The sequence below is a fragment of the Carettochelys insculpta genome, chromosome 13 (genome assembly GCF_033958435.1).
Source record: "Carettochelys insculpta isolate YL-2023 chromosome 13, ASM3395843v1, whole genome shotgun sequence".
Lineage (NCBI taxonomy): Eukaryota > Metazoa > Chordata > Testudines > Carettochelyidae > Carettochelys > Carettochelys insculpta.
In genome coordinates this window covers 20,979,953-21,101,848 of record NC_134149.1, presented here as the reverse complement: position 1 = coordinate 21,101,848, position 121,896 = coordinate 20,979,953, and the positions used below count along the sequence as shown (strand labels likewise).

General features: G+C 42.6%; 2 protein-coding genes across 2 annotated transcripts; one reads left to right on the top strand and one right to left on the bottom strand.

Annotated features, from left to right (window-relative positions):
* Positions 1-816: 816 nt before the first annotated feature.
* UPRT (uracil phosphoribosyltransferase homolog) lies at positions 817-26,524 on the top strand. The gene is made up of 7 exons (XM_075007536.1): positions 817-1,132; positions 15,182-15,224; positions 19,611-19,680; positions 21,819-21,881; positions 22,512-22,673; positions 24,998-25,096; positions 26,088-26,524. The coding sequence occupies exons 1-7, from the start codon at positions 855-857 to the stop codon at positions 26,192-26,194; spliced, it is 822 nt and encodes a 273-aa protein (XP_074863637.1). The 5' UTR covers positions 817-854; the 3' UTR covers positions 26,195-26,524.
* A 7,919-nt stretch (positions 26,525-34,443) lies between these two features.
* ZDHHC15 (zDHHC palmitoyltransferase 15) lies at positions 34,444-71,007 on the bottom strand. Its single transcript, XM_075007535.1, has 12 exons — positions 70,889-71,007; positions 64,034-64,060; positions 60,277-60,371; positions 57,104-57,224; positions 55,890-55,959; positions 54,732-54,764; positions 53,425-53,545; positions 50,196-50,328; positions 48,513-48,639; positions 47,659-47,768; positions 37,369-37,450; positions 34,444-35,827 (listed from the first exon to the last, which is right to left on the bottom strand). Exons 1-11 carry the CDS (start codon positions 71,004-71,006, stop codon positions 37,407-37,409), a joined length of 999 nt encoding a protein of 332 aa, XP_074863636.1. The 5' UTR covers position 71,007; the 3' UTR covers positions 34,444-35,827; positions 37,369-37,406.
* Positions 71,008-121,896: the final 50,889 nt, after the last annotated feature.

Below are 121,896 nucleotides of genomic sequence, written 5' to 3'. Positions count from 1 at the left end.
AACACCCGGGGGCGGAGATTGGCGCTGAAGTTTGTCCACAGAGAGATCGAGCTGGTTTGCCCCTACAATAAATTTTTTTTAGCACGTCAGGAAGCAGATGAAAAAACAGCCATGTCTGGATGCACAGGAAGGCTGGAGGGATGTGGGTCAGAGACGAATTTACCCAATACCATCTGATCTCCCCCACATTAACAAACGGTAAATCAATATACAAACCTTAGAAGTTTAATACATGCCTATTTCTATCCTTACCGTTGGCCAAACCCTCAAACAACTGTGGCCATTAAACTGACCTGGCAACCCCTTTAACCGGCCCAGCCTAACCTTGCACGTGCTGAAATAAAGAGGATGAAGTGGAGGGTTTGCTCCCAACACCTACGGAGCTGAACTCCCGCTCCTCATATACAATACACTAAGGCGACCCCCACAAGCGCAGCGCCCCCCTACGCCAACCCAGAGAACCCAGGCTGGCGCCTGCCCACGCCCGGTGGGCTCAAGTGGGTGCCGCGTAGGGGGCTCAGCCGCCTGCGGCCTTTGGGAAAGGTGAGGGGCGCGCTCGCAGGCGGGTGACTGCGGTGCCCCAGTAACCGCGCTGAGCAGCCCGTGGCGCCAGGCACCGCACGACAGGCAGAGCGCGCGGAGGAAAAAGGAGACGCGCGCAAAGAGCCCGGATCCCTCGCACTCTTCAAGCCCGAACCCGGCTGCTCCGTACAGGAAGGGGGCGGGGCGGGAACTGGGGTCGCTAAAGCCCGCCTAAGCGGTGACTGACAGTCCAGAGAGCCAATGGGAGCGGGTTGGGGGCGAAGGGGCCTGGGCGGCGCGCGGACGGCGGGTGGCGGCGCGCGCCCCGCTGCATGGAGACCATGCCCTGCCACAACCGGCCGTTGGGCGCGGCGGGAGGCCCCCGGCAGCAGGAGGACCAGCCGGCGGCCGGGGCAGGGGGCGTCTGTGGCAGCACTCGGCTGATCCGCTTCGCGGAGCCCGGCCCAGACAGCGGCCCCAGTCCGGACAGCGGCAGTAATGGGGTCCCTTCCCAGGAGGCCGGGCCGCAGCCGCTGCAGATCGGAGCCCAGCTCAAGCTGCTGCCCATGAACGACCAGATCCGCGAGCTGCAGACGATCATCAGGGACAAGTGAGCGCGAGGCCCGGCCGGGGCGGCGGGGGGCTCCGTGGGGAGGATGTGACGGGGGCGGGATGCGGGGAGGAGGAGCCGGCTTGGGTGCGGGGCGGGCGGGAGGTGGGAACCGAAGGGACCGGGGGGGGGGGGGGGCGCTCAGGAGGCAGGTGGGAACCAGATGGATGGGGTTTGGGGTTGCGGGAAGGGTGGTTCAGGGACTGCCAGGGAGGAGGCTGGAGCAGAAGGGATCAATGGGGAGGGTGTCCATGCTGTGAGGGAGAAGAGAAGGAGGGGTTTGGGGGACTACGCTGGAAGCGTGGGACTGCGGTGGGGGGTTGGGCTGGGGGATACGTGCCCTCAGTAACTGTCCTGAGTGACAGGACTTGGCGCCGCAAGGTAGGGCTGTGAAAAGGGGCACTCCTTCAACAACTAGCCTGAGTCTGGCAGCACCGTAGCTGGTCACCCAAGGGTACCACTTTCAGGCTTTCCACTGTTTTGGAGACTGGATGCTGCATTTCAAGGGGCAAGTAAATGTCGGAGGGTTGGGGTTATTTTGGTTCTGGATCTTGGACTCTTGCATTTATCCGCAGCACCCCTTTGCCACATGGGGAGCAGCCGGTCACACAGTGCTGCAGCAGCACTATTACTGTGTCTCCAGCTGGTTCTGAGGTAAAACGTGAAGCACCAAGTCCCTGAGCCTGAGTCAGCTTGCCTCAGCCACACAGGACACCAGCTGTGGAGATAAAAGTTCTACTGTAGACTTTGGGGCTTGGGATGGAGCCAGGGCTCTGAGACTCTCCCTCCACACAGGGTCTGAAGAGTCTAGTTTCCAGCTTGAGCTCCAGTTGTCTGCACTGCAGTTGTATAGCCCCTCAACCTGAGTCCCACAAACTCAGCCAACTTAAGCCAGCTGCAGCCATGCCATGTCTTTTATCACAATCTAGAGTAGTGTTTCCCAAACTTAAAACATTCATGTGACCCTTTTGGGACGTCAGCCATATCAGCATACCCTCTCTCCCAGTGCCGTCCCAATGCTTACCTCCTGATTTTGAGTAATTTATTTTCTGTCTCGTACCCCTTGAAATCTGTCTGAGTACCACCAGTTGTACATGTACCACATCTTTGGGAAATGCTGGTCTAGAGGTAGCCTACAGATTCATCTACATTGCAGTGTGAGCCAAGGGTTCAAATTCAGGCTGAAGCTTAAATGCCCCCCATGTCTGCATACAGATTGCCCTAACCTGGGGCTTGGATCCAGAATCCCAAGAACCTGTGGGAGTGGAGGGTCCAAGACATAGTTCAGTTGTAGCTCAGGGTTCATACCCAATTGCTTTCCAGCTTAGAGGCAGCCTCCGGGAGGCAGCCAAAAGTATTTTTCAATTTCATGGGTTGACTTTGTGTCCTCTGGACAGTCAAGCTTAGTGGACAGTCACATTTTCCATACTTCATAGGGCTGGAGTGGGAAGGTGCTCGGTCAGACTCTGGTGTTTATAATATTGTATAGATGCTGGAACTTCAGGTTGGGATCTTGGGTTCAGTGATTCCTGAGCTGTGGTTTTAAATGAGACATTCAAGTCCTAGCTTAGCAAACCCAGGGTTTGCTAATGAGTTTTACTTTACCAAAGTTTGGTGCAATCATATGGGTTTATATCAATATTTCCTGTAACCTGAACACTTGGACAGCCACCCAAGAGAGGTTTAGGGGCTGTCCAGCTGAGTAGCAGAGCACCCACAGCTGATAGAATGAGTTTCTATAGGTGTTGCATATCTGCATATGCCTTGGTGCATATAACAACATTTATTCCTCCCATTAATGGAAAAAATCAGAGGGAACACTCATGTACACTGGCAACAAATTTGAGTCGTCTGCTGCTTTCTAGCATTAGGAATGTTTTTGTGCTCCTTCTCAGGATACAAACAGTTGTAAGTGCATTTAAACAAGCTGTCCATGTCCTCACATATGAGCAAATTAGATTCCAATATTGGATGGGGACAAGCTCTCTGAGACCAATCTGCATTCTGGCTGAGGGATGTCATGGAATCCAGTCTGTGAATATGTCCATTGAATTTGGCATCAGATTTCAATCTTGCATGCAGACTTTCAGTGGAAAATGATTAAATGAGTTGTCAGTAAGGCTCAGCATAGATAGGAGGCCTTGACATCATCTTTTCTGGATATGTTAGTGCTTGTACAAATACTGTTATATTCTGAAGTAAAAGTCCAAAGTCTTGGTACGTGTTGCCGGATGTTGTACCTGTATCAGGTGATTTATGGGCATGGATTACCTCAAAATCCTTGGGTTGGCCAGGGGAGAGGCTCTGATTTGGACAGTTTCCAGCTTCCTTACAGCCTGTTCTCTCTGTAACTCTAAATAATTAATACCAGAATGTGGAATTCTGGCTGTGAAATCTGCTTCAATACCACTGATGCTAAATAAATTAATTCCATGACTTTTAAAACTTCTTGTACTATCTTTGCACTCCTTCATTTGAGTCTTTTGCTACCTGAACTGTAGCAGCTTCAGAGATCATTGGAGCCTTTGAGACAAGAGAACCCAAGACTTTGTGATAGTAAGCGACAGCTTCCTTTCTTTAGAGTAGTGTTTGTCATCCTTTTTGATATCAGGACCAGTTTTCCATTAAGGCCTTCTCAAACTGCCTGAGGAAGAGCTCGAGACCAGGAGTTCAGAAATATGGCTCTAGAGAACATCATGGTTTGAGAGCAATATAGTGGTGGTGAAACTCAACTCCTCGTTGGATTTTTCATGAAGTGCATAGGAAGAAAACTGAATGTGGAGTCGTAAATAGTAGCTGCATGAGGAAGGTGTGAGGCATCAGCTTGTGCCCTTTTGCATTTGTTGGGAACTGGTCACATGGAATACACCCACAGGGTCTATTTTAGTTGCAAGTTAACTGTCTTCAATTCCGATGCAATCTCTTATGTCCAGACTTGTTTAACTTTTGAGTATGACAAAGACAGAAAATAGTTCCAAATAAGGTACATATCTTGTAACCCACTTCATCTGTCTTGTTTGTAGACCACCCACTCCTGGAACACATTTTGATCCAACCAGTTCTCTCTCTTCTGATGTCAGCCATCACTTTAAGTAAGGGATGCAGTGCAACACCTTGCTCATTTCTGCGCACAACAGAGTCCCTTTATTTCTCCACTTCAGAACAGAAGGCTGGGATTGAAAACTGGAACACATTTTTAGTACAGATTGAACCTCTCTAGTCCAGTACCCTTGAGACCTGACTGGTGCTGAACAAGAGAATTTGCCAGCCCAGGGGAGGTCAATATTTTCTAGCACATTATCAACACTTCCACACTTTATGGGACCACAGAAAACTTTACCACACCCAGGGTTAGCAGGCATCCAGCTAACTTAGGGTTCTGCAACCTGCAGCTCCAGAGCCACATGCAGCTCTTTAAGGACTTCTTTGTGGCTCCCGATGCTTATTAACTGCAAATAGAGAGGTTCAGCCTGTACTATAGGATGCGATCAGTCTGTCACCAGTTTGGCCAAAGAACTGACTTCAGAGTAAATCATCTACCAGCTTGTTCCTTCTACTATTTTGATTAAGACTAGAAGTTCTCTCTCACACATAGTAAACGTGAAATCATGACTAACTGCCCAAGCTTTGTAACTAGTCTCTTGTCATTTTATTTTTTTAATAGGACCCTAAGGTTAGGCACAGTAAGGAATCTTCACTGGTGGAAAGACCTCGTATTTGTAAAAAAACCTTTACAGTTTTAGTTAAAACATTGCAAAAATGTAACAGGCTTACACTTCCCTTAATGTAGAGTCAATTATTCTTCTTGCCTTATGGCTAACAATTGTGTTGTAGCTTTCATAGTGGGCCTCCTTTTTATATTATGACTTTGCTTCCTGCTTTACGTTTTAAAATGTATAGTATGTGCTCAGGAGGTAGTTACATGCAGAGCATTGAAAGCAGCACTATATTGGTCCTGTGCTTCAGAACAAGGAGAACTATTACTCACTGGCTTTGATGTCAGGTTTATTGTACATGCATCTATTGGTGTCATTGGATAGGTCACTAGTTCCATTACAATCCCCACTTCTCTGGCATTTAGCAGTTTGCTTTTCAAATTCCTGCTACAGGTTGAACCTCTCTAGTCTGGAACACTCTCATCTGGCATGACTTCAGTTAGCTAGACAACCACTTATCACGGGTGTGGCCAACTTTCCTGTGGTTCCCTAATATTTGTTTACAGCCATCAGTCCTGGCTTTCAGTTTTCTGTGCTGTTATTTATCTATAATTTACCCCTAAATGTCTTCTAAGAGCCCAGTAAGCAGCGGAAATGTTGGTAATGTGCTAGGTTAGTGTTCTTAAACTTTTTGAGACCATGGCATGCCAAACAATAATATTTTTATGTGCAACATCTATGAAAATTTTTGTAAAAATTGTCAGATCAAAAAAGAACACCCCCCCAAAAAAAAAACCCTGAACAACAACGTATACAGCAAAACCAAAATGAAGTAATTTAATCAGGTATCTTTGCAGTGAAGAAGTAACATGGTATCTGGTTTTAGTAACAGAAAATATATACCAACAGTGTATTTTTCCAAATGCTCGTGGCACACCTGAGAGTTGTTCACTAAACACCCATATTCCACAGAACACATTTTAAGAAACACTGTGCTAGACAATATTGACCTCCCATGATCCAGCAGATTTTCTTGTGCAGTACCAGTCAGGGTGCTAGACAAGAGAGAATCAACCTGTACCTTGAAACTGCCCTCCCATTCATTCCTTAATCAAGGAGAACCTTCTTTTTTGTAAGCTTGTTTTTTTTTTTTTTTAATATTCAAACGAAGGCCCTAAATCAGTGCATGGTATATGTTATAGCCTCATCTGTTAAACAAATGTTGAAATAAAGCATGTAAGAATACCAAGAAGACGCTAAAGCAACATGTGATTTGGAGTCCTAAATAGGTTGTTTGCGGTTCTGCTACTGACTTGCAGTGACTGAAATGTGTTCTGTGACTGAACAGGACAAGGGAACAGCACCAAATATGACTAACATCCCCTTATCCCCCAGCAGCTGATAGATACCTACCTGAGCAAGAGAAGGAGTAGAGATAGTCCTCAAGTGCTGGATTTCCCAGAAAGCAATTGTGTAAGAGAAGAACAGAACAGGGTGGACAAATTTAAATCAAGTTACCAAAAAAGCTAAGACATTGTGCTTAGAGTGCACTTAATTTTAGAGTAAGCCCCAGTGAACTCACTGGTGCTTCTGTTTTTGAGAAAACAAGAATAGATGAGGTTCCCTTGGAAAAGCTGAGTTACGCTAAAGTAAAGTAGGGAATTGACTTATGGCATCACCATTATGGTCTGTGACCATGATGTTTCAAAATAAGGGACATGTATTGCATAATGTAAAATAAGAAAAAGACAGTCAGGCCAACTGGCAACTCTAGATATCTCTTAGTGCAGCTTTCTGTATGGTATGCTTGAGTGATAGATTCTAAACCTACTTAACTAATTAAACAGCCACAAAGCTAAACTTTTTTTTTATAGCAACATCCACACAGCAAACAGCTTGGGAATTTACTTGTCAAATCACACTTACATTAAAAGGCACAGAGAGAGTCTTTAAAGAATGATGCATTTCAAAGTGAATTATTTAAATTACTAACCAGTTAATTCACCCAGCCATATCCACATCTTCATCCACATCGTTTTCTCTCCATAAGCAGTTTTTCTTATAATGTTTCATTCTTGCAACTAGACACTGCATCTTTGTCTTGCACGGCTGACACTTGAGAAGTTTTCTTTTCTTTTACCTATGAAATTAATTTCCTCAAAATATTTTCAGATAGGGTCTCTCTTATGCCCAGAAGCCATGACAGTTTTTCTGTGCAAAAGTGTGGGGAGAATATAGGAAACTGTGTGTGTGTCTGCTGAACAATGTCTTCCTCTTTTTTCTGGTCCTTTTCACTGTTCCTTTCTATGCTGCCTCTATCCTTTCCTATACACTGTAGTGTTTCTTTGTCTTAAGACAACGTCTTAACTCAGGGGTGCACAAGTGAGGGGTGGTGTCATTTTGTAAAGGGGTGCACAGTGTGATTGGCCCCCTCCGCAGTTTGTGCTGCCTTGCCAGCCATCTGATTTCTCCCATGCGATGGCTGTGTTGCCAAGGGAACGCCTCCCCTCCCCCCCAGACGCTGGGCCAATCAGCATGCACAGAGTCAAGCAATGGGGCGGAGTTCCTGAATTGAAAAGGTACTTTCCTGGGGTCCTCTCCCTGAAAATCCCTTCCCCTCCAGGGCAACCCCCAGAGCCTCGCAGCACCCGTTTCCGTGTCCCCCCACCCTGCATCCCTTCCTGTGGTTGTCCCACAGGTTGGGGGCCCCAGCTAATTGGAGGGCCAAAAAGGGAGGTGCAGTCTAAAAAGTTTGCTCACCCCTGTCTTAATTAACCCATCTGCCGCGGTTGGTCACAGTCCACCCCTGCATAGACACAGAACAAAACCAGTTATATCCAGCTTGTCTTTATTTGCACATGTTCTGCTTTGTAACAGAAATTGAAAGCCTAGAACTTTGAAGAAGCAAGAGCTAGTAGTTAGGCTGGACAGGCTAGAGCCATTAATTAATTTTTATGAGACCAAGTGTACACGTAGCATGTTTGTAATGAGATTTAATTGTAATGGTTATTTTGAAATGTAAAATGTATCTTTTTAAAAAATAAAAAAATCGAAATTAAATTGAAAAACAGTGTTTTTTTTTTAATCACTGACTTTTATCCACGTGGAACAGAATGAGGTTGCCTTTGGAAGAACCGTAGGGGAAAGAGTGCCTTTGATCATTTTCTCAGGTTTATGAAAGCCATTGAAGAGCAGCATGAAGCAGACAAGACTATTGCTAGTTTCCTGCCTGTTATTCAGACCTGGCTGAGCAGCAGTGATATTATCAGCTGTGACTTTGGCTGACTAGGAAAGCTATGAGTAGCAGACTATGGCAGCAATTTCCACCAGGCACTCCCAGGTGCCCTCCCTGATCTTTGTATCTGCATGTGGTTGGGCTATTGACGGTTGGTGTTGTGTAAATTTCAGACAATGGTTTAAATCTTCTATATCCGGGCAGTACTTCCCCTCTCCAGGATACTGCATGCTTTAAGTAACCTTATCTTCTAAGCAAAACAAAGCAAGCAGTCCTGCAGCACCTTAAGGCAGTGTTAGTCTTTAAGGTGCTACAGGACTGCTTGCTTTGTTTTGTGAAGATACAGACTAAAACAGCTACCTCTCTGAGACTTATCTTCTGTGGTTTAAGATATTTTATATTAGGGTTTTTCTGTGCCTAGTTTCTCTGTGTGCTGGAGAATAGTCTTATCACAGGCACAGAATGCATGGAGCTGCTGCAATCTCTGTATAAAAACAAAAAGCAGTCAAGTAGCACTTTAAAGACTAGCAAAATAGTTTATTAGGTGAGCTTTTGTGGGACAGACCCACTTCTTCAGACCATAGCCAGACCAGAACACACTCAATATATAAGACACAGAGAACCAAAAACAGTAAGCAAGGAGGACAAATTTGTCCTCCTTGGTTACTGTTTTTGGTTCTCTGTGTCTTATATATTGAGTCTGTTCTGGTCTGGCTATGGTCTGAAGAAGTGGGTCTGTCCCACGAAAGCTCACCTAATAAACTATTTTGCTAGTCTAAAGTGCTACTTGGCTGCTTTTTGTTTTGATAGTGTATAGACTAGCACGGCTTCCTCTCTGTTACTAATCTCTGTATAGTTGAACAAGCTGTGCAGGATCCTTATACAGCCACTGTACACCTCCGAAACACTCCTTTACAGATGTCTCCACTCCAGAGCAAAAAAAGGGGACTTTGAGAGTGAGCTGTGTGAAGGAGGATTAAGTTCAATGGCCTTCCACTCCCTTCCCCCATGGTGTAGTCATACCTAGAGATCTGTATAGATACACAACTGGGATCTGCAGCTGCAAAAATGATCCACAATATAAAGCAAATATTTGTAGGGCTATTGTCATGCCCACTCAAAAGTTGGTGAGAAGGATTTCACTTGTAAAGAGTTCCAGGCTAGGAAAGAAAAATACATAGTTTTTGGTATGGAGGGAAATATTCCACTCTGTGAATCTACACAGATGTCTTTCTTGCTGCAAGTAAAAAAGTGTTCAGCTCTTCCAAGTGTATTCAGTGTGATTGTATGGTTTGGTAGGCCTACAAGTCACTGGCTGATTCTTCCTTTCAGGAGATTTACATATAAGATTCACTGCAATGCTGTGTTGTTTTGTTTAGAGGAGGTGGAGAGTGAAGGTGGAGGCTCATAAATATGGATCACTAACAAATACTGAACTGATGACAAGCATCAGAGCTGCACTTGATCCTGAACATGGCATGATGACAAGGCAGCAGAGCTGTAACTGACATTGTGAGTTTTTCACTAAACACTTACTAGAGGAAACATTACTGTGTAAGAAGGAAGAAAACCCACAGAGGCTGTTCAGAAAGGCAAGTAGGCTTCCAATGTAACATAGACTTTCACCTGTCATTTTGCTACATTTTCACAGGGGGAAAATAGCCACATTCCACCTGAGATAGATAGCAGCTTTTCGGTGGTAGAGGAAGAGATTCCAGGGTGCAACAGTGTCTTTCATGCTGGAAGATTCTAATATGTTCACTGCTAAATCACTTAAGTTAGGCACAAGGTGACTAGAACTTGATGTGATGATCTTTTCTGAGAACAGCATAATTCATATTGTCTAGTCTTTTTAAGCAAGTGTAGTGCTGAAAATCCTCTAAAAAAACATTTACATCATTCGTGGGCATGGAGTTTTATAGCTAAGACTAGTTCCCTGCATCCAAGAAGGTGGTCTGTTTCATATGGCTATCCTAATGAGACTAGTAGATAAGGCAGGGAAAGAAAGAAAATTGGCTCACTTACAAAGTATCCAAATCACACCTTGTTTCAGATCTCTCTCCAGGTAGAAAGAAGTCTACTCAGAGCAAACAGCATTATAGTTTCAAATGTTAGAGGGGAACAGTGTGTACCTAGTATACCAGAAGACAGATGTTTGAGGTAAACAACTCAGGAGTAGGGGTGAGATAGTCTCTTACTCTGACACAGATTAGTTCTGTATCATCCTGTGGACAGTCAGGACTAATGAAGAAGTGGGACAGCAGGGGGCTCTGTATCATCCCATGATGGAAGCTCCATGTGGGAAAGTGAGAGCTCATGCAAATAAATCTTTCTCCCCTCTCTCCAGGAATCAGGGAAACAGATGTAGCCCTACTGTTGCAATAACTATAAGGCATCTGCTATAAAACATGACGGGGAAAAATGAGGCAAAATCTGAGGTACTTTAAAAAAAGTTCTTCCTGGTGTGAATTGGGTTGCATTCCATGGGTTCCCCCATTTAGGATACTTATAAAGCTCCATGTCCATGAAGTTATTCGGTTTGATTGAGAAGTGATTACCCCTGGATAAACCTTGAGTCTGCAAGAGGAGATCTAAATACACTTTATCACCACAACAAGCTTAAGGTATTTCTCTCCTTTCTGTTCAGGTTCTTTTGCAGTCACCAAATTGTTATCCTGATATTATTTGCAGTACAACCCCTGAAGCCTCAGGATGTTAAAACAACAGGCATTATTACTAGTCCTTCTAATGCCTCCTAGTGGATAAGATTGTATGTGTTAGTCCAGCAAATCATTATTACTTCTCTCTGCAGGGCTCTCCATGTTCCTTTTGCTTCCTTTTTGTAGGTGTCATGCCTGTTAACAAGAGCTGGGCAAGTGTCTAGGGGACTGGCAGATAGGATAAGCTCCCTCTCACTTCCTCATCTCTACATCTGCAAAACTGGTTGCCCACCTCAAATGTTGTCTACTGCAGTGGTTCTCAAACAGGAGCTTGGGACCCCAAAGTGGGTTGCGATCCCATTTTAATGATGTCGCTAGGGCTGGCTTCGATTTGCTGGGCCCCAGGGCCAAAGCTAAAGCTCATACTCAAATCTGATCACCCTGGGTGGTGGGGCTTAGGTTTTAGGCCCACTGCCTGGGGTGAAGCCCTTGGGTTTTGACTTTGGCCCCTCACCTAGAGCAGAGGGACTCAGGTCTCCCCTGCCCCAACCTGCAGCAGTGGGGGTTGACAGACTTAGGCTTTGGTTCTTCTTCTCAGTGCGTATCCCCCCAGATTGTGTAATGATTTTTGCTGTCAGGAGGGGAAGATGATGCAGTGAACCTCTGGTCTAATGGATGTAAAGTTTGAACCTTCTAATGGAGTGCGTACTTGTGCATTTTAATATTGGTTTTCTGGGAACACACTTCTGTCGTCTTTTGTTTTTAGTTCTGTGCTCTGAGACTATAAAATCATCTCTCAGAAGTTCATTCATTCATGGCAGGGTTAGACTAGATTTAGTGATCAGGAGGCTAAAACCTATACTACCTCAATTTGCAATAAAAACAAGTCTAGTGAACCCAGTGTCTCAGGTTTCCTTCCATTGAAGCAACTTCATTAGCTCAGCTCAGTGGTGCGTCGTATTGTTTAACATCCAGACTTAACACTGGGCAGGATTTAAGAATAGGTTTTTAAAAGTTATTGTAGCTTTTATACTTGATCATTTTATTATACAGTGGACCCTCGAGTTATGCAAGGGTTCCGTTCCATGCACCCCTGTGTAACCCAGATTTCGTGTAAGTGGGGTCCAGCTTTTTCCTGGCAGAATATGCGTTCTGCAGCTGGGGAAGTAGCAGAAAGATAAGTCCTGGGGGCTGGGCAGTTGGGGAGGGTTAAGTCTGGCGGTGGGTTGGGGCTGTGAGGGTGGGTGTGGGGGTCTAAGCCTGGTGTGGCTTACGGCTGCAGGGGGTGAGGAGTGGGGTTGAGCCGGAGCCCTGCTTTGGTGGTGAGCTGGGCTGTGGGGGGTTTGAACCCGGGCTGCACATGGCAGGGTTTGAACCAGGAGCTGCGTGCGGCGGGTTTGAACCAGGGTGGGGGTGTTGAACTGGAGCCACACTGGAGGGGAGACCCTGAACCAGAGCTGCACGTGGGGGGTTGAAACCGGGGCAGAGGTGGGTTGAACTGGAGCCACACATGAGGGGTGGTGAGCTGGAGCTGGAGCCAGAGCCAGGCAAAGGTGTGGGGGGTGAGCCGGAGCCATGTGCAGGTGGTGGGCCAGCGGGGGGGCGTTGAACCAGGGCCAGGGAGGTTGAGCTGGAGTTGCACCTGAGGGGTAGTGAGCTAGAGCCAGAGGCGCGTGTGAGGGGTGAGCAGGAGCTATGTGCAGGTGGTGAGTGGAGCTGCAGGCAGGGGCTGAGCTGGGGGTGCGGGGTGTTGAGCCAGGGCTGGTGGGGAGTGAGTTAGGCACAGCTAGAAATTGCGCATTTCCAGGGTTTACTGTAGGAATCGGGGGCAGTCACGTAAGAGCAGGCTCACGTATTCTGGGTTTGTGTACTCTGAGACCTTACTGTATTCTACTGAGGTTTTTATCCCCTGAGGTGTTTAGAGTGACGGAGTATAGAACTGAAGACAGTAAAGCAGCAGGGTATAGGCTCCTGACTGCTATACAAAGCAGGATGACTCAGCAGTGCATAATGCCGGTGAGATGACTTCACTGGTGAGGGGGCAGTGGAGGGTGGCATCCCCTGCATGTTTCCCTTCGAGTGGGCAGAAACTTAAAATACACTAAGTTAGTGTTTCCCAAACTAATTTGGCCGTGGAACGCTTTTGGGCTTGGAATATATTGATGGAACACAAACATGCTGGTTTGTGGGAGCGGAGGTTTCATACTGAAAACGTTGCTGTACGTAATATTCAGAAGTTTATTTAAAAGAGTTAGGTTTTTTAGATGTCTTATTTTACAAAGAACAAAAGAAAAGTGGTGGTGGGGAAAATAATCTGAATGAACAATTAGTGGCCTTCTGATAGGAGGACGGTTAGCAATCCTATAATTACGTATAAAAATTAAAAATTAAGTAGAAACCCAAAACAAAACATCAGTAGAACAGCCAAAAGGAGGATGGTTAGTGTCATTCTTTTGTACAAAAGCAGAAAGGACAATATTGTTCAAAAAAGGACTGTCTATCTGTAAAGCTTAAAAAACATTTTTATGAAAAAGAAACACAAATTAGGACAGAAAAATATTTTAGAATTTTTAATTGCTAAAAAATTTATTTTTACAGAAAACTATTGGAGAATAAAAATAAGGAATATTTGACAGCTATTTAATGGGAAGAACATTTTTGCATCTTTTGATCACAAATTTGCTTAACACTAAGAACAATGCTGGAGTGTTGGGTCCTCATATTGGGTGCAGCATCACGTGATTTCTCTGAACACAACTCATGCCGAAACAATTTGAATTGACTCTGTTTTGGAACTAGTTGCATAATATCTATACTATTATGAATTCATTATAAATATTAATATACCTACAATCTAAATATTATTCAAATACCTTTAGTATTTTTGATACACACAATTTCATATTTAATATTTTAGAAGGAAAAATGGTGCTAGCATCAACATTTTTTCACAGAACACCTATTTACATTGGACAGAACACAGTTTGGGAAATGCTGGTCTAGATGCCCTAATTCTCATTTGACAGCGGAGGTACTGCCAATACATTTTCTCTGCTTTGTGATAGTTTCTTTAATACAAAACAGAACTGAAAAATAGGCTTGATAAACGTTTCCATGACATTTCACTGAAATCTTATCTGGATTGAATCTTCCACTGTAGTGTTGTTCGTTGTATTCATCAGTAAGAGGCTAAAAGCGACAGATGCTTAAAAACAAACGTGCCAGCGTATCTGAAAACTGCTTATGCTTATTAGGAAATGCCTGGGTTATCTAACAGAGATTAGAAGGAAGAGTTCTTCAGTTTGAGTATACACGCTGATGTCATATAACAAACAGTCCTGTAGTAAATGTATTGGTTCATCAGCTTTTGTGGGTAAGACCCCCTTCTCCAAATTATTGGAGGAGTGATGTCATATAATACTTTTGCACAGCATTGAGGGAAAGAAATGTAGGAACTGCCACATTGGCTCAAACCCATTGTCCATCTAGTTCAGTAGTCTCTCAGGCTGGGTCTACACGGAACGGCTCTCCTGGCAGCTCCATGCTAATGAACAGCCTCGAAATTGCAGATGGCTGCTCATTAGCATGGTCTTGCAGGTCATTAGTATAGCTGCATGAGAGCTTGCTCTTGGAAGAATGGGATGCCGTGAGTAAAGAGGCCATGTGGACATGCCCCTGCCAGCAGAAAGCCCCTCTGTTGCCATCCCCTTATGCCTGAACACAGGGGCACATCCACCCAGGTTCTTTACTGCCAGCACCCTCCTCTGCCAAGAGTGAGCTCTCGTGCGGCTATGCTAATGAGCAGCCATTTGCAATTTCAAGGCTGCTCATTAGCATGGAGCTGTCTGGAGAGCCACTCTGTGTAGACCCAGCCTCAGTGACAGTTACACCAGTGCCAGATGCTTCAGCAGAAATATGCAAGAAACCTTGCAGTAGGTATTTAGGGATAGCATTCCGCCAAGGAAGGTTTCCTCTGAATTCCCTCTCCCATATTAGTTACTGGTTGTTTTACGCTCTAAAGCTAGAGACCTATACCCCTTCAGAAACTCTCGTATATGTTTTAAGCTTGTAAGAAGGAGGGATAGTTTCGTTATCCAGATTAGTCACTTATCTGCTTTGAACCCTGCAGCTTTCAGTCAGAATGTTATCATAGGACAATCTGTTTTGAACTTGCCGCTTCACAAATTTCCTTAAATGTTCTTTTGTTCTTTCACTCCCATATCCCTAATAACAGTTGCCAATCTACCTTTTTGTGCCATTCTTTGTTTCGTGTACCTTCATCTTTGTATTGTACTGTTAGGTAAACAGTCCCAATCTTTTCATACTTTATTTCAATGCCTCTAATCATTCTCTTCACCCTCTCTGAACTCCTCCCTAGTCTGCTTTCTTTTTTGACATCACATGTACTCTCCTTGAATGAATGTATTGAAGTTTATCAACATTATTGAAATAAAAGTTATTATTCAATTTAAATTAGCACTTTTGTTACCTTTTTCAGGACTGCCAGTAGAGGGGACTTCGTATTTTCTGCTGATCGTCTGGTAGGTGGAGAATTTCTTGTTGCTATGCTTTGTGACGCATGTGTTAAACAGGACTTTCCTGCTGGAGCAGCCACAAGATGGGAGTGACTCATTCCTATACAAAACGAATTCTGGTTGTAGTAATTTTCTTAATGGCTTGTTATAAAATACCTTTCATGCCAAAGGCTTTGAAAAATACCTTGAGCCACCTGTGGAATGTAGCAGCTGTTTAACAGCACACAGAGTTATGTTAGGACAGAAGGTAATTGGGAATGCTAGAGAAACTTAGGTAAGAAAGATGTGCCCACCCCAACGTCAGTTTGAGTAACATCCATATTCTTGTTATAAGTGCCATGGGATCTTTAATGGCCTAAGCATGAAATCCTGATCCTGATCCAAGAATATATGATATGACAAATAAATAATAGTACAAGTTGGACCTCCTTTAGTTTGGCAGCCTCAGGACCTGACCAGTCCCGAACTAGGGAATTTGCCAAACCAGGGGAGGTCAGTGCTGGCCCTTCTTCTTCTGGACTCTGGCCTCTACTCCTGCCGTCAGGAGCAACTCCCAGTCAACAGCACAGAGACGCTGGCTCTGACCCTCAGCTCCCTTTTCCACCACAGCCTAGGTCTGTCTGCTGAGCTCCAAGACCGATGCCAGTTACTGGCTCCCAGGTTCAGCTCTCGGCCTCCAGCCCAGCTCTCTGGTCTAGCAACATCCATGGTCCTACTGCGCCAATTTTACCAATGAGTGCTCCAACTCCGGAACACCCCCATGGTCCTTGATGATGCTGGACCATGAATGTTGCCAGAGCAGAGCCCCAGGTTAGAAAGGTTCATTTTGTAATAATAATCCATGAGCCTGTACCTCCATTAATACATATTAGCCAGTCAGAGTATCACTACTGTGGAGCCTAGGGTTTCTACTTCAGCTGCTAACACGTTAAAACTACAGCTTATTTGGGGTTTACTGTATGTTAGCTAACACGTGAAGAAAACATCACTTTTCCTAATGAAGACAAGGCTTAAAGAAATACTTACTAAAGCCACTTCTGAAAGCACGTAGACTTTCCTTGGAGAACCCAGTTCAAATACTGACCTGATCCGCTCTTGCCCAGTTAGAGATCTGACATGCCCAAGGAGTTGTGATTATAGTGCCTTTTACCTGTGTAGCCTGGTCAGCTTCACCATCTCCTTTTCCTGAATTGAAAGTGTAATCCTGGTTTTGACACCTCCCCAGTCACTAATAAAGATAAGTGATAGAGGTTACAAAACTAATCATCCTACTGGATCAGATTAGGGAGTGCTCATGTAAAGTACTTCATAAAATGTAAGGACAGAATTCCTTCCCGAGCAGCTTAATTTGCAATAAAGATCTCCAATAAATGTCATTTGTTTTAAGCACACATTTGTGACAGTTAATAAAGCAGATAAGGACAATCATGGAAAATCAACAAAGGATGTCAAAGACTAATTTCTTGGTCAGCTCCATATCAAGGTTCTCAAAATCTGTTCAAGAGTTGCAGACAATAAATAAATTAAAGCCCAGATGACCAACACTTGCAAATCCAAACACTGTTCAACCAAAAGAAAGGCAAACATAAGCCCTACTGTACATTAACAGAGCTTGGTTCTCTGAGTCAAGGCTAGAGATACTCTCTCTACCAGAGTTTTTACTATAATGAGCTCCTTCTGAAAGCACTTTATCTTTTACTCTGGAGAAGGTTCCCACCATACCCTACTCTGAAAGAGGCATTCTCCCTCGTGATTTGACTCTCAACTCACTTCAAAAAAGGAGATAGGGTTAATTAAGGTTATAGACTGCCTGTCTTGCAATAGCTATTGCTTCCCTTCTATCAAAACTTTGACAGAGTTTTTGACTTAACTTACATAGGTGCAGATGCCTGGCATGAAAGTCCTCACCCTGGGCCCTCACACATTTTCATGGCAGCCATTGTGCCAGTCTCAGGGATGTACTGACTGCTCTATCACTGCTGCAGGCTGCAACTTTCCAGTCACTGACCCAGACTCGGGCATATGCTGCTGGAATCCAGTGTTGCTTGACCAGCACACATACAGATCTGGAGCTGGTGCTGCTCACAGGAATGTGTCTGCCTGCTGGTCATACAACAGGCTTGATACTTGTTTGAGAGAGAGCTGGCCGAAGAAGAAGAAGAAGAGGGATGAAATGGAGAACCCTTGCCTAGGACTGTGGGATGTCTTGCTTTGTACATTTTATTGTGTGATTTGTACTTTTGTAGCACCTAGAGCTCCAGGTAAATTGGGGCTCCATTGTGCTACGTGTTGTTCAAACCTAATAAAAAGCCAGTGGCTTCCCCCATGATAACCTGTTATAGGTGGATGAAATAAACAGGTGGGATTGGATGTGAGAACAGTTTAGTTTTTGCTTGCCTGGCACAAGCTATTAAGTAGTGGCCCAGAAGGTCACAGCACGTGTGAGTCATACGGAGAGATTTGAAGGCTAACAAATTAGTGCTATAGATATTTCTGTGGGGCTTGTTCCATGCATAATGAGTAGTATGAGAGTATGTGCAAAGGTGCTCACGGGAAAGAAGGGGCCTAAGAAGTGGAAAGGCTGGCAGAGGGAAGGTGGCTGCTATTGATGAGCTAATGAATTTGTGAAGGATATGTCAGGCAGCTAAATCATGATGGTGAGGACAAATCTTGTGTTTGAGGAGAAGGGGAAGCTAGTGGAGGCATGTGGTTAAAATAATGGCCTAGGAAGATCCTGTGAGTGTTATAAAGACATGGATTAGAGCTTTGGTAGTGAAATATCAAAACATTGGTATTTGGTTTTAAGCAGTGTCACAGAGGCTGTTTGAAAAGCCTAGGGAGCAGATGAGTAGCTACTGGACAACACTGTGGTGCTTTCCAGTCTCTTTCACTAAAGTTGGAGACACTGGACTCATACAAAGTAGATCCATATTTCTGTCTGAGTGAGTTGTGGCAGCACAGTAAACGTGAAAGCAGCATTCTAGTGGGTACTTTCCATATCTGGTCTAGATAATTTTCCTCTTTTCTGTTCCGAGTCCTCCCTATGGACTTTTGAAGCCTGATGCATCTTGGTTTAGGAAAACTAGAAGTTGCATCTTTTTACCAACAGCCAGATACAAGTGATAATTCCTTCATGCTGTGAGGATCAGAATGTGCCAGTAAAGAGTGAGACAGAAAACTTCACATTAAAAAAGGGAAAATTTGGCAGTGACTACTTCCTGTGACTTGGAACTACCAAGCTAGAGATGGACACCTAGGCAGAATTCCCAGGGATGTCACTGGAGGTGCAGGACTCAATTAGACCCACTTCGTGTTATGCAGTTTGGGCTCATTTATGTGCTATAGAGAAAACTGAATGTATCCATCTTTCCTGATATTTACTGCTAGTATCTTGCTAATTGTTTGTTTTGTCTTCTGGCGCCCGTGTGTGTTAATTATACCAACTCTGACACACTCGCTGTCTGACATAACCTGTCCATCACCTCTGTACATGGCCCACTATACACTCTTCTCTAAATAGAAGTTCTTGAGGTTTCAACTTTGATAACCTTCAAACATTTTCCTACCAATAAAGTTACTGAAATTTCTTCAGTGACAGTAAACTGAAAGGACTTTGGCACTGTCTGCAAATGAATTTCTCTTAAACAGCTGTCTGTATTGGGAGCTGGGTTCGGGAAGGATGGAAAAGATTCCAGTGGTAGCTTTTGCCATGTCCCTAGAATGAGAACAGCAGAGATAGACCTTAACTTAATCATTGACCAGAGAAATATGTGATCAGTCCTGTGAGAGATTGCCTCACTTCTTTCATTATACAGCGACTTTTGCTTAGTAGGTTTTCATCTTTGCTTGAGTTTTTCTAAGCATTCTGGCCTTTGAATCGCTGGCTTGCTCTGCTTTCTAAATCTTTAATACCTGGAGCTCCTTCATGGGAAATCATCCCTGGGTCAGATTATCACATTTTAAATAACCTTGTCTGGGCTATAGCTGTAGAGCTATCAGTATCGTAGAACTAGAGGTTTTCAGACCACCCCATGCTGTGCTCTCTCTCCTATAGAGACATCCCTGATGAAACTGGGCCATCTTTGTGAGGATGCAGTCTCTTTTCAGAGCATCCCATAATAATAACTGACAGGTATCAAAGGGCAGGTTGATATTTCTCTATTGACTGACTTGCTATGGGGAACTTGGCTTTGCATTTATAGTGCCCTAGTTCAGGCTGTTCTGGACAACCCAGTGCAGCTCCTGAATAGAGACAGGGCTGTGAAAATCAACAGGCAAGGGGAAAATCTTATTGACATATCCACTATATGTTAGTAAAACTATTAAAATATGGTACCTTATCTTGATGGGTAAGAAATCTTTCTAAACTGATACTTTCCTTTGGTTCTACAGATCAGACTTGTGGTTGAAGAGGGATTAAATCAGCTGCCATATACAGAATGCACAGTGACCACTCCTACAGGTAACTGGAAGTTTACTCCCCAGCTGGTAGGGCTGGCAATAGAAGCTTCATATTACATATAAAGTAGAACTCAGAATCTTTGTGAGGCTGAATCATCTGAACTTTCAAGATTCGAGTATGAAATTAAGGCCCCTCTTTGTGACATTTAAAAAAACCCAAACCTAAATGGCTCACACACTTCACCAAACACACACGAGTTATTCTGTAAGAGTTTAAATCAGCCTTGTAAAATCATCATGAAAATTTACCAGTCCAGTTGCCAGATCTGTTTGTTTGCCCTTAATGTAATGATAGGGAAAATAAAATTGATGACATTTTACTTACCCATTAAGGAGAGTAGGGGGGACTTAGGCAAATAAAGAGGTCTTGCGAAATTCTCTGTGCCTTGCCAGCAACCAGGGACCAGTTGGCAATGATGACAGAGGAGTAGGAGGATGGTTTCTTCATCTGTGTATGAACACTAGAGAGAACCCACTTGAGTAATTTTGGCTTGTTCCTGTTGAGGGGAAATATGGGGTTAGAGGCAAGAAAGGTTGAAACAAGAAATAGTATACAATTTAGCTAGAATTTGTGAAAGTGACCCAAGTAATAAAAATTAACTTTGGTTTACTGGTTTAAAAGACATGTTGCCTTTCTCATCTGGAACACTGGGTTCTATCCAGTCCACATCCATCAACAATTGATACTACCTGAAGGCTGTTTAAGTGGCTTCTGTGGAAATTGTTTGCTGCGTTCCAAATTGCAGCTTGCAGCTCCTTTGCATGAAGGATCAGAAGACTGCCCCAGCATTCCTAACCAGGCCATTATCATTCTTATAGAGCAAATTGGGCCTTAGGCCTTGTCTTGAATGTTCCCGTTAGGTGACAGACCTGCATTCTGATAGCCTACTCCAGATGGCAGCCATGGACCCAGCACTGTCATACCAGATCTTAGAGCTGCAGTCCCTGCATTCCAACTGTGTTAATTGTGACAGACCCAACAGCACCTGGCACCTCTAAGTACTTGGACTCTTGCACCTTGTCACTAGTTAAAGGAACTAAACACCAGCTCTTCCAAAACAAAGCATTAAGTATTCTTACACCCACAGGAACATGGCACCCGGAGCAAAGAGTTGATGCAATGGAGTCCTATACACACATTTCCCCTTACCTGTAGTGTAATCTTTCTTTGCATACATTTGTGAGTAATTCTCATCTCTGGCTGGGAGAAACTGGCTGTACTGCTTGTTGCATGCCTCCCCTGCTCACCATTGCCCTGGTGACAGCCATTGCTGATGTTCCCTGCGCAGCCTTTGACCACTCCGTCAACCCTCCCTCTTGCCCAAATGCAGCATCTTTAAGGTTTAGGATTCCTTTTGATCCTAGGCTTGTTTACCCACTTCTGGCTTCATCCAGGCTATTGCCCAGGAAACAGCTTTCCCAGAGTTTCCTCAAGGACATTATTTCAATTTTTGTTTCTCTCTTACCAGCCTCTCTTGATTTATCTCCTCGCAGACAGTCTGGGTAACATCACACAGAGAATTAATTCAGGGCTTTTGATATTTATAACAAGTAGTACACATAATTCCCTCTTCTCCAGAGGCGTGAACTGAACTCTGCACCAGCCTTAGTATAAGGACTGAAGTACAACATTTGAGCATGGGACTTTTCCCTGCCGTCCAAGCTCTTCTTTACTTAAAGAACTTTATTTCCCAGGGCTGTTACTGTATCCGTGCCTCACATATAGTATTTGCTTGTTATTCCTTGCACAAAACAAGTAACTCCAATAGTTTCATATTTCTGGTTCTGTCCACAGCATGGTATGTATCTATTGTCATCTTCTGAAGTTATCTTGCAGCTTTATTTTGCATGGCATCTGTCATAAAAAGTGTGCCCAAAATCTGCAATATTAAACTAAAATCGGAAAAGTCTTTGGTGTAAATCCCACTTTATCAGCCCTTTGTCAACTTGTGAAAGGCAGAGGAACAAAAGCATTTTTGGCACACAGTCAAAACTACTGCTCCATGCAGAGTATGGCATACATCTGTAGCTAGTTACATTCATGTGAATATCATTTGACTATAACTTAAAGGGACATCAAATAGGTTAAAAAGGGAGAGTGAATTCCATTGATCTTCAGGTTTGTCTTTCCCTCCACAGGGTACAAGTACGATGGAGTGAAATTTGAAAAGGGAAACTGTGGAGTCAGCATAATGAGAAGTGGTAGGCCGTGGTTTCTTAATGTGCCTATATGTGTAAAGCTCTTTAAATGTCTTTACCATCTTGCTTTTAAGAACAGCAGTAACCCCTTTTACTCTGATGAACAAAAGACAGGTCTCCAAATAAACTGTGGTTATTAGTAGAAATCGTGTGCACTTTGGGGAATGCAGGTAGGGTCTAACTTCATTAGCACCTTGATAGCAACAGTTCTTAAAGATTTAATGGTGAGAGGCTGTCATGTTTTCTGTCCCCGATATTGCATCTTGATGTGCCATCGATATCTGGAGAGTTGCACGTTAGTTTTGTTATCGGTGCTGAAAGATGCTTTTCAAACCGATTAGGAATTATCAAAATGTTTGTAGGCAACTTGGCTGTATTTTAGATTTAGATACGCTATATCCTGGAAAAGTAGCCTTGTGTCAGAGCGTAGAACCAATAAGTAATACTGATCAAGCTTACTTCATTGTCTAAGCAAAGTAAAAACTTCCAGTTACTAATCTGACTATTTTAGTCATGTGGTTTAATAATCTTACCATAGTTAAATATTCAGTAGTCCTTTGGTAGAAGTAGCTTGCGGTGCTTTCTTTTTTGATGTGTAATAGGGTTGTTGTTGTTCTTGTTGCTAAACTGGAGGAGAGGCAATGGAACAAGGCTTACGGGATTGCTGCAGATCCATCCGAATAGGAAAAATCCTGATACAGAGTGATGAAGAGACTCAGAGAGCCAAAGTGTACTATGCCAAATTTCCACCAGACATTTACAGAAGAAAAGTTCTTCTCATGTACCCAATACTGAGTGAGTGTCTAAGAGAATTGTTTGTCAGATTAAATACAGTTTGAGTATTGGCTACTATATGTTAAACCTCTCTATTCCCGCACTCTCTCTGGCGACATTCATTATCCAGCATGATTTTAGTTAGCCGGATGACCACTTATCATGTGTGTGGCCAGATTTTCCTGTAGTCCCCTAAAGTTTGTTTCCAAACACCAGTCCTGGTTCTCAGGGTTCTGTGCTGTTAGATAGCTGTAATTTACCCTTAAATATCTTCTAAGAGCCCAATAAGCAGTGGAGGTGTTGGTGATGCTGCTAGAGAATATATTAATCTCTTGTGGGCTGGCAAATTCTCTTGTTTGGCACTTGTCAGGTCCAGAGGGTGCCAGACTAGAGGGGTTCAATCTGTAGGCTTTTGGCTTGCCTTTGAGAAATAGCAAAGAATTTATCAGGCTCTGCCAGAATAAGTGTTGTTCAAACTGCACTATTGTTCAAACATTTTTGAGAGAATGGTTCTAAAACCATTAGAGCCACATGTAAAATAAATGTGGTACAGATTCCTTGAATATGATCCAATGTGTATGTGGAGGCTATTGGAGAAAACTGGGATTTGCTGTAAATTGACTTTTAGTATTTAAGTGCAGAAGTAGTTTAGCACTATTGTTGCATGTTAAACACTAAAATTTAAATTAAATACATAGTAGTTAATTTTAAATTTTAAAATTAAGTAGAATGAACAACAGATTATATTCAATTATTTAAAGTTTAAAGAGCCATGGAAACTGATAGAGCATGTGTCAAGGTTAAGTGAATTCTCTCATATATTTGGTCTCAAACTGCAGTTCCGGCCTTGCAGGTGAGCTGCCGACTCAGGGCTTGATGTGTCCCCCCCCGACTCCCTATATCACCTCCTTAGTGGGGAGCCTGCTGTGGTGAGGATGAAGCACCAGTGCCAGCTTCCTGCTGTGAGCACGGCAAGAGCCCCAAACCTCATGGGCCAGATCTGGCTTGCAGGGGGAATGATTGGCTTTGCATGCTTCAGATTCCCCTTTCCTCAGCTGGGGGAATGGCAATGTTGGAAACCACTCCTGGGAGGCTTTCCCTGCTGCTTCCATTGGCCAGCCAATGGGAGCAGAAAGGAGCCAGGTAAACACCCCCCCATATCCCTCAAGTCTGTTATCTCCTTTGCATGCCCCCTTGACCCACAGACCTTTCCTGCACCCTCTCCCTTCCAGAACCCCTGCCTCATCCCTTTATGTGCCAGACCCCCATCCCCTTGTCATTTCTGCACTCTCCCTACAGGCCAGACCTCCTAAACCCAGCCTGCTCCTGTACCATCCCATGCTCAAATGGCCCCCTTCTTCCTGCCCACCCCACAGTCCACTGCTGTACCCTACCTCTCAACCCAACTCTGCACCCTCACCCTTCTGCCCAGACCATGGAGCCCCATCACTATCCCACTCCCCAGAAGCCCCCGCCCCCACACACAATGAATTCCTCATTTTTGGCCCCACCCCAGAGCCTAGGGGTCCCATAAAATCTACTAACCCCACCAGAAGAGAATCAGTTCTCTGGGAAGCCCTGGGTGTTGGTCCTCCCTTCCCCTCCCCACTCTTCTGGAGCATGAGGGCAGTGAGATGTCTCAGTCAGGGACCACATCTGTAAGATTGGTTGTCGTTTTTTTTGTTTGACTTTTGTGCGCCCTGGACAAATTTTCTGGGGGTCAGTGATCCCAGCCCAAACAAGGTTCCCCACCCCCTGCCAAAAGTGAAATGTTGAAAGAGTTTGTTTTGAACATATTTTATTTATTTCAAACTAAATTTGGTAAACATGATATACACAATAAGATCTAAATATATGCCTTTGTGTTATGTTATAGCTGCCTATCGAAGTTTCTATGCTCCAGTAGTCTAATCTGAATAATTTAGTATTTAGGGTATTTAGAGATAAGTGAATGCATTTGGTCATCATGGGTGGTTGTCTGGTGGGCTGCAGGCCACTGCTCTAATACTTAATTGTGCTCCTTCACAGGGAACTCTTCCCTTTTTCTCTTTCATCTGATTTCTTGCCATAGGGACTGGTCCAGAGCCCATTTATATCAATGGGCTTTGGGTCAGATCCTTAATAAAGTATTATAATTTGCGGATGCAGTAGCATCATCAAGGGGCTGTACATCCATAGGTAACAAAGTGAGTGGTTTGTTCTAAAAGGGATATATTCCTTCCATTAACTTACAGGCCAGTCCTAGTGTCACGCTAATCCCCTCGCAATGTGAACTGTGTTTAACCTAGTTCCAAATGATCTGTTCAGTTTTTCTGGTAAGTACAGTCTTGTTTTCTCCCTCCCAGGCACTGGCAATACAGTCATTGAAGCTGTAAAAGTTCTTATAGAACATGGCGTTCAACCAAGTGTCATTATTCTGTTAAGCCTATTCTCCACCCCCCACGGTAAGTTGAAGAAATGGAGAGTAGGTTACACAATACAGTACTGCATACAATGCTTAGGTTTTAAAGGGCTCCAGTGAGCTGATTTCAGGTAGTTTTATTTGGTGGCTGAAGTGAGAGAAGAGTTATACATTCAGGGGCAGAATGGATAAAATGTAACTAAAGCAACAGATGGTCATTGTAGTTTATAAAATGTGATGGGAAAGACATTGGGTTCAGTTTGCTGTTTTCCTCTCCACTCTGATAACAAGCACATTGTAGGACTTCATAGCAAGCCCTTGTGAGTAAGAGTGGCACAGACTAGTTAAGAAAGGAATTCAGTCCCATCTTACTCTGCTGACTTTTGGTTTCTGTTTAAGGGAGCGATAGAATAGAGCAATTCCAGTGCCTGTTGGGGTACTCATGAAATTCAGAGCTAGCCAAAAAGCCTTCTTGCTCTCAGGACTGAAGGAAGAACTGCAGCTGTGAACAACTTTACGGAAAAGGAATTACATGCTAGCCAGTTACACAGAATGCGTCAGTGGCCTACAGAGCCCTTCAAAGCCACCTTTTGTTCATGGTCTATAGTGCTCTCCACGGGGGAGAGCATCACCAGATACTTGTTGTCAGCTTCCCAATCAGTTCTCAAAAATGGAAGCAGCACTTCTATAAACTGCAGGGAGGTATCTTCTGTAATTTTCTGCCACCACAGATTTAACACTAGCAGAAATTCTTGCCACTGCCATGCAGTTAAGAGATTCAGACCTGAATAATTCACAGCACTGTGTAACTAATTTGTTCATCAGAGTAGGATTATACATAACTCCTTATCAGTTACAGCCTTTCTGAGAGCCAGCTAATCAGCTGCACAAACAGGTCTAAATGTAAAAAGTGGTTCAAACATGAGAGGTAGGGTGCCTGCAGGAACTACATCTGCTCAACTGCTTATATATCCTATAGGTGCAAGACTGAACTACAAAGTGTCATTTCAACTATTTTTTTTCCATTTTAAAAGGTGCCAAATCTATCATTCAGGAGTTCCCAGAGATCACAATTTTAACTACCGAAGTTCATCCTGTTGCACCAACGCACTTTGGACAGAAGTATTTTGGAACGGACTGAGACTAACACAAACTGGTTATCGTAATATGTTACTGTATGACATTACAGTGGTGTTTTTTTCTACGTTTTATTATTTGTAGCAGGGCTGGCTGTGGGCCTATTTATAATATTTTCTGGCCAGAGGGGGAACATATTTGACCTACATTCATTTTATTTGGTTACTTTCTGAACATTGAATCAGATGCAATAATGAAAGACATTATCAAGCCAGTTTAATGATGTGCATTTGGAAATTGCTACACACTCAGTGCTTTAACTTATTTATTCTTTCATAACCCTATTCCGCGGCTGTTTGCTATAGCAAAATAAAATCAGGCTGTAAAGCGTACCCTGTAGATTTCAGTTCATGTTGGTAGTACAGTTCGCATTGTGCTGGTGTCAATGAATCATTACAGCTCATTTTAATCATTCAGAAATCATGATGGAACTTTGAACTCTGCATAGATATTATTAGCACCAGTGGTAGACTTCTGGGTCCTGGAAGGTTCCACACTCATGGATTTCAACTCCTTTCAGGCCACTGTGTTCTCTATGGATTAATTCAAAATAATCATTAAGCTCTGTGGTACTGAGAAATAAAGTAGCCTTCCTCCATAACCCACTTACTACTGTAGTGAAATTGCTCAGATGGCTACTGCTAAAGAGGGAGAATAGTAGTGTAGTGCTTTAAAAAAAAATCCCAAAACTTAAATGGTATGGTGTGGTACAGTGGTAAGCTTCCTACCTGTAATATGGTGGAATGCAAACTCTTCTTTAAAAAACAAGCTGATGCAGGTATCCCTTCCCCAGGGCAAAGGAAGAAGGAATTGACCACGTCACTTTTGCAGCTCCTGCAGTGAGGCCATCTCAGACCTCTATGTGGGAATGGGCGATCCCAGTCTCCTATCCCCAAGACAGCTGTCTCAGCCTTGCAAGAGTACAAGCTCTTTAGTGCTCTCAACTAACTTATGACCAATAATCAACATCAATATTAAGATAAAACAAATTTTAATGCAGTTCTTTAGTGCAGTACAGTATAAACCATGCAATTTGCTAGTAAAAAACAAATAGAAAACAATGCATGGTATACAGTATTCAACAATAAAAATGCCTTTAAAGTGCCACTGAAACTTCCTCACACAAATAAGAAAATGTTGGCCAATAAAAATGGTGCATTGTACAGAAAATTTTTGTAAAAAGGCATTTGACACTAAAAACCAATGCCAGCATTGCTAATAAAAACTCTTGAAACTACACAAGAAGACATTCCCAATGCTGTCAGACTTTTCATAACCTCCCGGAAAACATTTGTGCACCTCCCTCCCCCCACGATTAACATAAGTATGTATGTGAAAACATATATAAAACCCTCATGCAGTTCCCAGCTATCACAGTCTTAGTTGAACACTCCAGTAATCGCTGCTTTGTGAAATTCATCTTGCAGATTCAAAGAAAATATACTTATTAAGGTGAATGCAGGCCTTAGTGTCTTTGTGCAATGCAGAACTAATTTAAAGCAAATGGAAGTCCTGTTAAAGTTGCTTGTATGCTATGCCTCACTATACTAGTTTACCCTAATGAAAAGGAAAAGTTCTCTGCGCTGGTTGGGTAAATTTTTTACCCGAAATTTACCACTATTTTTCTCTCCCCACAAAACTTTATCACTAATTCTGGATAGTCCAGATAAAACTTTACAAAAGCACGGACAGAAGTTAAAATGGAAGCTCCCTGCTTAAATGAAGCATCTTGGATTTTTATGGTACTTGAGGCTTGTCTACACACATGCCATTCTGGAATAGCCACTGTACTTTAAATTCATACCTTACATAATTCTAGAATAATTTCCTACATAAACTAGCTCTTAGATTCTGGCTTTTTCACTTATACAGGGAGGTCCTATCTGCATCAGAACCAGGATGGATTTTACACAGTTAGCATATGAGATACCTGAGCCATAACTTGGCATCATTTATAGGTACACCATTAAACAGCATTAGGGCTCACTGAACACCAGTACCCAGGGAAGAAAGAGAAACACTGATATATAACCATGAAGAACCTTGCAGGGAAGGAAAGAACATCAGTTGTAGTACATTCTGTAGTGAAAAGTAAGTGCAGTTTTGCGAGTGGGGAAAAGACACCTCTGTCTGTCCAGCTGTAGGATTGGTCACAAGTAAATGCAAAGCCAGTTACAAGTAGCAAAAACCTTTGCATTACCTGGTCTGTTCAATATTGTCACCCAGTGCAGAAAAAATGCCTTTTTCTAAATACAACTGGAATAAAAGCAACAATGGCCCTGTTCTCCATTTGAGTATTTTAACATCATCGTGCAATTTTCCAGTACTCTAGTTGCTGCTGCAAACCTCAAATCCTAATACAGACTGAATACTTTTAACCAGGGGTGAGCAAACTTTTTATGTCTGGTCCCACTTTTCATCCCTTCAATTAACAGCCTACCCCCCCCCCCGCCTATCCAATGAAAACCAAACTATGAAATGGAAATTTTGGTTATGGTCATATAAAAAAAACCCCTTATTAATTTGCATATAAATGTGAATACATGTACATAAAAAGGTAACATATTTCAGTATTTCTAATGAGCTAGATGAGTCTGAGACCCAGCAGCCAATATTGCTGCCCCCCCCACCATATCAATGTTCACACACACACCCCTACCTCGAGGGGGCCTACCCCCTGCCTTCACTCACCCCTGCTTTAAAAAGTATCTTTTCTGACAAAGTAATTTTGGTCTTATCTGCAATAGAAGCAAACCCCAATAACCAATTTTTAAAATTTCAACATGTACCTTCCAAAGTGTACCCAGAAACCAATAAAATATTTTTAAAAATATATTTAAGCTTAAGAAAATATAGACAATTGGATCTTGCTACAGTGAACAAAAACCTAAATCAGAAGAACAAGGGTGATGTACAGAGACCCATAATCAAATAACTGACCCTGCACAACATTTCTAAAGAATTTTTTTCCATCCACTCCCTGCTAGAATAACTAAAGGAAAAAGTGAAGCTGGCTGAAAAATAATCAGTTTGTAAGTAATCTGTATGTGATCAGAAAGAAAAAAAAATACATGAGAAGACTTTACAAAATGAAATAAGAATTTCTGTAAAAACTAAAATAGACAAACTGATACCATCTTGGTGGCCTGTAAATTATCAAAAATGTGAAACAATAGAGATGAAATAAAAAGAGGAAAGAATCAGACGAAGTACATAATTAATGCCCCATATCTGAATTGTTTGCCACCCTCCAAGCTGCTGACAGAACATTAGTTTTAATGAAAAAGCAACTCTGCCATGCAAACGCTTTGTGAGGAGAAACATAAATCTGAAATGTTCTGCAGCAGAACAATTGAAATATACCAGTAAGAACAAGACATTTTTCAAGTAGATCTGTTTCAAACCACTGTACCACAGACATAAAAAGAAAATGTGTAACTTTGCATTGGCTCAGGCCTAAAAGGTTAGGGTTCAGCAGTGTTAACCTGCTTACAATTATTACTGATCAGTTCTATTAACACTTCTGTCAAACAGTTAGTTATGTTAACTGTGCTATGCTGGCCATATTGAGTGTACTGAAGGCAGTTGTTCCCTGAATGAATCTCTAAAATCTCAAACACTCCCACCCACCATGGTTAGAAAGGACCTACTTAGATAGAAAGGACCTACTTCCTGACATGGGACATTCATGTTGTGTTACAGACGTTATGCAGCTAGTCCTGAAAGTGGTACAAAATTGTGCTTTCAGCCTGTGCCAGGGTACACAAGTCCTACAGTACGAATACATTACAGATTTTGCTGAACCACAGCTCTGGCCATGGAGAAGTAAACATTCATCACACTGTCATGCTAACAGAAAGCTTCCTAGTCCTTATTGATTACAGTACACCAACATGCAACAAGTACATTCTATTAAAAATGTACAGTACGGCTTGTTGTTTAAAGGAACACAAATGTTACTGTATTCCAAATGCATCTTACACTGATTCAGCAAGCGTCCATATTATAAAACAAACTGCAGAGCAGAGATGCTTTCAAACACTAATTCCTTGTAGAGCAATTCACTGACCAAGGAGAAGCTCCATCACAAGACACCCTATGCAGACATAAATATGATGCCCTACCTGCTTGTTAGAGCAGGCTTCCTGGAATGTAACGGCGTAATTATCAGTGTGATATTTTGGATTTTTATTAATCAGAGACAGGCAGTCTGCAGAATGATTCATATTACAGTAAAATCTACCCCAAGCATTCTGTATACACGTGAGGTTCACTGCAGAAAGTGTTTACGGTCATTTCTATGGGGAGAAAGGAAGAGGAGGATAGGACAAATAAATGATTCTTCTCTGATGTGAACACCACAATCAGTATAAACTGGAGCTGGGAGGAGAGGAGAATGTGCTTTTGCCTGGAGGATTCAATACCCAGGATTTTAGACTTTGAGCTAAGTTGATGAAAACAATATTTAGTGTTTAATATTTCCAAAGAGACTTTAGGCACCTGTTAAGCTTTTCATCTTTAGGTCTCTGGTTTGAATTCAGTTCAGGTGGATTGTGACTAAAAGTTATACTCTGATGGCTATTTGGTGAAATACATAAATTGAATGTAGTGATTTTAAGCCAACACACAAAAAGCCACTGCAGATCACACTAACTGGCAACTTAGGTCCAGTCAAGCCTTCATTTCTCAAAGCAGGCTGCCAACTATTGTAGCTCCTAGAGCTGTTCTCTTCAGGGAAGCTCATATTGCTGCCAACAGCACTGTGCCCAGATTGTGGCTAAGTAGTACAGCGTGCAGAGCTATCAATTTAGCACCTTTCAGTAGTACAGTAAACCCTCAATTTAATGGACCTCAATATAATGAACTTTGGAAATAATAGACGCTGTCTGCCAGTCCCCCCGCGCCCACTCCCTCAAATAAATGCTGGAGAGTTACCAGAACTGCCACTGGGGCTGGAGGAGCTGCTGGAATAGTTCGGGCTGTTGGGGCCACCAAGGCCAGAGGAGCCGGGTGACAGGCAGCGTGTGTGTGTGTGTGTGTAGGGGGGCGGTTGCGGCAGGATGCAGGAGTTCAACTCCCCCAGCCCTGTGTGTGTAGAGCATGTCAGCACTCAGCTGCTGCTGCCTGCAATGGCGCTGAGCAGCGGGCATGATGTTGGAGGCTGCTGCCCATTGGCAGGCTGGGGGCGGCCTTGCTTTACCTTCGCGCAGGTGGCTCAGAGCTGGGGGCTGGAGGAACCACAGCACTGAGAGCTGCAGGAGGTTGAAGGAGCCAGGCTGGCGTTCAGCTCCTCTCCTGGTAACTGGGAGAGAGATGGAGGTGTGAGAGGAAGAATGGGGCAGAGGACAGGAGTGAGTGATGGGCTGGGAAGGTCAGTGCATCATCATACAGTTACAACCATTTGGCTATAACAGACTTTGGGCATTAATGGACACACTTTCTCCGTTATTAGTCCATTAAATTGAGGGTTTACTGCACTGCATTTGCACCATTGAAAAATAAACATTGGGACTTGCTAAGATTGTGCTCCGACCACTGAACAGAGCTTTAACTCCTGTTTTCTGGGATTCAGTTTACAGGTGTGAAGCCCATTCTTTTCCTTGGCAAGAGAAGAGAAACAACTGACTGTCATAACATAACATAAATGTCTCTTTCTGTAATACAGCATAAAATATGCCCAGCAAATAGCACCAGTGGAAGGAAAAATGCACATTTCCTTTAAATGTAAAGGGTTATTGTAACATTAAAAATCACACTCCTGGCTGAATATTTTACCTCCTTTTGTCACCAATCACAATGATTAGAAAAACAGTCTGGTTTTTTTTCAGTGCATTTATGTAGTGCTTTTGATAGCATTATGTGCATAGTGCATTTCCCCTAATTTTCACATGCAACTATCCTGCAGCAACAGGGAAGAAAGGGGAAAACAATGTTAAAAAATAATAGGAAACTGACTGCAAAACTACACAGGTACTGTGGAAACTAACTCAGTTTTTATGGTAATTAGATTTCAAGCTGACAGAATCCTTTTGAATTGTGAAAAATACTGACAAAGTGTTACACTTTTTAGTATGTCATCATATGTGATGTTAGGTGTAGTCACAATACACAATCAAAGCAGGGAAACTTCAGTAGAAATATTTCAGGAGGTGCTAGGGTTTCCAAAATAATTTGGCTATTCATCTACACACAGCCTTGAAGATGGCAGCTGCAGAATGTCCCTAGAGAAGGAAATAAAGACAAACTGTATCCCTTCATTTTTGGAAATAACTGTGTTCAATGCTGATTTCTGTACTCAGCTTCCCTCTTGGAATATAAAATTTTGACACAACTCCACTCAATTGTATTGGACTGCAGCATTCACAAGTTAGCTTTGCAATCATAGTATGATCATTTCTTCTGGGAAAGCAGGTTTATCTTGGAAACTGATTTATTCTGTTACTCAGACACTCCTGTTCTGTTCGTTATTTGTCACAGCTTCATTTAATTGATCTTAAGCATTTATTTTTTTTCCCTAAGCAAAATTAGTTTTGAGCCTGTTAAAAACTGATTGCTGTGAATGTTAGGTTCTGATACCTCTACGAGTGTTTTGAACCACTAAGAAACAAATTCTTTTTGAACAGGAGATAGTTGGAAAGTTTCCTTAAAAAGGAAACCTGCAGCCTGACCAGGCTAGAGAATACTTTTTTTTTTTTTAAGTCAGCGTATGTATGTTAACCATGAACACTTCAAAACAATATTGCCCAATACCTGCAGTTACTTCAAACTAAACAGGACAGCAGTGTAAACACTGCCTGCCATTTTAATGAGAACTGCTCCTGGAAAAGCAGCTTGATGTCTACCAAGAGAAGAAGGTCAGAGCTGCAACCAATGAGCAAAGAGGAGCAACTACTATAGTTCCTTGTAGATAACTGCTACCATTGTACAGTTAGCGTTGGCAAGAAATGAAAGAATTAGATGGCTGTAAACAAAAAACAGAGATGTAAGAACCTACCAAAAAGAACTCCAGGAACTCCATGAGGATCTGGCTACAGAGCTGTTCTTCCTGCCTTGAAGGACATAATCAAGCTACAGGTTGAACCTCTCTTGTCCAGCACCCTCAGGACCTGACCAGTGCCGGACAAGAGAATTTGCTGGACCATGGCAGATCAGTATTTCCTAACACATTACCAACACTTCCACTGCTTACTGAACTTTTAGAAAACATTTAGGGGTAAATTATAGCTAAATGACATCACAGAACACTGAGAGCCAAGACTGGTGGCTGTAAACAAACTTTATGGGACCATGGGAAACTTCACCACACCCATGACAAGTGGTCATCCGGCTAACAAAAATCACGCCAGATTATGGAGTTTGCTGGTGGAGAGAGTTCTGAATTAGAGAGGTTCAACCTGTAATAGACAATATGGCATCTTCCTGCTTCAATCCTTATCTACATTTTTTATACACCCAGCATTTTAAAAATTCCTAGTAATTTAGGAGATGTTAAAAAGGCACTGATTTTCAATGGAGTTAGAAACTTAACTGCCATTTCTCTCTTTGAAAAATCTCCCTTTAAACACATTTTGCATAAGATTAGGTAATTACTTTGATATCACTGCTATCTTCCCTTAATATTTCTCAAAAATAATGTAATGAAAGGAGCAAGTCTTAACAGAAGTTGACCAAGGATGTATTAGAAGTACTGATGTAATTAGATTAGAAGATGTAATGGGCTTAAACTAAAGATAGGCAGATTTAAATTTGACAAAAAATTTCATGCTGCGCAGGAGCCATGTGATAACAGAACAGCTATCAAAAGAGCTGTCCTAACAGTTGTAACATGTAAAAATTAATTAGCTAGCACACACAAAAAAAGAGATGAGAGAGGAACCTTCATTAAGGTATGGATGTACTCTGAAGTCCCACAGCCCCCAGTTTATAGAAGTTAAATTGTGTGTTTGTAAAACAGGTTGCTGATGAAAGCAAGAGTTCAGTTACCAGCTCCAGAATTTAAATACAGAGATGAAACACCCAAGTATAAGGTCTCTTCCAAAAGCAGTGGTTTATATCTGACAGAAGATAATAGGAGTGTCATCTCCATGAGGTTCTTTTCCCTCCAATTTCCAGTTGCTGCTACTACTGGTGAATCCTCCTCTCATAGCGGCAAGAAAAACCTCAGGGGAAAAAAGCCTGTTCTGTAGACAAGGCCTTTGTCACTGTCCTCAAGCAGTTTCTCATCACATCCACACGTGGTGTTTCAGGGACTGTCAACCAGAAAGTAAAGACTGATACTACATAAAAAGCTGTATCTAAAATGGCATATAATAAACATGATTGATCTTATGAACTAAGCGTAAAGACTAACAATAATATTGTCCATGATTATTAAGAAACAAGCATCTAACTTCCAACATGGATGATGATGGAGCTACCAAGCATGAATGGTACAGGTGGAAAGAGAAAATTAAGACTTAGATCTAAGACCTGCGTAACATCTACAAACCAAACTCCCAATTCCATTAGCTAGAATTAAATTCTTGATTGCAAAACTAGTTTAAAAAAGTCTAGAACAATGCTGTGCAAAGGATCACAAAGTAACTGGAAAATCTGACCACAGCGTGATGCTGGAAAAGCTTTAAAACGCCAGGTAATACATTTAATCAGGCAGAAGTTTGAACTAATAAAATAGATCAACTGCCTTATCCAGCATTATAAGGCTAAAACCATCTTAGCTGAGGCTGGGCTCCAATCACTGCTGCTGGAGCCATACATTCAATGCTTATGGTACTGAAAACAGTGACTAAAAACTTTTGTAAACACGTCTCTCAATGGGAAGGGGAAGAAGAATGTGCTCTGTCTGAACATTAGAGTTCCATACTTTAGGCCTAGAAATTCAATTAAGTCATTATACTGTCTATGATTCCCTTTACCATTCGAGTAACTGCTACAAGGCTGTGCTTTAAGGCTGATAAACCTTAAAGTCCTACTGAGGATGACACATTTCTAGACGAACTCATTAGTGGCCTTCGCATATCCTTTAACATTGATTATGCTAGCATGAGCAGGTATTTTATGCATGTACACAGTTGCAAAAGTAAATATACATTGTATATACATACAAAGGATTCCACCAGTTTAGGCCCTGATTTGGCAAACCTGACTCACACTGAATAGTACTTAAGAAAGTCTGTTCATTTATGCGTCAATTTTACTCACCCACAAGTAAATGCTGAAGCATCAAACCCAAGACAAACAGCCTGCCAGGGAATATAAAGGCTTGAACTATTCTGAGAGTTAGAGTGCCTGATGTTTGCAGCAGTGGAAAGGCCCTTGGAAATGTACTGACACCAACACTTTCACCTATTCCAGATAAAATTATTTACACATATATATTATCTATTAAAAGGGAATGATTCATGCCAGTCTGTCCTGGCCCATTCTCTATGAATCTGCTCCAGTCAAACATAAACTTTAAAACACCCTGAACTTGAAAAGCCCTGAAAGATCTGCCCAGCCAATATTTTGGACAATCAGTCGAACGTGTTACAATTCCAATCAGACAATACTTCATGATGTTTTCTTATCCTGACGATCCTTTTCCTTCAGTTCTGAAGCATGTGCAAATAGAAGATGCTGACTCCTGAGAAGGAAGCTGAAATGAAAAGAAACAAGAAAATTAAACTAAGCATTGTTGACACCAGTCTGCTTCACTCTTTATGCAGGGTTCAGTATTCTTTATTTTAAACCATACCGACAGAGGAAACACTGGTGCCTCAGTGGCACATTCAATGCGTATAAACCAGCAAGTGGCTTTCAATAGCTAACAAGATTCACAAAATTTCCTGCCCTGGCTGGTAGCATTGTCCTGCAGGGCTAGCAGTGTTCCCCCCCAGAAGTGAGTGGATGTATATTCAAACAATGTAATCTGAGGGCTTGTATTCATGTACTACATTATCACAATGCAGCTGTAGAACTTCAGTGAAGATGTTGCTACGCTGTCTCCACAGCAAATCCACTTTCCTGAGAGGCAGTAGCTATGCTGAATGGAGAAGTTCTCCCCCCAGCACTGAGCTGTCAACACTCAGTGTTAAGTTGGTATAACTATGTCACTCAGAGATGTGGATTCTGGCCTTAAACCTCTTTGAAGCACTGCGCTGGGTTGTAGATTATGCTGCAGTAGCACAGAGTTTACAATTGCTCAACATGTTGAGCAAAGTAAGGATTAACTGCCCTCTGTCTACCAGCTGCCCTACCTACAGAACACAAAGAGAAGTAGATCTCTGTCTTCTAGGTCAGTGCTGCTTCATTGCATGGTTCTTTTACAGAGACTTGAAGAGGACGTAGTTCATAACTGAATGTAGCTATGACAGGGAATCTTCTAACACAGTGAAGGCCAGAATGTATAGGAGCTGAATTGATGGGTCATTGCTGTTCTGACACACACGACTCGACTCCTCTCCCAGTCAATGCCATCTGCTGCTATACCCGTGCTCCTTCATGGTGAGGCAAATCCAGATGGGAGAGTCACTGCTGACTTGAACACTGTAAGCTACTTTAATTTAGTCTTGGGTGCATAAAAGGAATTTCTAATCCCAATTCCTTCCCTATTCCACAGACCCCTCCTGCCACTTTTGGAAGTACATAAAATAGATCTTCATGCCTGTGGTCACTTAAGGGAGAGAGGTGTGATTAAGTTTTATGGGATACACTGCCCAGCTACACTTCACCACATACCTCAAAACTGTTTGGTCTTTACCTACAAGTTAAATGCTTTTCAGCACCCTTCTGGGGTGTGTAAATGGAGGGGAGCTTTTATGGGCTCTCTTAGTGCTCACAAATAGGCCAGAGTTGTAGAAAATTTATTTTCTGCATCGCTGAATGAGAAGAGAAAATACACTATGTACCACTCCGTGCTCTGCACTGACAATCCTTGGACATTTATGCACCATAGAGAGATTGAAAAAATAAAAATTAAATCCCCTCAAACTCCAACCTCCATTACCTTATCTCACATACTTCTATTCAAAGCTCTGTACAAACATGCTATAATTCATCCTCAGGGTCCTTATCGGGCATTATTATCCTAGTTTACAGGAGCAGAAACAGACAAATAGGTGAAATGGCAAGGCATTAGAAGAAGTCTAATATCAGAGCCAGACTGTCACTTGAGTCACTTGAAAATAAAACGCTGACCTGTCTAGAGACTTTTGTACCATCAGATTTGCAAACGGCTATGTTTCCATTTCTATGGCAAGAGATGAACCTTCATGGTAACCTATAAAATTGAAAACAAAATGGTTAGAGATAAATAGAATAGTAATCTGGTCATCCTTATGCTCCAAATACACCTTTAGCTATTGAATGTCATAATTTTTAAACAGCATTTTAAACAAATCAGACATCCATCCCCTGCTGAGTTCTAACCTAAGAATTCATTTATTGACATCATCAGATTCACAATCCATGACACAGGCTTTAACAGCCACTTTGACAACTGAAGATCTTCCAAGTTTAATGGCATGTTTCAGGTCCAACTAGTCAGAAAATTATACTTCATGATGCTATTGCATGAGATGTAATCCAAATACACAGTTACTATAGCACTTTAGGTGTTGGTCTATCAATAGGAAAGAAAGAGATGGAAAGAAAGTGAGAGACTGCAAAGCAATATCAGTTGTGTCTCAAATACATTCACTGCCTTCTATCACATGGAAAGGGCTCACTTGAGTAAACGTAATATAGCAGGTGATATGTTTTTAGAGCTCCCTGAAGAATGACTGATAATTTTATTGGTATGGTAGTACTGAAAATTATCAGAAAAATTTTAGGCAAATTACGGTTCATTCTTATAGCACCTTTACATGCAAAATAAAATCCTCATATGAATATGGACATACAAAGGTTCAAGGCAAATCACAGCGGAGGCAGGCGCAACACAGCAGAATACGAGGAACAAGCAGTTCTGTAGCACCTTAGAGACTAACAAATGTATTAGGTTCTGAGCTTTTGTGGGTAAAACCCACGTCCTCAAATTTGTTAGTCTCTAAGGTGCTACAGGACTTTTTATTATTTGTGTAGCTACAGATTAACATGGCTACCCCTCAGAGAGTACAATATGAGGTTCGACATGAGTCCCAAACTACTGAATATAGCAGAGGAAAGAAAGAAATGGTCCATGGTTCTGGCAGCAGGTCTGACAGCAGTTTACACCTATGGTTCAGAGGAAGAACAAAAAGTAAAATCCAAGGCACTTTCTTGCTAACTGACAGATACCAATACAAATGACAATACTTAGTCTTACTTGAGAGCAAGATATTACTACTATAACACTACATATCCATGGATTTCAAAGCAATTTACAATCCCTACTTTACAGGCAGGGAAAGAAGTACAAGGAGGTAAAGTGACTTGCCCAAGGTGCAAGCTGTGCACAAAGCTTGCATTTTGAGGTTTCCCCCATGACTGAAATAATCAGGGCACCAGAAAATGCTGAATTTTACTGTCCTTTGGCTCTCCCGTGCTTTTTCCCTGAGCCGTGTAGATTTAAAATGATGTGTCAGTTCTACAGTCCCTGATGGCTAAATGCAAGATAAGAATAGAGCAGACCTTTAGTCAATGATCTTTAAGGTTTTCCAGGTGAGTTCTCTCTGTGAGGGGATGTTTGATAAGGAAAATTCTTTCACAGCTCTCCTCTTTCCATCCCACAGACAAACACTGAACCCTTGTGAATGTTGCAACCCTACTGTATTCAACACCATAGCATCTGAGCGAACCTGCCTATTTTAGACATTTGACTAGTTTCTAATATATCTGCACGGATTGAAAATTAATCTCTACAATGAAAAGATTTACTTTGTTTCAAGAATTTATACAAATTAACCAATGATTTCTCAGGACAGGGAAGTTTCTCTTTATTTCATTTCTCTAGGTCAGGAACTACAGTAACTTCCTCAACTGCAGTCAGTTTCGTTCTCATACATACAGTATTTCTAGTAACAGAGAGAAAGCCATGCTAGTCTATATACTATCAAAACAAAAAAGCAGACCAGTAGCACTTTAAAGACTAACAAAATAATTTATTAGGTAAGCTTTCGTGGGACAGACCCACATCTTCAGACCATAGCCATATCAGAACAAACTCAATATTTAAGGCACAGAGAACCAAAAATAGTAATCCAAGTTGACAAATCAGAAAAAAATTATCAAGGTGAGCAAATCAGAGAGTAGAGGGTCAAAAGAGGGGAGGACCCAAGAATTACATTAAGCCAACTCCCCCCCCCCACTTCTGTCCCTCTACTCTCCGATTTGCTCACCTTGATAATTTTTTTCTGATTTGTCAACCTTGATTACTAATTTTGGTTCTCTGTGCCTTAAATATTGAGTCTGTTCTGGTATGGCTATGGTCTGAAGAAGTGGGTCTGTCCCACGGAAGCTCACCTAATAAATTATTTTGTTAGTCTTTAAAGTGCTACTTGACTGCTTTTTTGTTTTGACAGTATATCTAGTGAGCAATATTTAAATTTTTAATCAGATGCCTTCAAACATTTGAAATGTTATGTGATAATCAGTGTTCATCAGCTTCCAACTCTTACATAGACTATAGCACAGTCTGCCATATGCTGGAAAGATGTACTTTAATAGAAGATGACAGATACTGATCATTTCAGCAGGAACGCCCCATATGATCATGCTGCCAAATTTACTGATTCCAAGTACTACCTTTGAGTAAGTAGACCTAGAATTTTAACTTACCTTGAAAGGTACATTTAAATTACATGTGTAATTAGTATTTAATAATACTATTAGTAATTCAGTATTAGTATTAGTGTTAGTATCATATACTACACAGCTATTAACAAGATGTTCACTGCATTATCTTGGTTCTACAGATTAAACCTCTCTAATCCAGAGCTCTCTTCTTGGGCAAACTCCATAATCTGGCATGATTTTAGTTAGCCGGATGACCTCTTATCATGGGTGTGGTGAAGTTTCCCATGGTCCCACAAAGTTTGTTTACAGACACCAGTATTCTGGGCAGCTGTTTAGCTGTAATTTCCCCGTAAATGTCTTCTAAGAGCCCAGTAAGCAGTGGAAGTGTTGGTAATGGGCCAGAAAATATTGACCTCCCATGGTCCGGCAAATTCTCTAATCTGACACCGGTCAGTCCCGCAGGTGCCAGATGAGAGTGGTTCAACCTGTATTAGGGCAAACAATCCAAGCATGCACTGCACCAATGAACTCAGGGTTCGGTCATTAAGTAATTTCCAGATGAATTTTTAGAAAACAATTAAAAGATTATAAAATAATCTGCCACCACATCATTTGAGGAAACTTCCCGACTAGACAGATTAGAGAGATAATGTGTTTGTGAATAAAGGACAGTATTAACAAAATCTTAAAAATATCATAATTTAGAATTAAAGTGCATTTAGAAATGGGTATTCTTGGTTTCTCATTGACTAAAAAGTTCAATGCTTTTCATTCTAACTGAAATGCTGCAATCCTTCGCAAAGCTACACAGAAAAATGTCAGAGAAAAAGTCAACGCCCATTTCAAACTGAGAAGGGCACAATCTTAGTGAGGATAACTGCAACAGAATATTTGCTTCCATAAATATTCTAGTGCAGGTGATGGTGTTCCCCGCCCCCGAATTTCAGTAAGGCATATCTTGTACTCACAAGTCTCCTAATTCCCACCTAACATGGATTTTAATTTGCAATTTTTGGTTTTGGCTTTAAGATTATGCTGTGCATTTGCTTTGTATATGTACAGAAAAATCAATCACAGCACAGACAATCTTGAGGGGAAAAAAGAAGAACATTATCCAGCAACACTTGTGCAAGCATTCTTTTTTTAAATCTCTGTGGCTTGTCATTTCCTCCTCTGCATTTGCCTAGAGGAGGGACTGATTACGAGAACAGCTCTTAATACTTCTCTCATAAGGTGCAGGTGCACGAGCACTCTCAGGTGAGAGCTGGACAAGTTCTAAGAGGGGAGGAAAACTACTTAAATACATCAGGAGAGAAATCATTCTGCTTTTGGTGTAACTAGGAGTTCCATTTTCTAAGATCGCCTGATCAAAGTAGCTGGATGTACATGTTCTATGAGCTCTAACTTTGGCACTAGTCAATTAGTGTCTTAAGCAATGAGGAGAAAAGCAAGAACAAAGCCTCACTATCTCTTCTCATCTCTTCCTCACAAACATATTAGTATCATTAGCAGCTATTAGCATACAGACATTTGCTATCTACATTAACGGGAAGTGGTGCAACAGTTCAAAGTCTGGAGAAAACATGCCTCTCAAGAGATGGAAATACTCCAGGGCTGAAGGCTGCTCATCCAACAACAACCTTTCAACTATCCGTTACAAGGTAAATACTGACTCCAGTTGTCATGGAGAGCCAGAGGCATCGTGGACCTGATGCAGTTCAGCCGCATGGAGACTAGATTTGAGCATCATTGCATGATGTGGAGCTTTTTTATGCTCCCTTCAGCACAGTGTATGGGAAACTGGGAGCGGACAAGACCATCCTGGGCAGTATGCTGGTATAACCATGACTATAGTACTCCACTAATTACTCAGTCTTGGTACTGGGAGAGAGGATTTGCTCTTTTGGGAGAATGGTGGATGGCTGTGTACTCCATGCACTTTCTAATTCAAGCAACTCTATTCTGCTGTGGAGGCACCTGTGCCTCTAAAACAGTACTGTCAGGCACACAGGTCTTTACAAAAAAAGACTTTGATTTACAGACCCAAGACAAAGCTTTATTTGGATAACTTACGAAGAGCATGAATTAAAACCAAAGACTATGGGTACATGACATTCCCCTTTCAGAGGAGGAATGCAAATGAGGGAGATCGAAAAGGCAAATGAAGCACTGATTTACAAATCTCGCACCTCATTTGCATAATCTTGTGCAATCGTGTTTCCAGAAGAGACTTTTCTGAAAGCAAAAACAGCCGTGTAGATGGGGTCCTTATGGGGAAAAAACCCTGTTTTTGAAAGAACACTTCTTCTGAAACAAAAGAGGATGAAGGGTTCTTTAGAAAGCAGGGTTTTTCCCCCAAAGGAACCCCAGTTATACAGCTGTTTTTCCTTTCAGAAAAGTCTCTTCCAGAATTGCAATCGTGAAATTATGCAAATGAGGAATAAGATTTGTAAATCAGCACTTCATTTGCATTTTCAATCTTGCTCATTTGCATTCCTCTTGCAAAAGGGGAATGTAGTGTAGCCATAGAGCTCACCACTCACAAAACAAGCAAGGCACTAACCTTCCAGCTCTAATGACTGAGGATCTAACTCCTAGCATACTGAGCTGCACAATGCACCCAGTTTTGGGGGATCTCCTCCATTTTGATCTTTAACTCTGTGATAACCTTAGCTTAGATTTTGAGTTCTACGAAGGAATGAGAGTCCAATGGGTAAGGACCTACAAATTCACAGCCAGGAGAATCCCACCACAGACTGTGAAATCAGACCTCCCTGTGTCGCTAGCTCTTGGAAAGGAGGAGGAGCAGGACTGGGAGTGCGCCAGCAGGGGTGTCTGTGACACCAGGTTCCAGCTGCTAGGCTGCCAGGTTAGGGAGGGTCAAGACTTCTTCTTCCCCTACATGGCTGCTCTTAGGGGGAGTTGGGGGAGATCAGGCCAACCTTCAACTACCTCCTCTGGCTGCAGTAAGCTCTGAAGGCAATGCAGAAGGCTCCCTCACTGGCGTCAGCTGGACTCAGAAGGTAGTGCAGTCATGGCGCTTCCAGCAGCCTGGGGAGGTACCCAGAGGTGGGTCTGATCTCGCACACTCCCCACCTACCATAAAAACAGCAACTGTGAAAGGGAAGAGGGGATCTCCTCCCAGCCCAGCCAGGACTGGCAGCCAAGAACCCCCAGCGGTACAGGGGAGATGCAGGGAGCCAAGTTGTTACTACCCCACAACAGCCTTACATCTCCCCACAGCCCCTTTTAAGTCAGGGCCTGCAGTTTCAACACCCTGAAGTTTCAACTGTAAACATGTGAAACTGTCCCATTTTAAAACCCTCTGGCCATGAAATTAAGCAAAAATGTCCCTTCCTACTGGTGCTGAACAACACTTCACAAAGTTTCAGTGCAAGATGATCACACGCCATTTTTTTCACGGGGAAAGAGCCTAGCATAGGTCACTGATCATTTTATGAGCACTATAATCATAAAAATTCAGTGTAAAGGCTCGAAACTCAGCGTTTGAGAGCTGACTTGGCAAAAGCTAATCTTAATTTTATGTATGTTCATGCTCATATTTAGAGAGCTAAGCAGACTTTATTCAGAGTCCGTTTTACCAGTGTTTCTCAACTTTTCTTTTCCACAAAGTACCCCCTTTAAAAAAATTGTACACACCCTCAGACTTCTCTCACATAGCCCTCCAGTACACATACCCCCAGTTGAGAAACATGGTCCTAAAGTAATCTGAGGCCCTGAAACAAGTGCCATTCAACCTTTCCAGATTACTGTACCCTTTTCAGGAGTCATATCTGTTTTGCATTCTACCAAGTTACACCTCACTTAAAAACCTTACTTGCAAAAATATCCCAGAAGATTACTACTGACAACTTGCTGACTTTCTACAATGTTACCAAATAAACAAACTGTAACAGAATCATAGCACCGGAATGGACCTCAAGAGGTCATCAAGTCTAGCCCCTTGCTTTAAGCAGGATAAACCCCCCACTAAGTAATCCCAGACAGGACTTTGTCAAGCTGGGATTTAAAAACGTCTAGGGATGGAGATTCCAACACCTCTCTAGGCAACGCATTCCAGTGCTTCACCACCCTCCTGGTGAAGTAGTTTTTCCTAACATCCAGCCTACTCCTTGTGTAATTTCAGACCATTGCTTCTTATTCTGCTGTCTGTCACCACTGAGAACAGTTTCTTTCCATCCTCTTTAGAGCTCCCCTTCAGGAAGTTGAAGGCTGCTATTAAAATCACCCCTCAGTCTTCTCTTCTGCAAACTAAATAACCCCAAATACCTCATCCTCTCCTCATAGGCCATGTGCTTCAGCCCCTTAATCATTTTCATTGCCGTCTGCTGAACCAGCACCAGCACATCCACATCCTTTTTATACTGGGGGGGCCCAAAACTGGACATACTACTCCAGATGTGGCCTCACCAGTGCCAAATAGAGGGGAACAACAACTTCTCTAGATCTGCTTGAAATGCTCCTGTGAATGCATCCCAATATGCTGCTAGCCTCCTTGGCTACAAGGGCACAATGTTTACTCATATCCAGCCTTTCATCCACCATAATCCTTGAGTCCTTTTCCACTGTACTGCTGCTTAGCCAGTTGGTCCCCAGCCTATAACAAGGCTTGGGATTCTTCTGTCCCAAGTGCAGGACTCTACACTTCTCCTTGTTGAACTGCATCAGATTTCTTTTGGCCCAATCCTCCAATTTATCCAGGTTATTCTGGATCCTATCTCTACTCTCCCCTAGCTTGGTGTCATCTGCAAACTTGCTGAGGGTGCAATCCAGTCCCTCATCCAGGTCATTATTAAAAGATAGTGAACAACACTGGCCTCAGAACAAAGCCTTGGGGCATTCTACTTGAAATCGACTGCCATTCAGATATTGAGCCATTGACCACAACCCATTGGGCCGGACAGTCAAGCCAACCGCCTGTCCATCTTATAGTCCATGTATCCAATCCATACTTTAAGTTATGGGCAAGACTGTTGTGGGAGACTGTTCTCACATTTCAGTGTAAGGCATATGAAGCAGTAGAAACAAGTCATTGTCTGGATGAATTTTTAGATCATATTGACTTTACTAGTTGTTTTTACGTAGCCTGTTGTAAAACTAGGCAAATATCTAGATGAGTTACTGTACCCACTGGAAGACCTCGGTGTACCCTCAAGGGTACACATACCCCTTGCTGAGAAGCATTGCAATATACTATGTAAAAGGTGGTGGAGATGGGGAACCACTCTTGAAGGGAGTTACTGATATTTTTCTGTGTATTATTTGTGACAATTAAAAAAAAAAGTTATTTTTAACAGGCCCTCAGCAGTGTACCACCACGTGAGTCTGATTCGCTGCAGTTAGCTGCACTAAAATTTATGCATCTGAGCAGAAGCAGACTTTTTTCTGAAAAGATGTACAAAGGCCACTTGAAGTCACTTATCTGAACCAATGTTGAAATGAACCTCTTCAGCCCTGTTCACGAAATCCTGGAGTGTCTGACATGTGCCTTGGGCAAGGTTCTATTTATTTACATCCCCTCCACAATAAAGCTTTAACACAAGCTAACGTTACACTTTAACACAAGCTAACATTACACCAGGGAACAGTAAAGCTGCAGAGTCAAATATGAATAATAATACTCAGATTTTACATTGCAATTTTCATCAGTAGATCTCGAAGTACTTGACAGTCTAACATATTTACCCTTCCAACATCCCTGTGAGGAAAGACAGTTCAATCATCTTCACTTTACAAAGGAAGAACTAAGGAACACAGAGGGTAAGTGACTTGCCCAAGGTCAGACAAGAAGTTTGTGGCAGAGCAAATTACTGATTGTGGATCCTAGGCCCTAACACTGGGCCATTTTCCCTCTAGCTCTTTTTCCATATTCTGTACAAGACAGCACACGTGTATAAAAACCTGTAAGTGCTTTATTTTTTAAACAAAGCCATTGCTTCCCCAAACATACACTGTCCAAAATGACTAAAAGGGTCTTTCTGAAAATGAACTTCAGTAAGAATTGTCCTAAGTCTGGAATGTTAACCCGATACCAAAGCTGAGCTCCTAATGAAAGCCTGGTCTATACAGCATTAAACATCCATTAGTAGGCTCTTCATCTGTTCTTGCTTAATTCACAAGTTATGATTAGAGCACCGTTGATTATACTTTCACCACTCCTATAGAAAGAAATCAATTCCATTCTTTACATAGAAATCTGCTCAGCTTTCATGCCAGGATGGAATCTCAAGGTCTTTATTGCTATTTTTTTTTAACTCATATGCATGTGGCTAATCTTGTCCCACACACAAAGCACCTGCCTCATGACACGCAAGTGACAATATTTTGGAATCATAAAACTTGGAGGGCATGGAGCTTTACAGGGCATATGGATGTATTGATGCTTATCATCATATAGAAAGGCTAAACTTTGGGGGTTGAAAAGTGGGGGAAAAAAAGGAAAAAACCCCCACTGGGATTCAATAGACAGAAGCTCTACATTATTTTCAAACTGATCTTAACCAGACACAGACAGAGTGGTTGGACATACTGGGAGGGGCTATTTCATAGGAACACTATAGCATAAATAGTGTACATATATGTTTTAGAGGTCTATCAAGTCTTATTTCCATTAATCCAAAATTAATTTTCAATTAATCTGAAATTATAATTGTTGCACTAACAAGCCTAGGGATGTGCCTACCCAGCATGCGAAGTCAGTTCCGGAGGACTGGGTGGAAGAGATCATTTAGATGCAACGGCCAAGAAGGCAGTTCTGCAATGCTTTGTGGAAAGTGAAGGGCTTGACAAGGCATGAAAGACGTCAAGGCCATCCACTGCAACCAAAGAAGTTACCAGTCGTGACGATTCTACGTACCACTGGTGCCTGGCTTCCAAGGTCGAGAGAGTGGGATTGCTCCCATGCAATGGCTGTACCACTTAAAAAGCTTTCATGCACAGGTCCTGTGCAAATCATCATATCATCAATAACAGATGATCTGCACAGATCTGTCATCATTGGATCGATGGACTACCATTACTAACAAGCCATTTCACCTACAATTGCTGTAGGCACATACATGTCATTAACACCAATTATAACAACATGGACAGGTTTGTTTAGGTACAATCCAATGTTGTAGTTTTACTTTGAGGCAAAGCACAACTGGACATCCTTACTAACTCTGATTCACATTGATGAAATATGCATGTGCAAACACACTGGGTGTACTAGATAAAACTTCTCATTGTACATGCACAGTTTCATGTCCCACAAATAGTGGGTGAGGTAATATCTGTTACTGGAGTAACTGCCGTTGGTGTGACAAGCTTTCAAGCCACACAGAGCTCAGAAGGTGGTCCAATGAAAGTTATTACTTCACCCACTTCTCTGTCTAACATCCCAGAGCCAACATGGATACAGCTTAATTGTGTACATGGTATAAAAAGTAGCATTTACACATCTATTTCATTTGTGGGAGCCATCAGATAGCTTGATGGGGGAAAGTCACCACTGCTGCTTGCAACTTCAGGGAGAAGATCTCCAAGTCCAATTATTTGTAGGAGCAGAGCACCTCCTGCAAAACTAAACTCATTTCAAACCTGGGTCTTATATTTGTTTTCTGTGTTCACTAACCAAGTCAGAGCTGTCAAAGAGCTGATGTGCTTTTCCGTAAGAACGGCTATCATAGAAGGTTCTGAATGACTAGTTTTGAATCCACCCAACAGTTACTTTAGTTCAAAACAGTTACATTTCCTTTTGTGTTATCTTACCATGGTTCTCTTCATCCAATCCATCGTCTCCCCACTGCTCTTCGTTTGCTAGCAGTGGATTTTGTGATTCACACAATGTTCTCATTGGGAAGGAATGTCCATCACCCTGACTGGGAAGACAAACACAGAAATAAGCTAATTCGTATTTGCTTCAGCTGAAGAATTAAATGAAAGTTTACTGCATGTTTTAGGTTTGACTTAAACCCACACCAAATCCCTGAATTTCAAGAAATTAGTTTAAAAGACTAAGTTCTGTGAAACCCTAGGTTTAATTTTGAAACCTTGTTTTGACAGAAGCTCACAGACCACTTTTTAAAGTGACTTTGGTCTTGAATTCTTGCAAAAGATCAGAGGGATAAAGATGACAGTCCAAACTAATTCCTGGTATAACTCAAATGGAGTTGAATTTAGCCCATTCATTTATTGAAATTGATGGTTAATTATTATTGGTCTAGACTTTACAGAGAGAGAGGCAGACACTCTCACTCATTCAGAGAAGGTGCGGACCACTGTACAATAGCATGCTGTGCTCTATAACATGGGTGAATGAAACTGCTAACAGGAAGTCTTAAGAGACAAGGCAAGGATGTTATCTGGGGGAGGTGTCTACAACTGCCTAACCATCTCTCAGTTAGTGAAGGTGGAGGCATAGCAATGAGGTTACAGAAGCTGTTGCTTAAGAGTGATCCCCCAGCCATCTCTCACACTCTAGATGGGAAGACACCAGTTCTTCTTGACCCTTGCAGAATTCCACAATACACAGCTGGCTGACACTCAGTATGAGCCAGGAACCATGATTTGGCCCTCAGTTTCATGGTAAGGGCCTTTTTTCCAATGTTTTGATTACCACGTACCTGGATACAATGGGTAGTAACCACAGCCTCTTCTCTTCTCCAAACACTTGCTGAAGATTCTTTACAAAACCCAGATTGAATCCATTTTTATCTGGGCCATTTTGGAATACTGGAGTTGAGAACGCCTCTATGGACAGATACCATTACATGAAATAAATGAAAGATGCACATTTTCAATAAAATTTTATGCTGATGCTGCAACATAAACATGTCTAATATTTTTCTAAACCTTGCTTTGTTACACATTAAAGTGATGGCACTGTATGCCCATGAGAATTTGCTACAGACAAATCCAGGGGTCTCTTCCTCATTCATGAACTTCATCATAATCACAGGAAGCCCATTTAGACTATTAGGAAAATAATATATATTTTAATTAGTGCAAAGTAAATTAGTATATGCTACCCAGTAGCCATCTTTGAGTACACTATGCCTGTGGTTCTGAACCCTGAATATGCATGACCCTGCGATACGCAGAGGTCTTCCAGGGAGTACATCAACTCATCCAGGTATTTGGCTAGTTTTACAATAGATTACATAAAAAATTTCTAATGAAGTCACTAAGTTGTGAGCCACTGAAGTAAGCAATGAAACATACAACCCCCAAGAGCAAAGTGGAGAAGTTACAGAAATGAATGTGAACATCAGTCTTTTTTGTTCTTGCATGTTTATAAATATTTACATTATTATTTCTCTTATCTTAAAATTGATGGCATGATTTTGCAGATGAAACCCACCGAATGATCAAATGGTCAATTAATGTTGTTTTAATTTAATCCCCCACAACAAAAAATATAGCATAAAGTTTATTATTTTGTTTTTTCACAAGAATCCATCTGAATGTCACTGGAAACAGATTGGAAATTCTCCAATTTTCCTGTGAATACTGGATGCATAAAATGGAAATAAACTCCCTTCTACAACCCATGTCTCAGGTGTGGAAATTCAGATCAGTATTTAATAGATAAGCGTTAGGGTAGGCTATACAGACAGGCCCCTGTGTTCAGAGATAAAAACGGTACAGGGAGAAAAAGATAAAATGGAAGGTATTAGAGTCAGTATTTTTAAAGTTACCTTCTACATTGTTGTGCAAAGACCCAATGCTTCAAGTCAGCACAGAGGCTGAGTATGAGGTATGAGTTCTAATCTCCTCTGAAAATGATTTTTTAAGGCACACCTGATTAGGTTCCACTTCTCAAGCCACCTTTTTTCCACTCAAACAAGTCACACTGAAACACTATGACGTGAAACCTGATCTTCATCCAAAAGCAGTTTTGAATTCTGAAACTTGGGAATTTTTTTGGTTGAATAAGACATAGAATTTCATAGGTTATTTACAAAACTGGTCTAATTCAACACAGTCCTACCCTCACTCACCATCAAAAAAGATGAATATCTTCTTGCTCAAACTCACATATTGTTTTAGGACCTCTCCAGCAAACACACATACAAGTAAATTTACTTTAGGTAGTCCCACTGACTTCGGTGAGTAAAGTAACACATAAATATATACAGGATCAGGTCCTTCTATTTTACAGTCCTCAACTGAGCTTTTGTCAGATAAAGGGGAAAACCCACAGCAGGTATGAATTAAAAATCTTTTCATTTAAATGCTTTTTTCAAATATTTGCTGGTATACATAGAGGTGAAGAGCACATGCTTTTTCAGAACATTAAATCTTACCTAAAGTAGACCTATTTCTACTGACAAGCCAGCAGTGGTAGCCAAAGAGAAACATCAGGCTTAGAAAGAACATGACTGCTACAAAAAGAAGGAAAAGCACATGGAACTTGGAACGTCCATTGGTCAATTCGTCCTAGAAAGAAAAGAAAAAAAGATAAGAGACATGACAAATAGAGGGAGAAATGGGGGTACCCAAAGGACTCAGATGTTACTCTGTATCTACTAAGAATAAGTAGGATGGAGGTTTCAGACTTGAAGAGAAAAAAACACCTTTCACCTCAATGAACAAATAAGATTAAGAAACAATCTGTCTTTTTCTCCCCTCACTTCCAACACAGAAATACAGTAGTTTTTTGTATGGAACAGGGCCAGTATGTTTCAGAGTCCTCCATATGGGCATTGGAAGCGTCTCCTATGCCCACAGTGAATTTGGCAGGCAATAACAAGTGCTTTAAAAGCCTGTTCACATTCTGCTCAGTTTCCTTTAATCTTCACATTTTCCTGGATTCATATTAATATGCTGCCATCTTTTCCAATAGCTACGTGCCAACTAAAGAGTTCAGAAATTTGACCTCCCTCTTTCTCAGTTATAACAGCAACAAGTAGTAACAGAGAGGTAGCTGTGTTAGTCTGTATCCTAATAAAGCAAAAACAGCAGTCATGCAGCACTTTAAAGAACAACAAAATAATTTACTAGGAGATAAGCTTTTGTGGGGCAGACCCACTTCTTCAGATCTGGAGATAGTGCTGTACTGGGAATGCAGGTACAAGTAGGTATTATCTACAGAGTTAGTAAAAGCCAAGAAAATTTTACAAGTGGCTGAAAGTGCTTCCTTTCACATTAGACCGTGTGAGCTCAAGGACCCCTCTGGCACTTCACCTGCAATTTAGAGACAGACTGTACATGCCCCCTGCAAGCGAGCAAACGTGGAAATGCCTTCCTGCACCTTGCAAGTCCAAAATATCGCCTTTGCTTTCCTGATCACATGTACTAATTCCCTTTAGTGCCCCACAGGGGTGTTTGGGTCAGAGCTAAGGTTTACAGCACCACCTGTTGGGAACTTGAGGCCCAGAGAGATTAAAGGTATGTTTACACTGCAGTAAAACACCCACAGCTGGATCACACCAATACCCACCTGCAATTTTATAGCCCCACAGCCTGAGTCAGCTGACAGGGGCCAGCTGCAGGTGTTTATTACCCTAAAATGACATGGCCAAAGTCAAAAAGTGAATCAGCAGCAACAGGAGACATTAAAAATGAAGCATCTTGATGCTCCATCTCCTGTTTTGTCAGCTGACATTGCCTCCATTTAAACCAAATGTACAGTAAACTCCTTCATATTCAGCTGTTGCCAGATATTAAAATATTCTGGATAACAGAGAGGTATATCTCGAAATACATAACACTAAAGAAAAACAAGTTTAGATATTAAGAAACAAACAAAAATGTATGCAGAGTAATTTATTTACCAACAACATTAGTATTTAATACTGTAAACTTACATTGCATTTGCTGTATTTATTTGTATTTACTTTCACTATAGTTTACGTATGGAAAACAACTAAAATTTGCTCAGGGTTAAAATGCCAGTTATTTGAGAGTTCCAGATGATAGAATGCTGGATATGAAAGTGTTTACTGTAACATAAAGTAGTGCTCATTATTTCAGTCTGACTTTTAAGCCAAGGAAATCAGAGCTGCCATTGGTTGCAGTTTGCTGTTCACGGCCAATGAGAGCAGTGGGTGGGTGAACCCGTGGACATAAGAGAAACAACTGTGTAGTGGTCCATGAATGGTTTCCCTGAAGAAACGCATGCAACCTATGGACTGTGGACAGTCCACTATCGCTATAAGGAGACAATGAATGTCAAAGCAGTTCTTTTACATGCTATATACTGAAATCAATGTGTGTAGATCAACAGTATAACAAAGCTCTTTATATTCTCAGAGAAGAGAACAGGAGGGTAGGTGTACTGCAGAAACTAGACTTGTGGAAACAACCAGGCAAGTAAAACCATGAAAACTAAATTAAATCTACTTTGGTGTTACTCTTTCTCTCACTTGCTCCCTTAACACAATTCACTTGATCCACAGGAGCAAGCATTCAGAAAAGGTTTGGAAAGTGGGTCTGGGCATTATAGGAAACAAAGCCTAAATCACAGAAAAAATATACTCCAATTAGGCTGTGTCTACACTAGCTCCCTACTTTGAAGGGAGCATGATAAGCAGGATGTTGGGAGATTATTAATGAAGTGCTGCGGTGCATAGGCAACATTTAATTAAGTTAATTCTCCTCTGCAGCAACTTCAAAGTGTTACACTTTGAAGTGTCAGCCTGCGTGTAGCCGCAGCTCACCTGCTGGTACTTCAAAGTGCTTGGGCAACTTCAAAGTCCATTTACTCCTCAAAATTTTGAAGTAGGGAGCTAGTGTAGACACACCCTTAATAATTTACTGTAATTCTAGTGAAAATGTCTATGTGATGATTATGTAGCCACTTAATACATTTCAAATGTTATTACCTTGCTAATATTTGCCCAGGAGACAACTCTCCCCCCGGGGTAATATAAGCAGATAGAAATGGGATGACATAACTTTTCAGTAGTTCCCAAGAATAGTAACATGTGGATATAGGAAGATTCACCGTATTCTGTAGCAAGATCACCACAAAGATGTACAGATTCTGACTTGCTTCATACTTCTACCTCATTAGTCCTGAAGATCACTCCAGACATGATTGATATTCCTTAGTGATTCTCTTATATATCTCTCTGCAAGTATTTACATTCCCTTTACATGATATATAGGGAAGGTTAAAAAAATTATTCTAAAGCTGCAACTGGCAACGCTGACTTTCCGTGCTATGTTGCTCAGGTCAGTTCTGGGACACTGTGTGCTATAGTTACCTTCATTCTCTCTCCAACATCTACACCGTCCTATATTTTAATCATACTCATTTGTATTTGTGTCTAAAATTAGGCTGCAAGTTCTGGATCCTAAAGACTGGCTGAAAATGTGTCCCTTCATACAAATCTTTGGTAGTATTTGCAGAAAACAATTACTCAGATTTAGCATTTTTCAGCCAAAACTTTTCTAAAACTGAAGCACATTTTTCCTTCAGCCCACTAGTACTGAAATCCAATATATCACAGGAAGAGTAACACAGCAGAATTTAAAGCCACAAAAAGAGTAATAAAATACGTAAGAAGGTACCATGATTCTAAAACTTACTGTCCAATACTTGATTACATACTTGAAGACTGTTGCAGCAATATACATGCAATACAACAAAGAATACATTAAAAACAGCAGGAAGAATTTGTAGTTAGAAAATCCAACGCAGTTATTCACCCTAGAGAATTAAAGCAAAATTGAAATCAGGATACTTACAGCACTCGTGGTCCAAATACAAAGAATATTATAGTGACTTTTAATTTAGTTTTCAGGTGCTTGATATTACAAAATAACCTGTTCAATGAACAGCTCCCCTTAGTGTTAACAATGAAATGTAACTGAGTTCTTGTTTACTTTTATATTTAAACTGAAAGCAAAAGTCATACCAAGCAATGCCTGATACATGCATTTGATAACATTAAAAAAAACCAGAGCTCAATCAATTTGGCCCCATCAAGGGTTTGTCATAGAGAGGGGGTTGTGCTGCAAAATTAATATCTGGATCTGGATTTCAAATATCCCAAACTCTAAAGGTGTTCAGAATTGGCATTTTGATTTGGCGTGTATAGGCCATTTTGACCTGATTCATCAATGACTTCCACATGTGCAAAATGAGTACAAAATGGTTGTAAAACATAATTCTCCATTCACATTGGGGGTAGAGTCCTATAACCTCTTTCTACATGTGTAAATCTCTCCACTAGGTTTAAATCAGTGGTGACGCAGACTCACATCTGAATCTGGGTTCAAATTTAAAACCTCCTAAATTTGGGAATACAATATGAGAGCATGCTTCACACGCCTGTCCGTCTTGCCTCTGGTTCCTGAGATCTCCCTTCTAGTAAATAGTGGAGAGCAGCAGAGCTGGGAATACCCAATGACAGTAACTCAAATATCTCAGCTCAGATGCTTCTGGGAAATAAGTCCATGGGGTCCAACTTTCAAAGTGAGACCTTTAGTTGTTCATACATTATTCTGCAGGTATTATCACATAGGCTCAAATGACAGCATTTCCTGTGTACACTGCATGCAAATACTACTAGTGGGAGCAATTACTAACTGCTCACCCATATTATTATGTATCCAAAATGAAAGGTTGAGGCATCTTTACAAATCGGTAATAATTTAAGAGTAGATTAGTTTATAATAGCTTCTAAACATGCAGTTAATAGAATAGGAATGTTCCTTATCTGTTCCACAAAAGAAATTAATGCTCTAAGAGGACAGTCATTTCTTACGGTGCCAACACAAAGAAAGATGCATCCTTTGTGCCAAAAGAAAGTGACATGCAGACCCTGTACTAACAATTGCATTTTATACAGCCTTCACTTTCAGAAAGTTACAGATCAATATCCTAGACATACCACGGGCAATGATGATCCATTTTTAACACACACCTGCAAAAGAAAAAAAAAAGAAAAAGAATACAGCATTGAGGGTCTTCATGTTTGGAACTTAAACAGACTTATAAACAAGGATTCCACCAACTATAAGTCAGCAACAAGTCTTCTGTTTTCTGTTGGAGTTCTATAAAGAGACATATATAAGGTGACTGCTATCTTTCCATCATTCACAAGGCAGCCACCATTTTAAGGGGGACTGTTTGTTGTTGTTATGAGAACTACTGATGCCCTTGGTGCCGTATAAGACATAAAATGAAGATGTTTCCTGCCCTGGGTTTGTTACAATCTTTGCGCTATCAGTACATGGCAAAGGCCTGACATATTGAAAAAGATGACATTATTATTGAGTGCACTGACTGGCTAATGCTCTTCATAAACTGGCATATATTGGAATCCAGTAGATCAGATTCACAGCCAAGCAGACACAAGTGTAGGGAAATGTACCACACAACTTAATAGGGACAAGTTTATTAGGGACACACAGCATTCTGGGAGTGCAAATGCCAACACTTTCGTGCATGTAGGTTCTGGCACACATACGTGCACAACTACAAGAGAAGACCTAGCAGAAGCCCTTTGGACAGTCTCCTCCTCAAGCTACCTCTACACAAGAGGGTTTTGTCGACAAAACCTGTGGGCGTCTCGACAGAACTCAGCACTTTTGTCAACAGCCTCCTGCCTCTCCCCCATGAGGCAGAACGCCCTTCTCAAAAGAATCTGTTGACAAAAAGGCCATGTGGATGCTCTGTAGGGCCCTACGTCCACCGACAGGGCTTCTGGGTCACCAGGCAGCCCTGTCTGCTGTGGTTCCAGTCAGTCGTTCTGCTGACAGCAGGCTGGGCAGTCCAGTCACTCTCTATTGACAGAGTGGATCGCTTTTTCGATCCACTTTTGTGTGTGGACATGATCTGTTGACAAAGGTTTTGTTGGAAGATCACTTGTGACGACGTCTGTCAACAGATCGCTGTAGTGTAAATGCAGCCTTACTGTTTGGCTGTTCTTAAACACAGGAAAACTTCTGGGTCCCTCCGTGGTTATAAATACATGTTCAAGAAACTCTCATTTTTGTTGCTTAGCGGTGGCTCAATTCACCAGTATCAAAACGTTCCTGTAACTTACACAGCACAAACAGAACAGTGATGACAACGGTCAGGCTTGATCAGCTGGCATCGATCACAGAATCGAATAGCTAAAATCAAACACATATGTGTTAGTATTAGTAGTTAGTGTTAAATAATGAGCAAGAAGAGAACACACTCTTAGCACTGTTCATGTTCTCATCCTTTCCACCATAACTGGTTTCCTATACAACTTTACAGTTGATTTAGGCCCTGAAGCAAAAAACGATAAATGGTGCTCATAATAGGGTTTGGAGTTATGGGAAACGTACATCTAGCTCACAGTTAGTCAAAACAAATGAAGAAATAGGGCGTGTGCATGTGTACACACATGTACTTGTGTTAGGGCTCTGAAAAACTGTTTAAACAACAGTCTAGAGCAGAAGTTGCTTACCTCAGATCCTAAGATTGTTGACTAAAGAACATACATGTCTGAAAGCTGCAGTGACATTAACCATAGACTTCCTACAGGGTTCAACAGGATTTTCATGCATGTATGTGAGTGCAGACGTAGGTTGATGGGGGACAGTAATGGTTGACCGCATTCGGGGACCCTGTCGTTCAGTGTTTTCTCCATCTAAATCCTCTTTGGAGAGAGACTCTGTCTGTCTGTCTGTCTGTCTGTCTGTCTGTCTGTCTGTGTGTGTGTGTGTGTGTGTGTGTGTGTGTGTGTGTGTGTGTGTGTGTGTGTGTGTGTGTGTGTGTGTGTGTTTTGGGGGCGGCTACAAGGTTGGGGGGAACCTCACTCAGGCCAATGGGCCATATGGGGGGATGGGTCAAATTCCAAGCCTTCCTGAGCCTTGTAGTTTTTTTGGGGGGAGGGAGATGGAACACTCCCCAATGTCTCCCAACTATGCCATCATTCTACATTAATTAGTATAATTTGGGAACCCAACTATGGGCTCCAAACTATAAAGAAAGAAAGGAAGACAACATAAGGCTAGTAAGCACCCAACACTCTACTTGGAAATTGTTAAGTATTCAAGAATTTCTCATTTTCCCCAATCAGGAGAGTTGGAGGAGGAAGCCAGGAAGAAAATCCTCCTAAATTAACATTATTTCCTCAGCATTGAAGTCCTCAGCACCAGAGTCCTTTAGCAGTATGTCTTGGCATTGGGGTTTGCTATTACTTGCCAGGATAAGCTGGATTGCCAGCGTACAATACTTAGCATGATTAATTAGATTTACATCAACAAAGCCCTCTATTTGGCTGACCTCCATTCCCCGTTCTTGTGTACACTGGCAACTTCCTTGCAATTTCAACAAGAATCTGCCTCTGCACCTCAGGTCTCTCTTCATTTTCATAGCGTTCTTTGTCAGCATAGGACATGTGAAACTAGAAGCAGAAGTGATGAGAGAACCAGTTATCCACATGTACTAGAGGTAATATTTCAAATGCAGGCCAGGTTGGAAAAGCCATTATCCCCCCACCACTGCCAAAGCACAAACATTAATCACACTTTGAAGGGCTTTTATTTATGAGATAAACAGACACGTAATCACCTGGACACAGCAAACACTGGGAAACTAACTGGTTCACTCTTAAGAGATACAAAACCAAAATGAGGGTCACAGTGTGATATATTAGCTTCACTACTACATGTTGCTTTAGACGTTCTCTCTTCCTCAAATAACTAAAATAATAATAACAATGATAATAAGAGCTGCATGTATGTTGCTCTTTATGAGACAAATTCTGTTCTCAGCTACACTAAGATCAACTCTGGAGTATTCCACTGATATAAATTTATATTTTTGTAAGTGAACTTCCTGCCATAATGGTCCAGGCATTTGGCTTCTCTATTCTTTGGGGAGGGCCCCTGGAAACTGTCTCTCCCTAAGGTTCACTGCATCAACCACTAGGGAGCTGGGGGACGGGTGAGCAAAAAGATGTTAGTGTCTCTGGGAGGGGACAAAATAATGTCTTTCATTCCTCCATGCCATAGGTGAGGAGGAGACTGGCATTTGCCAAACCTTTTTTGCCATATTGGCAATTGTTTTAATGATGGGCAGGGCCCCCCTCTTTGGACCTGAGGAAGATAGGACGGCCGTTACAGGGTCTGTCTCATCTCTAACTCCTCTGTCTGGACACCCAGGCCTTTGGCCACATGGCACAATAAATGCTGAAAAGCCCTGCCATCCTCCAGAACCGGGGATGCTGAGGCCCCAGCCACTGCCTCATCCAGGGAAGAGGAGGAGGAAATGCCCACCACATCCATTTGTAACAGTAAAACTGGCAGGCCGATGTCCGTCCCCACCCCCTCGCAGCCCTGATAGCGCCTGCTGTATCTGAGACATTGTGTCTGACATCAATGGTAACGCACTCAGCACTGGGCAGACTGCACTGAAGTCACATTTTGGGAGGACACCTGGCTTGGCAGCTGGTCTGGCGGTACCATCAACAATGGTGCCAGAGGCCCTAGGGTCGATGAAGGAGGTGCCCATAATGGAAGAGACGGCGGCCCTGCTGATGCCAACAACATTGGGAGCAGTGATGCTGCGTCACCAATGAGGAAGCCTCCAACCTGCAGGGTGGATCATGCAGCTGTTCTGGTGGCGGTGCACCCAGCGATGCTGACAGTGCCAAGCACGGCACCTGGGGAGCTCCCGGCACCCAAGACAGAAGTCCTACATCCTGCGCCTGCATTTTATGAAATGCCCAACAGGTCCAAAAGGGACACTGCATTGCTCCCTGTATGGCTGGTGGCCACCTGTCATTGTCTGAGCTGCCACGTCTATGACGGTTACGGTGCGATGATCGTGTGCTCCCACTCTGCGCCGAGCTGGAGTAATAGGAGTCAGATTAAGACGCTGACTCTGATGTGGAAAACCATGGCGGCACCATAGGTTCCAGAGCCTGCACTGACCCCTGCTGGATCGGTGCCCGTGCCACTGCTGCTGAACAAGGTATGTGGAACAGAACTGTCGTCAGTGCCCTAGGCTGTTAACTGCTCCAACACCAGAAAAGACAACGAAGACGTCAACAGAGAAGGCACCTGCGTGGCACGCTGGGTTGGTGTCGATATCATGGGCAGCACCTCATGCACGGGAATACTTTCCTCTGGCAGCAATGGGCCCAGCACTGTTATCTACCGTAAGCCCTGCACCACGCTAAATACCTCTGGAGTCAAGGGCAGTTCAGGTGAATGCGGGCTTCTACCTCATATTAGCGTCGACGCATGCACCCTGTGCTTTAGACCATGGAGTGGCAGAGCAGAAACCTTGAAGACATCCTGGTGCTTTGCCCCTGCAGGGGATCGGCCCCTAGCATGCGTCTTTTTCTTCTGAGGCACCAGAGGCTGGCTTTTATGATGCCTTGGGGCACTAGGTGCCTGTGAATGTTCATGGCGCTGAGAGTCTTTTACAGCTGTTTTTAAAACCTAGAGAGCCAGGTATCCCCTGGCGCTGTGGTACTAAGAGGAGAAGAATCTCCTGCCTTGGCTTTCACAATGGAACAGTAACTACTAAACACTATGAAGTATTTACACCTAATTACAAACTTGCATGTTGAATAGTAACAGAGAGAAAGCTGTGTTAAGTCTATATACTATCAAAACAAAAAAATCAGTAAAGTAGCACTTTCAAGACTAACAAAATAATTTATTAAGTGAGCTTTGATGGGACAGACCCACTTCTTCAGACCATAGCCATACCAGAACCGACTCAATACTGAGTCTGTTCTGGTATGGCTATGGTCTGAAGAAGTGGGTCTGTCCCACGAAAGCTCACCTAATAAATTATTTTGTTAGTCTTGAAAGTGCTACTTGACTGTTTTTTTGTTTTGCTAATTACAAACTATTTACACTATAAACAAAGGCTACTAGCAAAAAACTAGAGAGAGAGAAGAGACCTCCAGCAACTGACAGCGTGACAAGAAGGAACTGGGGAGAGTGGGGGCGGATTAACACTGCATACATCGGTCATCATATTGGCACCACTCCGACCCGATGGCTACTGGCTAACGCAAAAAGCTTTCTGGCAATCAGGCATGAGCCAGTGCACACCTACTCTGGAATGCACATGAGCCCCCACTCAAAGAACCTCAGGATTCGTTAAATGATTAGGGATGGAAGACATTAAAATATGTAATCAATAACGAATCCTGTTCCTCAACCATTTAAAATCCTGTTAGCTCCTGAAACACCTGAAAATAAAGCAACATCATGCCTGCTTTAAGCTCCCTACACAGCTTAATTTAAACAATTTTCTGAATGGTTCAACTGCACTCTTTTTTATGGACAGCCATGGACACCTTTCCATCTAACCAGGCAGATGGAACAGTTGACCCAGGCCAGTAGTGCAGATGGATTTCTTGAATTCTCCCTTTAACTTTGCTTTTTTCTCTTTGTTTTAGGCTGGCAGTGCTTGAAAACAACTCAGGCCCTTACCTTTTTATCTGGCGGCAGTGGGAGAGTAAAAATAGATTTCCAGTATGTCCACACAAAGAGCACAAACAGGATGTGGAATACTATGAGGTAGACCACTAAGAGAAGAAAAAAAGTAATGAATCATAAGCAGAAACAGTTGCAGGATACCCTTCACTGCTCAGAGTGCTTCATTTTAAAAATATTATGCTTGCATGGAATTTTATATCACTGGAAAGATCAAATATTTATGAACCCTCAACTACAGCTGACAACGCTCATGTGAAAAAACAAAACAGGAGAACATTTATTTTGAGCAGGTATGGAAAATGGAAACAATCACAGCTGTGGGGCAGGGTTCTAATTTATAAGAGATGTAATTATCATATGAAAGACAAGCTTCTTTGGAGAATCTTATTTTTATATACAAATTTCTTTATTTGAAAGAATTTGGGAGGACATGAGGACATTGATATGAGACCTATGAAGATGTGCAGAAGGGCAAGGGGAGGTTTACATCATCTTTGAAGAGAGCTCGGATATCTTTTTAAATGCTCAAACTCACTACGCTATTAACTACCATTACATCTGCAGTCACTAGAGAGCTTTATTTACGAGAGTGTCACCTAAATAGGGAAAAAGACGCATTACATTTTATTATGTTGAACTCAGAATTAGAATGACCACCGCAGGAATAATCAGAAGGTTATAATCCAAGGAAATCCTGATTCCTTACTCAGATTTCGTAGAAATTTCGCTACTGTAAAGGCTGAGAACAGACTTGAAAATTTGGCCCTTTCAATGTGAATAAATTATCCATGTAGGGAGGGTATATATTATTATTATCTTAAGTTTGTTTATTTGAAGTGTGCTCATTGTACTGCCTCTGGGCACACTAATGAAAAAAAAACTCAAAAAATATTACCAAGCAGAAGTCTATTGCATTTCTGGGAACAGAACACAGGACTCCTGATTTCTGGCCTTGTTCCAAGACCACATGATCATCTTTCTTCACACAGCTTGTTTGCACAATTCTGTGCAATACAGTAAACCCCCGCTTTACAGGATTTTGATATACACATTAATCATACTAGCGTGAATGTCAAAATCCTGGGCTCCAAATGCCTACTTCCCCCAGCTCAGGGAACTGGGTGGCTGGAGCCTGGGGTAGGGGTCACGGCTGGGTGAAGTTGGGGGAAGCCATGGAGCTGCTCCTTTTAGTGCTCCCTGACTCCAGCACTTGGACTCGGCCGTGGAGAGCTGAAAGGACCAGCCCCATGGCTTCCCCCTGGTTTTGTTGAGCTGGCGGAAGCCAGAGGGACATTGCTGCTGGGAGGAGGGAGAGAAGCCCCTCAGCCCCAGGGAGCTGGGAGCTAGGCAAAGCAGCACCCTGGTCAGTTTCCTGGCTCTGCAAGCAGCAGGGATTCGAGAAACTGACGAGATGCTGCTTTGCCTGCCTCCTGGGGGCTTGCAAGAGGAGGGAGAAACCCCTCAGCCCTGTGGAGCCAGGAGGCAGGCACAGCAGCACCTGGTCAGTTTCCCAGCTCCTGCAAGCAGTGGAGACCCAGGAAACTGACCAAGTGTTGCTGCGCCTGGCTCCCAGCTCCCTGTGGCTGAGCAGGAGCCTGGAAAGCGACCAGGCACTGCTGCTCCTGGCTCCAGGATCCCAGGAGCTTGGAGGAAGAGGGATGGGTCCCCCTCCTCCAACTTCTGCAAAATTTGAGTTACATGGGGGTTGCGAGGAATGCATCCCCCACATAACTCAGGGTTTTACTGTATGAGATTGCACCTTCCTCTGAAGCGTACATGTTGCCCACTTTTATAGACAGAGTGCCTTGTTTGGATGCATTACTGATCTTTCCAGTGTATCATTCACTGTACATCTAGACCTAGTACACAGTACTTTCAGAAGGAATGTAGGATTTTCTGTGCATACCAATAATACACATGGTATGCACACATGCTGAATACAGTTTGCTGAATCATCATTAACTGACATTTCCTCTGTGACGAGGGGTGAGCAAAGTGGAGGGTGAGACCCCTCGAGGGCATAAAATTTCATAAGCGGGGCACAGCACGATCAGCTGCTGGGTCTCAGGCTCATCCATCTCATTATACCGTTGAGATATGTTACTGTTTTTATGTCTGCATATTTACATTCATATACTGATTAATAAAGCTTCGATATTCTACATACTTATTTCCGTATAGGTGCTGAAAGTTTTTTTTTTTTAAAATATGAACATAACTGAAATTTCCATCAGTTTCGATGACATTAGACAGGTTGAGGGAGTGGCCCTGCTCATTGCAGGGATGAAAAGTGGGGCCCGATGTAAAAAGTTTGCTCTCACCTGACTGAAGTTGCTGGCACAGTACTTTGCTGAAAAGAGAATTTGCTTAGTGCAACACCGGAAGAACGGGGCATCAGGAGTGAGTTACAGATCACCAGTTCTCTGCTTTGGATGCTTGTATGTACTGGCTGACATAGGTTCCCAAGGGCCAGTCTGCCACACAAGAATCACCAAACCGGCTACTAACCCCCCATCCCCTGGGTTGGGCTGCGTGAGAGCTATGCATGCCAGCTGTACACCTGCTGGGGACTCTGCCAGGCTTTGGACATCTCTAGCAAGGGACACAGTGCCAGACTGCATGTCCTTTATACTATTAAAGTAGCATGAAAGAGATGGAGCAGCACAGAGAATCTGACTCAAAAGGCCCAATGGCAAAACTCACATTGACCCCCTTTCATGGGGATTGAATTTACCTGACTGACAGTATGTGCCAACGGTAGCTCTAATCTTGCCTGATTTATTAAGTGACCTTCACGAGACACACTTTCACATTACTGGCGGAACATGGAAAAGGTGCAAGCCAACAAGGAGAGTGCAGTGGTGAACTAGGAACGGGACATAAAACCTTTCACTCCTAGGCCACGAGTCACAATTCATCTAAAGCAATGGTAGTCACCCTCTGGCCTGGGGGCCACACCACTGGGGCTCCACCTGCAGCCCATGGACCCCCTGGCTGTTCCCTCCCCCTTGCACCTATCACACACTAGGGCACTGGAACCCCTTGCTCTTCCACATTCCTCCCAGCATTTTCGACGTATGCAAATTGCCCGATTTGCACTCCATTCACACTCCTCCCCATCCCTCATGGAGCTGAAACACCCCTACTGCTATCCAGCTCCCTCAGAGGACAGGGCGATGTGGAGTGGGCTTGGGGGATTGGGACGGACATGCCCCCCACCTCCTCCTGGCCAGGACTGCCAGGCTGGATTGTGGCCACAGACCATGAATTTGAGACTCTTGGTTTAAGACAGTATGTTTACAGGAAAAGTAGGATACTGTGTGTGAAGGTGTTGGGGAGCATGCCCTGTTGCCCACGTTGTCCTTGTTCTGAGAATAAACAGGACTTCCAATTGGCACCTTTCAATATCAGAGAGACGTAAGAACACTTTTCTTGATGCACGCTGTATACAGCCTGGAAATCAGGGGAGAGGAATACTGTAAGAGTATGATGGTTTAATGGAATTCTACAAGAAGTTATTGGTTGTAGTCTGCTGGAGAGTAGAAAAGTTTGCCTTTGAATTTTCTAGTTACTGAAGTGAAAGACGCTGCTATTTGGAGATTCAGTGTGAATCCCCCTTCTCTACCTTCCCTTGAGAGCTAATCCTTATAAATACTGAAAAAATATTTTCAATTGCTGTCTTTAAAATAGACATCCATGCACTATTGGGAGGGTGGACCACATGCCAAGGTATTTAATACGAGTCACCTACCTTTTTCTACAGGATTGGTTAGAGTCACTGAAAAAGAAGAAAACAAGTATATGGTTTATGCAGCAAATGAAATTCCAAAGCAGTCTATAATTTTCTTCTGAAACAAAATCAAACTTAAAAAAAAAATTTCAATATGCTACAGATCAAAAATAAATGATTTCCAAATTTGCTCATTAAACCACACTTGCACATAGTGCTACACCTGGGAAAGCATTTCTTTTCATTTATTCACTTGAAAAGTCTCCATAATAAAATGTTCAAACACCTTAGTTACATGGTACTTTCCAATCCTACAAATTATAATTTTTCTCAGAAGTCCCAATGGCATTGATGCCTGCAAAATAATCAGGGCTCCTCTAACAGCCTGTCCACATAACATCTTATTTACTACTGTTATACCTGTTTTCAGATAGTTTCCAGCTGCTTTTATTTCTACACTGGTTATCTTGTTTATTAAGGCCAAGGAATGCATAATCAATTTTACATCAATGTAAAATTAAAGTAGACAGTCATGGCCGAGCCAGTCAGGCCAATCAATAGACACAGGAGACAACAGTTTGATCCATCTAGCTGCAATCTGGATTACATGGGCAGGACGGAGCTCACTGCTTCAACCTGCGGGGCGGAGAAATACAATGCTCAACAGGGTGACCAGATAGCAAATGCAAAAAATTGGGAAGGGAGCAGTGGGAGCAAGTAATAGGCACATATATAAAAAAAAGCCCCAAATATCAGAACTGCCCCTGTAAAATCAGGATACCCAATCAACCTACTCAACAGCTACTCTGAGTGAAGGAGGCGAGGACACCAGCTTTGTGTTGCCCAATAGCTGCCTCCCCAGGTTGATTTGTAGGTAGTCCGTTGTATCCGACAATGACGTCTTGAGCTTGCACAGGCTCATTGGTTGTGGACTCCTGTGTTGCTGAGGAGTCCAAGCTTTGAACGGCATGGGCATTCACAGTGGGGGCAAGGGAATTGTCCTGGCTCTGTTGGTGAGGCTCCCGCTGTTGCTTTCTTCCTCTCACGAGAATCAATGAGGCGTACGCATGGCTGCTCTTCAAAGTTGTCATACGCGGGTCGTACAAGAACACACCAGCCTGTTTAGTCTTTTGCATGCTGCTCTAGCTGATCTGGTTTTAAACCAGCATGAGCAATGTTGGCCTTCACGCAGTCTTTATACCTCTTGCGAGGCCTACCTTGATTCCTTTTGCCCTGGGAGAGTTCACTGTACAGGAGTTGCTTAACTCAACTCAGGTTGGATTCTTGACTCCTCCATTCGTATGACATGCCCTGTCCAGTGAAGCTGGGCTTTCAGAATCATGGCTTCAATGTCCGTGGTTCCTGCTCTGTCCAGGACTTCCAGGTTCATAACTCTGTCCTGCCACCGAACGCGCGGTATTGACCTCAGGCTGCGTGTGTGGAAGTGCTCCAGCAGTTTTATATGTTTTCTGTACAAGGTCCAGGTCTCACAGCCATACACGAGACTGGTTAGGACTACAGTCTTGTACACTTTCATTTTAGTGTACTGTTGGCTATTGGGCTGATTCAATACTTGCACTCTCAGACTTCCTAGTGCCTGGCTAGCCTGGCAGATTCTGGCATTGATTTCTTTTGTCAAGGGAGCCATCATTGGCTATCACACTGCCAAGGTACTTGAACTCCTCTACTGTTTTTAACTCTGTTCCTTCAATAAAGATTGAAGCGGGGAGAGCAGCAGATCCTGGAGCAGGTTGCAACAGTACCTCGGTCTCTCCTAGGCTGATGGTCACACCAAAGAGGCGAGTGGCATCAGCAAATTTTTTGACGATGAGCTGGAACTCAGATTCCTTGTACGCCATCAGTGCACAGTTGTCAGCAAAAAGGGCTTCAAGGATGAGTCTCTCAAGCATCCTGGTTTTAGCATTCAGATGACGAAGGTCGAAAAGCGACCCATCAAGTCTGTATTAAGGAGTGGCAAAACTGGCAAGCTGTAAAAGGAGATCTACTCTATTCTCAGCTTGTAGTTAAAGGCTGTGACGCTGAGCCTTGGTGGTGGACAAACACCACACATTCTTGGGAAAAGCACAAGTGGCATCAGCTACAAATACATTTTTGTCAAAGAAACTGAAGCCCAAAAAGATCCTGCCATTTTAGCAGATACTTCTTCCTCTTCCTTCATTTCCAAATTTGTCTCCTCTCTCCCTCTTTTTGGAGTGGAAAGAAGATTGAAAAACCTCTGTTACAGAAATGTTAGTGTTTTTGAGCCTGGTTACAAGTACGGCAAATACTTTGGACACTACACTCACTCCGCCTGGGAAACTGAGGTTATAAGATCACACAGGACATTTTTTTTTCTGACTCATCAATTTTCATCCACCCTGGCGCATCTGATTTTTCCTTAAGCGTAGTGGATCTGCGCTTGGTTTTATTGAATTTTGTCTTGGTGACACCAGAGCAGGCCATTCCGAACTCTAATCCCGTCTTCTAAATCACTTGCAATCCCTCCCACTTTGGATGCATCCACAACTTTTAGAAGCACTGTCTCCATTTCATAATCCAAATAATTAATGAAAATATTGAACAGCCCTTGACCTAGGATTGACTGCTGCAGGACCTCAACAGATACACCCTCTGTGTCTGACAGAGAACCACTGACTACTATGAGCATCTTTCAACCAGTCCAAATGGAAAATACATATTAGAATAGAAACTGAGGTGTACTGCTCATGTTGATGCACCTGGCTTTTGTTAATATCATTCTGTCTGGCACATCAGAGTCACACTAGGCTATTTGAAATCAGCTAAGTAATCAGATGTTTACAGAATAAAAATACAGCAAAATTTATCATGTCTATGTTTGGACACTTACTCACATTTGAATATGCAATATCCCCTTCCCCTTTCTTTGAAAATCTGTATTACAAGAGCTCTCGAGCATTACTCAACTGCTGCTTGGCTCCTACTGAAATTCATTTTGATGCCCACCATAGGACACTTCCTGGCACTGTAAGCTCAGGGTTTTGCTTTAGTGAGAGTGGAAGCTTTGGCCGTAGCTACACAGGGGTCCTTTTTGAAAGGACATTCCTCTCAGCTGAGAGGAATAAGGGGATTTTGAAATGTGCAGGGTCTTTCGAAAAGGACCCCCATATAGCCACAGACATTCGAAAGCAGCACGTTCGAAGTGCCACAGATGGGCAGCGTGCTAATGCTAATGAAGAGTTGAATATTCAGTTCAGCACCTCATTAGTATTCTTCGATTTGGCCATTAGCATGGCCATTTTAAAGTTTTGGTCAAGTGTGGCCACAGCCTTGGTATTGCAACAGTTTGCTCTTTTCCCTCCTCGACATGGGAAAATAGTCACACTTTTTGCATACTCTTGTGCTATCATTGTCATCCTGTGGCAGCATACACCAGCCAGTCACTGAAACCACACCCGCCACCAAGCATGGCTTCGTATCCAAAACAGGCAGCAATAGCTGCAGTGACAGTAGCATGCTATCTTCTCCTTGGCAGTCTGTTGTGTCCGATGATGACGTCTTGAGTTTGCACAGGCTCATCGGTTGTGGACTCACATATGGCTGAGGAGTCCAAGCCTTGAACGGCATGGGCATTCACAGTAGGGGCAAGGGAACTGTTTTGGCTCTGTCGGTGCAGCTGCTGCTGTTGCTTTCCTCCAGGTGAGTGCTCTAGTTACTGGGCTATGGACTCAATCTAACTCTTTCTTTGGCCCAATTACTATTTAATTAATCCACTGTTTAAAGTGAAATGCCTTCAACTGGAGAGACCAAGGAAGACCCACATCAGGATATTCCACAGTCTGATGGTTGGGGCACTCATCTTCTCTACCTCTGGAACCTAGAGAAAGGCTGCAATGCACATGCCCAGAGAGGCTGCGTGAGTTTGGGCATATATTAAGTTAGGTGGCAGTCAAGCAGAAATTTTAAGGACTGCAGTGGTGCTTACAAACAGGACCCAAGCCCTTATAAATGGGACATAAGCACTTAATTACCATCATGGAGTGTACCTAGACATCCTGACACAAAGTGCTGTCGAAATGTTAAATACAACTGCACGGATTCTATTATTTTAAACTTGCCTACAAATTTATTAATCACCACTTTAGCCTTTTCAGTAATACTGCGCAAAGCAATCTACTGCACACAGCACTGATTGTTCTTATGAGTTGGGTCACTGATGGCAAGTGCCTAGGTTAGATAAAGAGACAAACGCAAATTGGTCTGCATGGCAGAGCAACACTATCCTTTATTTAATTTAAATGGAAAGCACTTTAAATATGATTCAGAGTCCATCAACATGAAATGTCATTGAGGTCTCAATTTTATATTTATATTTATGAACCCACCACCATGGCATCTGAAAATATGAGCTACAGCTTCAACTCCACATTTGACACTCAACAATTATCGAAAAAAAGAGCTCAGTCAACAATCTGGGATAGTGTGACGCTCTGTGCACCACAAAAATTCCCCAAATTAATCCCATCCTGGAACTGGCATGCTAGCAGGAGCCGCAAATATATCTGTCATTAGAACAAGTCGCTGTTTGCATCTAAGGCTACATCCCCTGCTCATTTACCCATGTTCCCCACTGCTACTGCAGCTGTGTAGACATAACAAGATGCAAATAGCAGAACCACCCCCCTGCAACTCTTCTCAAACTCATACTAAATTGCATTCCCTGTGGACCCAACTATGTCAACATAAGACCAGATAAATCATCTAATTCAAACTCAGGAATACCAACAGCGAGAATCCCTATCAGTAATGGTGTCTTGTGAACTACTGTTCTTGTAACTTGACAATACAACCCTAAAGTTAGTCATTATTACCCATTGTCTTGCACTTCCGATTCAATGTAAAATCAGTGGTGACAGGCAATGTGTCCAAGTGACTGCAGGTGTTGACTAACTGGTCTGTACCTAGAAGTGTTTCTTTTCTTTTTAATCTACCCAAGAAGAATTTAAAGGGTGAAAGAGCACAGAATTCATTCACCGATAAACATGCAGTGCCATACAAACATTGCTGCTCTTGCTCTTTGTATTAATACCAATTTTATTACCATCATGGTATCATCAACTCTCATGGTACCACAACTCTCAAAATATTCAGTGGTTTTGTTAACCCAAGCTCACGTCAGAATCTCAGCTTCCATTCATTTAAAAAAGACTCTAGTGTTTGCTGTTGAGAGAAAAGCTTGAGAACATGACCTCCTAAAGCAGCGGTGGGCAACACGTGGGTAATTCCCTGGCAGGCTGATAGACAATTTATTTACATTGGCTACGTGTACACTACAACAATCTGTCGCCAGAAGTTACTGTCGGAAGAGATCTTCCTGCAAAACTTCAGCCAACAGATCACATCCATGCACAAAAGCAGATTGAAAGAGCAATCCGCTCTGTGGACAGAGAATGGTCAGACTGTCCGGCTGCTCTTGAGAGAGAACGGCCAACTGGAAGCTCAGCAAACAGCTTTGCCCAGTGAACTGCAAGCCCTGTCTGTCGACAGAGGGCCCCCCGGCGCGTCTATACCAGCAATGTTCAAAAGAAATTGAATAGATCACCCCATGTGCCTCACCCCTAAGCCAGGAATCGGCTACTGCACCCCAGGTTACTCACTGGAGCTGCTGCACGGCTTCACTGACCCACGAGCTGTGCAAGAACCCTGCGGCTCGAGTCACCGCTGCACAAATTGCATCAGGCTACAGGAGCCTGCAGCTCAGAGCCACCTCCACTGCTGCTGCCATGCGCTTGTCTCACCATGTGGTGGAGTGCATGCATGGAGCACTTGGAGGGGCGCCTCACATATGCAGCTCTCCTGAGCATCATTTTGCCACATCCCGCTGACCTGTTAACCCCATGTGGCGAACACAGAGTGCATTGGACACCGCAGGTCTACATAGCTTTTGCTGATGGAAACTGTAAACAAAAGCTTTACTCCTCATGGCGGAGAAGCAGAACACTGTCACTGGAAGTGCTGGGTTTTGTCGACAGATTGTTGACAAAAGAAATTTTGTGTGTAGATGCTCCATGAGTTTTGCTGACAAAACCCTCTAGTGTTGATGTAGCCAGGGTGGCTGCAGGTACAGCCCCCCCACCCCCCCCCTCCCAGTTCCCACAGGCCGCAGTTTGCCATTCAGAGCCAATGGGAGCCAACACATCACTGCAGTCTATTTTGCTTCTTGCACTTACTATTGACTAGGTATGGTGAACCACAGCCCCTGGGAGCTGTGAAGGGCTGTGCCTGAGGATGCTCAATGTAAGCAACATGTCTCCTGCCCTGCTGGTGGATTACCCTGAAGGTCTGTGTGTGGCTTACATGTTGCCCACCACTGCCCTAAAGATCAAAGCACAAGAAGGCAAATAATAGGCATGTAACAACTGTTATATTTGCAGTTACCATGACTCTGGGAGATGCAGTGTGATTTTTTAAAAACAGCTTAGAGCCAACAATTCTGCTGCCATCATTATAGGACGGAATATTTGTCTCCCCATCCTCTCCCTCTGCCCTTCCCCATCCGGAAGGCAATGAACCCTGGGAGGGGGAGGGCGAGCGCTAGGGCCAAATATGTCAGCCCTACCCGATGCACGACTGGGTTAATACTCCTCCTCCTCCTGGGAGCCCCCACCGCATACCCACCCCGCTCAGATATAAGCTGGGGGGGGCGAGGAGAGGGAGGGTCAATAGCTACCTCTCCCCAGGTGACTGTCGCTGCTGCTCCTCACGCCGAGCGCACTTATTCACCCAGCGCCCCCACAACCCTGTGCCCCAGCCCCCGAGGCAGAGCCTTGCTCCCCGCTCCCCCCCAACTCCAGCTTCCAGGCGAGGCACAGCCCAGCCCCGCCCCTCCCCACTCACCGAGACAGAGCTCGCACACGTAGGCGTAGTAGGACCACAGCACCACGAGGGTGATGATGACGACCGGCACCCAGGCGAGCACGCGCTGGCAGCACCGCAGCCCCCTAGACAGAGCCATCTTCCGCTCGGCCCTCTCCGCATCGGGGCTCCATCGAGCGGGGCTGGCGCAGGGCGGGGAAGTCGGCGGTTCGGTACTCCGCTGAGGAGGCCTGGCAAGCCGCGGCTGGCGGACGTCCGGCGGCGTTGGCCCTGGCGGGGGCTGCGCCGACAGTGCACAGCTTTCCCTGGGAGCGGGCGGGGCAGCCGGCCGAGCGAGGGGTGTAGCGAACCTGGGCGGGGCCTGACTATGCCTAGCCAGGGAGTGCGCGCAGAGGGGAGCCCGCGGCGGCTCTTCCTGGGCACTTTCCCCGTTAACGCTGCGGTTTGTGGCCAATCCGGGCAATTTGCAGTGTGCTGGGGGCCCTGCGGGTTGCATGGTAGGGGAGAGACAAGGTGGGCGTGTAACAGCCTTCCTCGGCTGGCCCAGCGAGAAACGGGGCTTCACTGGGCCAAGGCAGAGCTCAGTGAGGGTCCAAACCTCTGTCTCTGTCTCACTCCAGCAGCAGCTGGGACAGTGGCATGTGTGCTTGTCTGCAACCTGTAGCAGCATGTGCTCTCGGGAACGAATACAGCCGAACACAACTAATCCCCACGGTGTGCTGTGACCCGCTGAAATAACCACGAGCCACAAAAGCCCCTTTGTTTAATTGCGTCCCGCCTTCTCCTTTTTGAAGCAGTTTAAGGGGTTTGTAGCAAAGAAATATTTAGAATATTAGCAGCAGCAGCAAGGAAATGCATCTTCCCCCTGATTTACAAGAGAAAAATCCTATGAGGAGAACAGGTCTAACGGAAGAAATGAAATGGGAAAAAATACAAAAATTGTGACGCAACACAGCTTAGACAGGCTCTAGACCATGGGTGTCCAACCTTTTGCCTTGCCTGGGCCGCATTGAGTGAAGAGGAATTGTCTTGGGCCGCATATAAAATATATAATATAGTTAATGTATATAAATCACATAATAATGTTAAAAGTTTACAATCTTGTGGGACCGCATTACTAGCTGTCCAGGGCCGCGGGTTGGACATGCCTGCTCTAGACCACTTTGAACGGCTTTGGGTGAAAGTCTGTTAATTAGCAACAACATAGAAAAACACCAGTGATTGGGCATTTGAACCGCTGTTTACTTGAATGTAAATTCCTCTGCAAATTATTCCATAAAAGCAAAATGATAGATTTTTTGTAACACACTAATATTAAATTATTCCTTTGAAAAATTTACACCATAGTCCCATATTGTCTGTATTCTAAGGACTGGTATAAAGCCATATGTGGCACCAGTCAAAACCAGTATGTTTTTCACGTTTTATCAAGAAATATAGAGAACAAAATTTATTTTCTAGAATAATTTATCCAGTCTGCACAAATCAGGAAATCAATGTTAACTTCATCCCTCAAAGTGCTGTATTACCCATGAAAAAAGGTCTGAAGGAAATGTCAGACATTAAAATGTTTTCAGTCATATTGCCCTTTTTACAGTCACACAGCAAACTTCAAATGACACTTCTTGCTACAAAATGCTATAGAAAAAAATCAAGCTGTGCACAAACTAGCCCCAAAGAGAGAAGTTTTGCAGACTATTTTCACCCCTATTAAAATCATAGACTACTAGAATACTAGAACTGGAAGGATCCTGAGAGGTCATCAAGTCCAGTCACCTGCCCTCACAGAAGGACCAAGCACCATGTAGATCGTCCCTGACAGGTATTTGTCTAACCTGCTCTTAAATATCTCCAGTGATGGAGATTCCACAACCTCCCTAGGCAATTTATTCCAGTGTTTAACCACCCTGACAGGAAGTTTTTTCCTAATGTCCCACGTAAACCTCCCTTGCTGCCCATTTGTTTAAGCCCATTGCTTCTCATACTAACATCAGAGGTCAAGAACAATTTTTCTCCATCCCCTTTGTAATATCCTGTTAGGTATTTGAAAACTACCCCCTCTGTCTTCTCTTTTCCAAACTAAACAAACTAGCATGAAGATACCAACCCCCAGCCACATACGGGACATGGGGGCGTCCTGCCCAAAATGGGACGGATGGTCATCCTACCTGGGAGTCAGGTGGTGGCCACCCTGTGCAGGCTGCAACCGTGCTGAAGGGGCTGCCCAGGGGCACCAGGAACGGGGCTGCCACCCCATTAGCAAATCTCCTGGCTTCAACCACCTGCAGGAAGCCGGGCAGGAGCCACACTGATCTGGCTCCTGCCAGCTGGGGGAAGCTGGGCAGGACCTGCATTGATCTGACTCCCGCCAACCAGGGGAAGCTGGGCAGCAACTGCACAGGTCTGGCTCCCCCAGCTGGGGGAAGCTGGGTGGCAGCCCTACAGGTCTGGCTCCCGGATCTCCCAGCCAGGGGAAGCTGGGTGGCAGCCACATGGGTCTGGTTCCCACAGCTCGGGGAAGCTGGGCAGCAGCCACGCAGGTCCAGCTCCCAGCTCCCCCAGCTGTGGGGAGCCAGAACTAGTGGCTGCCATCTGCTAAAAAAGCAGAATATGGGGCAATTAGCCCCTTTTGCAAAATAAATCGGGATGCTGGGACAGTGCTTGAAATACAGGGCTGTCCTGCCCAAAATGGGATGGAGGGTTACCTTAAAACAAACCCAATTTTTTCAGTAGTCCCTCACAGTTATTGTTCTCTAGACCTTTCATCATTTTTGTTTCTCTTCTCTGGACCCTCTCCAATTTCTCCACATCATTTTTGAAATGTGGTGACAAGAACTGGACACGGTACTCCAATTGAGGGCTAATCAGTGCAGAGTAGAGCAGAATTCTCAAGTTTTGCTCCCCACACACCTGTTAATGCATCCCAGAATGTTGTTTGCTTTTTTGCAAAATCTTTGCAAATCCGAGATCCCTTTCTGCTGTACTCCTTCCTAGATAGCCACTTCCCATTTTGTATACGTGAGCCTGACGGTGCCTTCCTAAGTGGGGTGCTTTACATTTGTCCTTATTAAACTTCATCCTATTTACCACAGACCATTTCTCCAGTTTGTCCAGATCTTTTTCAATTATGACCCTACCCTCCAAAGCACTTGCAACTGCTCCCAGCTTGATAATCTTCTGCAAACTTTATAATCATACTCTCTACACTGTTATCTAAATGGTTGATGAAGTTATTGAACAAGAACTGATCCCAAAACTGATCCGCTGTAGAACCCCACTTGTTATAGTCCTTCCATCTTGACTGTGAACCATTAATAACCACTCTGAGAAGGTTATCCAGCCAGTTATGCATCCACAGTCACAGTCGACGCTGCAAATGATGATCCCAAGTGGAACTATGAAGGGCACAATCCATAGTCTACGCGGACTGAAGGATGCTACTACTACTACGCATCCACCTTATAGTAACCCCATCTAGGTTGCATATCTCTAGTTTATTGATAAGAAGGTAATGCAAGACCATATCAAATGCTTTCCTAAAGTCTAGGTATACCATGCCTACTGCTTCCCCCTTATCCACACTTGTTATCCTATCAAAAAAAAGCTATCAGATGTGTGTGACACAATATGTTCTTTACAAATTCATGCTGGCTGTTACCTATCATTTTATTGTCTTCCAGATGTTTACAGACAAACTCCTTAATTATTTGCTCCATTATTTTTCTTGGAACAGAAGTTAAGCTGATTGGTCTGTAGTTTCGTGGGCTGTTTTTATTTCCTGTTTTATAGATACGCACTGCATTTGCCCTTTTCCAGTCTTCTGGAATCTCTCCTGACTTCCATGATTTTTCAAAGAGAATAGGTAATGTCTCAGCTTATATAAATCAGCAAACTTTGATGTATACCAGCTCTGGATCTGGCTGGCTCTATAAATATGGATAGACTTCTGTTTTGGGGAAGTTGGCGTGCCTACCACTAAAATGAAAAACAAATTAGAATAGGTACACTTTCCCCTTTGGAGGTTCACCGAATCACAGAATCACAGGGCTGGAAGGGACCTCAGGAGGTCATCTAGTCCAGCCCCTTGCTTCAAGCAGAATCAAATGCCACTAAGTCATCCCAGCCAGGACCTTGTCCAGCCGGGACTTAAAAACCTCAAGGGATGGAGAATCCACCACCTCTCCAGGCAACGCATTCGAATGCTTCACCACCCGCCTGGTGAAGTAGTTTTTCCTAATATCTAACCTACACCTCTCCCTCTTCAACTTCAGACCACTGCTCCTTGTTCTGCCATCTGACACCACTGAGAACAGTTTCTCGCCCTCCTTTTTAGAGCTCCCCTTCAGGAAGTTGAAGGCTGCTATTCAATCACCTCTTAGTCTTCTCTTCTGTAAACTTAACAAGCCCAAATCCCTCAGCCTATCCTCATAGGTCTTGTGCTCCAGACCCTTAATCATTTTTGTCGCCCTTCACTGAACCTGCTCCAGCAAATCCACATCCTTTTTATACTGGGGGGCCCAAAACTGGACACAATATTCCAGATATGGCCTCACCAGTGCCGAATAAAGAGGAATAACTACTTCTCTAGATCTGCTCGAAATGCTCCTCCTAATGCACCCTAGTATGCCATTCGCGTTCTTGGCTATAAGGGCACACTGTTTACTCATATCCAGCCTTTCATTCACCATAACCCCTAGGTCCCTTTCCATCATACTGCTGCTGAGCCAGTCAGTCCCCAGCCTGTAACAATGCTTGGGATTCTTCCGCCCCAGGTGCAGGACTCTACCCTTCTCGTTATTGAACCGCATCAGATTTCTTTTGGCCCAGTCCTCCAATTTATCCAGGTCCCTCTGGATTCTCTCTCTACCCTCCAATGAAGCTACCTCTCCCCCTAGTTTTGTGTCATCTGCAAACTTGCTGAGGGTGCAATCCAGTCCCTCATCCAGGTCATTAATAAAGATGTTGAATAACACAGGCCCCAGAACTGAGCCTTGTGGCACTCCGCTTGAAACAGACCACCATCCACATATTGAGCCAGTGACCACCACCCATTGGGCCTGACCATCAAGCCATCAAGGTTAGAAAGAGCGAGGTTTTCCCAAAGCTTTAGTCTCTCTCTTATGCGTAAATTCAAATTACTTGCACTGTGACTTCTTTTTAATTCTCTTTTTGTTTCCTGCTCTTTCTGAGTTCTCAGTCCTCTCATTGCCCACTTTAGAGTTCATAAGAATTTGACTGTAATTCAGGCCAATAAAATGAATTGCTAGTTCTTCAGGTTTTGTGAACATCAACTGTGTGTAAAACTGCTTTGGTTATTACAAATTTCCTAATTGGGACCAACTGGACAGGTTTTGGGTCTCCTAGGCCATGTCTACACTACCCCACCCTTTTGGAAGGGGTATTTAAATAACAAGGATTGGAACCGGTTAATGAAGTGCTGACATAAATATTCAGCACCTCATTAGGACAATGGCAGCCAGTTGCACTTCAAAAGAGCTGCTTTCGAAATGCAAACTGGCCTTGTAGACATGAGCACTTTGAAATAAACTCCATACTTTGAAATTCCCTTATTCCCCATTCCCAGTTCCAATCTGTGTGATTTAAATACCCCTTCTAAAAGGGACAGGTTGGGGAGACATGGCCATAGTATACAAGCATGGTCATTATGTCTGTAACTGTAAGGGAGACAAGGTGAGAACGGTAATATCTTTTATTGGACCAACTTCTATTGGTGAGAGAGACATGTTTGTGAGCTTTCTGGAAAATTGAAAACTCATCTCTCTCACCAACAGCAACTGATCCAGTAAAAATTTTATTTTACCTACACAGTTATTCTAATATTCTGAGCCAACATGGCTAGGACCATACTGCATATGCAGCTGTAAGGAACACATGCCTAATAAAAAATACAAGAACAGACCTTCAGATGGTGCTAGAGTCCACACAATGTTGTTTACTGTGAGAGTCTATCCTAGCCCAGTACAGTACAACTTCAGAGATATGAACAGCTAAACAAAACATTATGGTTGTTCTTTGAAAAGCTGGCAGCTGAACACTGGTTGAATATGGCTTTGAAACTTTACTATGCAGAAGAAATCTGCTGCTTTCCCTTTTCTAAGTACTTTACCTTTAACGCAGTACTGTACTCTATTTCTTTCCCTTGTCTGTGTTGCGGCCTGATTTTGTACTTCTGGTTTCAAAAGAGGTGTGTGGTTAACTGGTCAGTTTGTAACTCTGATTTCATAACTCTGAGGTTCTACTGTAGCTGAGAGATCTCTTTTGACATAAAATTTATATATGCACCTTTCAGTGGTGGTCGGCAGTAAAATACCCAGTGGGCACTGAAAAAGATCGCATATTTTATCATGGTTTATAGGATGTATACCTGTTCCAACTGATTATTCTCAGAAGAGTTTCCCCATGATTGTTGTTGTCATATATTCTTGGGGTTTAGGAAATCTGCTTAGAGACATGTGCAGGGTACCTGATTATTCTGCCCTGCTGGATGGAAGCTCTGGTCTTCCCCATCCAATCATAGAGCTGGGGAAACAGCCCTCCAGCAGAGTGTTGCCCCGACCCTGTGCCTTGGCTGGGGAGACCAGATCTTCTGGTCCAGCAGGACAGCGTGTTGAGACACCTCAAAGGACAGGTTGGGAGACTCGGGATAATCCTAAGGAGAAACCTGTGATTCAACCCATGACAGGGGATATAAAGACTCAGCAAATTACAACCTTTTAAATGACATGTCACATGACATACTTTGCATAAAGTATCTTTGAGTTATGCATATTCATAAACCAGTTTTCATAACTGATGTGGCAAGCTCAGAGGTGTAGAGCCTAAAGGTGTTGGAACTCAGGTCCGGCATGCAAATTAAGCACTGTCTCACCCACTGAGGGAACAATGTAGGACCCAGGTAGTGCTTTCCTCCCTCCATTCTCAAGATGGTGCACTGGAGGTTTGTGGATGGGGCAAGAATGGGAAAAGGGTCAGAGTGGTGTCTGGGACAGGGCCTGATATGGCCAAGAGATACAGGTGGGCAGGGAGAATCCTCTTACAGGACCTGCTCGAGGTGAGGTAAGGTAAGGAGCAGGGTGGCTTTCAGCCTTTGATGTACACAGTAGGGGACACAACAGGAGGACAGCCCTATATGCTATATGAGTGCTGCACAGGTCTGGCACTAGGGCAAGGCAAGCAAGGTGGTTACCTTGGGCCTTGCACCTTTGGGGCCCTGCGCTCCAAGTGATTTCAGAATCCACCAGCAACCACCCAAGCCCGCTGTCAGCATGCTGCCTGGGGCCTTGCCCACCACCTGGGCCCCACTGGGCTGGCTCTGGTGCTGCAAGGTCCAATCAGCCCCACAAGCCATAGTCCAGGGAGTCTCCAAGGCTCTTTACACTAGCCAAGACCTAACTCTGGCAAAAGAGGACCATCCTGTCCTCCATCTGTTCACTAAGGTAGGGATTGTACAGCAGGGGCTTGAGAAAGAGGCCCATACATTCAGCAGCTCTTAGGAACTGGACTGAAACCAGGAAACTCAGTTCACACGGCTCATCAGTCAGCCATCAGGTACTAATGACTTTACCCACTGCTTATTTGGAATGTAATCATGCTGGAATTCTAGAAGGAGAAGGTTAGCAGATTTCATTATCAGTGTACATATTCCCATAAGTGGTTCATCAGGGTACGCCACTGGTGGGCTGCTAGAAAGCTTGTTTAGCTTGTGTTTGTAGGTACAGCCACCCCACAGCTCCCATTGGTCAGTTTGCTGTTCCTGACCAATGGGAGCTGTGGGATACAGAAGCCAGCAAGCCCCTACAGGTTGCCTACCACTGCCACAGACAGTACATATCCTTTAAAATGTAAAAACTCAAATCTTCCAGGCCTATATACTTGTCTGTACTTACTTGGGAAATCTGTAAACTTCCTTCTGATTTTTCCTACTTCTTGCCATTATTCCTCTTCATCATTGCTACTCTGTACAAAACCATAAATTTCACACAACATGGTGTCAGGAAGACTTGATCCACTATAGACCTCAAAGCTCAATTTTTCTTTTGATATTCATACCGTCCTAGGCGAAACCCCATGGTTTCACCCTAACTCATTCTACTGCCTTCTGAATATTCACAACTTTCAAATATTCAGAAAAGACTACCAACTCCTTTTCATTTTCTTTTTTAAAAAGTCTAATAATTTGTTTAGGAAGTTTTAACATGTTAACCAATCATTGCTACATAAATATCAGAGACAAAAGAATAATCATTACAACAGTGAGCTTTTGTTTAGAAAAATGTTATACAATACTATCATCAGATCTCTGCCTATTACAGAGTAATACTCTCTAACCTACCTACGACATGTTGTTTCTTTTGATTCCAGAAAATGTTAATATTCAGAAAAAATGGACATTTGTGTTTTTGTTTCTTTAGGTTAATTATCTTTGTCTGAATACTGAAAAAACATGGTAATGAAATATCTATGTATTCTCTATTTTACTGGGAATGTAATTTGTACATTGATTTTTCCATAACAACTTGCCCAATTTTAGAACTATTTCTTTAGATTTGGACTATTTTTCTTTTTCCAATGAGCGGCCATCAGTGGTCTAGCAGCTATTAGAATCTACAATTAATTTTTAATTTCTATTTAAGGGGGATTACCAAAGAATCATTTGGTAAGGGATATCCAACAGTTTTAATATCTGGTTAAGAATCGTATCCCAAAACTCTAAGGAGTCTACATGGCCATGATATATACATAACATCTCCTCTTTCACTATAACTTCCCCACCATTTATCCCCATTCAAACTATATCTTTACTTTAATTTGATTGGTGTGAAGTATCCTAAAGAAATATCCTTTTATGTACCAGTCCCCCTTTTCCAGGTCAAATCCCTTCCTCTGAGGTAACGTGTCTTTTTTCAGCATATCACATATGAACATTTTTTAGTAAAGTTGTCTGAAAAGTTTGACATAAATCTTTCTGGTTTTTTTTTTTGTTTGTTTCCTAATCGACAGGATACCAGATACCATAATTTGTATTAACATTAGCTTTCTCTATAAAACAACTTTTGCCGAAAGCTGAGATATAAAATTCCTAGGGATGGTGATATGTCCTGCTGTGACTGTAGGTGACTAGCCTCGATGACCTCTCAAGGCCCCTTCCAGTTCTGTGAACTATATTTATATCTCTAGCATGAAGTTACTGGTACCATGGGAGAGCTGGCTAGTTAAAGTTAGTTCTGACGTCCTAATATAGTAAATTGGAAAAGTTTCTTGCTGAACAGCTGGCCAACTGTCTATTCCATGGCCTTCTCATCTTTAAAACTCCATGGTTTGGGATTATATGCAGTCAGTGTCATTGGCAAAGGAAAATAATTTATTCTTTTCAATTCTTCCAGTAAGTCATCTGCGAGCTTCTTTCTGCCATTGCCTGCTGTTTCAAACACATTCATTGTTTTCACTCGTTTATCCATCTCAGCTGGGAAGAATGTAATTTGTATGCTTGGGACATTACCTAGTTGACATGTCTTCTTCAGAAAACTTCTATAGTCCTAAAACCCATTCAATTAATGACATTGTTCTTTACCTCTCTCACCTTTCTCTGTTTTAATACAGCTGTCCAGGTAAACCATTCCAGTTCTTTATATTTATTCTAGATATAGTGTCCACTTCATTTATTCTTTTGTATTCTTAAGGTTTCGAACACATCTGTTTTGTTCTCCTTAAATGATAGAGACTTGGCATTTGTAGTTGCATGTAGATTCTTGGTTTGTGAGCACTCAGGAACAAAGACAATATGCTCCATGTAGTCTTAGTCCTGAATTTTCTTTCCAACATCATGTCTTTGTGTGAAATCCAGTGATGTCAACAGCAGAGCTACGTCTACACGTGAAGCCTACATTGAAGTAGCCTATTTCGATGTGGAGACATCGAAATAGCCTATTTCGATGAATAACGTCTACACGTCCTCCAGGGCTGGCAACGTCGATGTTCAACATCGACGTTGCGCAGCACCGCATTGAAATAGGCGCAGCGAGGGGACGTCTACACGCCAAAGTAGCACACATCGAAATAAGGGTGCCAGGCACAGCTGCAGACAGGATCACAGGGCGGACTCAACAGCAAGCCGCTCTCTTAAAGGGCCCCTCCCAGACACACTTGCACTAAACAGCACAAGATCCACAGAGCCGACAACTGGTTGCAGACCCTGTGCATGCAGCATGGACCCCCAGCTGCAGCAGCAGCAGCCAGAAGCCCTGGGCTAAGGGCTGCTGCACACGGTGACCATAGATCCCTGCAGGGGCTGGAGAGAGAGCGTCTCTCAACCCCTCAGCTGATGGCCGCCATGGAGGACCCCGCAATTTCGATGTTGTGGGACGCAGATTGTCTACACGTTCCCTACTTCGACATTGAACGTCGAAATAGGGCGCTATTCCCATCCCCTCATGGGGTTAGCGACTTCGACGTCTTGCCGCCTAACGTTGATGTTAACATCGAAATAGCGCCCAACACGTGTAGCCGTGACGGGCGCTATTTCGAAGTTAGTGCCGCTACTTCGAAATAGCGTGCACGTGTAGACACGGCTCAGAAGTCCTATCAGCTTCAATAGTGTCATGATTTTGTCCTTTGTCTTTATTTCCCACCATGTTATTTTTCATGAACAAGATAGTGGCAATTTGATGGATTTTTATATATTTCAGACTATGTTCCTAGCATAAGTCTTCGTTCTTTCCTCTCTCACTGTCTATATGTACAAAAATAACCTGTCTCAACTTTCTCTCAGAGTAATAGCAACCACTAAGTAATGGGCCAAATTAATCTCTGGTGCAATCTCAGCAAAAACAATGAAGTTACACTGATGATGACTATTCCTGTTTCTCTTTACACAAGGTCTTTAATCCCACAGTAATCCTTCATATAAGCACAGTACAAGCATTTAAAACAATGGGGGGCAATCTCTGGCATTTGTCAGGGTAAGCGGCTTGTGGGCCAACAAACAGGCTGTTTACGGTTTGTCTGCTGGTACAGCTGCACACAGATTCCATTGGGTACAGTTTGCTGTTCCCAGCCAATGGGAGCTGTGGGAAGTGGTGTAGTCTGCAGGGACTTGCAAGCCATTGTTACCTGCAGTTCCCATTGGCTGGGAATGACAATCTACAGCCAACAGAAGCTGTGGGCAACCACGTCTGCTGACACAAGTTAAACAACCTGTCTGGAGGCCCACCAGCAGCCTGGCCTGATGAACTGCATGTGACCTGTGAACCAAAGGTTGCCCAACACTGCTTTAAAACCAATTACCATAAGTCTTCAGAGTGTAGAGATTCTGTTATCGGATCAGTCTCCAAGACAAATTAAAATTTGTCTTCCACATATAGAATTGTAGGACTGAAAAGGACCTTGAGAGGTCATCAGGTTCAATCCGCTGCACTGAGAGCAGGACCAAGCATAATCTCAACTGTTGGTGGGCAACCTGTGGCCCATGGGCTGCACACAGTTCATCAGAGTATCCACTGGCAGGCCACCAGACATAGCTTATCTGGTATCTGCAGGTCTGGCTGCTCACAGCTCCCACTGGCCGCTGTTCACCATTCCCACCTACTGGCAGCTGTGGGAAGCAGTGGTCAGCAAATCCCTGATGAACTGTGTGCAGCCAGTGGGTTGCCAGTGCCTACCACTTATTTAGACCATCCTTGAAAAGTGTTAGTCTAACTTGCTCTTAAAAATCTCTGATATAGTAGATTGGTGTGCAGCTAGTCTACAGAAACTAAGCCACTCCGCAACGGACAGGGAAAGATGGAAAAGAATAGTGAGAGAGGCATCAGACACCAACAGGCGTTGAGCCCATGGTTATTGACGATGATGATGATGATGATGATGATGAATGATGGAGATTCCACAATCTCTCAAGGCAATTCATTTCACAGGTTAACCAACTTGACAAAGATTTTCCTAATGTCCAACCTAACCCTCCTTTGCTGCAATTTAAGCCCATTGCTTCTTATACTAATTAAGCAGAATAATTTTTCTTGCTCCTCTTATAATAACCTTGAAAGCTGTTATTATGTCCCCTCTCAGTCTTCTCTTTTCCAGACTAAGCAAACCTTGTTCTTTCACTCTTCCCTCATGCATCATGTTTTCCAGATGTTTAATAATTTTTGTTGCTCTGTTTTAGATTTTTTCTTAATTTCTCCACATTTTTCCTGAAACACGGCAGCCAGAACTGGACACAATATTCCAGTTGAGGCCTAATCAGTGTGGAGTTTAGTGGAAGAATTGCTTCTCATTTCTTACTTACAGCACTCCTACACATACATCCCAGAATACACTGTTGACTGGTATTTACCGTCTGATCCCTTTCCACAGAACTCCTTCCTAGGTAGTCATTTCCCATTTAGTATTTGTGCAATTGATTGTTCCTTCTTAAGTGGAATACTTTGTCCTTATTGAATTTGTCCTATTTACTTCAGACCATTTCTCATATCATCTGCAAACTTTATAAGCATACCCTCTCTGCCAACATCTAAATAACTGATGAAGCTATAAAATAGAATTGGACCTAGAAGTAATCGTTGCAGAACCTCACTAGCTCTGCCCTTCCTGTGTGACTGTGAACCATTGATAACTACTAAACTTCTGATTGATTAGATTCTCACTACTAACAATATAATGGACACTGCATATAGGTCTAAAAAAAGGTACAACTTATTACCAATTGAGTTATAATCTATGAAAAAACAGAATTTTCTAAAAATGCTGTGTAGTTAACAAGCTTTGGTTTGAAAATTTCAGAACATTATATAACTCACAAGTTTACATTTTTTTCTCCTGTTGATGAGCCCCAAGCATGCTCATAAATACTGGCAAACTAAATTAAGTCATATTTTGCCAACTGTTATTCCTTCTAAATTGTAGTTAGTTTTATTAACATGGTTATACATTACAACACTCTTAATGCTATTAACTGCAATTTCACCTCTGAAATTCTGTTTCAGCTCACTATGATCCATGGACATATTCATCAGCTAGCATTATGACTGCCAGAAAACAGTTACTATACTTGCTAATGGACCCAACAAGGGAAAACTTATGTCTGCAGCTGCATTTGACTCATGACAGAATGAAGGAGTCTCTCATTTTTGGTCCTTCTAAGTTTTATTCATGTTTGTTTTACATAGTTGTACATGTATATGTGCAAGAGAGATTCTTCTTCTAGCATATTTTTAAAAATCTGGCTTTGGTTTTGAACAGTTATATTTTAAAACAGGAAACAAGGTAAAGATAAAAAATAACGCTTCACTCTGTCCTTTTTATTTGTTTCTGAAAATCTCAAAAATACTAATAGTACTTGCATCAGATTCTATTTGTAGATTCATGCCAAATAAACTTGGAACAACATATATAGTGCACATTTCAAACCAATTCCTAGTTAGACTTCTCATGTGTCTATAATTTTCCTTTTATAAATTATGCATACTCAGTTACAGCTACTCTGGAGGACCACTAACTCACTGTAATCACAAATCAATATTTGCCTCTTGATCTTGGAGCATACATGTTAATATTCACCTAAATAAAGGTACTGTGTACTGAGAAAAGTAAGTATTTTATGGTAACTCACTCTATTACTACAATCGTGTGCTTTAGAATTTCTGATTACTTTCAGTCTGGTGTCTTGCAAATCAAGTCATTTACTTCTTCTAGCTCAAATCTTACTTTATTTTTCCATCACAGTCACCAAATCACTGAAAAGCATGTTTCTTTACAGCCTCTACTTGTTTAGGAATGCAGGTACGGAACTTTATGCAAAGACTGTTGGTACAATTAAATGGATGCATGCAAGAATGGTTGCTATACTTCAGTAAGGACTGTAGGCCCATTGTTGGCATATCGGATATTGGGGTGACTGGGGAGGGAGACACTGGGGACCACAAGTCATGTGACCTCTCCCACCCAGAGAAGGCCTGGGACACTCCCCTTCTCCCCAAGCCCATCCCACTCCCTTCCCTTGCTCTGCTCCCATCTCACCTCTTCCTCCAATACAAAGGCAGGGAGGCAGCACTGATGGTGGAGGTCCATCTCCCCACACCCACCAGCGGTGGTGGAGGGAAGCAAGGCAACATGGCCCCAGCTTGCTTTGCTTCTCTGGCCATGTCACTCCGCTTCCTGCCAGTGAGTGTGGGGCGGTCCCACCCCTCCCCTGAGCTACGCACCGGGAAGCAGAGCGAGCTGGGGCTACATTGCTCTGCTTTTCCCTGCTGCAGTCACCAGACCCCTGTGCTAAACTCTCCAGAAGTTGCTGGCCAGTCCCTTGCCCCTCTCACTCATGGCATTGGATGACACGCTCCCCCATTCTCCCTGATTTGCTATATTAGAGATTGTGAGGTTCTAAGGCATTGTCATTGACATGATGTATATACTTTAAATAGATAAATATGACATGACATAGCAATGAGACATAAGTACCATCAATGCACAAGTTTGGTTTCATTATCACAGTCAGCAGTCACATGCTTACAATATGAGACTCTTCACAGTTGCTGTTTTATTGGGCCACTCAGACCAGCTAGCTCATAAATTATTTTCCTCTTATGTTCTCAAGCCTTCTAGTTTGGTAGGAGATAGTTTTTCAAACAAACACTTTCCATCTTGGGTTAAAACCATGGTTTTCAGAAACTTATGAACCATTTATGAGATGTGGCAATTATCATCCTCCATAACAGTAAGCTTGATTCTCGGAAGATATTTGTCTTCATGTAGTGGAAATTTGAGAAAACATATTTTGACTAATGATATTACTCTAGAGAAAAACCTACTTGTAAATAAGTTCCATTGCAATTGTTGGAAATTAACAAAATTACCATAGAGAGACCTTACATCAATGTTCCTGCTTGACCTATTCAAGAGAAAAAAAAAGTAACTTCTGGGACTGCCAAACAAAACCAAAAAAAAAATGGAAACAAAATAAGTAATGCAGCTCTTTGTTTTCTCAGAATTTAGCCATGATATAGCTGCTTCTGCTTAATAACAGTTCCTTGAAATGATTCACAAAAGCATCAGATGTAAAGGTGACTGTATATTTGTCTTAACAAAAGTCTCTGCAGGAAACTAAGAATCCCTTAGGCAGTGGGTACAAGACTCTCAGTTTTCAGACTGACTAACGTTCAAAATTCAAATAATTGTTTTGGAATGGATAAGCTGATCAATCCCTTAACTTTCAAAAATAAATGGTTACTTAGGATAACTATGGTTCTTGGAGATGTCATGCAGATGTATATTTCACATACTTGTGCTCATACCTTGTGCACCAGAGTTGCACAAATTTGCCTAGCACTCATTGAGGATCAGCATCCATTACTTGTGTCCATAGTCCCTTCCTGGGTTACATTAAGTATTGCTAACACTTCCTGTGCTCCTTGGCACCAAATGCCCAGAAATGAGACCCCCATTGCAGAGGAGATGAAAAGTGGGTCATGGAATACATGTCTGCATCTCATCTTGAAGTACCACAGTTACAGTAAATAACTGTTTCTTCTTCTTTGAGTAGATGCAGCCCAATATTCCATGTTGGCAAGTCAGACATAAAACCCTGCTCTCCTCCCACAGTAGGCAGGGTTCAGAGTCTACCTAAACAAGGGCTGCAGGAGTGCTCTGCACAAGTTTGCATCCACCAGGAAAGACATTGTTAAGACATAATGGTTTGTGTCAACAATCCTGTAGCAGCCCTGAAAATGTTCGATATGGAAACATCTCTGCGGAATATTATTTATTTCGCTTGTGCCCTGGCAGAATGAGCTCATACCTGCTCATGGGGGCATAGCTGAGGTGACTTCATATTCAGCCTTGAGGCAGGATGTTATCTATTTGGAGATCATCTGCAAAGAGATTGCTTGATCTGCATATAACACAAACAAAACGGTTTAGTCCTGTCCAGATAAATGCTAGACATTGCCTGGCATATTATGCAGTGGTAGGCAACCTGCGGCCCATGTTCATCAGGGTAAGCTGCTGGCAGGCCACCAGACAGATTGTGCATCTTGTGTCTGCAGGTATGGCTGCCCGCAGCTCCCATTGACATGGTTCCATGTTCCTGGATAATGGGAGCTGCAGGAAGTGTCAGCCAGCAAGCATGATTTTAAAGTCACTTGTCTTTGGAAAATAGTGTGGAAGGAGGCTCTGTCATCAGAGCCTGCAATTCACAGACTCTCCTTGCAGATGTTATTGCTACCAGAAATGATGTTGTCTGACACAAAAATGGAAAAGGACAAGATCCCAGGGGTTTGAGTGGAGGTCCCATTAAAGCCAGTAGGCCTGACTTAAGGTCCCAAAGAGGAACTGACTCTCATCTTATAGGACATAGCTGAAGTAGCCCCTTTAGAATTTTGCTATCATGGCACTGGAGAAGACTGATCTTCCCTGAAAGGAGGGTTGAAATGCCAATATAGCTGCTACTGCCAGATGCATTTTCAATTGACTGCATGCAAGTCCCAGTGACTGAAGGTGTAGCAGGTACTCCAGAATATTCTGGATATTGGTCAGCATTGGTTGGATTCCACAGGCTAATGATCACACCAAAAATCACCACTTTTATTTTGCTGAGCAGGCCGCCCCACTGCAGGGTTTTCTATCTTTAAGAGGGGCTTGATGGACTGCTGATGAACACTATACTTTTTCCTCATTTAGTCATGAAACAACCATGCCTACAGGGAGCAGGATGCAAGGTGCAGCCTTGTTCTGAGTGAGTAAATCAGGGTTGGGAGGAAGTGGCATGGGAGGCTGAACAGACAGTGAGACAGTCAGAGACCCAGCACTGATGTTGCTTTACCAAGACCATAGGAATGGCTTTGGTCCAATTTACTTTGAGGTTGAGGATGACCTTAGAGACAATTGCAGGAAAATGTCAGGTGAGCTAACTGCCAGCTGAGGTGGAAAATACTGGGCAAGGACCCTGGACTGAGGCAGAACAGATATTTCCTCTTGTCTCATGTAGCAAACCGATCAAATGTTGGAGTGCCCCAAGCTGCAAAGTGATCTGGAGGACACTTGCCTTCAGGGACCACTTGTGTCTCAGGGAAATATACCTGCTGAGATGGTCAGGGAAATGATTCTGGCCCCCAAGCAAGTGAACGGCTAGTGCAGTAATGTTCTTTCTATGCAGAACTTTCACAGCTTGGTTGCTTAAAGGCACAGACACCTGGAATGAGCTCCCCCTTTTTTTTTCAACTCGTGCATCACAATGGAATTGTCTGTAATCATGGACTCTAAACAAATGATTGTGGTGCTGACAGATCTGAGGGTTCACTAGGCCAATCAGACAGTAGGACTATAGATGAAGCAACCATGGCAAAGTCTTGGGCCAAAGGAGAGGTCAGGACCAAAAGACAGAGGAAGACTATAGCTGCCTGGTATGCTGATGATGCGGAAACAGTCAGTACTGGCATCTCCCTCTTCAATACTGGATGCAGTGGATGCCAGGGCTGGAACGAGTATCCATGGCACTGGATTTCTAACCTCCATTCTTGATGTCAGGGAAGTATTAGAAGTTACCCATAGCATCCTGTGTGCTAGCATCAGCTCCATTCCAGTCCACACCTTTTACTGGGTGAGAGGATCGTCCAAAACCTGGAATAGTCTCAGCTGGTCTCATGTGACCTTTTCTTTGTCACAGTTGGCAGGGAGTAGCTCCCATTTCTCTGGAGATGCATCTGCTCTGGAACGTGAAGCAGAAGCATTCTCATAACCAAAGGGCTATCTCCCACCTGTGAAGGGCTTTGGAGCCAAAGCAGACTGCACAGCTTGTGTGAGTAGGTGCTTCTTTAGGAAAGATTCTGAGCCACTTGAGTCCACTTCTTGAATGAGCTTCAGCTTGCACAGCACACTTTAACATGTGCCTCACCAAGACAGAGAAAACACTGTTTATTGGGACTGCTGTTGTGGGTCAGTCTCTGATAAAGGGTAATGTATAATCTCCAGTGAGAACATCACTGGGGAAAACTAAACTTGTACAACTAACATAACTCTGCCTCACCTTATGGGTACAACGAATTATATGCAATAAAAGAAAACACTAAATCAGATGAAGGGTTGTGAGGTGAAGACCATGCTGAACTCTGACTCCAGCCATGGGCACTAATGAGGAGTAGAGGGAGAGGAACCACCTCACGAAATCATGTGGCATGGACATTGCCCCTCTATGGGTACTGGTAAGCAATGTCTCTGGCTTCAGAGTGCAAGACCTGCACCTACCTAAGTGGAATACACTGCAACATCTACTTGAAGAAGACAGGTGCACTTCCTTAGATGACAGAATACTGGATTTTTATTTCTTTACATTCTGCACTTAATTACTATCTTCATATTTAAGTTCAAAATTCAACTGTCTTCTGTGAAGAACAATTCTTGCAGTTATGTTCAAATATTACTCCAAGTCACCTCTTCTTTTGTATTACTTGCATAAGCCTCATGAAACTACTCTATAACAGTAGTCTCCAACCTTTTTAAGCACAAGATCACTTTCTGAGTTTAAATGCAATCCACAATATACATCATACCCAAATACACTCGTCTTGAATCCTTCCCCACCTGTTCTGAGACACTGCCCCTGCCCCACTCCTTCTCCATCACTCTCCTACCTCCCTCACTTTCACCAAGCTGGGGCAGAGGCTGGGATGTAGGGGGTGCAGGCTCTAATCTTTGGCTAAGAAGTTTGGAGAGCTCTGGGCAGAGGCTGGGGCTGGGAGTTGGAGTGCAGGAAGGGTTGAGATTGCAGGCTCTGGGAGGGCATTTGGGCACAGGTGGGACTTGGGGCTGAAGCTGAAGGTTGCAGTGCAGAAGAAGGTTCAGAGTTCAGGCTCTGGGAGAGAGTTTGAATGAAGTGGGGTAGGTACTCAGGATGCAGGCTCTGGCCAGACACCTTACTTCAGGCACCTTTTGGGTGGTGGTGCAGTGGAACTAAGGCAGGCTCAACCGAAGCCTCTCTGGCCCTGTGCCACTCTTGAAAATGTCCAGCATGTCCAGCAGGGCTCCTGGTGGGGAGAGGCAGGTGGTTCTGTGCACTGCCACTCATCTACAGGCACTGCCCCTATCTGCTGGCCCTACCCCAACAGCTCCCCACTGGCTGCAGTTCCCTGTACTCTACCAATGGGAGCTGTGGGAATGGTGTCTGCAGATAAGGGCAGTGAGTGGCCTCCCACAAGGTGCACAGGGATATGCTGGCTGCTTCCAGCATTGGCACAGGTCTACAGCAGGGGGAATTTGCTTTAGCCTTGCTGCGGACTGTTAGAGAGACAGAGATTCACATTACCCCTCTAAGTATGCTGAGCACAGTCACACATAAAAGCAGCTGCCACCAAGCTCCCTCCATCCCTATCCTGCCCTCCCTCTCTGTGGCAATGGAGTACAGGGGTGAAGGGAAGGAGACACCCCAACACCAGTGCCATCCTCCTCTCTGCCACTCTGCACAGCAAGCGAGAGGCTCTTGGGGGCGGGGAGCAGCTCCAAGGCAGAAACAACACAGTGGCGGGGGAAGGGGGTAGGAAATGAGGAATGTCTGAAGTGCAAGCACTTGATAGATTCCCAGCTAAACCAGTCAGGATCATCTATCAGAGGCTCCAAGATTTACCAGTAGATTCTGATCTACTGGTTGGTGACACCTGCTTGACGGAATCATGTTGTAATAGCCCAAAACACCATATTACAACTGCTAATCTGGTGTCTTTTGGACAATTCCTGTAGCATGTTGTAGTATGTTCTCATAAAGGAAGCTAGCATAAAGATAGGGCTTGGTGAAGCTGCTGCTACACATGATCTTTTCTCTGCATCTCCTGCAGCAATGGCACTCCCCATTAACTGTTTTACAGAGAAATAGGAACCTATCGTGGCAAACAATACAAAACAAAACAAAACAAAACAAAAAAGCCTCACACAATTTAAGTTCTCTTCAACCACTTAAAATTCATCTTTCTCAGATATTTATATACCAGTATTCAAGCACTGAACACCTGATACACCAGTGTCTTGCACAGCTAGAGATATGGCATTGAGATGGACTTTCCCCTACCCCGTTCCCCTCCCAAGAGGGGAGGTGGCACTACAACCATTATCTCTCTCTCTGGGAGTGTCATTCCAGTGTGGAAACACAGCTTTAAAAATCTATCTGGAGGTCTACTGGCAGAGATGCCAATTCAGTACATTTCTGTATGGACACCTCATACTTTGTGGCCTGTGCCAGCTGGCTCCAGTCCCCATGGCAGAGCAGAAGTTGTGCTGCTTCACCTAACCCTTTTCTGACCCTTTGAATATGAAAAAAAAATGCCACGGTCAAGAAAATCTCATTTTCTCCAGAACATGGGTTAGATGGCAGGGTTCATGCAATGGTTACAAAATGCTTGATGAGATCCTGAAAGGACATCAGAAGATAGAATTATTCCTGTTCCACTCTTCCCCAATTCCTAACCCCACCCTACCTCCACATACATTTAAACCATTGTCTGTGTGGTCTTAACACTGTGAGATCTGCACAAATGTTTCTAATCTCCCCTCATTGAACTTGAACAAATAACATCTGAAAAGGGAAATCTTACAGCCTTGCTGCAGCACATGGAGATGATTTACAATAGCAGTTTGATAATGTCATGAGCTATTAGAAATTGTCTACTTTATCCTGAAGGTACTAAAAGCTAGCTGCCTCAGTTTCATAGGGTAATGTTCTTCTTATGACCCACAAGAAAGCAATTCTCTGGGTTGTGAAATATGATGTTTGGACCTCCCTTTGGCAAGATACGTACAGCATGGACAGTGCAGCTTGTTTCTTCTGTGTCACATTATTCTGCTGTGCACAGCTACTAAATTCATGGATAATAAAATGCAAGAGTTATCAAATTAAACCTATTCCTACTCCCCCGCCCCCATCTGAGGTAAGCCTCTGAGGCAAAGTTAGTTCCACTGGGTATAACAAACATCTTTGCAAATAGCACCAGATAAAGAATTGGCTTTATTAATGAATAAATCGTGCAGACAGAAAACGGAAAGAACTGTCTGATCTGTTCTGTGAGTTCATACTAATGCTAAGTGTAATGAAAACACATAATCCTACAAATTTACCACCAGGCCACCTCTCCTGTCACACATGTAACTTTTTGCACGTTGCTGAAGGAAACTGAAACTATATGTTACTGGTCTGATTTTTTTCCATGCTTTTCTTGAGAAGTTACTGCTGCAAGTGTACTTATATTCACAGTTACCTCTAAATAATATTGTTTGCTAGGATCTGGCATGATCAACACATTATTGCTTACTTTAACTTGGAAAATGCATTTATATGCTCGTCAATCCAGACCCAAGCAACTTCCTTTTTTAAGAGAGTGTAGAGTGGACCTGGAATGTAGCCTTGATGGTATCCTGCTAAACCCGAATTGCATCCACTGTCTGTAGTTGTGTTGTCCTCCCTACTTGGGTGGATGCAAATATGTCTCTAATTACAACTGGTACATGGATATATCTAGGAATTGTAGATGCTGTGAAATTCATAACTCTGTTGGTAACTTCAATAAAATTGATAAAAGACAGTGGATTCCATTGTTACTTGTGGATGGTTTCATGTGTTCCTATGAGCTCTAAATCTAAAACAAGCAGAGATCAAGTTTTGAACTTGAGACTGCAGCTGCCAAAGCCAGCCCTTGGAGGCATAATGTAACATCAGTAAAATTAATTTGAAATAAAAATAAAGACTACAAACCTATTGACTTAGGCTTGATCCTACTCCTGGCAGGGGTGAAGTGTAGCATATAGTTTCATAAAGTAGACAATGATCAGCAAGAGAATATGAAGGCGGGCTCAAATGAGACTTAATGGGAGTGCTGTCATGGGGCTGCCAACTCAGTCCTGCCTAGTAGAAGTGCAAGCACTGTTAGTTTATAGAGGGCACTAATGCTACTTACTGCTAGTAAGATTGTGAGGAGATCAGCAGTTATGACAGCCAAAGGATGGGACAGTTCTGTATCTGTCTATGCATTCTAATCAGCTTCCCACTCCACAACTCAAACAACTCAAGGGAAACAACTTAAATGCAAGAGGAGGCAGGGGTGTTCTGTGTATGTCTGGGATGCTTCTGAGTTCCTTCCTACCTTGTCATTTTTACACCCATGTGCTTCCCTAAAATTGAAAATGTTTTCAGATAATACTGAAAGGAAGCCTCCCATTCCTCAATGTCTAGCTCATTCCTTTCAGCCAGGCTTTCACCACTAATATGCTCTCTAGCACCTGTTCCTCTTCTTCCTCAGCAGTCTGGCTTCCCTTTTCCCACAAGAGATAGCATTTAAAACATAATAATCAAACTAAAAGGAAAGAAAATCACCATAATTTCCACACCCCATTCATGACATAAAGAAAACAATATCCAGTATGTTTGAACCCTTATCCTCTTCTTTACCTCACTGTCTATTGTTATCACTCACTGTGTTATTGTTATTCCTTCAGATCAGTTTTTAGAAGTTCCTAGCCAGGGCATGAGGTGCTTGAACTCACATTACAAATATACAAAACACATGCTTCACTTAGACCAGGCACTCAGGTCTGGGATTATATCCTCTACAGTAAACTCAGCACACTTAGAGCATGAATAAATCATAAACAATAGTAATAAAGAACCACTTGTGCCCTCTTTATGACTTTGGTCTGTGAGGCTGCTCTACCAATGACCCTGAAAATGATGGGTGAAACTCAGGGTGGTTGAATTTTCTCTTTTTTAATTGAGCTATCCTCCTTTCCATCTTTGTTCTGAAAAGTTTGATTTCAAATCCCAGGCGAGGTGGCACAGAGCACCCTTTTAACTTTTGATTTGGATGGGAAGGGAATTTGGCTTTTTATAGCACAGCTAGTTGGGGAGAAGAGGTGGGTGGCCTTGGAAAAGAAAGCCATGCAATTATCTGCCTTGGTTTATCAGATATGCCCATTTTATACGATTTTTGGGACACGGAATGCTCTGGAACATGTGCTAATGTGATTTCTCTGGAGACCAACAGATGTGTGCTGAACACTCATCAAATAACGCTGGGGGGGAGTGGAGGGGGAAAGGGGAAGTTCCTGTTCTAAATGAGAACACTCTTGTCTGCAGGATTCAGTACTGGGAATTCTGACAGTGTTTTAAAAACAGAGATTATTGTGTAGGTTTCAGAATTCACTAGAGGTAAAACAAAAGCTCAGGGAAAGAGTTATCTGTGACAACTTATCCCTTAGAATATTGTTCTCTATCCTATTCTCTTTCTTCTCACTATCTCACCATGTTCATCTCTGTCTTCCTCTTAGCTGCTGTTCCCTCACCTCACAACCCTTTCTTACTTCTCCAACCCTCGTCCCATTGACCACTCTAATATATTCCCCTTCTAGCAAACCAACAGCCTCACGCTGCCCACACACTTTTCACTGCCCTTAGACCCACTTCCCTACACTCCCTATGGCTGGTTTCCATGGTTGTTATTCATGTAGGGCCAGCCTGACCAGATAGGCAAACTCCTAGGCTTTAAAGTGTGCCAAATTAGAAAGAAGCAACTTTTTGCTTTATTTAAAAACCACATTAATATATTATGTCTTATAAACAAAGATATCAAATATTGTACTTGTAAAACAATGCATCATTGCCATGTCAGAAGCTGAGTTATATTATTTGTTTCACGGTGTGGAGCGTGGCTGTGTATATAAATACAATTACTATGAGCTATGGCATAGTTGCAGAGGAGTGCTGCCTCGCAGCAAGGTCTGGCAGATCAGTCATTCTCAGTAGCCCAGTGTTGGCCACTCATACAGTCAAGTCAATGTGACTCGCTGCTTACAGAAGGCCAGTCAGATGGAGAATGGCGTTTTGGGACAAGAGGGCATTTGGGACTTCCCTTGTGGTAGAGAAAGCTCTTCCCTGTGAGGTATGTACTTGGCTTGCTACTGGTAGTGGTAGACCATCTTTGAGCACCCCTTACAGTACCCCTACAAACTGATACTAATTCTATTCCTTTCCATCACCTCCAATGATCTGGATTCAATTTCCTCTGCCTCTGTTATGGTTTTGGGCTTCCCACCTAGAATGTATCTTTGCATCTTTTTAGGAACATCCTCTAGGAATTGTTCCATTCTCAGTAGGAGAGCTCTCCATAATCTTCACATTTGTGCCTGATATCTATGCATCCCAGTTTTTGTCAATATGTTAAGCATGTTGGGTGAATGTCACATCTGGTTTCCACTTTAGGGCTCCAAAATGGCAATGGGCATGTTGGGAGGGAAGCCCCATCCTAATTCTGGCCTTTTGTTTAAAAAAATCATAATTCTTGTTTTCATTAGGCATGTCAATTGCCTCTTCCACTAATGGTCCACTGAGTTGTGGCCTCAGCTCCACTATGTATGGTCTGTGAAGATGTTGTACCACAGACAGGCCCTCTCAGAATTCTCTGAGAAGGCCTCTGAATCACCTCCTACTTTGTACACTCAGTATTTCTTGGGTTGGAGATCAGTAGCCAGAGCAGGATTGCTGTTCATCGTACATGCAGTGCCCTGCTTCTCAGCTTTCTCCTGCTCAAACCACCTCTGTCTTTCATTCTCCTCTGTCTGAACTTCTAAGTGCCTGACCTGTAAGAAGAACTCCATTTCACCAGTAGTTAGAGATCTGCCAGTCTTAAGGACATCCTCCCACCTTTGTACCTGTGGTATGGAAGGGACATGGATGGCACTATCTGCTTCTGCACCCATAGGGTCATTACCCCCTGGTCACACAGGGTCATTTTCTTGTTTCTTATCTCCTCTTCACTTGTCTGTCATGAAGGTGGATGTCTGGGCCTGCTCTGGGGCTGTTTTCACCTTAGTGTGACACTTCTGGAATGTTGGCTGCTCTTGGGCTACTGTGCCCCACCAGAAATGCATGCACTGAGCTGCTTTCCTGTCCTACTCTAGCTTAAATATCCTGTTGTAGCAAAAGCTAGAGAAAAAAGATAAACTGCTTGCTTTGGACTCCCTCTCTTTGCAGGCTAAGCCCTTCATGTGCCTTTTCCCACTTTGGACAATACAAGAAAAAAAATCTCCTGGGACTTCCAAGCACACAAAAAGTTAAAAATGTGTCCTTTTAAATCCTGAAGTTTGTGCTTCTGATTCAAAATTCCACCAGCACTGCCACCATGTCAAGGCTCTTTCCTACTCTGGGACTCTGAGTTCAGAAGGTGGGGGCTCAAAAGCTACTTCAAAATACCCTGCCGCTAAACAATTGCATTAAAACTCCCCAAGGTCACAGGTTCTCTGGACTTGGATTGGTATCACTGCCACCACCAAATGCAAAAGCCCCTTTGAAAACCCAAGAAGGCACATTTAGGAATGCATTCTTGTGAAGTACCATCAAGCTCTTTAAGCCTCCCTCTGAAAAGAGCTTTAGTTTCTCTTAGTAGTTTGGCTGTTCAGTCTTAGGAATGTGCAGGCAGAACATCCTGCCTCCTAGGACAGAGGAAACAGACTATGTTGGTGAAAGGCTTATTTAAAAAGAAAAAGAAAACACATTTGGTGAAACATTGCTTGGTTGCTGAGCGTTACAGAACAGCTAAAAAAAGATTAAAAACACAGAGGACTGGGATTCAGCTTGGAAAGTTACAGCATTACATGTACTCAGCACAGAGAAGTCCAACAAACATGAAAATAAAAGAAAATAAGCTGATCACATCTGCATAAACATTCCCTGTTTTTCTCACATATCTGTAGTTTCAAGACCTAGTCCTGCTCTAAGCATGGATGTTGCTGGTTTCCCTGGTTCCTCACTAGCTCTTCCAAGTGCTCTGTTCTGGCCACTTCATAGGAACAGAAAGGGCCAATGCTTTCAGTTCAAAAGCCCATTGGCTCTCCTGGCCTCATGAGGACCCACTGTCTATGGTTTTAACCCTTACAGGCAAGGCAACTAGGGTGAGGTCTACAAAGTTAACAACCACCAAGAAGAGATTAGCTAACTGAATGTCTGGAATGTCCAGAAAATAGCATTACTGCCACATTCACCACACGTCACAGTGGTCAACCAGCCTTCGAATACCATGGAGCAATATTCCTTTGTTTATAAATGGTGAGCCCTGATTAGCTACGTCTACACGTGTATGTTACATCGAAATAGCTTATTTCAATGTAGCAACATCGAAATAAGCTATTTCGATGAATAGCGTCTACACGTCCTCCAGGGCTGGTGCTGTTGATGTTCAACATCGATGTTGGGCAGCACTACATTGAAGTAGGTGCTTCAGGGGAGCGTCTACACGCCAAAGCGGCCCACATCGAAATAAGGGTGCCAGGAATAGCTGCAGACAGGGTCACAGGGTGGACTCAACAGCAAGCTGCTCCCTTAAAGGGCCCCTCCCAGACACACTTGCACTAAACAGCACAAGATCCACAGAGCCGACAACTGGTTGCAGACCCTGTGCATGCAGCATGGATCCCCAGCTGCAGCAGCAGCAGCATCCAGAAGCCCTGGGCTAAGGGCTGCTGCACACGGTGACCATAAAGCCCCGCAGGGGCTGGAGAGAGTGTCTCTCAACCCCTCAGCTGATGGCCGCCATGGCGGACCCTGCTATTTTGATGTTGCGGGATGCAGATCGTCTACACGTGCCCTAGGGCGCTATTCCCATCTCCTGTTGGGGATAGCGACTTCGACGTCTCGCCGCCTTACATCGATTTCAACTTCGAAATAGCGCTCGCCATGTGTAGACGTGGCGGGCACTATTTCGAAGTTGGCATGACTATTTCGAAGTAGCCGGCTCGTGTAGACGTGGCTATTGAGTCAAATAATAGGCATGTGAGTCCCATTAATTGCCCCTGTATAGTTCAGGTACCTCATGCATGTGAAGCTGTCAGTGTCCTGAGAGCTACCAGGCTTCATAACCTAGTGCAACAGGTCCTTATGTATGGCATCATAAACCTGCATGACAATGGCCTGAACAGTAAATTGCTGGCTGGCTATGGACTGGTAGCATTTGGGAATGACCACCAACCAGCTCAACCAACTTCTGCCTAGGTATGGGGCACTCTACATTGCTGCTGCAGCTCTGGGGCTAGTTCAGCATATATGTAAAGAAAAGTTGCCTTTGCTATCCTGAAATTCTCTAGCTATTGCAGGTCAAATTATTCCTTTCCGCCAATCCACACTGGTTTCCTGAGCCTGGAAACAGTGATGCATGATGTGGTGCTACTGTGGGAACGGCTCCTGTAGTAGTAGTTGTTCAGAGTCATGCTCTTTCTTGTCCTATTTCCACTTCCTCTGCTGTCACTGAATCTACTCCTGCTGATGGAGGAGCTGCTGCTTCTGCCACACCTTCTACTCAGTGGTACAAAAAAGCAAAGTCCAAAACCAAAATCACCTGGATATGACAGCTGAAATACAACTCAAGTCTCTGCATACTTGTGCTTGCCAATACAGTGGAACAGAGCATTGGTGGCTCATTTAGCTGAAAGTAGGATTGCCAGATTCTCAGAAGGTTTATGCAGGACATGCCCCAGCTGGTAGCCCCAGTCGCAGGATCCCTGGCCAAAGGTGGTAGTAGGTGGGGGGAGAATCCCCAGCAGCCTGTGGCTGGGAGCCATGTGGGGCACTGAGCCCTGCTGGCAGACCCAGCTGTGGGAATCTTGGCCAAGGGCAGGGAATTTCCCTGAAAAGTCTCATGTCACCCATTTACACAAAGATGTCTGATGGGACATTTTTGCATAAATGTGGGATGTGGGACTTGTTAGGGAAAGTTGGGACTGTCCCACAGATTGCAGGATGTTTGGCAACCCTAGCTGAAAGCAATTTGAAATTGGTATAAACCCCTCTGAAAATGAAGCAGAGAACACTGGAATTTTAGGATTTTAAAATCTGAGCACACAGCTTGTGCTGTGTGTGCCACTATGCAGAGGAAGAAAAATCCCAGAATGCACACTGCTTTGCAAAAAAGCAAAGGAGCATGGGCTCTCTTTCATGAATGTCACACACTTGGCACATAGCAAGTAGCTCTTGTATCTGCACAATGATGTGCACTCCTCCTATTTGCCTGCTATTAATACTGTTTGTGTATTGTGTGTTAACTAACCTGCACTAACTCAGCCTGGGTGAAACCCCTTTGAAGAGAAGCCCTGCAGATAGCTTCGCTGTAGTCTTTAGAGTCATACAAACACATAACAAAAAAGACAGTGCCTGCCCCAGAGAGCTACAACAATTTAGTAAGTGCGCCAGTAGCTTTTAACATTATGCTGAAGCATTGGTTCAGTAGAAAGAGAGAGGAAAGAGTACCACCTGTTGAAGCAACAACCTCCTTTTTGGATGGGGAGGTCGGGGGGGGAAAAGAGGATGAAATAGATGACCTGTTAGGTCTTTTACACCTCTGTTTTCTATTTATTATTCAAGTCTTTGTCCGTAAGTGAAAGAGGAAATGATTTGCAATTCTTAAAACATGCGCGCATACACACATATATGCCCAGTCCTGCTCCTATTGAAATCAATGACACAGCACCCATCTCTTCAATATGAGCATAACAACTGGACCCCACAATTGAGGTAAAACCATTTGTTGCTGACTGTTCTTTCCATCATCTCTGATTAACAAAAAAAAAAAAAAAGATTTGTCACACCATAAAGACAATGCATTGCAGGATGGTTGTATCTGAAGCATTTAATTCAGGGCTCTAGCCAAATTCTTCTGCAAAAAGTTAGACTGGGTCACCAGTTCCTCTTTGGCACATGCAACACAGAACTGCCAAATAAATAAAACAAACTTGTTGCCAGCATGGCCTCTCATCCAACAGCTGTGCAGTTCTTGTTCTTTTAGTCAGAGGAGAGATGATATAATGTATGTACAGAAGATGACTAAATTTAATTTGCACCAGTTGTAGTAAAGAAACATAATCCACGCCACAGAGTTGAAATAATGTGGATGGTACCATCTGTATATAATTGTTAGGGTTATATTGTCCATTACATTTTCTTCTGGAGGAAGGGGTGGATATACAACAGGGTAGCAATCATAACAGTCCCATGCATTACAAAGCATCAATCAAAAATCCTACTTCCATTTACTACAGAGTGATTTGCATTTCATTCTGACATGTACGAACGGTCTATTTCTAAACAATGTCACTGAAAATTATATGAAATTAAATTTTTTATTCCAAATATTGTAAAGCTATAGGCCAAACAGATGGACAGGTATGGTATTACTTCATTTGCAGCATGCTAAGCTTGGCTACAGAGCACAAATGTTTCAGTAGTCCTTAGGGGTTAACAGGCATTAAATTCAACGAGGCCCAGAAATTAAGAAATCTGGCAATTGTTGCTTTTTGTTTTAACCCTGGAAGAGACTCTTGAAATAGGAAAATAGCTGATCTTGATTAATCAATGTATTATTTTCAGCTTTTCAAAATCCTTTCTTTAAAGGGGAATGACATAAATTATAACAAAACCAAATATAAAGCAAAAAACAAAGCAAAAGTCACTACAAAAACTGTTTAAGAGCTGGAATTATGTGTCTTTTTTATTGTAAACACACAATTACTACAAACATATACAGATAAATACTTCAGACACACAACTCTAACATCACCTTTCATCACCTGAGTAAATCCAGTTAAGTGCGTGCAAAAGTGTTTGCCAAGACCGGAGATTAAATCTGCAGATTAAAATAAAAATGAAAATCTATGTGACAACTGGCTCCTCTTTCACTTACCTGCTAGTTCCGCAGTTTGGGTTTTTGCATTTCTCCGCATGAATTACTGAAATTTCCAAGATCTGCGCTCTGTATCACTCCAAGCTCCTTAAAGCCCTAATTAGAGCTAGCCTTGAACAGAGTATTTTCCTTTTAGAATCCTTGATGGCAACACCTCCTGCAGCAGAAATATGGACTTCTACCCTGGGGATTTTAGCAGGGAAGCAAAAGAGAATGTGATTTTTAAAAATACATTTCTTTTAAATATATGTATTTGGTAGTTTAAAAGTATTGTTATGGGTGTGTGTAAAACCTAGTGATGGGTTAAGTTAAAACCAACTGAGACTGATAGGTGTAAGATGACCCCTCAATTAAAGGAACTTAAGTATAATCTCCTGCTCGTAGGACAAAGGGTGTGTGTGGACCCACTCAGGAGGTTTGGACTGAGCATTGTTTTGGGTCATGTGTATGTAGGAGAAAAACACACTGAAACTGAAAAATACAGGTGACAGAGATAGGGGCAAGAGAAACAAATAGGAGCCTGTAAGAAAAGTGTAACACTGGCAAAAGCTAGAGAAAGAGCTGAAGAGGCACGGGGCTGTAAGAGAAGAAACTGCTCCTTTAGTTTTTGGTTCTGGTTCCTGCTGCACTCAGAGGCAGGACTTTGTACATTCCACTGCCTAAAGGAAAATGCTTGACACTATCAGTTTCTACTTGCAGCTGGAACATTCCCAACAGCCCTGAACTTTGACTAGTCATTTGGGTCACAAAGGGGCAACAGTACAAAATAGAGCACAAAATGTCAAAAGCATACCCAAAATTGCCCCCAGAGCTTTATGCAGCCACGCTCTCAGTGATCACTTCTTCTGTTTGCAAAACCTTACATTTGCACATGCCATCCACATCTATGCTCTGCAACTGGGTAAGGGACTAACCACGTGGTTTTCATGAGCCAATGCAATTTAACTAGGCAACCGCAAGCTTTTAGACATAGAAACAGTTGGATGTGCAAAATGAGGGTGCAATGTTAGGTTAGGGACTGTCTTCTTCGAAAATCTGAATCTTAATATTTTTCTTTCTAATCTGGGAAGGTGAACAGTCTGGGGAAAATTATTCTGAATAGCATTTGCAGTTCATCTTCAAAACTACAGGGAATATTTGTGGATATATATACCTGTATCCATATGGCACTTCTGTGATATCTTTCAAGCATACAGCTACAGCCAGTTACTGCAAAGCAAGGAATAGTTAGAAAAATCTACATGAAATAAATTTGCCAGCATTTGCAGATCCATCATTTTAAAGCATGAAATCTCTGGAAAATTGCTCCAGATCAAGACTTTGATGGATAGGAACTGGATGCCCTTCCAATGAAATCAAAGAACTAAGCTTTAATTGGTTTAACTATTAGAAACTGATCTAGCTTTTTGGCAAATGATGTTTATGAAATGCTTCAGGAAAATCATTTATTGGCTATCATTTTGATGTGCAGGATGAAAATATTTTTTAGGATCCCTTCTGAACCTTCAGATGCCTAGGATGAAATTCAGAGCTGCCATACATGGATGAAGTTCTTGTCCCTTGGTTCTCAAAATGTTAAAATACTCTTAAGCTTTCCACAGAACTTGGAACTACAACTGCAATCCATATTGAAACTAATTGGCAGTGAAGTGTTGCTTTAGGCTTAAAAACACGGTCTTTTTCACTTCTGGGGCCTGGGTTTAGTCCAGCTTAATCCAACTAAAAATTGTTGTCTTGCGAAGTCTGAGACTGTCTTAAAATGGGAGAATTTGTAGTTGCTTGTCAAAACATTTTCCCCTGTCAAAGAAATTGGTCCACATAATCTCAGTCTGGGTTACAGCCTTATGCAGCTGTTAGGGCAGAATCAAAGCGGACTGCAGAGTTGACTAGGGACTAGCTCTCACCTTCTGGAGATGACCTCAGAGATGCTTCAAAAGCTACTACCCCTGTGTTCTGTAAAACAAAAAATGACTCTCCCATCTGCTTGTTCATATTCAACAAGATAACACTATGAACATCTAACTACTGTAGAAAACTGGAACAGTAGGTTAGACAGAACTCCCTTTTCAGGGAGGGCTGGATCTAATCCTTTGAAGAAGGGGAAATTTTTCCCTAAGCAATCACAAATCCACCCATTCTCTCCTCAAATCCACTATGTGGGATTTTCTCACTGTCAACAAAATTCCCTGGGAGGGAACAAAGTAATGTCACTGGCAAGGATTCCCTCACCCTAAGGAATCACCATGGTGTGCAGAATGCAGCTGCCAAAGGCAGCCTCAGCTGAGTACTGAGTATCTATCTCGTGAAACTTGGTGATCTTTGCACACATTTTACCAAGTCATACCTTTACAGATTTAATTGTAAAGAACCTGCCCTTTCTCTGTTTGTGATGTTGCCAATGCTCATACTGAGGGAGCTCTGGTGAACACTGGAGGGTTAAATCCTTTGTCTCACATGCCTGTAAGGATCTGATAATGCAGGTCTAACACATGTGGCTATGGGCATCTAGAAACTCCCTCACTCCCTTGTTGCCAACTGGGAAGATGAAGCATCTTGGTGAAGTAGCATCTTGCCAGTTGAGAAAGCTCAGGCTGCAGAGGAAGTCCTATGAGAGGTCCCAAGGCTAGAAGTTGCCTGAATGACTTGCTCCCAGTACAGGAAATGAGCCACAAGGGCCATCTGACCAATTGTGCAGGCAGCTCCCATTAGCTAGTTTCCTGCTGCCAGATTTTGCAGGAGGAGGAGCCAGTGTGAAAAGTCCCCCTCCCCTCAGGGCTCCCAGCATTCATAGAACCCTGCAGATGGCTTTTCTGAGCATCAAATAGGGCAAAGCAGGAAGGGAGCTGGCTGAGGCTCCCATGGACTAGATCCAGCAGCTTAGCAGGTCAGATATGGGTCATGTTTTGCCCAGCCCTGAGCTACACAGAGCTCTTCCTCAGATCTAGGAAAAGTGCTCAAAGTGTCATAGCTAAACAGAAGGTTGAACAGATACTTTGGTATAAGTAGTTAGCACATATTCATAGGGGCCAGCAGGATCTGTGTAGCCTGAAAGCTTGTCTCTCTCATCAACAGAAGCTAGTCCAATAAGAGATACACCTACCTTGTCTCTCTGATTTCCTGAGACCGAAATGGCTATCGCACCATTTCACACAACTTTAGGAGAACTTGCGAATTAAAGACTATGCTTTATACAAGAGTATATGTTGAATTTTGAACCTTTATAAAAGATCTAGGTAGCAAACAGCCAAGCCTCCACGTTGTATCCAATGCTTATTGAAGAAAGCAAGATTGAGTGAAGCCAGACATATTTGAGGATCCATAGATACTTTAGGGCAGGGGTGGGGAATCCTGGGAGTGTGTTCTGAATCTGCAACACTGCTTGTCTGGATCCAGCTCCTAAAGCTTGGGACTCCCATCCCCAGCATCCAGCAGTGGGGCAGGGGTGGGGATCTCTGAGCCTTACAGGCCATATCAGGCAAACTGTGGCTAGATCCAGCCCACAGGCTCTTCCTGGTGAGGACAGGAAGCAACAGCGCTACCATTGCAGCTCCTGCTCTCCCTCCCCCAGCTCAGGGAATGGCAGCTCACAGTTCCTTGGAAAGGCTTTTCTCCCCACCTTTCCCATACACTGGCTAATCAGAGGAACAGGATGGCAGTGCCTGGAAGGGGCAGGAAAAGAAGCCCCTCCAGGGAGCACTTCTCTACATTGCCATTCTGCAGCTGGGAGAAGAGGCGGCAGTCTTGATGCGTGGAGGTAAGTGCCCATCCCCATTACTCAGAATCCCCCACCTCAGCCCACTCCTTCCCCCCTCCTGCCCAGACTGCCACCCTCAGTCTGTTCCTGTACCCTGCCTGCAACCCACCCCATTATACACCTGACCTCCTACCCAGAGCCCCCTACCCCAGCCCTCTCCTGCATTCTCCATCCCACCTAGACCTCACAACTGCTCCTGGGCAGCCCCTTTCCCCACACAGAATCCTGAACCCTACATTTTATTTGCTTCTCATTTTTATGTGGCCCTGACCCAAAAAAGGTTCCCCACCCCTGCTCTAAGGAATAATATATGAGATTAATGATGGCAGAACAATTTCAATTTCAGCTGGTTAAAGAAGGAATATATTTAATATTACTGACTGCTTGCTGACTTCAACCAAATTAAAATACCATGACCTCAATCTGTATTCCTTGCAATAATAATTCCATCCTTTTTTGCTCCCTACAATACTTTTTGCAAAGAGGATGCCTGAGAGTATTTGTTTGAAGGGCACTTTGTGTCTGTAAACTCCTGATAGAAGTATTTGCCCTCAAAATACGCTTGTGATTTCAGACCTCCTGGACACACAGTAGTTAGTCTAAATGTTCACCTTACAAAATATAGGATAGTATGAAAAATGTACAACATTCATTCTTGGTTGGCCAATCTGTTTCTATCACAATGAGCTGTCAGCAACAGTGGATACAGTATTACTAGGTTAAAGAGGCAGAAGAATCATTTTAACTACACAATTCTAAAAAATATCATTGAAAATCACTTAAAATACAGAATTTAACTGTCTGTTGCCATCCAGTAGATGAGCGTTTGTAAGGTAACTTTAATCCTTCAAGTGCCCTTAAAATTCCACTTCTTCCAAAAATACCTAGCACGCTCCATCTTCTTTTTCTGTCTGTTCATTGTCTAATTAGGATACAATACTGTAACTGTCACTCATGCTGGCTAGTCATTAGTCTTGTAAATCATAGAAGATTAGGGAAGAGATCTCAGGTCATTAGTCCAATCCTCTGCTCAAAGCAGGACCAAATCCAACTAAATTATCTCAGCCAGGTCTTTGTCAAGACAGGCTCTCTGAACCACTAAGGATGGAGATTTCATTGTCTCCTTAGGTAACCCATACGAGTGCTTCACCACCCACCTAGAATTGATTTTCCTAACATTCAAGCTAGCCCTACCACACTGCAACTTGAGACCATTGCTTCTTTTTATCATCTACAATCACAGAAAGCAGCCTAATATCAACCTCTTTGTAACCTGTCAGATAACTGAAGGCTTTTATCAAATCCTCCCTCACTCTTCCCCTCAGCAGATTAAATAGGCCCCATTTCCTCAGCTTTTCAGAAGTCATGTGCTAAAGACTCCTAATAATTTTTGTTGCCCTCTGCTGGACTCTCAAATTTATTCACACCTTTCTGTAGTGGGGAAGGTCCCAAAACTGGATGTAATACTCCAGATGTAGCCTCATCAGTGCTGAATTGAGGGGAATAATAATTTCCTTCAATCTGCTGGCAGTGTTCCTACTAATGGAGCCCAATGTGCCATTGGCCTTCCTGGTAATAAGGGTACATTGCTGACTCATATCCAGCTTCTCATCCACTGTAATCCTCAGGCCCTCTTCTGCAGAACTACCACTTAGCCAGTCACTCCCAGCCTGTAGCAGTTCCTGGGATTCTTCCAGCTTACGTACAGGACTCTGTACTTGCCCTTATTGAACCTCATCATATCTATCTATCTACCTGTTTTTTTACCCAGTCCTCCAATTTGTCTAGGTCACCCTGGATCTATTTCTACCCTCCAGAACATCTACCTCTCTCCACAAACTTACTGAGGGTGCAATCTATCCAAATCATTAATGAAGATGTTGAACAAAACTGGCCCCAGGACTGACCCCTGGGACTCTCCACTTGATAGTAGTTGCCAACTAGACATCAAGCCATTGATCACTGTCCCATGAAGTTTTCTAGACACCTTATAGTCTATTAATTCAATCCACACTTCTTCAACTTGATGGCAAAACTACTGTGGGAGACCATATAAAAAGTCAAGGTATATCACATGCACTGCTTTTCCCATATCCACAGAGTCAGTTATCTCACCATTGAAGGCAATCAAGTTGGTCAGGCATGACTCACACTTGGTGAACATAAGTTGACTGCCCCCGATCACCTTCTTCTGCTCCAAGTGTTTCAAAATGGATTAATTGAGGACCAGCTCCATGATTTTTCTGGGGACTGAAGTGAAGCTGACCAATCTGTAGGTCCCTTGATTCAGTTAGGGTCTCATACTGTCCCTCACTTTCTTGTTGCTAACATACCTGTAGCAATCCTTCGTGCTACCTTTCACATCCCTTGCTAGCTGCAACTCCAACTGTGCTTTGCTTTGCTGATTACACCCCTGCATGCTGGTGCAATATTTTAATACTTCTCCCTAGTGATCTGTCCAAGTTTCCATTTCTTGCAAGCCTCCTTTTTGTGTTTTAGATCACCAAAGATTTCTGAGTTAAGCCAAGTTGGTCACCTACCATATTTGTCATTCTTCCTGTACCTCAACATGGTAGGGAAGATAAATAACCCCACTCATAATGGAAAGGAGATAAATTACACCTGAGTGCTCGGCGTTCATGCTAAAACTAGCCTCCTTGAGATGAATGATCAAAAAACACAACAGTCTACGTACCAGTTAGCATCCATTTTGATGACTATTAATAACTTTTAGAACTGTATAGCTATTTTACATTTTCAAAGCACATTAATAATAGTATATATATATATATATTTTTTTAAGCTAACAATATGCCAGGCATTTTATAGAAACAGGCATACAATGTAAATGAGTGCAGCATAAACAACATCAGACAGACAGACAGACAAAAGAGAATTCCATCTCTGCTCTGAAGAGTTCATGTTCTAGGGACCTGATTCTATAACCCTTATGCACTTTGGATAGTACTCAAATGAACAGTTCAATAATGATCAAGGAGTCAGATTAATGAACTGTGGTATTTTTCAAAGGGTTTCTTTCAGAAAGCTTGCTTCATTCTAAATGTTCCTGTGGTTTTGTTAAAGATTAGAATGAGGATATGCTTTCTCCTGGCACCCAGGAGTTAGAAGGGATGTAGTATGCAATGTGCAAGTCCACAAGAATTCCTTTGCTACCAATTAATTTCCATTTGTTACTAAGTATTACCAGAAATTAGTTATGGTAAAGTATAAACTGTTTCTTTAAGGTTTTATACTGCAAATGATGTCAGGATTTTGAAGGACAAAAGTACAAAGAGAATTCTTAGGCGATGACTTCAGATTTAGTAAACCAAATATGAAACTAAGAAAATATGGTACCAATGAATTTGCATAATTGTATGCTGATCAAAGACCTCCTTCATCTTTGATATGCCTAATGAAGGGGAATGTAGTGCAAACAGCAGTTTATTTACAATTTAGGAGATTTTGGCTGTGAGGTAGTCATTTGGTAGAAATAGTCAGGAGGTTGCATTTACAAAAAGTTCAATGAAAAGTGTATAAGTAAACTAGAAATGACAGCAGCCTTACACAGAACTAGATGCAATTTAGATAGTACAAAAATAAAGACCCAAACTTGTCTGTTCTGAGCTCCTACCACTTTTATTTAACATTTACGGTAGTGTAATATGCTCAGCACCTCAAAGGAACAGGCTGCACACATATTCCAGATTAATCCTGCAACACAAAAATGAGGGTGGCTGCAGAGAATTTTAACCACTATGTTAAATTTGTAATTAGAGCTAAGAAGACAAGATCTTAACTAAGCAAATCAATCACAATGAGTAATTTATTTCACAAATTTAGTTTCCTTTTCTGCTTGTAGACATTTGCAAGGAGATGACTATCCCCTTACATGCATTCAGCACTCAAAGTTTTTTGATAACCACCTTCTCACATTTTTGTGCAAATTCAAAATTTGATTGTGATTGGTCAAGCAGGTAATATGGCATTTTTTCTATTCCTTGAAGAGGCAAATACACAAGCACGCTTCTGACAACAGTACTTATACATGCAAATTTTAAAATTGGTTTCTGTGACTACTAACATACAATATTGAAATTCACTTTTCAGGGATGTTCTTGTCAGTAAAATTTGATTGTCCAAATGTTTATGAAAAGCAGCAGAGCATGAGAAACAGGAACAGAATTGAAGGTAATTAATTTAAATGTACAAAACAATATTCATACACTTTTCCCTCACACTACTAATACAGAGCTTTGCATTTTTTTAAAAATTATTTTACTTCAGGACTGGATCAAAGAAAAGTCACCGCAACCATTAAATCACACACTTATAATGTATAAATTAAAGCTGGCACACCTCTACTGTTTCAATTTAGCTGTGACTAGATAACACCAGTATATTGGACCTGAACTCACTGGAAGAAACGCTGAGGACAGTTAGCTATGGACTCAAACTTCATGATTCAGTCCACCTCTGGCTCTAGGGTTTTAGGCTGAAGGAACCCTTTTAAGATTTAGAAGGTAACATCCAACAAGGGAGGTACAAAAAATTGGAACTCTTTTCTGAACTTCATGGAGGAACAAGTGGGGACAGGCAACTCCAGATTTGGGAAGTCAAACACGTGGCATTCACAATATTTTATCAGCAATGGTGCAAAATGTATCATCTGCATAAGAAAAGGAAAAACCAGTTTGAGAGTCTATAAATCTCTCAGCCATTTGGGTTTGCAATGCTAGTTTGAGAAATCCTTTGTCCCTCCAAGTTAAACCCATATTCCCAAACTATATTTACTTAACCCTACAACTCCCCCCGCCGTCTCCGTAATTAAAGGAATATCATTGCTGTGTATTACTTTCCTTAATGGCTGTCACTAAGACTCACATGTACACACTTAGCACTTCATGGCAACAGAATTCAGATCACAGTGTTCCAAATGCACAAGTTGCTAGCACTTCAAGTGGAATCTTTGTTAGCAGTGTAAGACCTCTGACAAACAATAGAGAAATTCCTATCAATCCATTAAAGGGCACAGTTCTGCACACACATTGACTCATAATTCTTATGTAACACACAGGTATTTTGAGTCTATTTTTAGTAAGTTTTGTAAAAAAGCTTCTTGATTTTTGGGTGGAAAATGCTACAGAATGGCAAATTTTGTAAATGTGGGCAGTTGCTGAATCCACACTTAAAAGTAGTAAAAGCAGTTGTGAATGAACTCCATAGAAAATCTGGCTTCTGCAGATGAAGTATCTGGGTGAAAGCATGAACTCCCCCAAAATCAAGCCAGGGAACAAATGTAACCAGAGAAATAATAATAATAATAATAATAATAATAATAAACTACCAAGAATGTAACAAAAATAACAGAATCTCTGTAGCTAAATTACTGTAGTGTTTCATAGCTGAACGTAATGCTAAAACCACCCTTCCACAGCCTGGAGAAAAACTGTGCGCTTCAGCAATGAGAACTCGATGCACTGTATTTTCCAAAATGCCGTGAGCCAAGAATAATATAACATCACCAAGCAGACTTCAAAGCCCAATCCCTCCACTCACTCCTCGCTCCTGTGCATCCCTCTAGTGCCAAAGCACACAGGGATAGGAGGGCTCTGCTCAGCAGCTGCTCAGAATGTTTGACAGATTTCCCAAACTCGTACAGCGCTTGTAAAAGAAGTTCCCAATAAAGGCAGCAGTTTGACCATACCATTTACAAGGACAAAAAAGCATGAGAGAAGTTTGTTTATTGACCGAATGATGGATTTTGTACTTGGTTCTTGGAAAAATTTATCATTGCAATTTTGTAGGATCCTAAATCAAGATATTTTGTATGGGACTCTAGCTGTTTATAGGAACCACACTGGGAAGACTATCATTAACCTAGAAGAGAGTATTTAAGGACCCATTTAGTTGGCCCCGCAAAGGCATGAAATCAACAAAATAATTGCCTCACTTTATGAACTACTGTAGGTTCAGATACCTTAATGTGTCACAGTATTAAGAACTTCTGTCATTAAATGCCAGTAAATTCACACAATAGTTACCACATTTATATATGATATTGTTTATTTATTTATTTGGAATAAAGAAAAACCTTGTTACTATGGGACTGTAGACAAGTATCAAGCACCACTTATGCGTACAGTAAATATTTAGAAAGTGGATTTTAAAAAGCATTATTTTAGGATGTATCTCCCAGTCAGCAATAGGGCCAGTATGATTTTCTGTCGTTTAAGGGTGAAATTCTTCATTGTGAATTTGAAGGACACTTATAATGTACTAGTTTTGTATGTATAGGTGAGAAATTGGTGTTGCCTTCTTACTCCACTAATCTTCTGGCTGTTCTTTCAGCTTTCTAGGCAACAGCTAAGAAAGCCAAGTTTAGTATCAGGTGAGGGGCACAGAGGAATCACGGCAAGCAGTCAGTATGCTAGCAGTGGAAGGGCATGTGCCAATATTATTCTATTATTCAAAACCATACATAGTACACATTCATTGTAAGGAGGCTGGTACTTATGTCTTCCTGTGGAATTATTTTCTATTTTGTTTGTATCATTTTCTTGACTGGATCAAGAACTGTTGTGGTTATTTCAATGAATGAAGCCTGAGTTCAAAAATCAAGTGAATACCACATCATTTGGAGTTTTGTCATAAAATATCCATTTCTATCTCCTTCTCATTTTATATTACTTCACTCAGAGCTCTCGGACAGGAGTTTCCACTGGAGATAGTCTCAAATGACAAGATTCAGCTCTTGACCTGAATTTCTAACATGCCACAGTGCAGTTTTGTTCAGTCTTCTAAAATTAGCAATAAAATCCATATTCATCTACACCATGTATAGCCAACAGCATCCTTTGTACAGAGGTTCTGGAGACATGGCCACAGCTCCATGAAGGCAATAGGTCAAATGGTGCTCCATACCCATCATTCAATGGTTGGTATCAAAGTTTGATTGGGTTCTCATCCAGCAGTTAGGTTCAGCCCCATCTCTAGTTCACTGATGGTCCAATTGTATACATTTGCTAGACATGCCTGAACTTGGCTGTGGGTTTTGCCCCTTTGGAGGGGTTTATAACTCAGCCATAAATACATGCATTCTGGCCTAAATGTGCAAGATTGTGGTCGAAAATCAAATTTGTTAAACGGAAGCTCACAATAATAAACTTTTATTTTTCTTCCTATATTAAAAGTGTTTAATATGTGAACTACTTTAAATAATAGAAACCACATGATCTGTGGGAATAAGGAGGAAAAATGAAGAACCCTAGAGTAAGCAGGAGGCAGCTTCAGCTAAAGAAAAATGGGAACTGAGTCTTTACCTCAAGATTGAATTTTTGGTTTTTTACATGCACTTTACCACAAATTGGAATAACTCTGATGAAAAGATGAGAATATACCCAAAGGGTTGTGTTTACAGTACAGTCCCCTTTTGAAAGGGGAATGCAAATGAGGCTCACAGGAGACAGAAAACTGATCAGCGCTGCTGCACTGGTCAGTCTACTGGGTCCCCTGAGTGGCGGGCAGCCCGGAGCCAGGCGCCAGCTCCCCGCCACTCAGAGCTGCATTAACCCAAGATTCACGCAACTTGAGTGTGCATATCTTGGGATTCTGCTGTATTGAAATTGGCTAACTAATAGATCTCAAAATGTAATAGGAAATAAGGAATCATTATAGAGCAGGTATTTTTCTAATGGAGTCCTGCAGGCCAGCTATCCCAAGAGAAGTTTGGGCTGGGACAGCCTCTCCCCAGTATCCTAGCACAGGGCCTGGGGTAACCCCCTGCACATCACAGGCCCTGCCCTTCCCCAGCTCTGCTTCCTCACTGCCCCACCCCTCCCTGGCCAACCTGCAGATTACCTGGGGTAAGGCTCTGCATGGGTGTCCATAGTGCACAGCATGCAGGGGGTTCAAGCAGAAGCCTGCTCCATTCTGCCATGCCTTACCCTCCCAGACTGGTGAGCTCTGCTTGTCTGTAGATGGCATGGAGCAGAGGCTGCTTCCTGCTTCCCCCTGCTGTGAAGAAGCAAGGCTCAACAGGCTGGGAGGTTGCAGCGCAGCAGAGTGGAGCAGGCTGCCACTCACTCTGACCCCTAATAAATGCAGGGACAAGGGAGGTGACCCCTTGCTCCCGCCACTGCCCACCGCTGCTGCTGTGCACTGTCCAGGTATTCCTTCACCTTCCAATCCATAGGATGTCTCGGGTGGCAGCAGCAGGCTCCCCAAAAGCATGGGGATTAGGTGGCCTCCCCAGTTTGTCCTGTGGATGGGAAAGCTCTGCCTGCAGCATCTTTTAATATTTAACATTTTTATGAATGACCTGGAAGAAACCATAAAATCATTACTGATAAAGTTTGCAGATGACACAAAGTTTGGGAGGATTTGTGACTGCTGCCTGAAAAGCCTCCCTGTTTTGATGGATTAGGTGCGTCCAGCTTTGTTGTATATGAACACCACATGCAGCACCTGCCTGCCAAAGTTTGCATCAGCTGAGAACTGAGCAGCTATGTTGTAAAACTTGGTAAATGTATGCTGGGAAGCTCAAGTTATAGCATAGGTTTCATAGTAAGGGGTCTGCCTGTTCTCAGATCACAATGATGCTACTGCTCAAGCTGTATGAGTTCTGGTGCCCATTGGAGGACCGTTTTGTTTTGCTTTATATGTTTTGCCAATGCACCAGTATATCCACCATGAGACTGATGATACAAATGCCTCAACACCTCTTTTTCTTGGATGTAATTTAATTAGTAAAATGTTGTTTGTTTTATGTTATCAGTTATTTTCAGATTAAACTGTAAGGCTCTTAGTACATTCAGGAAGTGGTAGCCTCTCCTTTTGGCAGAAAAGAGGGGGACAGAAACAAAGCAATGAGAACTATTGCTCAACAAAAGATCTACCTTTTGGAATAAAGATAGGTGCCATTCTCAAAACCACCTTCTCCTTCTCAGTGACGCAGCAGAATGGAGTGACTCAAACTGTTCTTTCTAAGTTCAAGAGATCAAAAAGGTCTTTAAGATGGACAAGTAATACAATGAAACAGATTTTATAGGTTCAAAGGGCACCAGCATTAAGGAACTGAGCACAATGTTCAAATGCCCAGATAGAGCTTCATGCCCCTTAGGACAACGCAATAACTGTTCTGTGCTAATGAAGCAACAACTATCCTCATAGCAGGAAATGGAAGATTATCCAGATGCTCTCAAAATTGCAGAGAATGCAAAAGCATGCACTTTCCAGGTCTTTCGCATGCAACCTGATATTAAAATCATCTTGCAAGAACTCCAGAATATGAGATGCTTTGCCTACATCATTCTGAATAGGTCTCTCTTTACACCAAGCTTTGAATTTATATCAAATCCTTGAATAAGCCTTGTTTGTTGATTTTCTCCTCAATGCTAACAGAAGTGCAAAGTAATCCTTTTATTCCATAAACCTCCTTTCAAATGATAAGACACTAAATTTAACTTGCTTTGTGCCTGGTGAAGAACTGGTCCCTGGGGTAAAAAATCTGGACTCTGATTCAGGAACAATTGTGGCTCCACTGACATATTCATGAGGTCAGGAAACTAAGATGCCTAGGCCAATGGGAGACCACTTAGATCTCTTCCTCGTCTGTCTTTCTGGCTTCTGTATTATCCTTAGTGATGAAGGGCACTGGGGGAAAAATAAGATCTTTGGCCATCTGAGCACCACTTTTGCCTAACAGTCCTGCCCCCCGTTTTTCTTGCAAAGTATTGTGATCCTTCTTGTTTGCCTTGGATACAAAAAGAACCCAAATTAGAACTTTGGAGTTTTTTGATGATTAACAAGAATGATTAATTGTGAAGACTCCATTTTTTCCCGTTGCTCACATTTCTAGCTTTCTTGTTTCTAGTCTATTGATGTGCAAGGCTGTTACAGACTGTAAATGAGCCTCTCCCCACTGCTGCTTACTTTTGAGATCCTGCAAGTTCATAAGTTTACGTACCTGATCTGTGATGACTACAATCTGACCGTTGGGCAACACTGGGGCCAACTGTTGAAGAGTACACTTCATTGCCCTCAACTCTAGAAAATGTATGCCACTCATTTGCTCTGAGAATACCTGTGCCCCTGAGCCATCAACTTCTTGGAGAACACTCCCATCCATCTGGTATTATGACAGACAACACTGGCTCTGCTTTGACTATCCCCCTCCCTGTAATCTATCTTTGGAATCATCCGTCAAAATACCAGAAAGAAGACCAAGTAGCAGTTGGAGTACATCTCCAACTTGGGAACTCTCTCTGCCTCAACGATTCACAGAAGATGATCTATGGTCTTTAACATATGTTTCCTTCTTAGTAGATTTCAGAATACTGTAGAGGTGGAAAAACAATGATTTGGAATCTTTGAAAATTCTATCGTTCTTGTAGCATAGTATCAGGGACTTATTTGTACAACAAGTAAAAAGACCACTGGTCCTTGAATTTTAATAGATTCCCACCTATGCATTGCACCTTGGAATTCTCCTGAACATAGTCAGGTACTGTTTTTAGTACTGGAATTGGCATTGCAAGAAAACTGGTCTCCCTCTCTGGGTTTAGATTTGCTCCACTTTCTTTTACTGTTGCCTAGCCTTCCATGCATACAGGAACAGTCATGAAAAGGTTATTCAGACTTGTAATTATGACAGATTTCTCTTTCCCCTTTTCTGCAAGGTTTTTGTTTTGTTTTGTTTTGTTTTTTGATCATTCTGAGGTTACGGGTTGGTTCCACAAATGACTGGCTTCTGGAATATTGTGAGGATACCAATATAATTCTGGCCTATATATTCCCTTTTTAGCATAACAAAGACAAGATTTATGGGTGACTTGATCACAGTCTATAAGCACTACATCAGGAACAGAAATTTAATTATAATAAAAAAAACTTAAATTTTGCGACAAAGGTATAACAAGAACCAATGGCTGGAATTTGAAGCAAGGCAAACTCAGATTTGAGCTAAGATGATCATTTTTAGCAGTGAGGGTAATTAATCTCTGAAACATTTTCAAAAGGCTGTGGTGAATTCTCCATCACTGGAAATTTTTAAATAAATATTAGATATTTTTCTGAAATATATGCTCTAGTTCAAACAGAACTGATACAAGAAAATCCTATGACCCGTGTTATGCAGTAGGTCAGGTTAGATGATCACAAAAGTCCTTCACTTCTGGCTTTATAATCTATGAATCATTTTTACACTATGTGAGAATTAAAGTGAAACCATCCAGGCTAGTTTTTAAAGTCAAACTCTAAGTGAAATGCAATATTTTTTAAACCTTCAAATGGTAAAACAGTAAATATGATTTTTAAAAACATGCTTTGTTTTAATAATCTGAACTGCTCTTATTACTAACAGATGTAATGAAATACTTTAACATGATGTTTATGTGGACGACACACCCCTTCATCTACCATGTATTTGAGAGTTTGTCTGTCCATCTGTCTGTTCAAGAACTCCTCTCAAACGGTAAGACCTAGGACCACAAAATTTGCTATACAACTTCCTCTTCTCATAACTTAAAGTAAGGTAAAGGTTTGGTTGTGCCAGGAAAATAGGATGTGCTCAGAATGTGATTGCTTCTCATAAAACCATACAGAAAAGAGACAGAATCACCAGGCAGATGAAAGGAACTGACTGGGGATGCACCATGTCCCATCCAGGACTGCCCCATCCCCAAACCTCCTACCTCCCAGGCACCCTTTAGAGAAGGCCATGGGGGGCTGTAGCTCCTACTCCCCAGATTCATATTGGGCTGTTGCTGGCTGTTCCCTTCTCCAGAGAGCCAGGGAAAAGTGCACAGTTTGCTGCATTCTTCATTCTGGCTGGGGAGCGCAAGGGGCAGATAAATCTGGACATTCCCCAGCCAGGGTGAACATCCCTCCCTCCCCTGTAGGTGTCTGCTGGAGCTACAGTGGCCAGGGAGAGGCACTTTTCACCTGGCCCCAAGCTGTGGTGAGAAAGGTTTGGGGTATTCCACTCTCCCAGGGCAGCCTGCACACTGAATCCCTCATTCCCAACCTCCCTCTAGAGTAATGGATTAAATGACGCGTGTACATTTTCATTTTATCTTCCAAAAAACCAAAAAAATAATTGAGCTAATGACCTGAGCAACACCAGGTAAATATTCTAGGAGCTGGGAGGCTGAATTTCTACCCTAAACTCACACAAAGGACAGAGGGAGGGCCATATTTTGGAATTTCCTGGCTGTCATCAAGTTCTGTCACAACTGTAACATTGTTTCAACATGTTTTCGTCTTTTAATTTTTTTCTTCTCTTTGATATAGTCTAAACTAGACATAATATGGAAAAAAATACTATTTCCACTGAGCAATGATAACTTTGACATCTGCTTCCAAGTGTTATTCATCACCACACAATGCAACAATCTGAGAACAAGTACAATGTACCTTTTGGAAAAAGTGACTCTCTGTAACTGCCTTTCATAACAAAGTCTGCCTTTTGCCCTAACTATTAAGGCTTTATGGACACTTACAAAAGAAAAACATAACAGGCCACCTACTCTTCCTAGCAAGTAGCAGGTCTGCACTGTTTGCTTTTTAGGGTCCAACATTCCACCTACGTTCACACATGGTGAAAAGGGATAAGTAACACACACCCAAACCCACACCCCTTCATACTTTCCCATCCACTCCTATGCCTGTAAGAGGCCATTTTATGGTTGTGAAAAACTTTAACAGCAGGTAAAAGGAAATCACAGAATATAACTTTTGAAAGGCAAGATGTCACTTAAGTGGTCTTGCCACCCCTTATACTCTCTTTTGCTCTCATTAATAACAGAGTGGTATGTTAGTCTGTATCTTAACAAAACAAAACAGCAGCCATGTAGCACTTTAAAGACTAACAAAATAACTTTTTGCGTGATGAGCTTTTGTGGGGCAGACCCACTTCTTCAGATCTGGTAACAGTGCAGTACTGGAAATAATCTTGTAAGATGGCTTTGGGCAAGTCTCTTCACTTCTCTGCATTCCTGTTTCCCTACCAGTAAAATGGGGTTAATAATTTATGGACATGAAAAGAACACTGCAAACACTGAATGAAAGATGCTCATATCAGTGCAAAGCATCAGTTCAAATACTGTGGAGTACTTACCCAGCCAAATTCCCAGAGAATTGTAGCCTGGATATAGAGACTGCAGGGTTTAGCCCATGATTGTTACAGAGACTTGTGTTATTGGAAATAAAATTAAACGGGAAAAGAGCATGTCCTTTCCAGCAGCAGACACAGGGCTGAGGACAGATAAGGAAGGCTTTAACAAATTCAAAAGGAGGGTGAAACAAATTTCACTGTTTTGAGAACTGTCTCCAGGGCATACGATGAGAGATATGAATGGCAAAAGGGTATACTTGCCTTACTGCCCCACATGTTGTGTCATGTTTCTGTGCATGGTTAAACAGGTACATTTATACTTACATTTACAGTTTTAAAAAGCACTTTGAGGTCCTTTGTGATGAAAGATACAGTTATCTTAAGACCGCTTGATGTGCAGTGGTAGAGGGCACAGGGGGCTTAGGGGTTTCGGGGATCTCAGAGGTCTGGTATTTACATTATATTACACTAAGGAGTGTCATGAAAGGTTTCTGTTGAGAACTTGTCTGCCATTGGTCATCCTAATCTTTGCTACCTGTACATGTGGATAGTTTGTAGGGAGATAATGCATACATGTTGGAAATCATGTTCTTAAGATGTTGAGCTGAAAGAGCGTAGTGTGCCTTGAGACAGCCTTCTCTGGACAAGAGGTGGGTGACACTTATCTTCCTAGCTACCCATTGTGACTTGTGTGTCATACAATAGAATGTTATTAGCATACTGAGCCCAATGCCAATGAAGAGCTTGCGGGGGTGAGAGGAGAGGGGGGCTCAGAAAGAAAATTAACAGGAAAAGGTAACCACAGGAGACAATGCCAATGATACAGTTTTTCAGGTAAAGATCAAATGTCTGGGCTGATCTATGTGTGGTGATGCACATAGACCCCCAGCACCCTACCTCAGGGAGAGGTTTGAACTCATGATAGAAGGGCCTCAGTTGTGCTGATTGAAAAATGTCATAAGGACTTTGGGTTAAGCAGTACCTTATCAGACAAGAGGCAAATTGTTATTTGTCATGAGCTGCAGTGGACTGTTCCTTAGAGGTTGGAATCTATCTCTAGCCTGCATAAGAGACAGTGAAACAGGTGTTGGCTGATAAGGGCATGTTTGTGTTGCCTGTGGGGAAGAGTCAGAGACCTCACCCCTGGCTGGCACGGAGAAGGCTCCCTTACGTTAAGGGCAGAAGGTAGCAAGGGGGCTAAAAGCCTTGGGTACCCTTAGGAAAACAGACTGCAGAAGGTACTGCAGTGGTGAGTTGAACCCCATCACAAAGTGTCACAGATGTACAGCACTTGGACCTGTTACACCACTGTCTTCAAACCTAGTGGAGTCATTTACAGCAGTGCAAAGTGATATTGAATGGTACTAGATTAGAATGGGAATGTTTTACACTCACTTTGTACACGTATAAATAACTCCAGAAAGTGCACAGCCATAGAAAATCAGATCCAATAAATAATATTTTATTGTCATTTTATTAGCTATTAAACACCAGGGAAGTGGGCAAGCTGGTTTTAATGTTTTGAAAAGACTTAATATTGACAACCCCACCAATTTTACACACATTTCTTCCTGATCCTAGAAAATGTTTCATCTGCCCTTTCAGAGCTCTAACACTAACAATAGCTTATTTGCTTTACCATGCAACATGCTCTGAGTGCTGGTTATATGATGATGGAGTCCTGCCCAGACCTTCTGCTCTGTTTGTCTGAGCTGGCAGGGTTCTGAAGTTTAGAAGAATACAATCCCCTTCGTCACTGGAATGTTACCTTTCCCTCAGGTCACACCCTTTTTATATTAATTAATGAGAGGTTTCTTGCATTTTGCATGGGAGTCCAGAGGAAAGCCCCAAAGAAACTTTAATAGCTCACCCCTGAAACTTTAGTGATTTATAATCCTTTGTGAAAGGATCACTGGAGCACCAGAAATTAGGACCACCATTGTTGTTTCTCAACCCATCCTTTTTCTCTGTGATTTTGTGATCCTCAGCTCTCTTAATTTCTCTGCTGATGTGTCCTTCCTTGTTTCTTCCTACATCTTCAACTTTTGCCTTTTGTCTTATTTCTTGTCTGCTTTCTTTTTTCCTTTCTCTTTCTGGCTTTACTTCTCTTTTCCAGCTGTGCAAACCAAGACAGGAATGATTATGCAATAGATGAGAAATTAGCTTGAGACAGAGAGCCATTTTCTGCTTGAGTCGCTACAAGATGGGGAAAGCTGGATAAAGAATCCTGCCATAAAAAGCAGAAATGATCAGCTATACAAATGGATACAAAGCTTTAATTCCCAAACACAAACCTTGCTTCTGGAATAAATGTACCTATATCTGACTGCCAAAGGGAGTCTGTCTACTTCAAATTTGGTCTCATGGGTATTGCTCATCATGAGTAAAGTACTAATGCAGTACGTTGTTTCTTACAATCCATCACTCAGCACATGTCAATATTCATTAGCTTTGTGAGGTAAAGACATCAGAGGGGATTTTTGAGAGAGGCATGGTCTATTGCTCCAAGCATCAGAATGGGAGCCACTCCCAAGCAGCTTCACTCTGAAATTTTGGGCACACGATTTATTTTCTTTTGGCCCAATTCAGTGCTGATGTAAGCTGACCCAATACCCACTGGCTAAAATATGACTTCACAGACCTTGTGGCACCTTTCACTAGGGCTGAATCTGACTCTTCGTCTGTTTCCCCAGAAGACAGCGATAGTGATATTTACCTGTCCGACACAGCTCTTTGAAGAACACAAGTGCTATTCAAAAGGTAAGTATTATTAGTCAGTATAACATTCCAGTGTGGATGTTCATAAGGGCACTAGTTGTCTCACAGTAATTCATTGGTGGGTAAAAGTCATCAGGGCAACAGACAACCAATAAAGAAGTGTGGTACAGATCAAAAGAAAAAAGCAGTCACGTAGTACTTTAAAGACTAACAAAATAATTTATTAGGTGGACTTTCATGGGACAGACCCACTTCTTCAGACCATAGCTATACCAGAACAGACTCAATATTTAAGGCACAGAGAACCAAAACCAGGAATGTAGGTGGACAAATCAGAAAAAAAATGATCAAGGTGAGCAAGTCAGAGAGTAGAGGGGAGGGAGGGTGGGCGGAAGTCAAGAATATGATTCAGCCACATATGCAATGTGGTACAGATGTTTATGGAAGGCGTGGAGGTTGACTTGCTATAAATAGTCTTGGAGAAACACTGCTGAATTATGTAGTTTTAGAACAATCACAACAATTCCTCCCCACCACCACTAGGATGTATTTGTGGTGATGCAGGATCATGATTTCTGCCAGTTTGGTTTGCTTTGTGTCTTGTGTTCTGTTTCATGGGTGAATGAAAAAGTTGGGCATTTTGTACGTTGGAATGCCTTTAAAATGCCAGACAAAATGAGAACTTTCTGATTGTCTGGTAATGAAGTTATAGCCATGTTTTGACCGTACAGTAAATACACAGGTGATGACAAAACTGAGCAGAGTAGCTAACTGTCTAACTTATTACCACTCCATGACAGAAGTATTGCACTTCAGGCCATGTATTTCATGGCAATGATTATGTTTTTCGGTTGGTTAAAGTCATTAATGCTGGAGCTCATGTTTTATAACACTATACAAGGTGTGCTCTTTTCACATAGAAAGGCAGTGCCTGTCATGTCTAATTGCTAAATTATAACCTGATGTCTAGTTAACAATGGGACAACTGTTCCATACGATGCAGGATAATGCTGTCATTCCAAGACACTACTAGTCTAATTCTCTTTCTGTCATTTTGAATAATAAAATCTTAAATTGACCTGGTCAAACTATTAAAGGTTTTTCACGACTGCTGAATACTAAAATAGTTTTAATTTCTTTCCTCATGATGGTTGCCAAACAGATGGCCAGAGAACTAACTTTACCAAACTTCCAATGACATCACAATTTTGTCCCTGCCAATAGGAATTCTGAGCTAACGTTAACATGAAGAACAGATGAAGAACAATAAACACCAAGTGAATGCCTTAGTCTTTTGATATTTAACATTATCCTGTTATTTATAGATGCTTAGGGTTGAACTGTCTCCTTTGGTCATAAGTAGATGCATTCAGGAGGATTAAAATGATCAGGAATTGAAGCCAGAATAAAAGTGACTAGGACCTGACACATCAAGGAAAGGAAAGTCAAAGAAGCTCATAATGAATCTGTCTAATTATACAATGCAAATACAGTATACCCATGTAACAGACACACACATGAAACATTTCAGTACTAGCTGAAATAAAAGTTTCCTTCTAATTATTTGCACTTTCTGGGAGCATTGTTCAAGTTTTTTGCCTTCAAAATCACTTTCTCATACCTGAACAAGAGCACTGGATCTAAACATTTTTGTCTACACCTAGTTTATAGAAAATCAGATTTGCATGTGTCTAATCACAGAATCATAGAATCATAGAACAACGGAGCTGGAAGAGACCTA

Excerpts from the sequence above, each read along its gene's own strand:
- UPRT (XM_075007536.1), top strand. The coding sequence starts at position 855 with ATGGAGACCATGCCCTGCCACAACCGGCCGTTGGGCGCGGCGGGAGGC. Across the intron at positions 1,133-15,181 it reads CAGACGATCATCAGGGACAA|GACTGCCAGTAGAGGGGACT; the intron begins GTGAGCGCGAGG and ends TACCTTTTTCAG. Across the intron at positions 25,097-26,087 it reads CCTATTCTCCACCCCCCACG|GTGCCAAATCTATCATTCAG; the intron begins GTAAGTTGAAGA and ends CCATTTTAAAAG.
- ZDHHC15 (XM_075007535.1), bottom strand. The coding sequence starts at position 71,006 with ATGGCTCTGTCTAGGGGGCTGCGGTGCTGCCAGCGCGTGCTCGCCTGG. Across the intron at positions 60,372-64,033 it reads AACCAATCCTGTAGAAAAAG|TGGTCTACCTCATAGTATTC; the intron begins GTAGGTGACTCG and ends TTCTTCTCTTAG. Across the intron at positions 55,960-57,103 it reads CACAAGAACGGGGAATGGAG|CTATTCGATTCTGTGATCGA; the intron begins GTCAGCCAAATA and ends GTTTGATTTTAG.